General features: G+C 36.1%; 2 protein-coding genes across 8 annotated transcripts in view; one reads left to right on the forward strand and one right to left on the reverse strand.

Moving 5' to 3' along the window:
- The window catches only part of LOC149774795 (uncharacterized), a 20,396-nt gene extending 14,336 nt beyond the window's left edge, over positions 1 to 6,060 (forward strand). The window contains exons 3-5 of the mRNA XM_089945008.1: positions 890 to 962; positions 1,356 to 1,492; positions 1,880 to 6,060. Of these exons, the coding sequence (XP_089801134.1) occupies positions 890 to 962; positions 1,356 to 1,492; positions 1,880 to 2,749 (1,080 nt within the window). The 3' untranslated portion in view covers positions 2,750 to 6,060. The remainder of the gene's footprint in view (positions 1 to 889; positions 963 to 1,355; positions 1,493 to 1,879) is intronic.
- Positions 6,061 to 14,461: 8,401 nt separating this feature from the next.
- Positions 14,462 to 120,761, reverse strand: LOC149774796 (uncharacterized). Of its 7 annotated transcripts, none has more exons than XR_016416765.1 (17): positions 120,637 to 120,761; positions 116,953 to 117,094; positions 99,950 to 100,732; positions 96,637 to 96,897; positions 79,240 to 79,773; positions 74,493 to 74,599; positions 67,579 to 67,839; positions 65,468 to 65,586; positions 63,236 to 63,402; positions 56,373 to 56,500; positions 47,831 to 48,406; positions 42,258 to 42,288; positions 39,409 to 39,471; positions 34,954 to 35,213; positions 33,699 to 33,975; positions 14,990 to 22,769; positions 14,462 to 14,857 (listed from the first exon to the last, which is right to left on the reverse strand). XR_016416765.1 is itself a non-coding variant. In XM_089944910.1 (16 exons), the coding sequence occupies exons 2-16, from the start codon at positions 117,023 to 117,025 to the stop codon at positions 21,373 to 21,375; spliced, it is 5,037 nt and encodes a 1,678-aa protein (XP_089801036.1). In that variant the 5' UTR covers positions 117,026 to 117,094; positions 120,637 to 120,761; the 3' UTR covers positions 14,462 to 21,372. The 7 variants fall into 7 exon arrangements, 4 of the variants coding, with proteins under 4 accessions (XP_089801036.1, XP_089801037.1, XP_089801038.1 ...); XR_016416764.1 differs by having other exon boundaries at positions 14,462 to 14,946; XR_016416763.1 differs by having other exon boundaries at positions 14,462 to 14,498; positions 14,680 to 22,769.
- Between the last annotated feature and the right edge of the window lie 23,418 nt (positions 120,762 to 144,179).

Below are 144,179 nucleotides of genomic sequence, written 5' to 3' on the forward strand. Positions count from 1 at the left end.
TCTCTTTAGCCCTTTAGTAGAAAAGGGTTGTTATATCGATCCTAACATTTGACAAAATTTGGGATGTCATAGAAAACTACATATACATATTTATATAAAATTGGTCAAGGAATTCATTGCAACTATAATATTTTAGATAACGCTGTGTGAAATGTGCAATATTTGCAAAACAATCGTTACCCTAACCCCTGGTAAAATAAGGAAGATATTTTTCTCTTAATCTTTGGCAAAATTAAAGCTGCCGTACATAACCTCATATCAATTTGACGTAAAATTTATCAAGGAATCGATTGGAAAAGGAATTTTTGAGATGACGTCGTGGGAAACCTGCAATATTAAAATAGTGTTGTGTGTATCCCAATAATTCGTCTTCGCCTAATTGTAGAAATATTTGTAAAAATACCTACGTAGCCAATTTGCAAATTACGCTTGAACACAAGATAATACTGCTATAGTTAAAGTCGAAAGTATTAGTAAAGTTCGCATTGTTTCACTAACAAACAGAATATTAAAGCAATAACTGTGCCACGGTTAGATTACCGAGATCTCTCCGTGTGAAGCTAGTTGTTTTGATCACGTGACAATATGGCGTCGGCGTTCGCCTGACTTAGTATAGCGGAGGGCAGAGCAGGGAGCATGCTAAGCAGGGAACCAGACAATACCAGGTTAGGAAAACTAATCACAAGAAAACGAATAATAATACATCAAATATTCCAACCATATATCTTCTAACAGGACGAAGGTGACCATGGCAACTTCAAGAGCTGATTTTCAAACCGAGGAGAAACAAAAATGCCCCATCTGTCTGGGCGATTTCAAGATTCCGAGACAGTTACCGTGCATGCACTCTTTCTGTGAAAAATGCTTACAGGACTACTTATCTTCTCAGGATGAAAAGGTAAAGAAGCTAGAACAAATCAAGTGCCCGATTTGTAGGCAAGATGTTAGCATTTCACAAGAAGGTAAATCTGGCCCAAATTTGGCATCTCTATTTCCAATCAATGTGATTTTACAGTCAATCGTAAGTGATACAAAAGAGAAAGTAGACCACTCATGCGACAGTTGTCACTCTGCAGGCATATCGAGGCCAGCTCAAGGTGTCTGTGTACAGTGTGAGAAAACTATGTGTGAACATTGCTCAGAAGTTCATCATAAGCAAAAGATTTCTCGAAATCATGTTATTATTTCCATGCAAGAATTCACTAGTAATCCACAGAATGTAATGAAGCTTGCGAAAGGGTTCAGCTGTCCAGAACATGACGGGGAATCTATTGATTTCTATTGCAAAGATCATCACACAGCATGTTGTGGAAAATGCTGTATTGTTAGTCACAGAAGCTGTTCTCATGTTTCAGATCTGAAGAAAGAATTATCAAGGCTACAACGGGATAAAAACTCGGATAATACAATTGACCACATGAAGATACTAGAGTCTCATATGAAAAAAATTCAGGATATTAGTGAGTCCAGTATCAGTCTCCTTGAGTCTCAGGTAAATGGCATGACCACTCAAATTAGAGAAATGAGGAAAAAGCTGAATGATGTGCTTGATGAGTTAGAAAGAAGAGTGCAGACAGAAGGAAATAGAATTTACAAGGAAGAAATGATGAAAAAAGATGAAGAAAGAAATAGATTTCAGTCCTTGATCAATTCGATCATATACTTTTAGAAACAGTCAAGAAATATGGAACAGAGACACAGGTGTTTCTTATGACAGAAAAGATGATGTCACAGCATACTTCATACATGGATCAGATTCAAGAAAAGTACACAAAACAGAGACCACTACAGGCCTGTTGGAAGTAAGTCCCCAAGTCCAGTCCATACTTTCATCAGCAGGTCTGGATAGTTTGGCAAAGATAATATGCAGTAAAAAAAAAATCAATTTCTGCCTGTTCCAGTTTTCAGGAAGCCATCCAAAAACTGTCTTATTCAACAAAATAGAATTATTGAAATAAAAGGTAATTATGATGAACCACCAGACTATGTTGGTGTCATCTATTTGTTCTCAGGCCATGTAATGCTAGCGGATTTCAACAACCAGATCTTGTGTCTGCTGGATTCGTCATACAACTTAATCACCAGCTACAAACTTGAATATTGCCTACAGCAGATCTGTGTTGTGAATGATAATGATGATGTAGCTGTGACTTTACCAGGTACGAAAACAGTCCATCTCCTGTCTGTCAAGAATGGAAAGATTACACCCACCAAGGAAATACGCACCAGTTTTGAATGTATGGGTGTTGCTGCTGCTGGAAATGGGAAAATCGTTGTATCTGGTTACTGTGACGATAGGCATAAGAGTTATTGGATCCTCATCAGCAGTGAAGGAAAAGAGGAGTCCTGTCATGTGTTTGAATGCGATTCATATTACTCATGGACCTGTATTGCCCTAGATTCATCCGTTACCCATGTCTACATCACCGTGAATCAAGACAATTCCCTGTATTGTTTTGACATGAGTGGCAGCCAGATGTTTGTCTACCGTAATGACAATCATGGCAATCCCCTTGGAGTTGCTACAGACAAATATGATAATGTGTATGTAGTTGGAAATAGCTCTAATAACATTCACCAGCTGACACCAGATGGCATTGTTCTCCAGATCATATCTGATGGGGTTCCAGCTAAACCTCAAGCTATTTGCTTTAGTAGAGATGGTGAGAAGATTCTAGTCACAAACTTGTCAGACAGCACAAAACTTTACCAATATCAACTAACAAAAGAAGCTTTGAGACTGACATAATTATTACTGAGATGAAATTCTTCAATTATTTTCCTAAAAGGTTATTAATGCTTTGTAGATTTTCAACTCAGTGAAATGACCATTTTATAATTAGTTTGCATTTTTAAATGACTATGCTCAATATTTACAGGTTGTAGTGATTTACACTGACAAGCAATTTCTGATGTTTGATTTACATGTGAATGATCTCTCAAAAAGGCCCAAGTATCATTTAAGCATGTTTCCATGTTCATATTTTTAAAATGTTAAACTAGTGAAACTTTCATGGATCACCATTGCCATCCCAATCCTTTGTACCGCAATATTACCCAATTTTTCCGTCACAGTCATCTACTCACCCCAACCATATTTTTACCCAGGGGTCAAAGCACAAAATCCTCACATATAAAAAGCATCTACATGCACTTTAGACACTTTGTCATTGAACTATAGCCTGTGAACTAGTGCATGTCATAAATTCCAATATCCCACCAGCCGAAGTAAATGATTGTTCTAATCATACATGTACAATTTAAAAATCATTACGGTAATAATCTTCATATAAGTTTCACCACTTTCTTAAAACAGAACTCTGGCATACCAACATGATTTGATTTAAAGTTTAAAAACATGCTTTAAAGTTTCAATTTTGCAGTTGCAAGAAATAATTATGCTAATTAGTGGGCAGATCAATCTCCTCAAATCTGATTGCTCAGCAGCCATCTTGAATGTACATAGTATGTTAATGTGAGCTTTCTCAAGAATCTAAATGGTCTACAAACAATTAAGTTGGGCACTGCATGTTTCATTCAAATGGTTCACCCTAATTAGCAGATGGAGCATCACTCAGCGCAATCTCCACTAATTATACACCTCTACTAGACATCTGGTCATTCTAGTTTTGGACATTGTCCATATGCTGAGTTCTTTATGTCACATTATCCTGACACCAGGCCAATCAGTCCTAACATTAACCTCTTAATGCTGAGTGTCAAACGAGACAGCTGCTAGTACCGTTTTTATAAGTCTTTTATATGACTCAGCTGAGGTTTGAACCCGTGACCTCCTGCATTCAAGTCAGACACTCTAACCACTTAGGCCACCTAAGTGGTTGGCAGCTGTATTACTAAGCCTTTGTAAAATTTGTACATGGCCACCTTACAAATAGATGTTAAGAACAATTTCATTTTTGAATGACATTTTTGCAGCCAAACCTGAAATGGTATTAATGTGCATATGTTAAATTTAGCTGAGTTGATATCATTTAGAACATTTTGAACTTATCCCCAATGCCTTGGCCAGTCACAGTATAAATTGTCTTTTTATTTAGGTCACACATTCAGCATAATTAGATTGGTAATTTATTAAACCTAATTTTTTTTACACAAGAAACAAAAAAGGTAAGGAACTTTTTTTAACAGTAGTTGTGTATAAACAGACAAAATTATCAAAATTTGCACCCTTGACACTAGAGTAATAGCAATATCTGACAAGTTTATAGACAGTTTGTTGTTATACACATGCCATTTATTTTATTGTATTTATTCATCTTAGTTATAGTCTGTCTGTGATACACTTTCTGTAATATGAATGTAAATGCAAATATGTTCAACGGCACTTATTTATGTATGTATATATGTATGCATGTGTTTCTCCTTTTTAAGAAAAAATAATTATATAAATGCCTAGTTATACATCACTTGTATTGAAAACATGATCCAATGATGTGTACCCAATCCAGCACCCTACTGTTCCCAATGTCCACTAATATTTTTGTTTATAAGTTAAGTTAAATAAAAATTCTGTATAGTCTTTCACATGTGCTACTTTCTATGTCATTGATAATATAATTAAGGCAGAATAGTAACATCACTGATAATATGGTTAAGGCAGAATAGTGACATGAATGATGAAGACTGGTTGTGAATTTGTGATGGGTTTTACTCGAGACAAAAACTTACTGTACAACTGACTTTCAAATGTCGTTTCAACTAATTTAAGAAATACCTACTTATCTGTCATAGTAACTGTGAGACTGAGAGACAATAAAGCTTAGGAATATGATGTGAATGATGAATGATAAGTTTCTCTCATTTTTGTTTTCAAATGTAATACACTGAGTGTGTGTGTGCAAGTGGTTGGAATTTTAATGTAACTTTAACAATTTGAGTCATATCACTACAATGTCTGCAGTGTGGCTGTTTATAGTGATGTCTAGCAATGGGGCATCATGCCACAGACATTTGGTACCATGTCCCACCCAGTCACATTATCCTGACACAATGCTGACCAGTCCTAAAACTTAAATGTTAATGCTGAGTGCCAAGCGATGCAGCTGCTAGTATCATTGTTACAAATCTTTGGTACAACTTGGCCGGGGTTCAAACCTGCGGTCTCCTGTCTCTGAGGCAAATTCTCTAACTACTTAGACCACTGGAGCAGTCTGTATTACATTGGTAATGATGATGATGGTGGTAGTGGTGGTGATTATGATATTTTCAATGATGAATACAGTGGTGTCTCTCCATTGTTTCCAAAAGTGCAAACTTTGTTTCCATCCTAACATGTCTGCAGCAGTTAGTTTGTCACCACTTTTATCTTATTTGCTTTCTCGTGTGGCCCTGGATTTAATATAAAGAAAAATGAGGTTTTGTTCTGTTCCATTTTTGCAGACATAATTTTGGTGACCAAACTTTTACACATTTACATATTTGTATATACAAATGGTTATATGTTTACATATTTATTTGTATATTTAAATATTTATAACTCCAAAATTTTTGTCAAAATTATCTTACCTAAATGTAGTATGTCAACCATCCTGTACTTTTTGTCTTTGTTTTCATAAATAGCTATGCCAATTGATGGGCAAACCATTTAGGGGAGATATGATTAATAACGTCAGAAAGACAAGCAATATTGTAATATCTTCATGCTTGACATTACGGTATTGCTATAAAAATATCAAAGAGCTACAGCCTATAATTAAATACTCTGCACAGCATTCGGTGTGGTCTGGTTACTTTGAAATGACGAAAAAAATTGACCAAAACATAGAGCTAATATTGATATCTTTGGACATGGTTGCCATCGAAAACTAACTTGGTATAATTTCCTAGCTGGACTCAAATTAGAGCAATTATCAATTGTCCTTTTAAATTTTTAAATTTTCAACATTTATTAACATTTCAAATGTTTCCATTTTGTAGCATTCATTAACCTTACAAATTTTTTAGTATCTAAAGTGGTTAAGATTTAAAGAGGACTTAAAAATTAACCATTCCTTTTGTGATCTTGAAATTCTGTGTGTGTAAATAAAGGACACTTGGGTATCACTGAATGACTTCATTTATTTATTCCCCCTAATATATATCAAGTTGTAAATATGATGATCACATTTTAACATTTTATATTTTAACAAATGACAGATACTGAATTCCAATAAAATAATGGGTATATTGCGTTCAGTTTTGCACATAATCTTAGAAACTTGTCAGTAGCTTGAATATCAGTGACTCGTTGGAATTCAATGCAACCTGATTTTATTTTCCTGTACCTTATCTTAAATGAAATCCTAAATAACATCAATTTCGACAGGCTATACTCTTTTTAAGTACCTAAACATGAAAATACCTAACTGAAATAAAATCCGTAAGTTTTTGTATTCTCAAACTGGGGAAAGCTATGTTTTACACAATGTTACTTATTATATACTCTCTATCCCACTTTTGTTAACAAAGCAAATACACACATTAGCTCTAAACACTAATATACAAATGGCATTTACTAAATGCATACAAAATATAACAAGACTATCTCTCTCAAGATACTAAAATAATCATGTGCATCTACCCTTAGGTAAACATGCCTAATGTTCTCCTTTTCTCATATACTACGACCGCTCTGGTGGCTTAGTGGTTAGAGTGTCCGCCTCGGATGCGGGAGGTCATGGGTTCGATCCCCGGCCGAGTCATACCAAAGACTTACAAAAATGGTACAAACAGCTGCCTTGCTTGGCGCTCAGCATTAAGAGGTTAGTGTTAGGACTGGTCGGCCCGGTGTCAGGATAATGTGACTGGGTGGGACATCATGCTACATGTCTGCGGCATGATGCCCCAGTGCTTAACATCACTATAAACTGCCACATTGCAGAGATCGTAGCGATATGACTGAAAAATTGTTAAAGCTACGTTAAAAATCCAAATCACAACAACAACAACATCACATTCTCATATACTATCAGCAGTTTTTTAGCTTTATAAATTCACGCATGATTCACACTCATTTTTTCTCAAGGAGGCATGACTTGATTGGTAATAAGCCTAAGTAATTCTGCATTTTCATTTAAAACATAACTGCATTATTTGCTATTTGTATTAAATAGACTGAGAAATTAATAAAGTTCCATATCCACAAATGATAAAAAGAAATAATTGTTATCACCCTAGAATAAAACTTGAATCAATCAATCATTTAATCAAATTTTAACTCTGTCTACCTATATTTTTAATGAGAAATATAGTTCTAGTCACAGACAGGTGAGTGATACAGTATATAACTCATCTAGTCTTCATCTTTAGAAAGCTGTAGGCAAGGCCTCTGCATAATGCTGGTACATGTAGTTATATAAAATAGTTGTCATGCTACTTAACTTTATCGGAGTTACTTAGTAACATCATCTGTAATGCATAACCTATATTCTAAATGTGAGAACTATGTTTATTTAATGTCTCAGTAATTTTTGGGGGGAGTGTTTAATGACACAGCAACATCCACATGGTTATATTTTGCCAAGTCATGTAAAGTAGCCTGGCCAAGAATATGTAAGCAGCTTGTCTAATCATAGTAATCAAACCTGAACCTTGTAATGTTTTGATAAATGAATACCTCTATCATATTTAAATATCTATGTGATATTCAAAATGGATTTTAAAAGTATAATTTAAAAGGATAGCCATGACATTCATGACCACAACAAGAAAGACACTACATAGGAAAAGGCTGACATTTATTACTACTGATAGGAAGAGTTACTTCCCTTTGATATGGTGTACATGCATTGCACCTTATGTCCAGAAATTGTCGATCACACCACTATTAGAAGGCATCACATCAATGTGCTGACCAATGAAATCTTTATATGTATTTGATTAATTTATAACATTGTCAAGCTAAGAGACAATTACACTATAAGTGTATATACATTCTGCACAGCACTACATCATGCTACAAACTGTGTTGGCAATTACACTGGAAGTGTGTATGCATTGTATACATCACTACCTCATGCTACAATAATTGTGTTGGCAATCATACTGGAAGTGTGAACACATTCTACACTACATCATGTTAACAAACCCTTTTTCACATTTTCAGCCACAAATCATAGACTATTAAAGAACCTCAAAGATATATATATATATATATATATATATATATATATATATATATATATATATATATATATATATATATATTATGCTTTCAACTTCAGAACATAGAAAGTGTTGTTCTTGACACTATGCTTCAGAGGAAACACAATTACATAAAGTCGCATGCCTTTATTTCATGTTATCTATAAAAACTGTATTGTTCTTATAGTTTATATTTGTGTACATATGACTTCAGTGTCAATAAATACCATGTAACAGTCGGAAATGTATTGAATAGAGCTTGCCTTTATTTATAGCAGGCTTTTATTGTGTCCATGGTTTGTGTTTGATGATAATAAAGAGTCATAAAAATGTATTGGCACTTGGCTAAAACTGCACATATTTATCTCAATACCCACCAAGCTTTATCACTAGATAATGAAAGTAAAAAAGTAAAAAATGTGCTTATTGCCAGTTTTTAACAGGATGAAATGTTAAGTTTCTAGAACATAGAAAATTAAAGAAACTTACTGCAAACCCTAGATTTCTGTGTGGTTTATGAGTGTCTATACTTTTGGGAACCAAAGAAAGCTTCTATAACATAGAAATACCAGGAACTATGAGAATCTCTTTTATTTGCCAACTGTAGCAACTTATGCAACATGAAGAAGCCATGAAGTACAAGCATCTGTTCCTTGCCCAAAATGAAAGCCATCTACAAAGTTTGGTAATCTGTAGATGGTGGAAAAGTAATTTACAGAACCATTTCTTTTTCCAGTTATAGTGAACCTTGACCTTTCCCCTCTGAACCCCAAAGTGAGTAAACTTTTTTGTCATCAGTGAAAACCATTCACAAAGTTTAGTAGCTGAAGAAGGTGGAGACCTCAACAATCGTGCAGAATTTTCTCTTTTATTTTTCACAGTAGCAATGACCTTTACCTTTTGCCTGAAAATCAAACAAGTTTTGTAACCTCAAGGACAAGTCATCTGTACTGGAGAACTCAAGTAATTATTAGAAAATAAGTATTCACTTTCATTTTCAGATACCTTGACCTTTGATCTTTGACTTTTTGATGCAAACATGTACAGGTCTCTTCCTTACCCCATATACAAGCTGTCCACAAAGCTTGGTAACTACAGTTAACGCTCAACTAGAGTTCTTTATGGAAAATATTCTTCCCTCATAACAGTGACCTTCAACTTTGACCTTTTGATTGTGAAATTAGTAGTGTTTTTCCTAAACCCAAGTGCATGTCATCCATAAAGTTTGATTACTCTTGATGTTGGAGAGCTGTAGTTATTTTTGCAGAAATTAAATTTGTGAATGACTGATTTTTGGACAGACATATGGATGGAAATTCCCATAAAAACCACATCCGTTCTGCTTTTGATAAACTGCGTAAACATAATGTCTATGCTAGGTCCGAAATGTGGGATAGTTGCACAAAGCATGGTATGATGGGAAAACAAAACACACAACGAAATGACAATTTTCTCTTATTTATTATTAAATTAAGATTATTATTATTACTATTATTATTATTATTGGGAAAGATAGCACAATAGATCTTAAAGTACAACCTTTACAAACAAAAAGTATATTTCTCTATTTTCCCTCTAGATGTATTCATCAGAAATTCTGAGTATAAGTGAGGGTTGTTTCTTTCATAAGAGTCCAATTATGATAAACTAAACACTGTTCTGATATTTTACGATTAAAGCAATGAGTTATATTTACATGATGATTTAAGAATATCTTAATTTGAAACAACAACATGAATATTCATACAAAACAAGCATCATATGTGTGCTTTGAAAATTCATTGAACTATTATGAAAATAACAAACATTGTTCACCCTAAAAATTGTTCTGGTATTTCATATTTCTGCATCTTTATGCAAAACCTATAAATATAGACCTATATTTTACAACTATTTGTATTTCATATAAAAAGTGGGTTAGAAATCAACAATGAGTTTTGATAACAGAAAATTCTACCATATGATCATAATTTCACCAGTGTGTGTGTGTGTGTCTGATTTGGATGTTTAACATAGCTTTAACAATTTTTCAGTCATATCGCTACGATGTCTGCAGTGTGGCAGTTTATAGTGATGTCAAGCACTGGGGCATGATGCCACAGACATATAGCATGATGCCCCACCCAGTCACATTATCCTGACACCAGGTAGACCAGTCCTAACACTAACCTCTTTATGCTAGGCGCCTAGCAAGGCAGCCCCAAGAACCATTTTTGAAAGTCTTTGGTATGACTCGGCCTATGTTTGAACCTGCAACCTCCATATCCTAGGCGCATGCTCTAACCAGTAGGCCACCAGAGCCGTCTAGCCCAAAATTGTACTTTAGGAAGCTACTGGTTTTCAGTCAGTATTTTAGTCTGTTCATCCCAGTGGTGTCTACTATGATGCGCAAAAATTTATACCTATAAATATTGATGTATATGCTATACCTATAAATATAAACCTAACAACAACTTTCGGCATTCAGTGACTGCTTTGTTACTCTCTGCACTCATTTAGTCTTCACCTCTGCGCTACAAGAGCCCTTGCATTTGCCTCTCTTTATATCACTAACACACCTTAAATCAGTTATTGTTTCTAATTTTGCCCCTTATTTTCCTGTTCATTTAATGTAGAATCTACTAATAAATATTTTTATTTCTGCTTCCAGACAGATTAAATGTGAAATTTCATCACTGACATCAAGTTTTTGAGACAAAAACTGTGCCCTTTCATTCCACAAATATACCCCTTTTGCTAAATTTGGCACTCTTTCCTTCCACTCTGTTAAACATTCCTCGCTGTAATGCGGAAAATACAGATATGTAATGCAACCTCATGCTGAGAAGAATCTTGTCAATAAAGACAAGTCAAAGATTTTTAAATGTTTACAATATTAAAAATGTAATTACCGAAACATCAAATCAGATCATGTGACATGAATAAAAACATGGCAACCAAACTTGACTACATTATGTTATTTTAGAGAAATCATGCTAACAAACTTCTCTGCATGGATGGATCGATGTATGGATGTATGGATGAACAGAATGATGGATGGACAGGACACAGTTATGACACAATTAATGTCCCCACTAATGGTAGAGAGAATGATAGATGGACAGGACACAATTAATGTCCCCACTAATGGTAGACAGAATGATGGATGCACAGGACACAATTATGATGTCCACACTAATGGTAGAGAGAATGATGGATGGACAGGACACAGTTATGATGTCCCCACTAATGTTAGACAGAATGATGGATGGACAGGACACAATTAAAGTCCCCACTAATGGTAGAGAGAATGATGGATGGACAGGACACAATTATGATGTCCCCACTAATGGTAGAGAGAATGATGGATGGACAGGACACAATTATGATGTCCCCACTAATGGTAGAGAGAATGATGGATGGACAGGACACAATTATGATGTCCCCACTAATGGTAGAGAGAATGATGGATGGACAGGACACAATTATGATGTCCCCACTAATGGTAGAGAGAATGATGGATGGACAGGACACAGTTATGATGTCCCCACTAATGGTAGACAGAACGATGAACGGACAGGACACAATTAATGTCCCCACTAATGGTAGAGAGAATGATGGATTGACAGGACACAATTATGATGTCCCCACTAATGGTAGAGAGAATGATGGATGGACAGGACACAGTTATGATGTCCCCACTAATGGTAGAGAGAATGATGGATGGACAGGATACAATTAATGTTCCCACTAATGGTAGACCGAATGATGGATGGAGAGGACACAGTTATGATGACCCCACTAATGGTAGAGAGAATGATGGATGGACAGGACACAGTTATGATGTCCCCACTAATGGTAGAGAGAATGATGGATGGACAGGATACAATTAATGTCCCCACTAATGGTAGAGAGAATGATGGATGGACAGGACATAGATATGATGTCCCCACTAATGGTAGAGAGAATGATGGATGGACAGGATACAATTAATGTCCACACTAATGGTAGAGAGAATGATGGATGGACAGGACACAGTTATGATGTCCCCACTAATGGTAGACAAAATGATAGATGGACAGGACACAATTAATGTCCCCACTAACGGTATAGAGAATGATGGATGGACAGGACACAAGTATGATGTCCCCACTAATGGTAGAGAGAACGATGGATGGACAGGACACAAGTATGATGTCCCCCCAATGGCAGACAGAATGATGGATGGACAGGACACAATTAATGTCCCCACTAATGGTAGAGAGAATGATGGATGGACAGGACACAGTTATGATGTGCCCACTAATGATAGAGAGAAATATGGATGGACAGGACACAATTAATGTCCCCACTAATGGTAGACAGAATGATGGATGGACATGACACAATTATGATGTCCCCACTAATGGTAGAGAGAATGATGGATGAACAGGACACAACTGTGATGTCTCCACTAATGGTAGACAGAATGATGGACGGACAGGACACAATTAATGTCCCCACTAATGGTAGAGAGAATGATGGATAGACAGGACACAAGTATGATGTCCCCACTAATGGTAGAGAGAATGATGGATGGTCAGGACACAATTATAATATCCCCACTAATGGTTAACCGAATATATGTAGAAACACTAAAATTCATTTCACTAATAAGTCCGTTATTATGATTCAAATGTATACCATTGCATTTTAGATGGAAATTATTGGTTACAAGTTGATGGAACAGAAAATCTCTTTATACAGCCTTCATGGTGTGTTTACATGCATAGTAATTTATGTCTAATTGGAATCTCCCACACTGCTAATTTGACTTTTCCATTTGAAGGCTAGTTTTAAACTATCAGCAACATGGCTAAAATTAACTTCTATTCTTCTCACACCATGTTCTCTCTCTGCATCAACATGGTGATGTTTCCTCCACTGTAAAAAAAAAAGTCTGTTTTAATACTCTATTTGTCTACAAGCAATTCATCCAGTGTAAAACGTCGGTACAGACATCTGCATCGATCCACAAGTAATTCAGTTCTAACAAGTCCTTTCAGAAATGTGTATTGGTTCACAAATAATTTTCAGTTGTATTAAGTCTGTTCAGAAATCTGCACTGGAAAGCAAGTAATTCAACTGAAAAAATACTCTCTTTAGAAATTTGTTTGTCCGCATAATATTAAGCTGTTTAGTCTCTTCAGAATCTGTTAGTCCACAAGTAATTCAGTTTTAAGAAATCTGTGTTAGTCCAGAAGTAATTCAACTGTAAGAAATATGCTTAGAAATTTGTATTAGTCCACAAGCAATTCAACTGTGGGAAGTCTTTTTCAAAAATCGGCATCAATCCACAAGTAATTCAATTGTAAGAAGTCTTTTCAGAAATCTGCATCAATCCACAAGTAATTCAACTGTAAGAAATCTATTCAGAAATCTACATCAATCCACAAGTAATTCAACTGCAGGATATCAATTCAGAAATATGTTGTTGTTGTTGTGGGCTTAATGCCATATTTAAGCACATAATATGCTATACATGGCAACCAGTTATCTGGTGGATGAAAAATGCATACAAATCTAAGGAAGAACCACTCAGCCACTGGAATGTACTGGCAGGCTTTCTCACATACCCTTGTTGGCCAAGCCTGAGACCTAAAAGCTATGGAGACAGTTGTTAAAAGCCAGTGAGCTGTATAAGCGAGCACCTTTGACCAGTCAGCTATCTCGGGTGTGGATCCAGAAATTGGTTTAGTCCATAACTAATCCAACTTAAGCTTTCAGTGAAGCTGGAACAAATCTTGACTTTTGCTCAAATGGTTTTATATGCCTAAAACATGTGGTATATAATTTTTACCAATTACATTGTTATACCCCCAATGTATTAGAAAATGGGAGCATATTATTTTGATGCAATCTGTTGAGAGGTCTGTCCTGAATTCATTTTACTACAGAAGTTCATATTTTTGTGTCTTCTAGACTTGATTCTTTCAACTTTCTTAACTGTGTTTTGTTCTAAAATATTTTCTATAGGTATATTGGAATTGATCTGTACATTTTCTGACATTATTTAGTGCATTTTAAATGTGCTGTCAATCATTCTTCTAAAGGTTTCTCCTGCACACTGCAATTCCAACCCCAAATCACAGATTTATATTAAAAGGTTGATTAGTCTGCTCATGTCCATGTTTTGCTGACCAATACAAGTGCAGACCAAGTGCTTTAAGTTGAAGCTACTGACCACTGTCCATACGGTTTATACACCTGCTCATTTTTATGATAAAAGTCAATGATATGGGCAAAGTACATGTTATTGTCAAGGGAGTTAATACATTATGAACAAACTAAAAACAATGGCAAGACTTTTTCATGAAACTGTATTCTAATTACCATACCTACATCACATTATAATATAATACTATAGTATTCAAATTACCATACCTACATTACATATTATAATACTATAGTATTCTAATTACCATACCTACATCACATTAAAGTATAAAACTATAGTATTCTAATTACCATACCTACATCACATTATAGTATAATACTATAGCATTCTAATTACCATACCTACATCACATATTATAATACTATAGTATTCTAATTACCATACTTACATCACATTATAGTATAATACTATAGTATTCTAATTACCATACCTACATCACATATTATAATACTATAGTATTCTAATTACCATACTTACATCACATTATAGTATAATACTATAGTATTCTAATTACCATACCTACATCACATATTATAATACTATAGTATTCTATTTACTGTACCTACATCACATTATAGTATAATACTATAGCATTCAAATTACCATACCTACATCACATATTATAATACTATAGTATTCTATTTACCGTACCTGCATGACATTATAGTATAATACTATAGTCAGTATGCTGGTCACAAGATCACAAGCTCCAAGTTTTATGGTGAGTAAAGATACTGTAGTCATTAGACTTGTCAGTATTTTAGCACTATCACAAATCACATGCTCCATGCCTTACAGTGATAGATATTGTAGAAACATATCCATAGCTTTACAACTTTTCACGTTACTAATAAATGTTCAGGGAGCTGGGTCGTAGAGAGCAATCACAAACCCTAGGGTAAGAAACACCTGTGTCTCTCCTGGTCTTGTTCAAGCAATTTCTCTTTTATAAAATTAAAACGTGTTGTTCGGTCCGGTCCCTAGCATCAATTTCTATTGATATCATGCTTCATTTTTCCCATATAATAAATAATATCGAGTCCCTTAAAGGGACTGACACTCTATTGTCTGAATATTGTGGCAGACATGTTGGATGTAAGAGTGTTACCATTTTCGTTTTGGACCAGCTAAATACAATGTCTTTTGGTGAAAAACCCATGATGGTATGGCCATCAATTCATGAACAGTGATTACACAATTTTCAAGTTGGCTATCATGGTGTTCTACTAGAGTGTAAGATGGGCATTGTTTTCATTTACAGCCAACCAAATGACATAAATCTTCTTAATAAAACTCCATGTAGATATAATCTTCCATTTCTATGCAGAAGTGATTACAAGAGTTTCAACATGGCAGATTTAGTGGATGTCAGAGTGGACCATTTTCATTTAGAATAAACTGAAACATCTAGACTATAAATCAACAGAGATAAAAGACAATACAATAATGTAATGGATAACCATACCATAAACTCTTCTGGCGATGAGCAACAGATATACAATACTGTACAACAATTGTAATGGACAATCATATCATAATCATAAACAATAGAGGTAAAAGACTATACAACAACTGTAATGGACAACAATATCATAAGCAATAGAGGTAAAAGACTATACAACAATTGTAATGGACAACAATATCACAAGCAATTGAGGTAAAAGACTATACAACAATTGTAATGGACAACAATATCATAAGCAATAGAGGTAAAAGACTATACAACAACTGTAATGGACAACAATATCATAAGCAATAGAGGTAAAAGACTATACAACAATTGTAATGGACAACAATATCATAAGCAATAGACGTAAAAGACTATACAATAACTGTAATGGACAACTTATCATAAGCGATAGCGATAAGACACTGTACAATAGTTGTGATGGGCAACTATCCCCTAAGCTATTTTGGCATATGAGCAGTAGAGATAAGATTGTACAGTAAAAGTTCTACAGCATTTGCCATTTTCTTAACTTCTGTAGATTAGTTTGTAATCAGCACATACATTTTTACAATAACTGTAATGGACAACTGTCTTTTAAGCTCTTCTGCCCTATAAGCAATATATATTAGTTTGCACAATAATTGTATATATTAAAGATCTACAGTCTTTCTCCTTTCCTTAACTTCTGTAGTTTAGTTTGTAATCAGCACATATATTCTGAGCTTCTAAAACTACTGCCATCAAACGAGTCTTGGCTTTTAAACACCATAGATAAAAGATCAATCTCTTGAACAAATTCACTTTCTGTCAGAAAACTTCAAGGAAATAATTCAACCCATCCAACATCTAATAAAAACTTTTACTCCATTACTGTCAAAAAATGAAACAATCATTGTACATACAAAATACTTATAGAAGTAATGCAGTTCTCTGTCAGCTATTTTAAACATGTCTCAATCAAAATACTTTCCCTAACTTCAAATAAAACTGCCACTAAGCAATCTGCCATTTAATACTGAGAGGAGGGAGTCTGGTCCAGGATTTTTAATAAAAAAAATAATCCTTCAAAATAGTCTAAATAAGAAAATCTGAAACACGACCCATTCTCCATATTAAATGGATGTTTCTTATATCAGTACGGCTGGTTAACAATGCAAACTGGAAAATTACTCACATCTTACAATCTCACAAAAAGTACATTTCTTACTGTAAAGGAACTACTATATGCAAATGAATTGGAAATAATTATCAAATCGTAACTATACTAAATGGACAGAAACAAGAGGACCAAGGTAGCCTGACATCACTCACCTGGCCAACATAGTGTAACCAAAGAGCAGGCATATGTAGTAGTGTAAGAACATAACAGTAACACTGTATATAAAACTAGGGCATACAGAGTACTAAAAAGCTCAATAAATGGGATGTAGACTGTCCCACTGGTTTATGTGGAACTTGCTCAATATCAAACCTGTGTGATAAAGACTTATATCCCAAGTTGGAACAAAATCAAGCCAGAAAATTGTCCTACAGCATGGTAACAAGTTCAGTCAATCAGATTCCAAATTACCTCAATTTTGCTCTTTATCAAACTCATTCATGATCTTAGTAATGTATGTTTGTATTCTAAGTTTTATCAAATTTCAATCAGGAATATGGCCTCAATTATGAGTGTATTTTGTTCTTTATCGAACTCATCCAAGATCTTAGTGAATAAGTTTATATTCTAAGTTTTATTTGAATTCAATCAGAAATATGGCTTCCAGAATGGAACAAGCAATTATGGTTTAATGAACTAAAAATGTATAAATGAGTTATTCTGCATTGAATAAAGGTCTGAACCATTCATGAACTGACACTCTTCTACACTCAATTAAAATTTCATTCCAAATTGAAAACGCCATCGTTTTTCCTATTGCTAACCATGTTTGTATTAAAAAACCATATGCTTCTTATTGCTAAAATATTTAGAATATTTATGCATATCAACATCCAACAACACAAAAACAATCACTTACCAGTATATCAAAGCAAGTAAAAGAACAAATAACTGCTAATATGGACCACTCCAGTGGCTTAGTGGTTAGACTGCCCGCCTTGGATGCAGAAGGTCTCGGGTTAAAACTCAAGCTGAGTCATACCAAAGACTTAAAAAATGGTACTAGCAGCTCCCTCGCTTGGCGCACAGCATTAACAGATTAATATTCAATCAGGAATATGGCCTCAATTATGAGTGTATTTTGTGCTTTATCAAACTCCTCCAAGGTCTTGGTGAATAAGTTTATATTCTGTTTTATTTAAATTCAATCAGAAATATGGCTTACAGAATGGAACAAGCAATTACTGATGGATCAATGACTGATTCAAGGACATGATACAATTTCAACTGGCCTTGCGGTTTAGTGAGCAAAAAATGTATAAATTTATGTTTATATTAAACAAACATGTTTCTTATTGCTACAATATTTAAAATATTGATGCATATCAACATCCAACAACATAAACAATCACTTACCAGTATATGAAAGCAAATAAAAGAACAAATAATTGCTAGTATCAACCGCTCTAGTGTCCTAGTGCCTGCCTTGGATGAGGAAGGTTGCTTTTTACAACCCCGGCCGAGTCATACCAAAAACTTGTAAAATAGGTACTAGCAGCTGCCTCGCATGGCGCTCAGCATTAAAAATTAGTATTAGGACTGGCTGGCCTAGTGTCAGGATAATGTGAGAGTGGGAAAGATGATACATAACTGCGACATAATGCTCAAGTGCTAGACATGAATGTAGACTGACACACTGCAGACATCATATCAATATGACCAAACTATTGTTAAATCTATGTTAAAACTCCAAAAACACACACATTCACATAAACACACACACACACACACACACAGGTATCGTGAACAGGAGCAACATATAACACATATAAATTCCCATTATGAGCAGTTATTCTGTCTTTCCTGCATGACCAGATGACCACTAAATTTAATAAAATAAAAGATAAAATCAGAAAAGTACTTGACAGTTCATAGAGAACTCTAATTGTTTTCTCATGCATCACACGTGGTTCATATCATAAATGATGATTTACTGATATTACAAAGCAAATACAATATGAATGATATCACAGGGGCAGCACTGTAACCAGTAGTAACGCTCAATACAAACTAGTTTTTATCAAGTATCAATCTATAACGTTCGTATTTGCATGGCTACTCAGGTTAGTGAAATATTAAAGCTAAGAACAAAAATGTGAAAAGGTTACTTGTTCTAATTGAATCCCAAATGCATCATGAAGGCAGTCATTTCATATTCTTGTAATATTTTTGATCAGCTGAGATGATCATGAGTGTTTCAAACCCGAATGGATGATTTGTCCCTAGAATGGAGTCATCTGATTGGTCAATTTAAGCAATCATATCTTTTGCATTAAGTTAGAAGATTAACGTTTATGTACTGTAGGTTCAAGTACATAACCCATGTTGAGATTATAAGACTATGATTTTGATAATAGATAATTGTTTGATATCATGCTTTTTGAATGTGTTAAAATTCCTTCCTATTCAAACCTAGCAGAGTGAAATGACAAATTAATAGTTAATTCAAGAGGAAAACAAAACACCGCTGAATAGTTTGAATGGTAACCACATCAGCATAGTAAACAGCCATAGGCCAGGTAACCACATCAGCATAGTAAACAGCCATAGGCCAGGTAACCACATCAGCATAGTAAACAGCCATATGTCAGGTAACCACATCAGCATAGTAAACAGCCATATGCCAGGTAACCACATCAGCATAATAAACAGCCATATGCCAGGTAACAACATCAGCATAGTAAACAGCCATATACCAGGTAACCACATCAGCATAGTAAACAGCCATATGCCAGTTAACCACATCAGCATAGTAAACAGCCATTTGCCAGGTAACCACATCAGCATAGTAAACAGCCATATGCCAAATGTGATTATCATTAAATCTATCCAAGGATCCAGAGACTTAATTCTAGATTTAAAGTAACAGTCATGACATATCTGAACTCAGAATCCAGAGGTTTACAATCAAGTCTGTAGTCATCATCAAGATAAATCCGAACTCAGAATGCAGAGGTTTACAATCATGTCTCTAGTCATCATCATGACATATCTGAACTCAGAATGCAGAGGTTTACAATCACATCTGTAGTCATCATCACGACATATCTGAACTCAGAATCCAGAGGTTTACAATCACATCTGTAGTCATCATCATGACATATCTGAACTCAGAATCCAGAGGTTTACAATCACATCTGTAGTCATCATCATGACATATCTGAACTCAGAATCCAGAGGTTTACAATCACGTCTCTAGTCATCATCATCATGACATATCTGAACTCAGAATCCAGAGGTTTACAATCACATCTGTAGTCATCATCACGACATATCTGAACTCAGAATCCAGAGGTTTACAATCACATCTGTAGTCATCATCACGACATATCTGAACTCAGAATCCAGAGGTTTACAATCACATCTGTAGTCATCATCACGACATATCTGAACTCAGAATGCAGGTTTACAATCACATCTGTAGTCATCATCACGACATATCTGAACTCAGAATCCAGAGATTTACAATCACATCTGTAGTCATCATCATGACATATCTGAACTCAGAATGCAGAGGTTTACAATCATGTCTGTAGTCATCATCACGACATATCTGAACTCAGAATCCAGAGGTTTACAATCACATCTGTAGTCATCATCATGATATATCTGAACTCAGAAACCAGAGGTTTACAATCACGTCTCTAGTCATCATCATGATATATCTGAACTCAGAAACCTGAGGTTTACAATCACGTCTGTAGTCATCATCATGATATATCTGAACTCAGAAACCAGAGGTTTACAATCACGTCTCTAGTCATCATCATGATATATCTGAACTCAGAATCCAGAGGTTGAATATTAGGTTTAAAGTAAAAAATTATTACACACCTGAACTAATGATTCTGGCTCTGATAATTAAAGTCTGAAATCACACTCATGCCATATATGAACCCAGGATCCTGGAGCTGAAAATTAGGTCTTAACTTTAAAGTCATAATCACCGCATTGCATGATAGCTTATTGTAGCTATAAGAGTTGCCATTAAGAGAGACTAATGCAGAATGCATAAAGTTATATTTACAACTTATAATGATGTCTGTAATCAAGGTTTGCAAAATCCTCTAGTTAAGAGGTTGACAATTAGGTCTGAAGATATATTTATTATTTATCTGGACTCAAGATCAACGGGCTCAAGGTTAAATATGAACTCTTAATCGCATCATTGCATGATAACTTATTTATACTAATTACAACTAATAACAATGTCTGCAATCATGTATGGCAAAATCCTCAAATTAATCTGGTGGACTGGCTTACTATATGAATGCCACAATGATGGAGCTTGATTTTGTGCAATCACATATCTGTACACTAACTCATGTTTGCATGACATAATCTGTTGGTTTTCCAAACTGATTGGTTCTCCTGATTTCATGACATCAACTATAGCTTTCCCATACTGATTGCTTCTGATGAAGATTACGAGTCACTGTCATCCAATTCTTTCTTTGATGCTTGAGATAGGCTTGAAATCAAAATCTGCACAAGTCTTTCAAGAGTTTCAATCCTTCTGGGGTGTGTCTGTAGTGTGTCAAGGAAAGATGTACCTTGAACTGTTGATAACTGGATGCATTGAATCTCTCGTAATATTTCATTTTCAAAATCTGGGTCTCCACACTGCTTACTCAGAGCCACCAGTGTTGTGCATATGTCATTCCAAAATGTCTGGTAATCATTTGAATCCACCGTAACTGATTTTGCATGAGCAAATATTTCATTTCTTTTGTCTCTCAAAAACTGTATCATGTTCAATTGCTGCTGACTTACAGTAAGTACAATATTTGTAAATAAGGCAGATAAAAGTGTAATATCATAATCACCCAGGTTGGTACTTCCGCCCTGTGGAAACAAGATGTTCATTTGTGATTTATTTAGTATTCTGCTCTTCCTTAGATCGTCAATATCTATTTTGTTGTTGGCAAGAAACTGGTCAAGAGTGCAGTTTGGAGTAACTGTATGATAAAGCAGGAGCCGTCTAAGGACCCTCGATCCAACATTTACCAAGAGACATGCAATGTGCATAAACCTGTCAGTATCATCAACTGATGGGGGTTGTGTGACATGAGTTGTTGTGGAACTGGATGTTGGGGTTTGCTTGACATTAGTTGTGGAACCAGATGCTGGGCACTGCATGACATCCGTTGTTGTTGATGCTGATGTTTGGGATTGCATGAGAATAGCTGTTGTGGGAGTGGATGTTGGGCATGGTGAGGAACTTGTCTTTGTGGCTGGTATGGGAGCAAACATTGTGGCTGGCATTACATTAGTTGAAGTAGATCCAAATGCTGAGGCTTGCATGACATCAGTTGTGGTGGAACTGGATGCTGTTGTTTGCATGACCTCAGCTGTTGTGGATGTTAGGGATGGTGCAGAACCAGTTGAGGCTTGCATGAAACCATCCACTGTGGATAGTGCGGAACCAGATGTTGGGACTGACATAACATCAGCTATTGTGGAAGCTGATGCTGGAATGTGCATGGTATCAGCAGTTGTGGATTCTGATGCCGGAATTTGCATGGTATTATCTGTTGTGGATTCTGATATTGGAGCTTGCATGACATCAATCATTGCAAAACTGGATATTGAAATTTGCATGATATCAGATGTTTTGGAACTGAATGTAATGGGTGATGCAGATCCAGTTGTTGTGGAAGGTGAGGCATTGGTTGTTGGGGCTTGAATGAGACCAACAGCCGTGGATGATGTGGAGCCAGATGCTGGGGCTTGCATGACATCTGCTGTTGGGGCTGGAGTGGGAACATCCATTTGGGCTGGTGTAAAATGGTTTGATATGTCTGGCAGAAGAACTACAGGGGCTGAAATAGAAACAAAATGATTCTGATACTATATTTAAACTGTTTCCAGGTACGAAAATATTTTAATACAAGAAGAGAGATGTAAATAACAAATCAAATTTTACAGTTCTACCATAATAAAAGAGATATCTATGAAATCTATCTATCTATCTATCTATTAGTTGTTATTTTAATCTATCCCATGAAAATTTAGCTTTCGACATGCAGTGTGAAGATTGTGGAACCTCTCCTGGTCATTTGTGTCAGGGAGTTTATTCCTTTGCACGAAAAGTGAACTGAAAAGATTTCCTAGGGTGACGAGAAGCCCTGTAAATATGGTGGCAGATTACGAACGACTATGGTTCGTTGATAGCTCGTCAATAATGGTGAATGAACTTATTTTGTACAAAACAAAACGAACACATTGCCATACGATTTTATTGTGAAGCTGTGTGTGGACACATACTGTGACAGTGACACTGAGGCTGCAAAACGGACCTTGTTCTCAGTGGTACAAACAGTTGAGAGAATGATAAAGAGGAAGGGTACGGATAAATCTATTAATAATATGAAAGATATATTGAATTTATTTCTGTCCACAGACCCAAATGACATACCATGTTTTTGTGCATTGGATCTTTCAAAGTTGCCATCTGTATCTTACAATTATGTGAACATGTCAATTTTATTGAAGGACATGGAAAATGTGAAACATTCGGTGGACATACTTAAGTCAGTCCAGGCGGAGACGTTATGTGCAATGCAACGTTTATGTGAAAAACCCAGCCACGTTCGACAGTCAAAAGTACATTGCCTACCAACGTTGACAATTAGAACACATTTCAGTCTGACATTGTTCTCACTGAGACTTCATCTGCAATCAGAGGCTACAGTATAACAAATTATGAGCTGAAAAGTCAACCATGTAGGTCAACGTCGAATATCCCTGATCCCAGCATTTAAAAGATAGAACTGTTAGTAGTAGCGCATGCGAAGATGTGCAATGCATAGACTCAAACTGCAAAGAGACTCGGGTTAGTGCAGATAAGACCTGCTCTGCTTAATGGGATACAACAGCAGAAATTCAAGAAAATAATAAATCAGATGACGGTGAATTTAACCACAGCACAACCACATTAAAAATGGTCGCGTGTTCAGAAGACACCAACGCCCAAGACATGAATTTGGAAAACGATAAAACTTTTGCTAAAGTCACAAGCTCTCTGCAGAATAACGACCTCTGTCAGCATTTCCACGTAAAACATTGCGCACAAATATGCATCAAAGACGGCTTAATATGTTTACAAATGTCCAATCCACACACTAGTTTCTAAGAAGGCGTGGAAGTGTTATCACAGGAAAAGCAGCATCTTCAAATTTGTACACAGTGCATCCAATGCGACAGCGATGCATATTCGTGACAAGACTTGCCCCTGAAACGAGGGAATATGACATTTCTTCGCATATTGAGCATTACTCTGGAGTTAAGCCCACCTAGGTGGAAAAACTACAACCGAAATTTATTACCTATGCCAGCTTCAAAATCACATGCAATAACCCTACGCACAATGTGATGATGAACGTGGGTGGTTCTTTCCAGGGTTTTCCTGGTTTCTTCCTCCACCATTAATATTGGTCGCCATGCATAACCTATCGTGTGCTGAGAAATGGCATTAAACCCAATAATAACAATAACATTAACAAGAAATATACAAAATGTAAGAACTTTATGTGATATTTCCGATATTTCTTTTCTTACAAGAATTGTGGCTTCTCGACAGTGAGTTAGACTGTCTCTCATCCGTACACGATGAGTTCTATGGATCAGGGGAATCGTCGATTAAATCTTCTAATGATATTCATATAGGCAGACATTATGGAGGTGTCAGGGTACTATTCCGTAGATCTCCTGCAAGTATTGTTGAAGTACAACACCTCGATGATCACAGACTAATAGGTATTACTATCCATACGCGGGATTCCTCCTTGCTTTTTGTCAATATCTATTTACCTTGTGATCTTGTGGAAAATTTTGGGGAATTTATAGATTATTTGGGCAAAATTAATTCTACTGTAGAAAATGCTAATACTCTACATGCTTATGTAGTAGGAGATTGGAATGCAAATATGCTAAAATCAATACCCTTTGATGAACTTCGACTATTCTGTGACAAATATGGTTATATCATATCGGACTTAAAGCTAATAGTAGACCACACAACAAATTTCACTTATGTCAGTGATTCACACAATACAGTGTCTTGGCTGGATCATTGTGTCTCTACACAGTCTGCTCATTCCACTATAAGTGATACGAGAATACTTCACACCCTAGTAGGGTCTGACCGTCATCCTACTTTATTTAATGACTATCAAGACTGATTTGCTTCCCAAATTTGAACCTTGCCCCAATTAACTCTTAAACTTGAAATACAACATCAATTGGTCAGACCTTACTTCTGATGAAAAACTGAATTATACTCAGACTTCTGCATTCTTATTAAACAAGATTGAGATCCCACATTGTGTTGCGATCTGTAATGACCATGGCTGCACTAACCAGGCGCATATGAAACAGATAAATGGTTTATACACTGATATAGTAAAAGCTTTGTCAAACTCTGGTAATAGCTTGACTAGTAAATCCAAACGTGGTCACTGGGTTATACCAGGCTGGAATGACTGTGTCAAAAAACTACACGACTTTGCATGAAATGCTTACCTTATGTGGCGTGATAACGGTAAACCTCGTCACGGCCATCTCAGTAACCAAATGCGCCAAACAAGAGCACAATACAAATATGCTCTTGATTATGTAAGAAGGAGGAAGTAAAACATAGAGCAGACTCGCTAGCACAAAAATTTGAAAATGTTGACCAACGTGAATTATGGAAGCAAGTTAAACAAAATACTATGACAACTTCCAAAAAACTACCAATCTGAATTGGGAACCTTTGTCAGAATAATATATGCAACACATGGAAAAATCATTTTGAAGACTTGCTCAATAGTGTTAACAATGAATCGAATAAGAAGCAAGTGCTTTCAGCATTGAATGCACCTTCTGCTTGTACTGAGGTAATCACATTATCTGATCTGAAATCCAAAGTGCAATAACAAGGCAAAAAGGTGGTAAATGTCCAGGATCAGATTTTTTATATGTGGAACATTTTATATTTTCCGATACTAGACTTCGTGTGCTTTTGATGATTTTATTTAATTGTATGTTTGTGCATAACATTGTACCAGATGATTTCACAAAAGTTACCAGTATACCACTCCTAAAAATCAAAATGGGTAACCTGGCAGACAAAAATAACTACAGACCAATAGCTCTTACGACTATTATTTCAAAAATATGTGAATGCATCATACTGCAAAGATGTGAGGTCACAATCTCTGATAATCAGTTTGGTTTTAAAAAGCAGCATTCAACAGATTTATGCATATATGCTTTTAAGGAAACTGTCAGCTATTATGTAGAACATGGCAGCCCAATGTTTGCATGTTTTTTAGATGCTAGCAAGGCATTTGATAGGGTCAATCACTGGACACTCTTTAAAAAGTTGATTGACGTTAAAATACCTGTCTACATAGTTCATACGTTAGTTAACTGGTATGGGAAACAGTTGTATTGTGTGCAATGGGGAAGTGTAATATCCAGTGCTTTCCATGTAACCAATGGGGTGAGGCAGGGGGGTATTCTGTCCCCTTTGTTTAATATACATAAAGACGTATTAAATCGTAAGCTTGGTCAGTGTTATTTATGTGGGGTTACATCGGCCACCAACAGTGTTGTTTCTTAACAATTTTAGTTTTGCTGATGATATGTCATTGATAAGCCCTTCTATAACAGGTTTAAGGAAATTATTAAAGATATGTGAACAATACGCATTTGAGAATGATATAATCTATAATACAAAAAATCAGTATGCATAGTCTTTCAGCCAACTTCTTTCAAATTACCATCTCCTCCCCCTGTACATCTTAACGGCAATGATCTTACCTATGTCAACAGTTATGCATATTTGGGTCATATTCTGAAATCCAGTCAGTCAGATAATGAAGATATGATGATACATTACCGATTTTTGTGTACTCAAACAAACATGCTTCTACGTAAATTCAAGAATTGTTCATTGAATATCAAAATTAGATTATTCAAATCTTATTGCTGCACTATGTAATGTGCTCCTCTGTGGACAAACTTTGGTGAATGTATAAAAAGAAAACTAGTTATTGGTTATAATAATAGTCTTCATTTATATTAGGTCTTCCTAAGTGGAACAGTGCCTCCAACATGTTTGTAAATTATAATGTATTCAGTTTTGATGAAATAATGAGAAAGTATGTATTAGCAATGATGACAAGAATATCTAATAGTAAGGACTGTATCTTGAAATCTCTTTGGAACTATGACATTCATTTAAATTCTCATATTATTTGATGAACAAATTGCTATTTAATTTTGTCGTTTAATTTCATTCTTAATAATGCATGTCGCACTTAATAGTTGTAGATGTATATGTATACTTGTAGGTATGATATATATGTTCTTTTATGTTTACAATGTTTCAATTTATATTTTATTTTAGAGGTATGGACTTTGTAGTCTGAAATAAAGAATTCTTATCTTATCTTATCTATCTATCTATCTATCTATCTATGTGTGTGCTACTATAATAGGATTAAAGTCTATTAGTATATGCAGACAAGAGGCCCAAGTTGATTTTATATCACTTATCTGGCCTATGTAGTATTGTAATATGTAAATATACCTTTGATGTATGTGATAATAGCTTTAAACTCTACCATCAGCTGCAGGAATATCTTATTATTAGTGGCTGAAGCTCAGCAAATCAGATGCAGCATGACCATGTAACTATGCACAGGGTCTGCACAGCCAGTTAGATGCTGGATTATCATATAAAGATGCCCAGATTTTGCTCATAAAAAATGATCTAACAAGTTCATTACTCGAGTCCATTAACATCATAGTTTGCTTACTCATACAGAGATATTTTGATCAAATAAACTTCTTTACTTCTTACTCCAAATTTTAGAGACCTATTAAATTTATATTAAACCTTATTCTAGGGCTATATTGGTTTGTAGTACAAGATGCTGCATGGCTAAACTGCTTGAGGAAAAAAATGAAAATTGCACTCTACTGTTAATTTTCTGTATTAGAATTTGGCTTGTTATTTTGCCTTTCCTACATTATTTTTTTAAATACTGCTGAAATAGTGGGTGATCGGCATGCCACCTATTTTTGTTCATCCACCTTGTAACACCATTTTCAGGTTCGAAGTCACTTGTATCTCCACTAACACTTTCCGAACTCCAATAATCTGATCCATTTCCAAATGTTAAAAATAGACTGCCTTCATCATGTTTATTAAACAGTATCTGCAAAACAAAACTGTCATCTGAAGACGAACTATGCTGGGAATAAGACATTTTTGTTTTTTATTTGGGTAGCTGGCATTAAACACACATTTGTAAACCTTTCTTGAGGCAAGTTTCAAATAACAACAGGATGCTTGTTTCAGGGACCAATGTACCAATCAAACTTAGTTTATTTACATCCATTCATGTCAAGCAAGGAACCCCGATGTGAAAACAGTTTTGAAAAAAAGACAATATGAGAAATGCTATGATACCTCTACCGATATATATATATATATATATATATATATATATATATATATATATATATATATATATATACTGATTTTACACACAATGACCAACTATGGTCTGCATATTATATATATTTATAGCCTGATTTTATACACACTAACCATGGTCAATATACTACACATATCTCTATTTTGATTTTATGCACATTGACCAAACATGGTCCACATGTTGCACATATCTCTACCATGATTTTATACAAACTGACCAACCATGGTCCACTTATCTACCTTGATTCTATACACATTGACCAACCATGGTCCACTTGTTGCACATATCTCTACCATGATTTTATATACACACACCAACCATAGTCCACTTGTTGCACATGTCTACCTTGATTTTATACACATTGACCAACCATGGTTCACTTGTTGCACATATCTCTACCATGATTTTATACACACACACCAACCATAGTCCACTTGTTGCACATGTCTACCTTGATTTTATACACATTGACCAACCATGGTTCGCTTGTTGCACATGTCTACCTTGATTTTATGCACATTGACCAACCATGGTCCACTTGTTGCACATATGTCTACCATGACTGTATAACATGGTCCACATGTTGCACATATCTCTACCTTGATTTTATACACACTGACCAACCATGGTCCACATATCTACCTTGATTCTATACACATTGACCAACCATGGTCCACTTGTTGCACATATGTCTACCTTGACTGTATAACATGGTCCAAATGTTGCAGATATCTCTATCTTGATTTTATACACCAACCAGTCATGATCCACATACCAGGTTATATATCTCCTGGTCTTTGTTAAAGTCTCCACAAATAATATTATGATGCTTATTTTCATTGTTTGATACTTATTCACACTTTTACAATCATTCCTATGACATTCTTATGCATTTGAATGTACACTTTTACAATCATTCCTATGACATTCTTATGCATTTGAATGTACACTTTTACAATCATTCCTACGACATTCTTATGCATTTGAATGTACACTTTTACAATCATTCCTAGGACATTCTAATGCATTTGAATGTACACTTTTACAATCATTCCTATGACATTCTAATGCATTTGAATGTACACTTTTACAATCATTCCTGTGACATTCTTATGCATTTGAATGTACACTTTTACAATCATTCCTGTGACATTCTCATGCATTTGAATGTACACTTTTACAATCATTCCTGTGACATTCTCATGCATTTGAATGTACACTTTTACAATCATTCCTGTGACATTCTCATGCATTTGAATGTACACTTTTACAATCATTCCTGTGACATTCTCATGCATTTGAATGTACACTTTTACAATCATTCCTGTGACATTCTCATGCATTTGAATGTACACTTTTACAATCATTCCTGTGACATTCTAATGCATTTGAATGTACACTTTTACAATCATTCCTATGACATTCTTATGCATTTGAATGTACACTTTTACAATCATTCCTATGACATTCTCATGCATTTGAATGTACACTTTTACAATCATTCCCATGACATTCTGATGCATTTGAATGTACAATTTTACAATCATTCCTATGACATTCTCATGCATTTGAATGTACACTTTTACAATCATTCCTATGACATTCTCATGCATTTGAATGTACACTTTTATAATCATTCCTATGACATTCTCATGCATTTGTACACTTTTACAATCATTCCTATGACATTCTCATGCATTTGACTGTACACTTTTACAATCATTCCTATGACATTCTTATGCATTTGAGTGTACACTTTTACAATCATTCCTATGACATTCTTATGCATTTGAATGTACACTTTTACAATCATTCCTATGACATTGTAATGCATTTGAATGTACACTTTTACAATCATTCCTATGACATTCTTATGTATTTGAATGTACACTTTTACAATCATTCCTATGACATTCTCATGCATTTGAATGTACACTTTTACAATCATTCCTATGACATTCTTATGCATTTGAATGTACACTTTTACAATCATTCCTATGACATTCTCATGCATTTGACTGTACACTTTTACAATCATTCCTATGACATTCTTATGCATTTGAGTGTACACTTTTACAATCATTCCTATGACATTGTAATGCATTTGAATGTACACTTTTACAATCATTCCTATGACATTGTAATGCATTTGAATGTACACTTTTACAATCATTCCTATGACATTCTTATGTATTTGAATGTACACTTTTACAATCATTCCTATGACATTCTTATGCATTTGAGTGTACACTTTTACAATCATTCCTATGACATTCTTATGCATTTGAGTGTACACTTTTACAATCATTCCTATGACATTCTTATGCATTTGAATGTACACTTTTACAATCATTCCTATGACATTCTTATGCATTTGAATGTACACTTTTACAATCATTCCTATGACATTCTTATGCATTTGAATGTACACTTTTACAATCATTCCTATGACATTCTTATGCATCTGAATGTACACTTTTGCAATCATTCCTATGACATTCTTATGCATTTGAATGTACACTTTTGCAATCATTCCTATGACATTCTTATGCATTTGAATGTACACTTTTACAATCATTCCTATGACATTCTTATGCATTTGAATGTACACTTTTACAATCATTCCTATGACATTCTTATGCATTTGAATGTACACTTTTACAATCATTCCTATGACATTCTTATGCATTTGAATGTACAATTTTACAATCATTCCTATGACATTCTTATGCATTTGAATGTACACTTTTACAATCATTCCTATGACATTCTAATGCATTTGAATGCACACTTTTACAATCATTCCTATGAGATTCTTATGCATTTGAATGTACACTTTTACAATCATTCCTATGACATTCTAATGCATTTGAATGTACAGCATGATGTTTTTATTCTCACAAAAACACACAAAAGCATTCTTGATTTCTCTCTAAATACACACTCACAAGACAATTTTCTTTTTTTAAATATTTCCCTTACATTGGTAGCCATGGATAGCTCCCCTACCCATCTCAGGAACTATCATATATATACATATATATATATATATATATATATATATATATACACACACACATATATGCATACACACAAACACAAGTTTTGTTTCATGACACAAAATATATGTAACTTTTAGATATGAGAAATATAAAATTAATTGCAATGCCTGACTCTAACAAAGCTACAATTATTCTCTTAAGATAAGGTATACAAGAAATTAGTCTTATTTCAAATTCACTGGCTTAAATCCTGGCTTCACAGCAACAGCAAGGCACACAATTTAAGTATAATTTGATGTTTCTTAATGGCATTAAGGCAATTTTTAAGGTCACCTTACCCACCCATAAGTTGCTAAAATGATCAAATGTACAACAGTAGAAGTAAAACTTCACGAACGAAAAGCACATATAATATGGCTCTAAATGAATCTGCCAATGCACAAAGGCTGGTTTTGGAAATGTGTCTGACTCGCACTGTCAACAGCAATGCTAAAACGTAAGCATCCTCTATGCCAGAAACCATCATTTAACATTAGCAACCTTACTATCAAATACTGCTTCATGCTTCAAATCACTAGATGTACATTATAGTCGCGTAACAAAACTCTAAGATAACAACTATAAGATACTTAAAAAACAATCAATGGTTGGTTTGTAAGTCTTTTTTAAGGCTAACATCAAGCAAAGTTAAATCTTGAGGCTAATGTAAGTTTGTTTTAGGCTAACAGTTAAATTTGAGGCCTTTTCCTATTTTTGAGGTCGGTTTTGAACCCTGTTAAATCCTTCAAAAGCTGTTGCACAATCCCCCAAAACTGAATTAATGTTCCATACAAAAAGAATATTTGTCATTATTTGCTATTTCCGACTGTTTCTAGAAGAGTGTTTCTGGCAAGAACTCTATGCAGTAATTTATACTCCAAATCAAATTAGATTAGAATCTTTTGTAATTATGGATGTTAAGGCAAAATGCCTTGTCCAGACCAATTGGTTTGGTAGATTAAGTTGGTTTTCCATTCAGTTAGTTCATTTTCTGCAATCCTTTCTTAGTATCAGGAAGAAGTAAAGGGTTTTTCTTTAAGTGGTGTTTATCTGACCACCATGCATGATACTCAGGTCACATGCTCTTGTTTGCTGCTAAATATGATATACAAATATCATTCCTGGTAGCAGTTAATATCAGACTATTTACTGATGTACATTGTCCATTTAAAATGCTCTGTGTTACTCAGTTTTGTCCTTTCATAGATGGGTCAACTATGTTATGTACAGTATGATGTATGATCTCCATGACAGACTGCATGTTTTGAGTACAGTATGATATATGATCTCTATGACAGACTGCATTCTTGAGTACAGTATGATATATAATCTCTATGACAGACTGCATTTTTGAGTACAGTATGATATATGATCTCTATGACAGAAAGCATTTTTGAGTACAGTATGATACATGATCTCTATGACAGACTGCATGTTTTGAGTACAGTATGATATATGATCTCTATGACAGACTGCATTCTTGAGTACAATATGATGTATGATCTCTATGACAGACTGAATGTTTTGCGAGACCACTTTCTGTTGGTAGATTTAGGTGGTCTTTCTTCATATGATCTCTATGATAGAAAGCATGTCTCAAGTACAGTATGATATACAATCTCTATGACACATCATTCTTGAATACAGTATGATGTATCATCTCTACGACAGACTGCATAAGTTGAGTACAGTATGATATACAATCTCTATGTCAGACTGCATTCTTGAGTACAGTATGATATATGATCTCTTTGACAGAATGCATTCTTGAGTACAGTATGATGAATAATCTCTTTGACAGACTGCATCTTTTGCGAGACCACTTTATGTTGGTATGATAGAACGTATGTTTCAAGTACAGTATGATACACAATCTCTATGACACACATCATTCTTGAGTACAGTATGATGTATCGTCTCTACGACAGACTGCATAATTTGAGTACAGTATGATATACAATCTCTATGTCAGACTGCATTCTTGAGTACAGTATGATATATGATCTCTATGACATACTGCATGTCCTCCGAGACAACTTGCTGTTGACTGATTTAAGATGCCTTTATTTGTATTTCAAAGGAATATGACAATAAAATCATTATTATTCAAACCAAATAATAAGAAATTACCAATTTATTCCATTACTTAACTACTCTACTCCTTAACAACAGGATTTAAACAGAACTAAATATACATTCTAGTTACTTTGAATCTTACCTATGGGTTGTAATGATAGATAATGTGACTCCCAGATGTGCCCTAGGAGAATGGGCGTCCCCTGAAAACCTGTCTGTCCAACAACCCACACGATGATGTCATCAGGGCCTGATGATGGTGAGCTTGTTACAATGAAAATATCCATTTGTAGTTTCCTAGCCATTGCAACCACCACCACATGGTCTGCCCATTCTCCATCCCTCGCCATTCGTGTACAGTAATCATCGTATGTTTCATTGTAGATGAAACCATCCAAATGTATGGTGCCTTCAGATGCCTGAGTAGGAGAGAAATATTCCCTTAAGTACTAGGTTAGCTGATAAAAATTGGTATTAAATTCATCATAATAAGACAAGGATGATGGTGTTTTATTACACCATCTCTGATTAATTTGTGTTCTCAGTGATCAATGTACATACAATGCAAACATAATTCTGTCATAAAGTCAATAAATGTTTCTATATTTATTTCCTCATGTACGTTATAGGAAACTACTATGAAAGGTTGTCATGGTCATTGATTGCATGGTGTGTTACCTGGATATGATTGCTGAAAGTTTATTGCTCAGTAAGTTACAAACTCACACAATAAAAGTCGAAACTCACATGCAGATCTTGTATGGAGTGATACATTTCACTAGAATCAAGTGCCTGCCTGACCAAACGAGCTTCTTAATGACTCAATATCTTTCCACAATGGATCATTAACAAACCGTATGACTAATATAACTGAATTTTCTTTAATGTTTTCTACTCTTATACTTTAAGAACAAGGCAGGTATTTAACAGACATAAATATTTTCAAAGTGTGTGCATGTATACATCCCGCTCTTAATATACACACACATTAGGATCCAGCTCTGCAGGTAAGTGGCATCCACCACCTTTCCTGTAAGCATATGCCCCTATACAGTCTTGATCATGCACAACACCACCAGAAATCATGCGACAGAGTCAATGGTACATGCACCTATGCATAGTGGTCACACCCACATGTCGACCAAGTAATTAATTCTCATCTGTACACAGTCATTCTGGATTCCTATGACAGAAACGTGTGTGTGCATGTTCTTTGATTGTAAGCTGAGAATGGATACATTTGTGATGCAACACAGCCATAAAAGAAGTGCCTTTAACATGATTTCCCATATTGCCTACAGCTTCTTTTCATTAAGCCTTTAACGTGTTTCTCAAGAAAGGTAAAAAAGTTTTTCAAATTCCCCACTGTGGATCAGACAGCATACAGTTTTACTTACACGCAGTACTTGATTAGTCCTCATGAAGGCAACTACCTCCTGGCGTAGCTGTTGTGGGGATTTTTGTACACCACAATTTAATCGCTGAAGCTGACTGGAGACAGCCTCAAAAAAGCAGTTCCCATTAGCGGGTGTTTTATCATGTAGTTCCAGCCCCACTGATTGACAATTTACTTCCAATGTAGCTTGGCTGGAAGAAGCAGCTTGCTGTGATTTGTTTAGAATCTGGCACAACAATTTAGGGTCAGAACAAGGCACTCCTGTAAACAAAATTCCATATAAGCTTACACACTAAAATCTGACACTACAATTTAAGGTTTGAAGAAGGCATTCCTGCACACATAATTTTACATATGCATGCTAATTTGATCTTGATCAGAAATTCTGCTATATCATCACTCCAAACACCTATCATACTGTTGTATCCAATAGTAGCAAGAGGTTGAAAAGTTTAGCGACCATTACAAATTTAGGTCACTGAGGCATAATAATTTGGTTACTACCTTGAACAAATCACAGTTGTTGTTGTTGTTGTTGTAGGGTTTAACACCATTTGTCAGCACAAGATAGGCTATACATGGCAGCCAGTATAAATGGTGGAGGAAGAACCTGTGAAACTCCTGGAAAGAACCATCGACCCGCGAGAAGCTACTGGCAAGCTTTCCCACATAACCATATTGGCCAAATCCGAGACTCGAACCCCCACAGACAGAGGTGAGATGGCAGTGATCTGTAACGGTCAGTGCTTTAGACCACTCAGCCACTCGGGCCCCAACAAATGACAGATACAAATGACTGCAGACTTCAAGACAGATGTTGACAAAAGCAAAATTTTTATCTAAGGCAAATTCAAATATATTACAGAAATGCAGAAGTTTATTCAGTAACATTCAGATCTTTTTACCATAACTCAAAACAGTAATTTGCGGCTTATTCCTCAGGCTATACACTGAAATTCATTATCTGAAGATGGCTGAGTGTATGACTTTACATATTACCTGAAGATGGCTGAATGTATGACTTTACATATTACATGAAGATGGCTAAGTGTATGACTTTACATATTACCTGAAGATGGCTGAGTGTGTGACTTTACATATTACCTGAAGATGGCCGAGTGTATGACTTTACATATTACCTGAAGAAAGCTGTGTGTATGACTTTAAATATCACATATACCTGGACTCAAACTGACTTAATAAATCACTATTTGAAGCCTGCTAGACCATGTCTTTATATATTGACTGGAATGAAACAGATTTTTAGATTTGTAGCACGCTAAACCATGTCTTTATATTTTAACTGGAATGAAACTGATTTTAAGATTCATGGTTTGTAGCATGCTAAACCATGTCTTTATATACTGACTTGAATCAAACTGATTTTTAGATTCATGGTTTCTAGCATGCTAAACCATGTTTTTATACAATGGCTGGAATGAAACTGATTTTTAGATTCATGGTTTGTAGCATGCTCAACCATGTCTTTATATATTGACTGGAATGAAACTGATTTTTAGATTCATGGTTTGTAGAATGCTAAACCATCTCTTTATATATTGACTGGAATCAAACTGATTTTTAGATTCGTGGTTTGTAGCATGGTAAACCATGTACATATTGACTGGAATGAAACTGATTTTTAGATTCATGGTTTGTAGCATGCTAAACCATGTGTTTATATATTGACTTGAATCAAACTCATTTTTAGATTCATGGTTTTTCTAGCATGCTAAACCATGTCTTTACATATTGACTGGAAAGAAACTGATTTTTAGATTCATGGTTTGTAGCATGCTAAACCATGTCTTTATATATTGACTTGAGTCAAACTGACTTTTAGATTCATGGTTTGTAGTATGCTACACCATGTCTTTATATTGACTGGAATGAAACTGATTTTTAGATTCATGGTTTGTAGCATGCTAAACCATGTCTTTATATATTGACTTGAATCAAACTGATTTTTAGATTCATGGTTTTTCTAGCATGCTAAACCATGTCTTTATATTTTGACTGAAATAAAATTGATTTTTAGATTCATGGTTTGTAGCATGCTAAACCAAGTCTTTATATATTGACTGGAAAGAAACTGATTTTTAGATTCATGGTTTGTAGCATGATAAACCATGTCTTTATATATTGACTTGAATCAAACTGATTTTTAGATTCATGGTTTCTAGCATGCTAAACCATGTGTTTTCATACTGACAGGACTAAAATTTACTTATGGTTTTCCTGTGTAACACATGCTGAACAATGTCTTTAAATTTAAAGTCAGTAACTTGTCGGATAAAGGATTTATACTGTCATTCCACTGACAGCTTTTCAATTAATAATACCTAAAACATACATGCATTTATGACAGTACCACTGACAGCGCTTTTACTGCAAACTAAATGTCCTATATCTATTTGCATGTACACATTCTTCCAGTCACATACCATTAGTTGAGGTCAACTGTACATGTAATTTCTTACACTTGCTATTATAGGATGTCAGCCACACAAATCACATGTACAGGTAATATGTAACACTTGTCTATTATAGTATGTCAGCTACACAGGTAGCGACTTAATGTAGGAACCAGCAGTCATGCAATTATAAAAGGATTATGAATTAAACTGCATGTTCCAACTATCTGGTAGGTGAAAAATGATGAACTAATGAAACATTAGAAAGTGCTGATGTCATTTTCAATTCTCAAATTACGATTTTTAAGTTGAACAGTTGAGAATTTTCAATCTGCATTCTGAGCATTTAGTTGTAAATGTGATTATTTTACTTGCAATGTGGAGTGATCTTTATTTGTTTTACAATAAATCAGTCTCAAACTTGGTATAGTTTTAAAGTAATCACTGAACAGTAGAGGATTGAACCTGGACTGTATGAGCAGCCAATTTGTTTTCAAATAAAAACAATGACCTGCAACTTAATTAAAACATAATCAGATATACAGTTGCTATATGCTGACAAACTCAGTCAACAAGATGCTTTATTCATTGTTAACAAGCTCAGTCAATCAAATGCCATCACATCAATCAGGTACTTGATATATTGTTAACAACCTCAGTCAATCATATGCCATCACATCAATCAGGTACTTGATATATTGTTAACAACCTCAGCCAATTAGATGCCATCAAATCAATCAGGTACTTGCTATATTGTTAACAACCTCAGTCAATCAAATGCCATCACATCAATCAGGTAGTTGATATATTGTTAACAACCTCAGTCAATCAAATGCCATCACATCAATCTGATGCTTGATATATTGTTAACAGGCACAGTCTATCAGATACAAGTTCACATCATATCAAATAATGTGCTTGAGTTTCAGTCGCAATGATTCTCAACCAATAATGTGATGGCGAAGGCCTATTTAACAAATTTGATCAACAGCAAATTAGCAACAGTCTCAAAAGTGATTTAAAATCTCTATATCCAGCACAAGACCAACTCAAAGATATATGCATGTCTCGATCATAATTAAAGTCAGCCAACAGCTTGATGAGATTAATCTATTTACTTGGCGAAATGATACAAAAGTGAGTATTGATATGATTCATGATACACAGCCTACAATTTGACATATCCTAGATACACATATCACCTTGATGGTCCTTTCATCTTTTTAAGGTCTATCAGTGGTAAGGTTTGAACACAAAGTAGCCACCATCATAATTAAATTTAACATATTTCCCAGTGGGATAAACCGAAAGTTTAATAAAAGAAAAAGAAGACAAGAAATAAAGCAACATAAAACCTTCACATAAAAGTGATTATTAAATGATCAGTATTTAATTTATACAGGAGGAACAGTTTGAGAATATCTCCTTTATATTGACATATCAGAGTCTGAACATAGTGATGGCATACAATTATTAGTATGGAATTGCCAAGGAGGGGCAGATTTCAAACTTTGTGAATTTGTGACATGATGCTAATTTATAGATGGAAAGTGGGTATTCGTAATTTTGTTTTAATCTGACAGAAATAAGTCCTTGGACGCAGGACCATACCATAATGCCAGATGTATGATGAACAGTATATAACCATATATGGATACAAAGCCATACCATAAAACCAGATGCATGATGGACAACATATAACCATATATGGATACAAAACCATACCATAAAACCAGATGCATGATGGACAGCATGCAACCATATATGGATACAGAACAACACCATTAAACCAGATGCATGATGGGCAGCACATAACCATATATGGATACAAAACCATACCATAAAAGCAGATGCATGATGGACAGCACATAACCATATATGGATAGAGGACAATACCATAAAGCCAGATGCATGATGGACAGCACATGACCATATATGGATACAGAACCATAAAGCCATATATGCTAACTATTAAATGATCAGTACAGTATTTAATTCATACAGAAGAAGACAATTGATACTTTTTGACTGATAAGGTTTACCTGGAATTTTCAATGTTCTAGCTCTCAGATCTTGGACTTGAGGCAGGATCAGGTCTTGTTTAGCTGAATAAGAAAATGGTGTCTTAAAGAAAAATAGATTTATTTATTGCTACAACAAGCTAGTCATCTATGACCTGAAGAGAGCGATGTCTTAAACAATGAGATATATCTATCCATGCATGCTAGTCAACTACTGATGAATGTGCTGCATTAATACACACAAAGACATATCTATCAATAAAACAAGCTAGTCAGCTATAACTTAAAGAAACATATCTTACACACGAAGAGATCTCACATTACAACAAGCTACTCAGTTATCTATTGAGCTTAAAAGTGCAACTTACATTGAAGATTTAACAAACAAATTTAGAGACATTTTGTAAAATGTCTACTGTGATGAGGTCATCAAAAGTATACAATGGTGAAATTGGCTTTGGATCTTGTGATAGAAATGTAGAGTTACTACTCAGACATTAAAGAGTGGAAAGGAGATTTGATGGAAAACTTAAAATATTGACACTTCACCAAGCTGATGAATATGAAACCCCCAATAAAGTACACAAGTCATGCTTGAACAATAATACATAAATCTACTAAGTTTCTTCACTAAAGCTGAAGGAGGGTGTTTGACACTATAGAATGGAAACAAAAGGGTGATGGAAAACAAATTACTAAAATCACTATAAAGATAGGACACTAATGTAGGGTACAACACTAAATGACAACATAGAAATATACAAATCTTAACTACATAATCTCTAACAGACTGACCAGTCCTAACAATAACCTCTTAATGCTGAGCACATAGCAAAGGCAGCTGTTAGTACCATTTTTGGAAGTCTTTGGTATGACTCGGCCGGGGTTCAGTTGGTCTAGAAATTCTGTCAGTAGCATGTTTTCTATTGAAATTTCATCTGCTGATTGCAATTGTTATACCAATAACTATTTCAAAGTTAGTCTCTTAGTTTAATAACATAAACTTAAAAGCCCCTTATGATATAATAAATTTAGTAAAATTTGCACAAATTGTGTTGGGTGATTATGAGAAGCTTTTTAAAGCGTTGTTCAATTTTCATAACGATAGCCATATTTGACAGCTCTGTATAAGTAATTTATGCATAAAGCTGTTGATACTAGATTATTTTCTGACAAACGTAGTCAATTTCTGTTGAACAGTTTCTGAGAACAAATCCTTTTAAGCTGTTACTTCTGTTTAGCAACACTGACTTGTGATCATTTCTAGAAATGTGAAAACCCTTAATGTTGGGGTGCTTTCTGCAAGAGTTAGCGTAATTATGTTGCTCAGTTCTTCAAATGTCATTTACATGTTTTTATATTGAATTAAATGTGGTCATATCGTATGGATGGACATCACGAGCACAAAATTCGAGCCCATTACACAAGGGTCTTACGACAGATTTGTAAAATTCTCTTGAGAAATAATTGTGAATCAACTGATTGAAGTTTTTGGGCTGTTTTTGTTTTCAGTCATATTGTTGTTGTTGTTGTGGGGTTTAATGCCATTTTTCAGCACAAGATAGGCTATACATGGCAGCCAGTATTAATGGTGGAGGAAGAACCAGGGAAAACCCCGGAAAGAAAAACTGAGCCACAAGAAGCTACTGGCAAGCTTTCTTGCATACCCACATTGGCCGAACCTGAGACTCGAACCCACACAGACAGAGGTGAGATGGGAGTGATCTGTAACGGTCAGCACTTTAGACCACTTGGCCACTCGGGGCCCCATTTTCAGTCATGTGGTTTAATTTTAATGCTGTTTAATGTCAGTTGTACACACTGAAAGTCCTCTGTTCCTGGATCCCTGAGTTATATTTAGTATGTCCAATTGTATTTGGTAGCTTTTTGATAAAATCTTACTTAATGGTCTTCTTAATTTTAATAAATGCCATACTGTTTGAAGGTATAAGGTCTTCCTGCCAGGATGCTTTGTATTAAGGATGAGCAAACTATGTCAAGAACTCCAATGTAACAAACTGTAATTCCAAGTCTGATATAAATTGGATCAGAAATATTACTTCTAGGGTTCTAAATGACTTTAAGCCTAATTATCTCCCAGGCACATTTTTATCATGCAGATTAAGCAATAAGGAAGATACAATATAATATGACACAAAATAAATCTGGGAACCACATCTCTGACAATTACCCTATTGGAAACATTTATAAATGGTCGTTACCAGTTTGAATCATAACAAAAGTGAGTTACATTTATCTATCAGAAGGTAAGGAAATAATCATTGGAGGAAACATTAATTTCTAATGATAAATTCCATTTTATTTATCTAATATGGCTATCACAAGAAATATTTTATTAGAGAGAACAATGCTACAATCAGAAAATATTATTCTCTACTAACCCCTAAAAGTCATTGTTCCTTCTGTGCTTTCATAAGTTTTCCTCTTTGATAAAAGCAAAAGCTTTTCTTAAGGACACTTAGGCTTAATGCTTTAACATCCATAAATTTAGAGGTCTCTTTCAATTTCCTAATCTACACTGCATCGTCTTGCTTGTCTATCTAATGTGCAAGGTACAGAGATGGCTCTTTCAGTTTCCTCATCTACACTGCATCCTCTTACTTGTCTATCTAATGTGCAACGTATGGAGAATGCTCTCTTTCAAAACCACTGAGAATTATATATATATATATATATATATATATATATATATATATATAGAAGACCTACCAAATGAATACTAATTTATCTATTCCTGGGACAAGAAAACCTGCCTAAAGAATACTGCCTTATCCATTCCTGCAACACTAAAATAAATAGTAAGACTTCTGCTAAGGAGACTGAAACATCTTACACTTTCTTTTGCTTACCTGTATTTCCTCCTTTTCCTCCTGGATTCCCCTGCAGCACAGAAAGTGTATCATGAGAAAAAATTAACTAGTATAAAGATAAGATGTATCTTTTATATTTGTTGCCAAAGGACTATATGTTAATTTAGTATGTGATTGCTTAATTTTGTGAATTCTATGCTTAGTATGTGATGATTATTTGTGTAGACTGTATTCTGATTTATCATGTAATGCGTATTTATGTGGACTGTATTCTGATTTATCATGTAATGCGTATTTATGTGGACTGTATTCTGATTTATATGTAATGCGTATTTATGTGGACTGTATTCTGATTTATTATGTACTGCTTACTTATGTGGACTTTATTCTGATTATTATATGATTTTTATTTGTGTGGACTATATTCTGATTTATTATGTACTGCTTACTTATGTGGACTTTATTCTGATTATTATATAATTCTTATTTGTGTGGACTGTATTCTGATTTATTATGTAATGCTTACTTATGTGGACTTTATTCTGATTATTATATGATTTTTATTTGTGTGGACTATATTCTGATTTATTATGTACTGCTTACTTATGTGGACTTTATTCTGATTATTATATAATTCTTATTTGTGTGGACTATATTCTGATTTATTATGTAATGCTTACTTATGTGGACTTTATTCTGATTATTATATAATTCTTATTTGTGTGGACTATATTCTGATTTATTATGTACTGCTTACTTATGTGGACTTTATTCTGATTTATTATGTAATGCTTATTTGCGTGGACTATATTCTGATTTATTATGTACTGCTTACTTATGTGGACTTTATTCTGATTATTATATAATTCTTATTTGTGTGGACTATATTCTGATTTATTATGTAATAAATATTTATATGGAATACAAGACATTGATAGTTATGGCGATGAAACCACTAATTTATTTCCATAGACATCTTTGTCTGGGAAAACAAAACTATTTTCTGAACTACCTGTCCCAGTACAAATTGTTATAACCAGATGTTCTGAAACTAAGTAAAAATAAGAGCACAAACCATGAAGATGAATGAAATCCTGAATAGTCCTAAAATGTTATATCAAGTCAAAATGTACTGAGTTTTCCAAATGAGTTCCAGTGGTATTCTAAATAATGTGCACTACTGTAATGATGTACCAATACATGTACTGATGCATCACATCAATATAATCCTAAAATGTCTTTAAATGAATTAAATTAATTCTAAAATAACCTTAATTCCAAGTGATCTCAGCACTATGTAATTCCTATAAATGACTGATTTAAAGAAATGAATCTCTCAAGCAAACGCATCTAAACATTTTCTAAGACTGCTATTAATATTAGGTATGCTTAATTTTTAAACACACAACACAAATGGACAATACATATTCATCCTAGAATGGCATGAAGCTGTAAACAATGTCATATGCTTTACACTAACCAATCAGGAATTAGGTCACCTTGACATTTCAGGAACTCATGTCCTGAAGTCAGATCACATAACGTTTACTTAATAAGGGTACAAATCAACCCTGAGTCAATGAATGAATCCATATATTATGATCACAATAATAACCACTCATAAAAGTCTCTGAAAACACTGGACAACAAATTTTTACAAAAGTCATGTTACTGAAATAAAATTAGTCAATTCTTATCAATTTTTATGTGCTGAACACGAATATGACAGTCAAATTGCAAAATTGGCTCTAGTTTTTTTGTAATCTGCAAGAAATTAATGTTTACATAACGAAATGCATTCCAATAGTAAAAGGTCAACTGTAATAGCCTACCTATAAAAAATCAAGTCATTGACTACATCTTAGATTTCTTCGCCTGTCTCTTGTACAGCTGTTCGGGAGCATCTCTGAGGAGTGTCCAGCAGTAGTCAGCCAGCATTGTAGTGGACCATTTTCCCTGGTATCTTTGTTCCATTGTTGCGATATCTTGATGAAAACATTCGCCGTGTTCATCACTAACAATACCACAGTTGCTAGGAAAGAAATCCAAATGGGAATGAAGGAAGTGAATCTTTAGAGACATATTGCAGCCAAGTTTCTTATACTTCATCAACATGTCTTCTACTAGTTCCTTATAGTTTTCTGCCCTAACATTTCCGAGGAAGTTTGTAGAAACTAGGCGAAAAGCATTCCATGCTTGTTTCGCGTCACCTTCCAGCAAGTTGTTGAACCGGTCATCTTTGAAAAGCTCTCGAATCTGAGGACCCACAAAAACTCCCTCTTTAATCTTTGCTTCGCTGAGTCGAGGGAATTTTTCATGCAGGTATCGGAATGCTGGCAAAGTCCGGTCAATGGCTTTCACGAAGTTCTTCATCAAACCTAGTTTGATGTGAAGGGGTGGTAGCAAGATTTTCTGAGCCTCAACCAGAGCTGGGTGTTGGATATTCTTCTCTCCAATGGCTACATTCTGCCTGTGAGTCCATTCCTTCCTCATGTAGTGCATTTCCCTTGCTCGGCTATCCCACTCGCATAAGAAACACATGTATTTTGTATATCCTTGCTGCAGTCCCATTAAAAGGGCAACTACCTTCAAATCACCACAGAGGTGCCAGCTGTACTTGTTATACTCAATGGAATTCAGTAGCTGCCTTAAGTTATCGTATGTCTCTTTCATGTGGACAGCATACGCTACTGGAATAGATGGAAGAATGTTTCCATTGTGCAAAAGCACAGCCTTGAGACTCAGTTTCGAAGAGTCCACAAATAGTCTCCATTCTTGTGGGTCATGAGTGATTTTTAAAGCATTCATGAGGCCCTCAATATCGGAACAGAATATCAGATTCCTTTCCTTTCTGAAGAAAGGCTCCAATTGCTGGTGGCGCTTTCGATATGCAGTAATTGTGACATCTTCTTCTAGAAGATTCCATTGTTGGAGTCTTGATCCTAGCAATTCTGCCTTGTTCTTTGATAAGTCCAAATCACGAATCAGGTCATTTAGTTCTTTCTGTGTTATTCTGTGTGGGGTTGATGATGCACCACAGTGAAAATCTGGATCACTGCATGCTGATGGACCAGGAGAAGAACAGGTCGACTCACCTTTGTCTTCGTCAGATGAATCAAGAGAATATTCTGCTGGAGGTTCTGGAATAGGAAGTCCCTCACCATGTGGAACTGGTCTCAATGCAGACGGAATGTTTGGGTAGACTATTCTCGACTTCTTTCGCTTCGTTATTCCGCCGGAAAGAGGAGGAACCAAGCAGAAGTAACAGTCATTTAGGTGGTTGCTTGGCTCTCTCCACACCATTGGGACTGCAAACGGCATTGATGACCTTTTGCAATTCAACCACTGTGAAAGCTGTGTTGTACATGTAGCACAGCATATATGCGGAGCCCAAGGCTTGTCTTGGTCACCAACCTTGCATCCGAAGTAAAGATGATATGCCTTCTTCACTTGAGAATTGATACTTTTCTTCTGGTTGGCAAATGTCACTTCCCCACAAATATAGCAAAAATTGTCCGCGGTATTAACACACTTTCGAGGCATTACTGTTCTTTATTGTACGTAAATGGATAAAATAATAAGTTTTATGTAACAGTAGCTTGAACTGTCTCGCACAACGTCTAAAATATTTTAAATGCTGAACCTATCTGATTGGGCTTTATATAGTACACTGCTTACGTCAGCTTCAGCAGCCGCCTGGCATTAGTATAATAGGCCTACACATGTATAGTACACTGCTGACGTCAACTTACTTCAGCAGCCGCATGGCATTAGTATTGCATTGCATCAGAAAATGATGCAATCAACTGTGGATGATGTGAGCATGATGGTATTATGCAATGTTACATCATTATTCCGGATGTTGCTGCAGTCCTACTGGAGGAATTTACACAGTGAAACATAGAAAATGAGGTATATGAATATCTTCAAAACGAGAGCCAATACAAATTTTTCACGGTTATATTCGTGTTCAGCACACCAAAATACTACAGATTAGGGCCTTTTCAAGTCAGTAATGATTTCACTGTTGACCAGTGAAATTAAGCGAAAGTCTGTTTATATGAATGAACTTCCAAAAACATGGTAGTGGATGTTTGCAATGTCCCATGTAATGAGAGACATAATAATTGACATATTCATGTGGTTTGGTGCCAATACCTTTACCAAGGGTACATCACTCTGCCCGACCTTTAGCTAAATGTTTTTAGCCTGGGAGGGCTGGAGGTAGTAGTAGTTCTCCTAAGGTATTGGGTAATGTATTTAAAGAAGTGGCAGAGGTCTTGGAAACAATTTGGAAGCAATTTATTTTACGTGGGACGCAGAAAATCACTTATACAGGAGTCTTCCATACGCATACATTTACCAGATGGCAAATTCAAGGGCTTGCCAGTCCTGCTTCAACCATCTGCTGAGGTTGAAAACGTGTTGATCAAATGATCATTTTATCTGTGATTATATTTACAATGAGAAAATTCAGTAAGTGGAAGATCCCCAGATGTACAAGTTGACAGAGTACCAGAAGTTTCTAGAACTGATATTTCACATAGAACAGTATGTGTGATGTTTCGCTTTGTGCATGGAGTAAGACATTTCCTTTGCCTGACATAATTCACTCTAACTTTAATGGACAAACAAGATTTATATGTCACTGGTGTAAAGAAGTTAGAAAATTAAACTCAATGGCAACCACTGGTTCTACTCATCTGGAAATTTAGTCACTTCAGGTATGCCCAATACCCTTCTGGGAAGGAAATGCAACTTTTGCTGGAGGGATTCCTGTTTTTTTCCAAAGTAGGAGTCCTGCACTCCTAGTTTTAAAATCCTAGCCAGACCTCCAAGTCTATGTTTTTATATAATGTTGTTGTGATCATGTGAGCATTTGCACATAGGTGTATGTGTATGGCAGTGATGACTGACAATATTAACTCTACCGACTATTCATTTTCGTATGTGTATTAAATGTTTAAACGAGACAGAAAAAATACTTTAAGATTTGAATTTCCATTCATTTTCTGAAGGTTTAAATAATAATGGCTTTATTGTCAGTTGGACGACATCACCAATTTGGTCACTGGCACCTCATGGGACCACAGAACACATTTTGAGTATGAAAAAAATCCCAACATATTTTGGTATGGGATTAAGGCAAGTATGTGTCAAAACAGTTATCTATTCAAGAAGATTAGTGACAACAAGTTTTTGTAAGCTCACTGTGTTAACACAAGTCAAATCATAACCAGGTTCATTATCTCACCAGCCAGGATATCACAAGAAGTCTTTAGATAATACTTCATATTAATATTGTTTAAAATATGGCAATATGACGAGTTTAATGTTGCTTTTTCTCCCATTTTTAAAAATCTATTATGATATCCAGCTATGAAGTGATTAATGTCTGTACAAGTTTGGATTTTACAAGGGTATATGTTTCTCTTTAAGCAGACATAAACTCTCTTTGTGTAATTCATATTCTTATCATCAACAATGTGGTACGGCAAAACACATCTATCCTACATGTCTAATATCTATTTCAACATATATCTCTGTTTCAGTTTGAACATTTTTATACTTTTGCATTGAGGAGATCTCTAAAGGACTTCACTTGTACTCACCATATCCTCAAACCAAAATTGCAACAGTTTGCATGACTCAATCATATTGTCATGGAGTTCACAGCATACTTCTGCATTCTCATTGAGCAGGGACACAGGAATCAGACTGTTGATACTTTCTCCATTGTATTCAGGACACTGTATGAAGTACTCAAACTTCAGACTCTGGCCCAGATAACCAATGATCTTGATGAGAGTGTTAGTGACAAACTCTCTGACCCCAATGCACAATTTTGAAGATGGTGTTGTGTCTTTGATGCCCATTCTTGTGACCCTCATAAATATGATGTAGTCCTTAACATGAAGGGTCAGTTTGTGATAATGGTCCAGCTGAAAAACACCACACCCACAGAAGATCAGATTCTCTAGTGTCTCCTCTTTCTTCCTTGTGGCTATTGGCCAGTGTGCAATGCAGGCAGCAATAAGTCTATGGAAAATGGGAGACGGCAAATATTTTCCCATGAAGAGAAAACATAGGACTGAGGAGCTTTCCATCTGAGGGTTTGGTAATGGGCAGATGACCTCTCTGGGAGTTTTCTGACGGAGCATGCATGGAGCAAGAAAGTAATTCTCCTCCTAAAAGGTAAAAGGATTCATTTTAATGTGAAAATTGTCAGGGAGATAAATGTTTCATTTTTAATAATAAAGCCCCATATGAGGAAACATAAATGAATCCTTTATCTCCCTGAGGGCCGCAGCAGAAAACTGAAAAGCAACAACTATATAGCTACACAAGTTCTGGTGGGTCATTCAAAATCAGCCTGCGGGCCGCATGTGGCCCACGGGTTGGAAAGCACTGCTTTAGAAGGTGTGAATAGATTATTAGATCTTTTCAGCGTCTTTATAATGTGTGTATAGATTATTAGATCCTTTCAGTGTCTTTATAAGGTGTGTATAGATTATTTGATCTTTTCAGTGTCTTTATAAGGATTGTACATTTATTAGATCTTTTCAGTGTCTTTATATGGTGTGTATATATTATTAGATCATACCAGTGTCTTTAGAAGGTGTGCATATATTATTAGATCTTTTCAGTGTCTTTAGAAGGTGTGAATAGATTATTTGATTTTTTCAGTGTCTTTATAAGGATTGTACATTTATTAGATCTTTTCATGTGTCTTTAAAGGTGTGTATAGATTATTAGATCTTTACAGTGTCTTTATAAGGTGTGTTTAGATTATTAGATCTTTTCAGTGTCTTCAGAATGTGTGTATAGATTATTAGATCTTTTCAATGTCTTTATAAGGTGTGTACATATTATTAGATCTTTTCAGTATCTTTAGAACAGTGCTGTCCAACCTTTTTGACACCATGGGCCACTGAAAAATGTTTTTTCTTGAAGTTGAGGGCTGCAGCAGAAAACTTAAAAGCAAGAACTATATAGCTACGCAAGTTCTGGTGGTTCATTCAAAATCAGCCTGCGGGCCGCATGTGGCCCATGGGTTGGACAGCACTGCTTTAGAAGGTGTGTATAGATTATTAGATCTTTTTCAGTGTCTTAATAAAGTGTGTATAGATTATTAGATCTTTTCAGTGTCTTTAGAAGGTGTGTATAGATTATTAGCTTATTTCAATGTCTTTATAACGTGTGCACATATTATTAGATCTTACCAGTGTCTTTAGAAGGTGTTTACATGTTATTAGATCTTTTCAGTGTCTTTATAAGGTGTGTATAGATTATTAGAACTTTTCAGTGTCTTTGAAAGGTGTTTACATATTCTTAGATCTTTTCAGTGCCTTTAGAAGGTGTGTACACATTATTAGATCTTTTCAGTGTCTTTATAAGGTGTGTATAGATTATTAGATCTTTCCAGTATCTTCAGGTGTGTATAGATTAGATCTTTTCAGTGTCTTTGAAAGGTTCTTACATATTAGATCTTTTCAGTGTCTTTAGAAGGTGTGTATAGATTTTTAGATCTTCTCAGTGTCTTTATAAGGTGTGTATAGATTATTTGATCTTTTCAGTGTCTTTATAAGGTGTGTGTATATTATTAGATCTTTTCAGTATCTTCAGGTCTGTATAGATTATTAGATCTTATCAGTGTCTTTATAAGGTGTGTACATATTATTAGACCTTTTCATGTGTCTTTAAAATGTGTGTATAGATTATTAGATCTTTTCAGTGTCTTAATAATGTGTGTATAGATTATTAGATGTTTATAGTGTCTTTATAAGGTGTGTATAGATTATTAGATCTTTTCAGTGTCTTTATAAGATGTGTATAGATTATTAGATCTTTTCAGTGTCTTTAGAAGGCATCTATATATTCTCTGATCTTTTCAGTGTCATTATAAGGTTTGTTCATTTATTAGATCTTTGCATGTGTCTTTAAAAGGTGTGTATTGATTATTAATTCTTTTCAATATCTTTATAAGGTGTATACATATTATTAGATGATATCAGTATCTTTAGAAGTTGTGTATAGATTATTAGATCTTTTCAGTGTCCTTAGAAGGTGTCTATAGATTATTTGATTCTATCAATGTCTTTAGAAAATGTGTATAGATTATTGGATATATTCCAAGTATGATTGAAATTAGATCATAACTGTGGGTTCCAGATTTAGTGGTAGCAAGCAGCTGTTGACAACCAGATGACACAATAAATGACAGCTGTAGACCAATATTATGAACTGAAGGTGTACAAATGATATTCATAACAAGCAAATCTTGACAGGCAGATGACACACAATGAGTGAAAGATGTAGAGTCATAATATAAAGTCACACGGGTACAAAGTAAAAATCATAATTTAATTGATTAAATGTAGTTTAAGTAATACACAATGCATCCTTCTCTGGCCCCTTGCTGGGACTGTCTTTGTCTAATATGGTTTCTCTGCCCAGACATGATGTCATTGCAGCTAATATATGTTAACAATCTGGTAACTAAACTTAGATACGTTGTCATGCTGAAGCAATCAGATGATTGTGTCAGGGCATCAGTCATACAGCCTGTAGAGATAAATTCCTTCATTAAGACAGCCGTTATAGTAGAGTCGACCCTCTTGTTCGCCATTAATGGCTAAATATGACTTGACACTACTGGAGAATTAGTCTCTGCCCAATATAAGACAAATATTTTCTAGACAAAGCATTCATTTCAGCTGGTGATAAAGGAAATGCTTAATTCGTTTTTTTTTTTGGGGGGGAGGGAGGGAATGTAGCAGCAACATTGATATAATCAGCCAATTCTCAGAATAGACAAATTCCCCCATGCGCAACCGGAACTACCTTCAATAAAGCCTAATGGATTGACAGTTACGCGGTGGTGGAATTGCAAAATATCATGGATATGTTGGCCGAAAGTATTCACTCCTTCATTGACTCTAGGAATATTGGCACGAGGGAAGCACGGATCCATCGGACATGCTATTCTTTAGACATCCAGAGTTATTGCTGACGGATGACCATTTTGACAACAAAGCAGCACTATGGGAAGGCAACTGCCACCCCTTCTGTCACAGTTGCAACATAATCTCAGACCCATTTGGCGTTTGAGCTAACTTCAACCAAGTTTGTTAAAAGAATAAATGGATATGCAGTGGAGTCCTTGCCGTTCATGGAGATAGTGCATCTGAATCATCGCTAACAAATTAAAGAAGGTTCACTGATTCCTCCAGCTCTCATCTTCTAGGTTCGGTCAGCACGATATCACTGTCTTTTCTACTTCTTTCTGCCATATTGTACGGTCACCTAGAATAATGGAGGCTGTTTTCACCTCGGTGGTCATAACTATGCATTGATACTGCCCGGATATGAAAAAGTGCAGGGATTTGCCACCCACCTTAAGTAGAAGAAATCACAGAATAGGTTCTGGAACTACCAATATTAACAAACAGAGTGTAATTTTGTTTCATTTTACCATAAAGTGATCTTTCCATGTTCGATGGAGGTTTCAAGGTGCAGTTGAATACACTACATCGATTTAACGATAAAACTACACTGCACTTTCCATGTTTCAAGTACCAATTTGGCACTTTTCATTTTGTATCTTTTCGCAAAACACTATGCTCTGTCTATCAAACCTTCCTATGTCATGGCTATTGGCTATGTGCACAGACTGAACATTATATCTCCCTGATCCAACCAACTCCTTTCTTCTTCCAAACTTCTGCAATTGCTTCATAAACTTTTACAGCACACAGATGCCAGACTACCAACTGATAATGTATACAAAACGCCAATTCCTGTCCTGATATGACTCAATCACAATGCCTTCCATGTGGCTCTATTTAAGTCCATATTTCAACTTGCATTTTGGGCATTCCTGTGGGTAGGGGAAATGACAACCTCCAAATTTAACTTCAGTTCTCTCAGGTTCAGATCAGTGACAATTGTTTAGTTGTTGAGTTTACTACAACACTCCAAGAGTACCCTTTATTGCCGTACGTGTCATGGCCACCCTTAAAAATAATGACAGGACCAGTGCACTATCCATGCACTATGTCAATGTTTACAACTGCTGGGTTGTCATTCGGACCCACGCTTCCTTACCAAGGAAAGGGTTTCACATAACTAAGCAGCTGAACCAATCCTTGCCCACACTGCTCTTGCTATGTGATTGTAATCCTCAATTATTCAAGACTCATAGTTTTAGGATTGGAGCAAAAATGGAGGATGCTAAGCTGGCTTTATCGGACAGTCTTGTTCGGATCTTAGATAGGTGGCAGTGAGATGTTTTTAATACATCTGCCTGAGCGATAGAATTTCTTGTTTGTAATTCAGTGCTGACTTCGTTATTTCTACACATTTTCATAGCACTTTCTACTGCCTGGTTCTGCTTTCCAATTATTCTGCTTTCAGGTTTCATGGGTGCACAGACCGATACAGCCATCCACATCATTGAGGATGTGACCATCTTACAACACATTCTTCCACTGGTGTTCTGTGACATGGAATAAACACGTTTATGGATATCGTGCGGACAGTTCAGAAGTCAAATGGGTGCACAGACCGACAGAGCCGTCCATATCATATGGCACAGAACTTCATACGGGTTCATTGAAGAGCACATCATATGGGTTCATTGAAGACGTGACTATCTTACAACACTTCGGTTTCACACTGGCATTCTGTGATATGGAGTTCAAATGTTTTTGGATCTTGTGTGCCCCTTGAATTCAGAATTCTATTTTGACACAACATGTGCAGGAGTTTGAGTTTTTCTGTGTCCGATAATATTAGGTCAGTGTACAGAACTGGCTTCAAGCATTTTTTGAATTTTGGCACTTTCAGATGTTGTTTGTTCGTACTCTTTACATGAACTCTCAAATGTTTTGATTTATTTTGTCACATGCTGTCACACCCTGCGATGTGATGAGAAAATTCCACCGTATTTGGATATTAGCTGGAACTCTCCTTTGTGATCAACTGTTACTCATGGACAATGGTTGCACCTTAAGTAGAACTATCTTTATTGCTACCATTAAGGCTGTTTTGTTCAGGTTAGGTTATGATTCATATCACTATAATGGATACACCTTCCACATGGGGGCACCAGTTACCAGTGCTGCAAAGGCTGGAATTCCAGACCATCTGATCCAATCTTGGGTCGATGGTCTTCTAATATATGTTGTAGATATATTCAGGTGCACCCCAATAGTGTTATCTTTGTGTATAGGCAGATGTCACAGCATGTGCGTCATTTGTCAGCTGTGTATAGGCAGATGTCACAGCATGTGCGTCATTTGTCAGCTCACACTTGTGTTGATCAATGCACTATTCTGCTTCAATACTTGCTGATACCATCATTCAGTTTTGGAACACTTCAGAGATGTTGTATAGCTGTACATGCCAATCATTTATTTTCTCATCTTAAGCAACATTGTCTTTTCAGCTGTATCTTCAATGAGTGGACATGTGACTTCCTAACTGGTTATCTAATACATATATCTAATAATGATACATTTAGGCACATAAGGATGATCATGTGTTTCAAAACCTAGTTTATGTGCTTTCCACATTATTGCATTCAAAATCATTATTATCTTTACTTATCCTTACATTTCCTTAAACTGTGGGTCTTCGTTACCGTCACACTGTTTGATAATCACAGGGCTTCATTCACTTTGGGCCATTGCCAAGTTTCATGCATTCACAACTTTGCTTCTGACCCACAATTTGCATCAGTACTTAAATGTACTCAACTATTATGACCATATACTTCATACCCTCTTCCTACGGTGCATGTATCGGCTAATGTTTGTTATCATAACAATTCTCAGGATCAAACTTATTGATTTTTCATTATCAGTGTCCCTATATACTTCGTATCAGCCCTTTGCGGCACCACATACAGGTGTCGGACAATTTTCACAAACCTACAAACACCCCCAAGTCTGTCTTCCTGAGGTATTCTTACAGAAACAATGTAAAGCAATGTGACAGGGTATGCCCCATTATGCCAAAGATTATTAATATTTACAATAATGTTTACACTGAACCTATTTAGTGTGTATTATTTAAACTTCAATATCCATCCTTATGAAAATGTGATTTAGAGAAATTCCCCTGTAAAAACAAATCCTGTAGAAATCATTGTCCCCTATGTGATATTTCATAGTAAAAGTGGCATTGTAAAATCGGCGGGGGGGTTGGGTTGGGTGGGGGTGTGGCGGGGGGCAGTATTCATACCTTGAGTACAGTTTTGTCATAAAAGTAAAATGCATTTTTGAGTTTGAAACTATTAGCAAGAGTAATAAGAAATTCACACTGAATATCTACTCCATATTTCATAACCATCTGCATAGGTACTTATACTGTAGTGTTAAAGTTGCATTAAACACATGTCCCACAAATTAATAATCCTGTTAAACACTCATACAATAGTGTGAATGTCACATTAAACACCTGTCCCATAATGCAATAATCCTGTTAGACACCCATACAGTAGTGTGAATGTCACATTAAACACATGTCCCACAAATTAATAATCCTGTTAAACACTCATACAATAGTGTGAATGTCACATTAAACACGTCCCATAAGGTAATAATCCTGTTAAACACTCATACAATAGTGTGAATGTCACATTAAACACATGTCCCACAAATTAATAATCCTGTTAAATACTCATACAATAGTGTGAATGTCACATTAAACACATGTCCCACAAATTAATAATCCTGTTAAATACTCATACAATAGTGTGAATGTCACATTAAACACATGTCCCACAAATTAATAATCCTGTTAAATACTCATACAATAGTGTGAATGTCACAATAAACACCTGTCCCATAAAGTAATAATCCTGTTAGACACTCATACAGTAGTGTGAATGTCACAATAAACACCTGTCCCATAAAGTAATAATCCTGTTAGACACTCATACAGTAGTGTGAATGTCACATGGGTGGATGGAAGTATATATGTATGTTTAAGTATGTAGTAGGTAGGTGGGTAGGTAGGTAGGTATGTGTGCCAGGCCTGAAAATTTGGTTTTTAACTCACTAGTCCAGGACCAGTTAGACCCAAGACTGTCAGGTCCACAAAAGCCAAGTACCAGTCTAGCAGCTATGTCTGACAAGTAAATATTTACTACAGTTTCTTAACATAAATGACAGGCAAAAAGAAAACATGATTACAAGCTCAAAATGCGGACAAATACTTTACAGCTCATTCAAAAACATAATTATCAATCTTGACATTTTAGAATTTTAAAATGACTTGATCATGTCTTTGTGTGACATATCACATGTGTAGCTATTTTTAGGATTAGGTAATCACTCAAAATTTGAAGTTCATGATCAGCCTTAATTTTCTGTTCTATAACCTTAAATCTGAACAAGTTTATGATATTTGTTACATTTAAATATCAACAGAAGGTATAGTGGGAACAACACTGGAGGGTCCTATCTTCAAGATCAAGTGTAGGATCATGACTAAGTATTTAACATTTGCATCACACTTTCCCATTAGCATCCTAACCCTTAAGCCATTTGAGATAAGGGATGAATCTTTATCTAATTATGCACTATCACTAGATAATGTGTTGCACTACTTATGCACTATCACTAGACAATGTGTCGCACTAATTATGCACTATCACTAGACAATGTGTCGCACACCACAATATGCTTCCTAGATATGTCACACACTTTTCAATTATGTAAAAGCAAACCAGGTTCACATCTAAGACACAAACAGCTTTAAAGTTATGAAGCAGAAACAAAAGAATGACAGATGGAAGGAGGGATACTATGTCCCCAAAGTTTCTTGAACTCAGGGAAGACAATAGTTATTGATGCCAAAAGAAACTTATTTGTCATGTAAGGACCAGAATACAGTTACAGTTCAATTTGGAAATGTGAAAACTGAACTTCAGTAAGCCTTTATTAATATTCTGTTCTTTCATACCAAATCTGATTTGACATAATAAAGTACAGACAAGTTTTCCTTTAGTCTCCATCAGTTTTATGATATATGGAGAGAGGGAATGGAACAGCCACTGTCCATAAACATGCTATATGTCTACTCAACAGAACGTGGTTTATGCAAAACCAAATGCAATACTAAAATTTCAGCTTTGTATTAACAGACCTTGAACTCCTTTCCATCTTCATTGTAGGATCTTGTCTTGGCAATTATGTTCAATTGTTCCATGATAAGCAACAGGTGATCCTTATTGTCATGGAAGTCTGGATTTTTCTCCTTCATCCAGATGGCATCTAAAATAACAATCAGGAAATATATAATATTTACAGTCAAACTTCATTAACTCAAACAACAATCACTCAATCACAAGTCATCACATCAAATACTCACTCTGACCTGTGTGAAAGAGCCACAGATTCTAGCTAACATGCTGGACTGAAATCAGAGTCTTTAAATTTCTCTGTGATTTTAAACTTATTTATGAGTGAAAAGTACACTGAGACTTTATCTACCAACCACAATGGCACAAGTGCAAGATTTCAACCCATGTGCTCACATGCTGGACATGTGCTTCATGGATAAAATAAGGAGAGGAAATATTCAACATTGTGTATTATAAACATGAACATGCATGGTTGAAGTGACTTTGTTTCACCTTTTTCCCCCGAACATCTGACCACCACTAAACTGTCCCACATTTTCAGGACATCACTAAATGAAGATGGTCCTGCCAAGGATGGAATGTGATGAGGCTTTCATTTCCAAGAATTTGATATGATGGGTTCACTTTTGTTGTGTCTACTTGGCACTGACCATCTTGAAATCTGATAGAAATTGGGCTCTCTAACCTGATGAGCATGCCTGTAGGCTTGAGACCTTTGGTTGTAAGGCTTCAAAGGAAATCCACATTGTTAACCATTCTCTATTTTGTAACAGAATTAGGACACGCCTGATTTTCATTGAGATATTACTCTGCTGATCTAATCAACAAGAAATTGGACACCCTGAGAAAAGTGCCAACTGCATGATTTGCTACCATACTGAAGAGACCAAAGGGTTTTAGGAATTCCCTCACCACAATATTGGTTAAGAAGCTCTCTCTAATGCTCAAACAATATTTTTGATTCATCTGGGAGGAAAACAGATTAGACTGATACTGGTTAGCAACTCAATACCAGATGAATGAAATGTTGTGAAGGAACAATCGCTGACTTGTCCACATTGATTATCCACCACAAATGTTGAATGGGACAGAGGATGTTGTACAATCGTGAAATGAAAATTCAACTTACAAAATGTCAAGTTCTTCAAGAAATGTAAAATACAAAACACATTACCAAATCATAAAGTTCCTTCATATGTTGAACACTGTAGTAACGATTGCATGTAGGTTGGAGATCGAAAAAACTTATCATAAAGTGCGTCATAGTGAAGGGTTAATTGTAAGAAATGTACCCTTTTAATATGCAAGAGTGGGTTATGACAAATTCTTTTTATAGCAATGACTACTTTGTCCCTGTGGGTATTTCTGTAGGAAGGTGGCTATTTGCCTAAGGAAGATTGGAAAACATAGAGCTTGTTATTAACAGCATCATTCCATTATTCGTGCCACTTTCTAAAGCAATATGCATTCTTTATATAAGGTTTTATGTCAGTGTATGATATTTTAAAATCAGAATGTTGTACAGATAGGGCTATTGTAGCCATGCGGTGTGCTTTTTCATTACCTTTACCACCATAGGTAAGCAGCTATGTCTGTTTGATGAAAATGTTGGTCAGTAGTGGGTTTCCCAACTTCTTATTACGTTGTGAATGAAGCAATGATAGTGAATTGGGAAAAATGATAGCATTTAAAATATGTCTGCATTTGATATATTTTGGGGGCAAGTTATACTTCCCTGATTTATGCTGATAATAGTGATGATCACCTGATATCCTCTAATTATGTCTGCAGCAATCTTTTCCTTCAAGCTGTTGATGAAATTTCTTGAGCAGTTCTTAAATTTGCAGAGAAGTTCCTTATGAGATTTATGACAATTGAAGGAATCTGACTTTTCGCATTCATGACGTGTAATGGAAGGCAGGGAGGTGTTACAGAAAGAAACAACTTCTGGATTTTTGAAAGGTCAAATTTTGTGCTGTTAAGACAGAAGATATTCTATTGCCAAAGATAGGTAGGACATTTGGTTTATTTTCTTTCATAAAATGTTTTGCATTTGGGTTGGAAAACATGTGCAAAAGCTGAGTTTAAATGTCTGGCATACCTTAAAATGAATGTGTCACTGAGCAAGTCATATTACTTGATTGTAAATTGAATCGAGGATCTTGAAGTATCATTTTCTGGGTGAACTGTAAACAATACAACCATAATCCAGCTTGATCTAAAAATGGTTCTATCCAGGTTAACAACAGCCTTTCTATCAGCACCACAGATAGAGTGTGCTATTACTTTGGGTTGGACAAAAACGTTCAAGCAATTATCTGTCAGTTCTCAAAGTGTGGAATGATGATGATTTTTCTATCAAGGACAATACTGAACAACTATATTTCTACAGCTACTGATACAGGTGTTGTGACCAGTATTAGTTTAGGATCATCCTACCATTTTCATAGCTGACAGAAATGCGCACATATTGATTTTCATTTTGAGAATTTTAATCGAGGATTTTGAAGTATCATTTTATGGGTGAACCATAAACAATACAACCATAATCCAGCTTGATGTAAAAACGGTTCTATTCAGGTTAAGAACAGCTTTCTATCAGCACCACAGATAGAGTGTGCTATTACATTGGTTTCGACAAAAACGTTCAAGCATTTAACTGTCAGTTCTCAAAGCGTGGAATGACGAGGAGTTTTCTGTCATGTACAATACTGAACAACTACATTTCTAAAACTACTGATACAGGTGTTGCGACTAGTATTAGTTTAGGATCATCCTACCGTCTTCATGGCTGACAAAAATGCACACATATTGTTTTTCATTTTGAGAATTTGAAGCCTTTGACAGTGGCACTATCCTAAGTCTTGTTTATAATCTGTTGAAATTGTCTTCTAATTGTATGCAAGTGATAACATATTAGGAAATCATCAAAATATTGCAAGCAATCCACACCAGGTGCCAAATACTCAGTAATGTTAATCAATTTTTATGTTAAATTGTGTAATAGATAAAATACTAACAGGGGCACATTCGTCTCTCGCTTGAATATATTAAAAGGTGTTGGTCCCACCCATACCATGAATTCCCTATTTGAAAAGATGTTTGATATAAAAGTGGGTGGATGACCTTTCATACACAGTTCATGCAAGCCATTCACTATTCTGTACTAATGGTGATCAAATCATTGGACATTCTAAAGGAGAAATTCGGGAGGGTTCCAGAAGGTGCTTCAGAAATGGTATTTCTTCAGCACCAGCTGCTGTATTACAGGTCTTTTTTTACTGCATCCATAAGTTCCAAAAGTGAAAAGGGTTGATTATATTGGTCTGAATTATTTGATGTGAATTTTAAATGTTTCTTCTCCCTTTGACCTTCCTGACTTTGACACCTGATGAATATGTATGATGAAAAGTTAGAAAAGTTATCTGCAAGAACAGCTTCTATGTCATGATTGCAGTTGAATACTGTATTGTTAAAACTTATATGTTAGAAAGATTTATTTTGTTTCCTCTACCATTTATTTTATGGATTATGTCCCATACTTTATTTTAGAGGAACAAGACATTAAAGCAGAAGATAGATTTTTTCTGATGCTCTTTTACAGTTTTAACTGTGTGGCATATGCCATGAATATTAAGTACCTACATAAATTTTCGGGCATCTGATGAGTATAAAATTTTCTCAATGCTTCTTGGCACCATCTAATGGTTTCTTTAGTCAATAGTGAACCATTACTTCTGGCTTCTTTTAACGTTAGATACAGACTTAGGAATGGATTCGGTTGCAATATCAGGTAAAAGATGTAAAATGCTGAACAGGATGAACAATTAATAAGCTATATTTTTTCAATCTAGTTATGACATGTTTTGCACACCCCCGACATGTTTGCCGTCATTAATTTCCACCATGGAATTGGTGCATTGATGGTAGAGCTAATGTTATTTAGACAGACTGGGAAGTGATCACAGCTGTGAAGGTCAACATTGACCTTCAAATTATAATCAAAATGAAGAGATGGGAAACAAATTCTCATATGCTTGTATTGAAATCCCAAGTAGAACAAAATGGCATAGGCAGCTATTGAATGAGGTGGTCAAATTCACTTGGTTGTAACTTGGTACCTGGTGGTATATAGGTGAAATAAAATTTCATCACTCCATAACGAGTATCACCTAAAATAATGGTTTGTAAATGTATAGTCAAAGGAAGGACATTAAGATAAGCAATGTTGTTCACAACAAAGAAAGCTCCTCCTGAGGCTCGGTCAGCATTTTCTGCAAAGGTGTTTCGAAAAGGGGTAATTTTAAGTCAACTTGAGAGCAGGTTGCGTTTTTATTCTGCATCCATGTCCTGAAAGTTGCAAAAAATATTATGCAGGTTTATAAGGTCATCAGACCCCTTGTGCTGCCTGTTAGGGTTCCATTTCTTTTTCTTATTTGGTAATTTGGGCATTGGGGCATCAATGAATGCTGCCTGTGCAGAGATTGTGTTTTTTTCTCAAGCCCACGATGATAAATACTTGAAGATTCGGTTTCATCTGGTAGACTTCTCTGAGTGTGTGCACCCTTTGTTATCTTTTGACTTGTCTCTGCAACAGTTGAGGAAAACGTGCCATGACACTGGGAGTTATACATTCTACCATCTTTCTAGCCTCTGGAAAATGGATATTTGAGCATATTTCACCATTTAAATATTCTCACGTTTCCAGGTGAGTAAGATGGAGTCAGTGTCCAGCAAATTTCTGACAAATTTCATAGGGTTTGGGCAAATGATAGTGACACATTGGTTCTTCAGGCCTTCACTTATTTCCGTGTCATTGACTCAATCCAGTTTACAATGAAGAATCACATCCTTGGATGAGTTAGATGAGTTCAGTGAAGTGTGTGCAAAAGATACTACTGGAAGATCATGGAAAGTCTCAATTTCCTGGATATTTTCATATTTTCAGTATGTACTCTTTGCTCACACTCTACAAGCAAACCTGATTTCACTTTTTCACTATTTTCTGTGTGCTGACTAACCTAAGTACAGTCTTTTCGACTATAAATGAAGCTAGTACAACAAGCACCCTATATGCATATTTTGACTGAATCATAATGAATCACGAACATGATTCCAAACTACTTGGTTCACTGTCTGTGTATGACAGCGGTTTGGATGTTTTTAGTCGATTTTTCTTTTGATATTTATTATGTATTTATTATGTTTTTGTTCTGCATGCTCACCTACCAGCAAGAGTACATTTATCTAGTATCAGAAAAAAACAAGTGATAGGACTTTAGAATTAGTGTGATGTGCCACCCTATTTATGACGTTGGAGATGTGACTGACCGCATCCCAATCATGATTGTACTTGGTCTTCTCTACCAACTGGTACGCCATGTGAAAGGCCAGATCCAGAGAGAGAATATAAACTAAATAATACACAAATTTTAAAGTAGTTAAAAACCTACCTGGAAACATTGTACCATTGAGTGGGTTACATATTGATGCAGTGAATCTTTGACAAGGCTAGGCACTTCCATACAATAGGTGTTACTGTGCAATTGTGCAACCTGTAGCAATAAAGCGAAAAGGTGGCCCGTGCTTCAACAAAATGACTACCAGCCATAACTCAAAGACTGGTGAAAAGCTCTGAAGGATGTACATATGTCATCTTCAACCTTATTAACTGGCTGCATTGAATATATTATGCATGGGGGCATTGGTGGACTTGTAACAAATGGGTAGCCTAGATTTGCATAATGCAACTTTGTTGTATTGGCTTGTCGATGTTCTTTTTGACAAAGCTTTATGAATCATATTCAACACCCTTTATTCTGGATCTCTATCGGTGTTACCAGCAATGTGTCTTCTGTATCATGCAGTTTAACATTTGGAGTGGGAGTCATTCCTGCTTCCTCAATAAAACTGATAAAGAGCCAAAGGAAAGGTGTACACTTTACATGTCTTGTTCACTACTTTTGGACTGACCCTATTTTCTTGCCCATTAGAAAACTTGACCATGTCTTCTGTCTATTTAGTGCAGGCAAGTCACGATTCATAATGTCTACTGTCACCAAAAAAGTTTCTGAAACACCTGCATTTCTTTGCATATAGAATCCATTTTGTCCTAGACCATGCCAGAATATTATGAGCAAAACATATCAGGCGTAAATACAATGTGATGATTGTATGTGTCCATGAGAGGTCATACATAAACGATAGTCGACTAATGGAAAGTGAAAATAGGTATCAATGAACTTAGCAAGAACAAAAGGGTAATTAAATACATACTGACAATATCTTATAAGTGTATCATAATAATGAGATAATGTGTGCGAATAGTCAAAGGTATGAACAAGAACAGCTCGATTGTGGTGCATAGCTGGTATTATGATGCTATTGATATAAAGAAATTTCAAATGAAATAGTAACAAATTTATTTGCACAAAATATCGGATTCTATCGACAAAAATACAAAAAATGAATTCTGCATTATATGCGATGATTGTTTGACTTACTGTGCCCCAAAAAGACTTTTGGAGTTAATACTAATGATACATAATATAAGGAACAGAGCCTAGTTGGGTAAGAGGAAGTAATATGCAAGAGTTACTTCCTTTTGTTTATATGAGGTAATAGCATTGTTTTCAAGTCAAATGGGAGGGCTTAATTCTGGTGAAAGCAAAAGTAATTTTTAATGTTAATATGATTGGGTACTATAATGGATGGATAAATGTTAAAATGCTAAGTTTTTGTAAATAGTAAATTTCTACACAGTTAATGTTAAATAAAATACATCTGTCACAATCAGTTTAGAATAGGCTTAGAGTGAATGTAATATTTTACAAAATAGTTTAAACAAAATAAGAAATTTACAAACCAATTAATTCCTGAGAAAGCTTTCCCTTCATCTTAAATTCAATCCACTTGTCTGAGACAGCTTTGTTGTTTCTCAGGATGAACATGTCATCAGCAGTGATGAGAGATTTAAGGGCATCAATCAACCACTTTGGGTCCAATATAATCTTATTCCTCAGTACATCCATGCTGCAGATGGAAGGTAAAGATTATGTAACAAAATAATCTATATACAGCACCTGGTTCTAAAATGTATCTACTACTGTTTCTGTTGCTGATTTATATATTTTCATCATAACTAAATCACTAGCAACTCATCAATCTGACCTTAGGAGAGAGTGATCTTGATGCTTTGTATCACATAATAATAAAGGTCAACTGCATATTCCAAGTAAATATTTACAATACAGTCCAACATAAGTATGTATATGTGTATCTGTATGTATGCAAATAAATCCCAACTTTACAGAGCTAAATTAAAGGCAGAAAACTGATAAAGTCAGAAATACTCAAAATCCTCAGGAAAATTAACCTTTAGAGCAGATAATAAAGAGGTTTTCATGCAAGATGAGCAACAAAGAAATAATTATTTACAATGCAAATAAACAAATTGTTAAGAGTGAGAATTCATAAATCACATTGATAGAATGCATTTTATATAAACAACATTTTGTTCCATGATTTCCTCTAGTAGCATATTTATCAAAATATTTAAGCTGAAAAACAGTAGTCCAATGACACGGCATGCACTGTGGTCAATGTTCACCAATTTTGGTGTGTGTGTGTGATTTGGATTTTTAATGTAGCTTTAACAAGTTTTTAGTCATATCGTTACAATGTCTGCACTGTGACAGTTTACACTGATGTCTAGCACTGGGGCATCATGCTGCAGACATGTAGCATGATGTTCCACCCAGTCACATTATCCTGACACCAAGCTGACCAGTCCTAACACTAGGATCTTAATGCTAAATACCAAGCAAGGCAGCTGTTAGTACTATTTTTGTAAGTCTCTGGTATGAGTTGGCCAGGGATCGAACCCATGACCTCCTGCATCTGAGGTGGATGCTATAACCACAAGGCCACTGAACGGTCCCTTTCTGATGTAAGCAAGTGCAAGATATGTGTGTCTCATACTCAAGCAACATTAGGTCCAAGTGTGTGCTGAATCTGCAAAACAGGCTGCATTGGGAATATTCCTATTTTCACATGTCAATAACTTGCAAAGTATTCCAGTAATACATTTCATCACAATTTAGACGTGTTATTGTATTTAATAATATCAATCTTCCAGTAATAGATTTCAAGCCGATATAGAAAGTGAACTGTTGTATTTAATAGTCTGCAGTGTTCCACTAATACATTTTATGTCAGTGCAGACTTGGCTTTGTATTTAATAGTATGCAGTGTTCCACTAATATATTTCATGTCAATGTGTAAGTGCTGTGTTGTATTTAATAGTCTGCAGTGTTCCAATAAGACATATGATGTCAATGTTTACATACTATTTTGTATTTAATAGGATGCAGTGTCCCATAATACTAAACGTGTAAGTGACGTTTTGTATTTAATAGTCTGCAGTGTATTAACAGGGAATCCTTATAAAAATGTTTATTGGAGAGCTTCTTTAAAATCTGAACCAACTGGAATAATTTGTTGAAGTATTTAAGAAAAAGTCTAAGATGCTCAGACAATAGAATCAGCCAGAATAAACAGCTACATCTTTGGAAAACTGAATCAAAACATTATTTACAGAAAACCTAGATGCAAATGTAAACTCTGATGTCATGTATCAATGAAATTTATGTAATAGCTTGAAATCACCAAGCTTTCATGTCAAAGAAGCTCTATTTATATTTGGTGACAAAAAGACATTGCCAGAATGTCAGAGGCAATTAGCATGCTCATGACCAAAAATAGTGAGACCGATTACCTTTCCAAGGAACTGATCTAAAACACATCCCCCAAAAGCAATCTGACTGATTAATTTTTCATGGAATTTTGATAAATGTCAAACATGCACCAAAATAAAGTTCTTCCTAAATGAAAACAAGGAAGAATAAAACAGACCAGTCCTGAATTGTCAGAGACATAAATAATTACATGCATCCAGCCTTTCACTCATAGTAGAAATTGATATGTCTTGTCTGCATAAAGCTAAATCACTATCATCTCCATTCTCACACAGTTATCTCCCTTTAATACGAAAATAATACTTTTATTTCTTCAGAGAGGAAAACAATTCCATTCTCACCTGAAATAAAGGACTGTCCCAATATCATGCTGGAACCTAAGAAATAAATCCAGCTCATCTATGGATATTGGAATACCACCTGTCTGGTTCAATTCTGTCAGTAAGCTTAGAGGAATCACCTGCAGACACAAAGAAAGACAATCATGTATAGGATCGTATTCTACATTAATTTGATGCTGTTTTCGTTGTAGAAATATATGTTTCTGTCATGATCTTCATATTTGTATGTGAATGATATCGCAAGATCTACACTCATATAACATTATTTTCTTTTACAATTAACTGAACAGTAACTCAAATATATAGTATTACCAATACATAAATTTAATGTAACACAATTCAGTTACATGGAAGCTGTACAAATGCATCATCGTATATGCATATTTTAAATATAAGTCAGTTACATGTGATTATGATGTAGAATCATTTTCAGATTTCTCACATATTACATGCATGTGGAAAAACAAGCATTCCCAGCTAGAAAAAAAAAAACACTCTACATTGTCACTGACTTGAAATTTGCTTTCAGTGATGCTCACATGATACCAACTCAACATGCATTTGTGCCTCATGATAACTGCAATTTAAGCTGTCAATTTTCATCATATTAAATACTCTCTCTCTCTCTCTCTCTCTCTCTCTCTCTGTATGGCTACCATAGGTACTGTTGATACATTTCAAAATCATTGTGTAAATCAGTGAATCATTAAAATTAAGTCATAATGATATAATTGTAAGAAAGACCACAAGCTAGACATGTTGAGGAAAATAACCATTGTATGAAGGAAAACTTTACAAAACACAATGTGCATAAAACCAATTTTAAAACCTGAGCTGAACATATACTAATCTGGAATGACTTTATTGAAACCCTGCAAAACCTACATTTTGGAAGAAAAGGGTTTATGGTCATGTGTCATGTCAGATGCTTCAAGATGAGATACGACGCTTTTCCAGACAAAACGTTTTTAGCAATGTTACTATCTGGGAACATGCTAGCAAAGACTTTTAAAGGAATAACTTGTATGCTTTGAAACATTTTGCAAAGTACAAATAACTTCAAACCAAGCTATGTCATGAACTAATAGGATGACTTAATGGTCGTTGTCAAGTTCACAGAGATTGTTATGTTGATAGCCTGTTGAGAATCCAAGTTGGCTTTGGGATGTGGAACACGAAAAAACAAATACAGCATCTACTACTTCGAATCACTTTTTGCATTAGTTTTCAGTTGCATGGGGTTCCTGAAAGAATTCTAGAATAATATTAAAATTTAAGCCTTTTTCTAGTTTTCATGGAATTAAAGAGTTCTGATGGTTCTGAAGGATCACTATGGACCTGAATAGATGATATAACCTATTTTCGTTTCCTACTTTAATAACGATATATTTCAAAGTGATAATTTGACAAATGGCAAAGCCACTAGTGAAAGTTTATCCTTTTTAGTAAATTTGCAAACTCACTTCACTTTCATCATACAATGTGACATAAAAAAGTAGCAGGATTAAGTTGTCTTAATCTGACACAGTAAATTACACTTTTGTCTTTTTGTAAACTATCTGACTCGGTCTGAAATAAATGCAAGTCCTATTCAGCAAATTCTCACAGTGGTTTTATCGTTGATGTCAAAGGAAGTAATGGGGCATAACTTCAGAGACTGGAAGGGTGTCTCATCAAATTTCTTTCTAGAATATTAATTTCCATACCTGAAATGCATGACATGTTCTATTTAGTTCGTCTAGCTTAATGACTACTAGTCTTCCTGCAAGTAAAACTTTTGTAGGCACACAATCAATTGTTGCATGGCATGATCAGGTATGTTACATTTTCAGATGTGAAAATATAAGGATATATTTTTCACATGTGAAAATATATGAATGAAAAATATTAAAATTGTTTTGCCAATAAGTCTCTCTATTTCACACATGAAGTATGTAAAAACTGTTGATAAATCTCTTTATGTTAAAAACCCATGAAAAGTTGTTTTGAATAAAGAGTGGGCTTCTTTACCCTTGTAAATCTATCACAGATGACTGAATATGAATTATTCCTCTAACACAAAACAAAGTATTTTCAAATAATGTTTTAAATCATGTATGTAAAATGTGTACCTTCACTCCAGCTGCTCTCAGCTTCATCAACTCCTGTTCCAGAGGAATCCACCTTGCAGGTATTTTCTCACCCCAGTATGGCTGTTGTGATGCCACCTCTACAATTTTCCTCTTCAAATTCTCCAATTTGCTGTCTGCAACAGTGTTGTCAATGGCAAAGTCCTCATCAACCAAGTGAAACCTGGTCGGTTTGTCACCAAGATAAATGCGGATGGCTTTGAAGTATCTCTCACAGATCGCATGTACCTCAGCCTGGTTGCTCTGGAATTATAGGGAGTAAATTGGCACAAAGTGTGAAATGGCAAAATCACATAGTTTATGAATAAAAGCAATATTTATAAAGCTTCCATGTTCATTCATCCGAATTTCTGTATTTTCAATCATTGGCACAATGAACTGATATTAGTTTTAGTAATACAGTTGATAACATGATCTGTACCATAAATTATATTTTTGTCATAATCTACTTTAAAATTTCTCTTCAATACAAAACATTATTAAATAACATACTCCTATGATTCTATCCAACATATAATTTATATTAAGCCATCAGGTCTTTGTGATAGTAGGAACATTTTATTCAATGATTTTAATACATATCTTTAAAGTTCTTTTTTTTTTCTTTTACTTCCTGTATCATCTACCCAGTCATTTTATGAACCTCAAGTTAGATTACTGTAAGCTAATTAAAATAGTTTTAAATTTGTATATGGTAAAACTTCCCTGATTGATACATCTGTAAATCCTGAAGACTGGCTATATCTTTTGTATACAGTGAAACGACCCAAGACAAACTCTTCTGTAACCCCTGCAGAGTGGCTGTTTGGTTCTGCTACTTTGATAGTAATCAAATATATGTAACTATGCAAAATTATGATAAGGACGAAATGTTGGAGAATGGAGTGACCTGTCTTTAAATATGAAGATCTAATATCAACCTCTTTGTCTGTTTGTCTGGACTAACTGTTAAATGCAATATGTTTTCCTCTACTTTATCCCTTGCTCTTTACAGTTGCATCACGCAGAAATAAATGTCACTGTCCCTTTCAAAACATGACTACACAAACCTCGCAACCTTCATGCCCATGACATAAGAGATCGCAATAGTTACATTATATCAACAATAAACCCTTTCTAATGTTGTTATACATGAATTCAAAAATATTAAATGAATGTTACATACTGTTTGTTGAAACCTAAAAGGACACGATTCTCATCATATTTATTCCAAGAACAATTACCCAAAATTTGTCACTATTGAATCAATCTGGACATAGCCAGACATCATATGTAAATGCAGTAGTGATGTAAGACATTAAAGATATCAAAATATTGTTTCAAAATGCCACATTCTTGGTAAAGCTGACATTCTCCAAGTTGTTCACTCAATAGATATATTGAAAATTATGCATCCTTTGTTTCTGTTACAGACTGTGACTGGCATGTCATATTTTTGACTTCATGCAGGTGTGACTTGATGTAACATTGTTTAAGTTTGCTTGGCCCAATGGTTAAGTGGCTACCCCATCTGGCTACTGGGCAGTGGCAGCAAATTCCAACTTTTTGCAGTCAATAGACTCTGACCTCACACCCTAACACAAATATAGTGTGCATAATGTTACAAGTCTATGCTCTTAAAATAAGTAACAGAAAAGATTGAAGACAACAAGCTTTGTAAAATTTAACAAATAATTTATTACTCTAGAATACAAAGTGAAAAAATGGGAAGAATGACATTATGGTACTGCAGATTAAATCCAAAAATAATCCAAGAATTATAGTCACAAGTAATAAAAAGTCCTGAATAAAACTCAGTTCAAGTCCCGAAGAGATCCGAAATTGAAGGAGATGATGTCTGTAATAACCTATGAAGTGCAGATGTGTCAAAAGTCTCTTGTTGAATCACAGAAAATATTATTCCAGTTTTGAATTCAGAATAAATTCCAGTGAATGTCTTTGTCCAAGAATTCTATCAGTTATGTGATGTGATGTGATTTTGATTTTCAACATAGCTTTAACAATTTTTCAGTCATATCGCTACGATGTCTGCAATGTGGCAGTTTATAGTGATGTCTAGCACTGGGGCATCATGCCAAAGACATGTAGCATGATGTCCCACCCAGTCACATTATCTTGACACCGGGCCGACCAGTCCTAACACTAACCTCTTAATGCTGAGCGCCATGCGAGGCAGCTGTTAGTACCTTTTTTGTAAGTCTTTGGTATGACTCGGTCGGGGATCGAACCCATGACCTCCTGCATCCGAGGCAGATGCTCTAACCACTAGGCCACCGGAGCGGTAGAATTTTATCAGAGCTCTTTTGTATTTCACACTGGGATTTACTGTTTACTACTCCTACAAATAGGGCTTCATCATCTCAAAATAGTGGTTTTGTTATGCATTAATTTTAGCACATCGGCATGAACCAGCATCTGCCTCTATGTTAACACAGAAAATCTGCTGATCCTACAATGCTTTGCAAAGACCAAACTGAACAAACTGAAGTTTGCTTTTGTTGCTTATTTGACCAGTGGGGTGGATCTAACTTTAACTATGTAATAAGTTAACGCATACCTGACATCATTGCATTGCATTATATCTTTCCACGGTCCTAGTCCCAGTCGAAAAACATCATTCCCTTCACCAATTAGTAATTACAGGCCTTGAAATATAAAGTAACACAATCCTAGCCTGATGCCTTGGCCTATTCCAACATCTGGAATATAACCCTTCTCTTACTTGGGTTGAAACTGAAGACATGAATAAGGTTGAAGTCATGAATGTCTCATCATTAGCTGGTAAGTATTGCCAAATTAGTGTTATTCCCCATATATGTACACTTGTATCAGAATAACAAAAGTCTCTAATTTTCCAATCTGGTGAGAGGATAGTGGGTGAAGATAAACTGTAAGGTGTAACATTAATCAAAGATATATATGGGTCTGATAAAAATGGAATATCAACTTACATAGAAATTTGTACTCTGTGGACCTGGGTTTGAATCTCAGTAGAGTACGAATTAAAAATTCTCTAACCTGTATGATAGTGTTATTTGTATTAAAATATTAATTCTGCCTGCTATTATGAAGCACTCTTCTATAGAATCCAGGGATAGCACTTTCCGTTAATCTTGTGTATATTTATAATTTTCAATAAATAATTCTATATACTTTTATTTCTTTCATAGGAACCTGGAATGACTGTGTAGATACATGAGAATCAATTACTAAGCCATCATGAGAATGTGTCTGCTACACACGAGTGCATATAACACTGACTGAGTAACATCATTTTTTTGGTGATGTGTGCTTCGTCGTGAAGGAATATGGGCTTATGTGTGCAGGCAAGGTGATGGGTGCTGTTTACCCATAGACGTGGGTTCATATCTCCATAGAGTACAAATTAAAAACTCTCTAACCTGTATGATAGTATTATATATATATATATATATATATATATATATATATATATATATATATATATATACACACACACACACACACAGGAGTACAGATATATACTGTCCGTGTTGTCTAGTCATTAATTTGTTCTTACAGACACGCGACTATAGCAAAGCAGGCAAATAAATTTAAGTCTATAACTTGAAACGGCAGCAGTTATTTTGTCTGAGTACCTTACAGGCACATAGTATATTTAGATACATGTAATGCATGCTGAAATTTTTCAATTAAGACTGAAACCAGCAGCATCTTTTATGGATACAATCAATGGAAGCAATCAATACTAGTTTAACTGACATTTTTTTATCGTTACATAAGAATGATTTTCATTGGTTGGATGTAGGGCTTCCCCAAAATATCTTTTTTTTTTTAAATGCGTTATGTGCAACCTGTACAATTCAGGTAGCAACGTTTAATACATTCTGCATGTTGCCTTTAAACTGGTCCTGGCTGAACCTTTAATGTGCCAAACATAATTACAATGTATTGGCAAGTTCTATCTCAGCAGCAAAATATAATTTAAATGTGTCATGGTTCAACAGAACCCAAAATCAGTGAATTTTAAAATGGCCCTTGTAAAAATACTGGAAAGATATATTTTCAATATAGTCACTTTATTCATTCTTTCTTATAAGATAACTCTAAAATAAGCATTGTGAAGAAAACCATTTTCACTTAGGCCCTATTGGATGCAAGTCTTTTTCTGATAACTCAATGTGTATGTGACCGTACACACAGAAGGAGTAGTGATACTATTTTCAAGATGGTCACAGTTATGGCCATATTGGACTTCAGATCAATATCTTTTTTATTTATGTCCAACTACTCCAATCCCTTGATAACTCACACCCTGTTAACTCCGGAACCCGCTTATAGCATGGGATCAGGCGTACATCCCATTTTTTAAACCAGAAAATACCAAAACATCTATTCCTATTTGTTGAACTTGAACAAAATCATGATCAAAATTGGTAATGGAAACTGATATATTGCTCGTTTTATCATTGAATATGGTAGAGAGGACCTGGAAATTTTCATCAACAATATGAAATATCAGCTTTAAAAAGAAGTCACACAATTTGTCACACTTTTTTCTAAATGACATTCTTTCTACACTGTAATTATCGATACTCAAGGAAATTTTTATGAATGAAAATGTCACTTATGCCTAGTGGAGACAGTCCTTTGATAAATAAATGCAAATTAAATAATTGTTTGCATCAATTGAAATTTGTGTTCTAGTTCATCATAAATTAAATGTGTCCTGCTGTAATTAAATATAAAATGTTTCAATCTAAGCATTTCTATGAGAACCTAGTTAAGTGCCAACCGTGTTTTTATATCAGAATAGCGAAAACATTTGTTGCATTTTTGCAATAAATAAAAAGCTGCCCTCCTTTTCTATTATCATTTGATTACGTCTTTGGAATCTAATAAAGGATGTGGAATAAACAACAAATTTAAAAGGCATACAAATCCTACATGCTTAAGAACCAGCGCCTTCGGTCGTATGACAAGAAACTTAATTCAGTTGATCATTTGAACACTGTTATAAACGTTATTGTGTACATAATCTAATTAAACTACCTTACATTAACCTACTCAATTATAACTGTGATCAAAGATAGCAAGGCAACCAAGCGAAATGAGTACTTAGTAAAAAAGTGCATTGTTTTAATGATATGGACCATTGTGGAGAAAACAAGCTTCAGAGAATTCCTGAACTCACACATAGAGATATGCAAAAGGATGATAAGAAGTTTCGCTGTTACTTGTAATAAATTCACAGCATCAATATTAAACTAACTGAACAATTAAAAAGTTCAGTTTCAACCTCGACAGTTGTCTCACAAAATATTGCATTTATTTTATAAAAAAAAGGATTTTTTTTATTAGTGTATTAACTGATTCACCAATTAGTCTGGTTCCTGGCTTCGAAAACTACTTGTTTCAAAAAAGGTATCATAAACCACTCCGTGAACCAGACTAAAAATAAAATCAAAAAGTCATGACGTAACTCATGAATGTTTTCACATACCATGTTGGTTGTTGAAACCAGTTGGAAATGTTATCAATCTTTAAGATGTTGGACATTTTGAAAATAAATGTGATTTATAAAGAATAACAAAGAACATCAGAAAAAAGCGATTTATCGACAATTATTCTCGACAAGATTTTAAAATGAGAATTCAAACAGCAAACAGTCCAGTTCCCCCCTCAACCCCGTGGTTCTCCAGATGTCTTTGTCTAGCTGAATTCTGGGAGGTCTCTCAGTAACTTGCACCCTTGCTTCTAGTGCGGTCTATGTTTTTGGACCCCGTTGTGCGTGAGTTATCGAGGGAGAGGTGTATACACCAAGTCTTCTAGTGAAAACCCCATACTGAAAAGACTTCCCAATTAAACAGATTTGTAACAACATTTGAGTCAGATTGGATACATGTGCGCTAAAAAGAAATATAAACAACCCCATGTCAATATGACCTTCGTTTCAAAGTGGGGGCACCAAGTGGCCTGAAGTGCTCAGTGTTACGGATCACTGCCATCTCACCTTTGTCTGCATATGCTCGAGTCTCAGGTTCTGCAAATGTGGGTATGTGAGAAGGCTTGCTAGCAGCTTCTCGTGGGTCAGTGGTTCTTTCCAGGGTCTTCCCAGGTTCTTCCTCAACCATTTATACTGGCATCCATGTATAGCCTATGTTGTGTTGAAAAATGGCATTAAACCCTACAACAACAACAACAAGCTACTACTTTTCAAGGGGAGTAGAGAGAACAAGATTTTAAAGATAGCTCCCAAAACAGTCACAGTGGATATCAGATGGGCACCAGTTTTACATGAGATCGACTAGACACGATAATAAATCTTAAAATGAAAACCTTATGTCTGGATACTATCCATTCTGAACGAATAGTGAAAGCAAGATCTTGCAGATGGCCACCATGGCAGCAATACTGACTTTCAGACTGGCATCATTTCCATTAAGTGCCATTTTTCATTAATATTCCATGTTGATCATGACTTTCCATTTAGAATGGTGACAGCAATTTTCAAGCTGATTGCTATTGCTGCCATAATGGCCATAAGATCGGCACTATTTTTAATTTTTTACCAACATGATAAGAAACTGATTATTGAAAAGCCCATTATGATATTAACATCCATTCAGTAGAAATAGTAATAGCTAGATTTTCAAACGGCCATGCTGTATGTCCAACAGGCATCATTTCCATTTAGGATCAACCAGACCATGAGATAAATGCATGTGTAAAATTTTATAGCAATCCTCCAAGCAGTTTAAATGAGTCATGATAACAACTGTATGCTAATGGACAGACGAACTTTTGACAACAGGCCATACCAGTTGATCTTCTGGTCTATGACCAATAGAGCTAAACAGGCAGAGGAGGAAAAATCTAACACATCTGACATTAATGTCCATAACCATAATTTGTACCTGTGAAACTTTATCCACATGTGTTCCCACCAAAATCACAGGGGGGATGCTGACTTCTGATGCTGTTGCACAGGAGTGTATAGAGTTTAGCCAAACTTCATTCAGTTCTGAAAATAAATTATAAACAAGAGTAGTGTCAATGGAACATATGCACCCACCCCAAGTCATTTAACTGCTGATATATATATATATATATATATATATATATATATATATATATATATATATATATATATATATATATATGTGTGATTTCCATGATTTTCTAAAGCTATATTTCCAGGGTTTTTACAGGATGAAATACATTTTTTCAAGGTTTGCATATGACCATAAGTGATTGGAATTAAATAAATTTTAGATTATAAAACATGCATTTTCTAAATCTAAAGATGTTTCTCTTTCAAGACTCTTCAAAGCATCTAAGTCGGAACAGACGATCATGTACAAAACCACAAAAGGTATCGTATGAAACAAGTTTGATTATATTCCTATAAATTGTCATATAAAGCCAATTCAATCTACAGAATAAAAATTCTAACTTTATCTCGCTCACCTGCATCATGCTGCTATGTGGGAACAACATAATGAACATAAAATTAGTTTTGTTTCCTATCAAACCTTAAATTCTAAAGAATTCTATAGCAATATATATATTTGCATTTTATAGCAAGTAAACATTTCCTACTATAGTATAAAAAACAATACATGCAAATAATTAGAATCTTGTCTTGCAACGAAAACAGTTTAACCATGAATTTATCTGTGCCAATAAAACCCCAAACAAGATTTTTCAAACAACCTAATCTCTTTAAGACGATCTGGTTAACAATCCATCATTTAAGAGACATTCAAAAGGATTGATTTAAATTTTGACAAAAGACCTTAAAAATTATGCACTTTTGAATAAACAAGGACTGAATTTTCTGTCAAATCAATTTGTCTTGTAATTCATTAAAGCAGTCCCCAAACCTGTGTTGATACAGGGGCCAATAAAATATTGTTTCTGATATATAATACAAGGGATGACAATTCCTCATTTCAGCTCTGAGAGTCAACAATCTGGACAAAAAATTTCACTTAAAACAAATGGCAGTCCATTTTCTAATCCGGGTTTTCTCCAAATATTACCATCCAATTTTCATATTTGGGCATTTAGGTTGGGGCATTGGATCATTGCAATTGCATATAGAAATTTTGAATTTGCTGCCACCGTGCCATAGTGACATATGGTAGTAGCTTACCAGAGAGCCTAGAACATTTAAACTTATGTTACATCAACTTATACCTGCACGAAATGAATGGGAAAATAATGTATTTTCTCAGAAATAGCAAGTATTATAATCGTTATGTCTTTAATCCGCTGAAAGACAAGACTATGGCATAAATAAAACCTGACCCAGTACTCACCATTTACGTTACTAGTCATAAAACTTGACAAATCTCAAATGACAACATCGGAAGTCCAATAATCATGTGATATCAACAACAAACTCCTTTCTAATGTTGCTGTACAGAAATTCAATTACATTAAATGAAAGTCAGATACCTTTTGTAAAAACCAGCAATACAGCCAGTCTGATTTATCAAGCAGAAAGCAGATGTCAACGTGGTAGTCACGTGATACAACAAAACTCCAGAAGTTGTTCTTGGTATACATAAACATGGAAAATTTTGTGTTCTTTCATTTTTGTATTTTTATTACAACCAGTATACAACTTTCTTTTAATATTTTCCAACAAGATTTAAATATTGCTAGGCCATCTGGTAAGCGGCTATGCTTTGCCACCACCACGTTGGCCTCTTGTGATGCTAGACTGGTATTCATACCTTCCATGTAAGGGAAGATATGGAAATCAAGCTGACTTTGAAAATAAAAGTCTAATCCACTCAGCATTAGGACTGACTGAGCATATATGTTTATTGCAAGCAACCAAACGATCCATACCGCACACTCCGAATATTCAGGCTAGAACTCGATAAATTAACTCGCGATCAGTTTAGTTGCAACTCAAATACATGATTGTTTCAGGCATCAAGCGATGGCAGAAAATTCCCATGTTTTCCCCAAACTTTCGTTAATATTTGTGCAATTCAAAAACTTTTCATGCTGAGGAAAAAAATTATAATTTCTCCCGACTTTTTCCCGATTTCCTGGTAGCGTGGGAACCCTGTGCGTGTGTGTGTATGTATACTTTAGTGCAAAATCTATTCACTTTTTTCAGTAACAATAGCTCTGACCTTTGATCTTTAGATCCCAGTATCAATTAACTTTTTCCTTACCCTAATGAGTTTGGTCCATGTTATTACTTGACACCCAGTGCATGCCATCTACAGCTGTTGTTTGAAGGATGTGATGTAAAGTTTATGCCAAAGTGCAAAATAACATTTTTATTCTTTCAGTCTCAGTGATTTTGACCTTTGATCTATTGGGTTCAAATCAGTAGCAGGGTTTTCCCACTCCAAGTATAAACCATCTACATAACGTGGTCACAGAAAATCAGAAAGAACACAAATTATTGAGAGGAAACTATTATTTTCTAGTTTTTTCTTGAAGCACTGGGGCTTAAAATTGATGCCGTATATGGTAGCAAACTCAAGTTATTGCGTGGAAACCATTATTGTACTTTAATAACACTGACCTTTTAATTTCAATATTAATAAAAGTCCTTTTTTATCCTTCATGCAAGCTATCCACAATATTTTATAACTATATATTTCAGAAAACCTGAGTTATTTTAAGGAGACAGCTGTCTTCCCTGAATCAGTGACCTTGACCTTTAAGCCAAAATTCAAGATGCAGAAGGTGATGGACTCGATATTTAATGTGATATATGTGAACTTGGAACAAAAAGATGCTCTGACAGATGGACAGTGTGATAATAAATTGCTCTCCACTTTACAGTGGGCATACAAAGGGCCATGTTTTAAGTTTCAAATTTCCGTAATAGTCAAATATAATACTGCTCTTTCAACAAAATATATCCCCTTTAAATATTTCAATTCTATATTTCAGAGGCTATATTGCAATAAGTTCAAATATTGTAGTGTAAAAATTAGTTATACAAAGAGACTGTATATAAGGTTTACACAATACTTGAAATAAAAATTTACTGGTGTTTTCCTGGATGCAATTCATTTCTTCTAATGTTAAAATCATTTTGGTTGATAAAGCATGCCTTGGGGGCAAATGAGTCTCCATAGATACTTGTCGAAGTCAGTTTATCACTTTACTCAACACAGTAGATTTGTCACAATACTAATTACACTGTTACTAAAATAAACACTGGCACTCAATACAAGCTTGATACTAGAAGAGATCTTCATATACTGTCATCACTCTGAATACAATACGTTCATGACCAGAAACCAATATTGGTGACAAGTCTGCAACACATGCATGTGTAAAATGCAACTTTCTTTGTGACCTGTTCTGGACTGACAAATTGGCATAATTTATATATGCCATATGTTAAGTAACACTAAGCTTCAAAGCTTGCTTAAGGTTTAAAATTCACAGCTATTCTCAACATTCCTACTTGCATCTACTTGATTCAGGGATAAGTAGTCAAATTTCCTTGGCACTGGACAATGAGTAGGAGAAGTGGTTTTGATGAAGCCTGCCTGTGTCTGGTTGGTGTCCAAACATCGACTTTCAATATAATCTGATTATGGACAGGTATGTTTGATACATTTTCAAACCCACTTATAAGATGGGATTCTACGTTGAAAATTCATAGATTTCTAAATATTTAGCAAGGACTGACAGTAACAATCACTTCAAAGATGGGGTGGGCAAGGGTTGCTATTGATAATAATGCTTAACAACATGTTCCTAGTGTCAACTACCTTATAATAGCAGTGACTTTTTGCAATAAATTTTCATTAAATTTACAGACTAGTTGGAAGCTCGGAGAGATTGGATTTATTACCTTCCTCCAATATTTACAAAGATCTTCTTATCTTCCACATAGGAAAGTACACTGATATAGAGTTGGACCAAGATGTAACTACTACTTTACTATTCAAATTGCCTGAGCACATGAATTGACTGTACAAATATATTTAGGGCTATCAAACAAATGATTCATGCTGTATCTGAACTGAATGGAGAGTCCTACAACCCTGAAAATTCCAGTAAAAATTCACTAAATTATAATCAGCTTCCTATGGGTCAGTGTTTCTTACTGGGACTTTACTGGGTTCTTCTGCCACCATTTATACTGGCCACCATGTTTATCTCATGCACTAAACAATGGTATTAAACCTGAAACAAGATATTCAATTAGGACCCAATTATGTATTTTTTTTTTCTTTCATCAAGTGTTGGCTTAAAATGTCCAGCAGTGCCCCTCATCCCACCACAACCTTTTCTCAGAATTTCATGGCTTTTCCTAGATAGGAACAAATCTAATTTGTCTCCCAAATTGTTTCCAATAGCTCAATTAATACTTGTTATGTATAATTTACATTTTTTATCTAGATAAAGATAAATGCAAAATGAAGTTAAATTCCATATGCAAAGAAGGTGGAACAATTTCATGGAATTAAAAGGAAAGCACATGGATGCCAAAGCAACTGCCATGCCAAGGTTCAACTAAGCCTGGATTGACAAGTTTTTCTTTACTTTCTATTGTCTCTTCTTTCCTCTTGGGAAATAAAACTGTGCTGACTTTGCATTATTGTATAAAATAACTAAGAACATAAAAGTTTTATTATTTAAGTCAGGCAGAGTAGTAGTAGAACTCACCATGAACTTTGCACTTCATTATTCCAACACTATCAAAGTAACACTCATCAGCTACAAAATCAGCGAGCTCTTTGCTTATATCTGAAACCAAGAGGTAGATGGCTCGTCTTGTCAGGAATGTCTGGTGTGTCGTGTAAAAGGCGAACTGGCCTGCAAAGTCCCACATTGTCAGTGGTGAAGTTGTGTCTGTATCTTGTTTCAGTTTATAAACATTTTCCTGCAACAATTTTAGCATGGCTATCATGTTTGTTTCTGGCTGAATGGGTGCCATCTGAGCTAATGCTGGGGGGGATTCTTCTTGCTGACTAGCAGTAGATGAAAGATCTAGGCCAACATCATGCTGAGGAGAACGGATGTATAGTACTTCTGATTCCTCGCCTTCAACAGCAATATGAGCCACTTCATGGCTCATATGAGTTGTCTCTCCTTGAGGAGGAATTGTCACCTGTTCCTCACGAGTGGCCTTGTCCTTCATTGATTGCTGCTCATTCAAGACTCTCGCAAGGCGCAGTAATCGATAATCCTGTTCAGAATCTGAATAAATAAGCAAATAAAGCTGAATTTTAAGTTGCATCAAGCAATGAAGTTATCAATGAAATTTAAACAGCAAACTGGGCACATGTACCATCCCAGTAGGATTTTTTAATGATCTCTTATTCAAATGAAAGACACCAATGCTGCATATTTCTAGAAAATAACAATAAAATCTAAGACAAAACAATGGCCCACAGAATGCATATATCCCTGGATTTCATTATTACTTTGTAACAGTTAAAAAAAAAAATATTTCTCCACCTTTTCAATGAAATAGTTTTGATGATTTCTCCATTGTTTTTCCTGTGCTTTAAGGTATCACAACACAAACTGAGTCATTAAGCTGTTATTGCAGCTCACTGTCCCTAAGTAAATAGTATCTTTTTTTCCGAAAGTTACTTGTAATAAACAGAAAGCAGCATCGTTACAATCTAAGCAGAAAATAATGTTATTATTTATTCCCTGACTTTTACTGTAGATTTTCTAACCAGTGAAGAAAGTTACTCGCATTCCACAGAGATCAAGAATAAAGTTTACAAAGAAAAACAAGGTCATTATTAGGTTCGTCATGTTGACTTTAACCTTCGAATGCCTAAATTCCATGAAGATGGTGCAGCCACTGTCTCCAATAATTTAGTACAAATTTTAGGATACACAAATTACACTATGAGACCTCTGCGTTACATCAATATTCACTTTAATAACAGAACAGGATATTAAAATGTCAAAAGTATATGAAAAGTCCAGTATTGTTAAAATTCTGGACACATTCAAATCTTACCCAAGCAAAATTCCATCCAAAACATGACCAAATCTATCAAAAAGAAGGACGATTGCAAGAATGATGCTTGCTACATGTTAACATGTGATGCACATACGTTTTATCATAAGATACTCAACATAAATAAAAATTAATTCTTCTGTCATAATTAAAACTTCTTTAATCTGGAATAAAAAAAAAATATTGCTTTACTCTTCCTGTATATAAAATAATACTGCTTTACAGAAATAATGTTTTATGCATAATTCTGGGGTATATTTAGCACATAATCTTCATGTAATCATTCACAGAGGCAGGAGGAAAACGTTTTGTACCATATCAAATTCTTGATGGCCTTGTTTAAAATGTATGACCATTACAGATCACCATGGTAGCGTAGTCCTCCAATGTAAGACACATCACGCAATATTTTTCTTCGGGGGGTGGGTGGGTATGGGTCTTACAGACTAACTAACGGCACTGTTTAGCATGTTTTGATGTCGACTAAGAGTGTAACAAAAGTCAAATGCTTAGGAATATTACACACAACTGGCAACCAATAATGATTATTCACAGAGTCAGGAGGACCATATCAAATTCTTGTTGGCTTTGTTCAAAAATTATGATTAATATAATAATGATTATTCACAGAGTCAGGAGGACCATATCAAATTCTTGTTGGCTTTGTTTAAAAATTATGATCATTACAAATCACCAGGGTAGGGTAAAATGCTTTTTAATACTGCAACATGAAGTACCTAGTGATTTGAGCCTTCCCTCACATTGTACATAGTTCACCACAGTGCGACAATGTCTGTATAGAAGCCAAGCACTTAATTGGAAGAAGAGTGCTTGTGTATAAACACACGCACACACACACATTAGAAATTGTCAAACCTAGTCTCGATCTTATTTAATGAAACCATTCATAATGAATTTCTCATAGGATTCAAAATTAAGATTCTCCTCTTTTTATGTTCTTATTTGCTTCAAATTTTACCTTCAGCTGATATAGTCTACAGGTGGCAGGGTCCAGTTTTGTAAATTGGCCCCTGGCAAATTTCTGAACTTAAGGCTATGGTGTGACTTTTCAGCTATTATTGTTTAGTATTTACAGATATGGATATATTTGTGAACTAGGTGTTTTGGGCTTGTGTTGTTCTTGAAATTGATGTCAGGCATGTACACCTTCCATAGTTGCTCTGCAGTATGTTGATAGTGAAATACCAATAGTTGGCCAGGAAGAAGAGCTAGCCTCCCATAGCAGTAAACACGTGGGTTCAAGGCAACTAGAGTATCTAAAAAACGGCTTGGATAACAACTATTCTGAATTGCATCAAACTATTTAGTAGACTTTTTTTTTCAAAATTTTCATCCAGGGAAAGGCTTGTGTTTGCACTGTGAGCACCACATGCTGTCAAAATTGGCATTTGGATGTGAAAAATGCAGGTATAAAATAGGGGTTGGGGTGCATAAACCTCTTCTGCTGTGAACTGCCATTGACTTCTCTCGTCAAGTGAATACTATTCTTATGCTTTGTTTTAATATAGGTATCTAAAAATAAGGACCTTTTTGACCTCACTTGTGTATTTGATTTTTTATGATTTTTTATACTAGGTCACTGATTGCGGCATTAAATTTGTACATAAAAACTGGACCCTGCCCCCTTAAGGAAAATTCATAATTTTTGTATGGTGCAGTCAGCCACATCTATTATACTTTTTTGTTTCTTTGTGTTTATTTAAATAATGTGTATGCATTAACTTTATTATATCTCCTTCCTTTTTCCATATATCACTTAGTGTTGTATGTAATGCTCTTTGGAGAGGGAGGTAACTGTGTTTTGTACCTCCATGTGAGAACTGTTTACATCATGACAAAGTAGCATATTTTGGACTTAACTTACTAAATATGGGAACAAAATGGTAACCATAATGTATTGTCTTGCATTTTCTGTAGCTGTCAAGGTTTTGCACCCCTATTTTTATGAATAATATTCACATTTCAATACAGACACACCTAAACAATTGCATAGCATGCCAACATGTATTCTTTAAAGTAATTTAACTCCACAGGAGCAGATAGAATTCAGATGAATCATACGTAAACATACTGTTGTGAACATTGAATGTCACCAGTTGAACAGTCTTAGAAATAATGATGCATATGGCATATTACTTGCTATATTTTGGTGAAAATAATGAAAGTTTTAGCACACCGACATAGTTTCTACCTTCATGACCCCACTCTGAAGTTGACATAAGAGATTCATATCTCACACTTAGGTGATAATAGAAATGTTTGTGTTATGTATGTATCTTGAAATTTCTAGGTTCAGTTAACAAAGGGGGAAAAGCTTAAAATTAAGTGGCAGCTTCATGCATTTGACAATACACATACAGATTCTCCTCTGAAAGTCTTATGTTTTCACTGAATGTTAAAAGTACATCAATATCACTGGTTTCTTTTCTTTTTGCAGGTCTCAGTTTGCATGGTAGGAGATTAGGATTAATCGGTTAGTCATGCTGAAAGAAACAATAGCTTCAATCTCATCCAGATACTCATTCTGATCTAAGTGCACAAGAGAGTGACTTTGACAGACAGATTTAGCTTCTGCAGGAGTTGTTTTATGGTACGTGCTTATCAAAAGCCAAGCTGGTGAAATGATTTTTACCTTGAACTGAAATTTCCACTTTAAATATTTGTTCTATACCTTATCTTATTATTTACTATGATTTTGTAAACTCCAGAAAACATTAAAATCAGTTGTAAGTAAATTGGTGTCTGAGAAGAAATTTCTCTGTTAAATTGTATTGAGTAATTTGTATATGTATGGTCAATTTCATTGGCTATGTATCAATTAATTTATTTGATATGTCACTTTGTAAGTTTTAGGGTCCCACACATCAGTATATCAATATTCCAGCATTGTCTAATGTTAACTGATTAAACTTTGACTTATCCAGACTAGCTAGACTTGTGTTGCGATTACCCCCCCCCCCCCCACAACACACACTGACACAACACTGATGCTACTATTAGCATCTCCAGAATGATAATGAAAAGTTAGGAACCACTTCTTTTATATTAGTCTAAGAGTACTTCTAAAGCACATGATTTACTTAAATGTGTGATTTCTTTAAGTTTGCTAGAAGAGTTTATAGAAACTTTTCACTTCTGTCACTGACACCTAACATAGCATTTCTGTAATTCCCTCCTAAAATTTATAACTTCCAGATCTCTTCTTGACATTCATGAAACATTGTAAAGGAATTTTGATTTTGTACTGACGCTATGGTGGTAAACAAAGACCAAAAGCATTGTAGGTTGCAAACAATTTGAAATCTTTCAAGAAATGCAGTCAGTCATAATTCACAATGTAAATAATGCAGTGCTTTTTGCCACAAAGAGGTAACTTTTTCAAAAGCATAATACCATTTTTAGTTTTGTGCACAAAAAGTTTTCGTTTAAACCATTGTACTAGATCATGTCTAAATATGTGATATGTACACAACGTTTGACATAAACCATTTTTAGCCAAATTCTTAAGGTGGCAGGGTCCAGTTTCGTAAATTGGCCCCTGGCAAATTTCTGAACTTAAGGCTATGGTGTGACTTTTTCAGCTATTATTGTTTAGTATTTATATATATGGATATATTTGTGAACTAGGTGTTTTGGGCTTGTGTTGTTCTTGAAATTGATGTCAGGCATGTACACCTTCCATAGTTGCTCTGCAGTATGTTGATAATATAGGTATCTATTGTTTTAATATAGGTATCTAAAAATATGGACCTTTTTGACCTCACTTATGTATTTGATTTTTTATGATTTTTTATACTAGGTCACTGATTGCAGCATTAAATTTGTACATAAAAACTGGACCCTGCCAAATTTCGACGGTTATCGAAAATAGGGGGTAAAGTGTCCGCTGCCTTGAACATGTTTGATTTGACCAAGTACCAATTTTTAGTTAACCATTTCAGACCACACGATACCCAATGAAAGTGGTTAAATTATCCGTTCCTCAGTTTTGCTATATCATTGCGTTTAACTTGTGATTTTCTCTTAATTTTTTCTCTTGCTCCGAACACATGTTCACTTCCTTGTCATGCGGTCTTCTTCGGTAACGTTCGCGACTTAATACGTGTCCCATACTGTCATTTTTTAGCAATTTCAGTAAACACATTATTTCGGTGTAAAAATCTTTGTAGAAATTATCTAAATGTACACTTGGGAAATTAAAATCGATTTCGGGCGTTTCATTGGAGGATTATTATGACGTGGTTGGTTGCTTGTCGTGATTCAGCTCCGAGGCTTCCTATTAGATTGTAACATTTTTAACTCATGTTTATTATTATTATTATTATTATTATTAAGCACCAGAAAATATTTATTAAGCCAAGGCTATTCACACAGATTCTATGCTGGGCTCCAACCTGGAATAAAACTACAATTCGGAATCCCGAGTCGTTGCGCTCATTCTCAAGAAACTGTACGACTGTGTCAAGCAAGATAAAAGACAGAGCGGCTGGTTTTTGTAACAAAACCTACGAATACGAGGAAATAGATGACACCATACCCATGCTCTATGTGGAAAACATGACCACAAACTCCCCCCAATTAGACCAAAACATAAACATCAATACAACTCCAGCATAGAACAAACAACTCAGCAGCCAATCAAAATGAGACATATCCAACCAACGCCAATCAACAAATTACTTCCCCCTCTATACTCAATGCAACAAACCATCTAATACTAATGAATTATATGTCCCCAACAAAAAAACAAAAAGAAATAATTAAAAACAGTCAAATTCCTGGCACCTCAGGGATCACATCAGGGAGTAAAGCTATTAACCAACTCCATCAGGAAAAATCTACCAAATCAGGCTACCTCTCCAATAAAGACAGCCCCAATGAAAAAAAAATCACCTACATAGGAAAAGGAAAGCTTTCCATGAAATCTGAAACTCCAACCACCTCAATCCAAGATAGGAACTAAAGCACAAGGGGAAATAACTCCCAACACAATAATCATGAAGCGAAACCCAAATTCCACTCACTTGAACACGCACTATACATCAGTAGCAGGGACAGACAACTAATTCATTTAAACTTCAGCAGTATCTTAAGAGCCCTGTCTAGAGCACACCATAGGCAATTCAGACTGATAAGACCAAAAACTGATTATTTGATCGTCCAATGCAGCCCACTCAGCCAAGTGGAAAAATTCCTACAGCTAAAAGGCATAGACCATATCAAAATTAAAGTAGACATTATAAAATACAAAAAACAACAACTTGTAAGCCAAAACTCCACCCACTCAAAACTACCAACTGAACCTAACACTAATAATGAATCCACCAAACCACCTCAAACAACAAATTTCAAAGCAGTACTAACTACTTAAAGATATAAAGAGGACATAAACAACCACACATTCCTCAAAATAACTTAATGAGAAATGGAACTAGAGTAGAAAAAACCTACAGAATCAGGAATCATAAAGGGCAGCCAACATCAAAAGCAGTAATTGAAACAACAGAACCACTCTCAACCCTGGTTTAGCTAGGCCCTACGGGGTGCATCACAAACTGGAACCTTTCATTAACAAACCCCAGTTCCTGCACCACTTGTCAACACTGGGGACAGTATACCTCAAATTTCGCTACAAACCAAGATGTGATCATTGCGGGGGGGGGGGGGGGGGGGCAACATAGGGGAACATGCAACAAACATTATTAAATGCCCTAACTGCTTGGAACCACACCACCCAAGAGCATCTGAATGCCCTTACACCATCAAGGAAAAGCAAATCGTAGAATCATGAACACCAAAACAATTGTCTAAATTTAGCAGCCAAAAAAATAATTAAAAACACCCATCCAATACCCGACAAATCAGAGTCAGGCAAAACACCCAATAACCCAAATCCAACCAAGACAATTAAAAGTCCCCCCCCCCAAATAATCTCAAAACTATATTCAAATCATCAAACAAGCAACCAGACTTAACCCAGGGAACTAAAAATAAAAACCACACCAAATCAGATCAAAACTGAAAATACCCCCCAAGGTATTCCAAAATTAATTCATGGCCAATGCAGCTAGAACTATTTAAGGAGATAATAAAACTTACAGCACTAAACTGCCAACATTATAAACCATAGTTGTGCACCTAAATTCAATTGTAATAAAACATTTTCAATCACACTCTCGATCACTCCCCAGTCTCCCATTATAACTACAATCACCAATAATTACCATGGATATCACAATAAAAAAAAACCTAACAATTTGGCAAAAGAATTGTCGGGGATTAACTAAAAACCTCCCAGAATTAATACATAAAAGCAATCATACAATCAATAAACCAGATAATAATCTGCCTCCAAGAACTCACTTACTAGATAATCCAAAATAGCTACCTAAGATCCCAGGGTACTCCCCAGGAATATTTAAAAGTCTCACTAATGGGGAAAAAGGGAGATGGACTTGCAATTTTTCTCACTGATACCCTACTCAGAAACTTTAACAATTCCAATGCCAACTGATACCAGCAAGACCTTTGAAATGCAAACTGTCCTAGTCAACATTGGATCAAATAATATTCAAATAGTAAACATATATGACCCAGGAGGCAATGACAGCTCAATTAACTTAAATACTTACCCTCAAATCCCCACAAATTTAACAGACGACTTAATCATCTGGGACGACTTCGATGCACATAATGAACTATGGGGAGAATGTAGGAGGGATAGTAGAGGCAAGTTGATTGAAGCATGGATAGCTGAATCCAACCTAAGCATCCTCAACTGAAGGATGGATAGCTGAATCCAACCTAATCATCCTCAATGATGGATCAAAAACAAGACTCAACCCTGAGGATGGCTCCCTTTCAGCAATTGACCTAACCATATGCACACCCAAACTAGCCCAAATTACTAATTGGTGGGTTGATCAAGAAAATAAATTAAGAAGTGATCACTTCTCCATTATCATCTCCCCCCACATGTCAGTTCAACACAACCCCTTTGAAGCCCAACCCAAATGGAGATATGATAAAGCTGACTGACTCATCCTAGTTGTTATTAATACCAAAGAATTAGAAAGTACACATATAACTACATTCCATGATAATGTAATTAGCACCATACACAATGAAGCCATATTAAGTATACCTAAAGCAACAGATACCCAAACTAAACAATCAGCACTCTGGTGGAATGACCAATGCAAAAAAGCACAGAAGAATAAAAACACCTCAACTACTGTGTGTGTGTGGTTAGGATTTTTAACGTAGCTTTAAAAAAATTTCAGTCATATCACTGTGATGTCTGCAGTGTGGCAGTTTATAGTGATGTCTAGCACTGGTGCAACATGCCGCAGACATGTATCATGATGTTTTACCACACAGTCACACTATCCTGACACCATGCAGACCAGTCCTAATACTAACCTCTTAATGCTGAGAGCCTAGCGAGGCAGCTGTTAGTACCATTTTCATAAGTCTTTGGTATGACTTGGTCGGGGTTCAAACCCACTACGTCCAGCTTCCATGTTGGTCGCTCTAACTACTAGGCCACCGGAGCGGGTCCCCCCAACAAGTATAAACACACAGGAAACTACCTTGATTTCATCCAATACAACAATAAGGAAAAATACCTAAATCATTTTTGCTCCAAGTTAAACTTAAAAACAAACCCCATACAAGTATGGGACAAGATAAAAACTATCCGGGGAAAAACATGTAATCTAACACCTAAGTTGCCAAAACAAACAAAGAAAAGACTAATATGCTTGCTGACATGAGCAGTAATGCCAACCACTCCAGAAACTACCAAGAACACCAGGAAAAAACAGAAAATACCCTTACTCACCTCTTTAAAGACCTAGGAACCAAGGTCTCAGACTTAAATAGTGAAATTACTTTATGTGAATGAGATATAGCATTAGGGCCAAAGAAAGAGAGATCACCTGGAAAAGATCAAATTGGATATAACATATATAAGAATCTCCCCAACAATATAACAGCAACCATTCTAAAACTACTTAACCTAATTTAGAATAGCGGATAATTGCCAAATAGCTGGAAACATGCCATTGTCATACCAATCCTTAAACCCAACAAAGACCCTAATAATATAAACTCGTACCATCCCATCTCCCTCACTAATAACATCTGCAAACTAATGGAAACTATCTTAGCCAATAAATGAAACCACCATCTCGAAAGCAACAACCAGCTATCTGAAAACCAATGTGGCTTTCATAACAAGCGTTCCACCACAGACCAGCTATTAAGACTAGAAGTAGATATTAAACTAGCATTCAACTCCAAAAGAAAATGAGACTGAAACCTTATAGTCATCTTCCTTGACATAAAAAGTTTATGACCTTGTCTGGACAAAAGGATTGATTGCAAATCTCAACCACTTCAGAATTACCGGACACATGTATAACTGGATTGAAAATTTCCTAACAGGTTGTAGAATAATCACCAGAGTAGGAAACACTACCTCGAAAGAGTACCGCCTCGAAAATGGCACCCCACAAGGGAGCATACTCAGCCCTACGCTATTCAATATCATGATCAATGTCCTGAACCTTAATCTAGCAACCAAAAAGGTTAACATCTCACAATTTGCTGATGACAGCATCATCTGGAGGGCAGGAAACCCCGCTAACAACCAAATTATCATGGAAATCCATCAAAGCTTAGATAACATAGGGAGATGGGCTGATTAATTGGGGTTTTAAGATCTCTCAGGATTCCTGTTGCAATTATTTTCACCCATAAACATTATAACCAACTAGTTTACCCTAACCTTTATATTCAAAACCAAATTATCAAATATGTTAAGGCTGTAAGGTTCCTAGGCACGTACTTTGATAACCACCTAACCTGGAAACAGATCGAACTACTAATCTAAAATTGCAGTAAAGACAGAAATCTTCTAAGAAATCTTAAAGGGACCACATGGGGATCCAACCAAGAAACAATGGTGACCATATATAGAGCACTTTTAAGATCGACTCTAGATTATGAATGTCAAGTTTATAACTCAGCAAAACAACCACTCCTAAACAAACTGGATGCTATCCAAAGAAAAGCATTAATTGTCTGCATTGGTACACTACCCTCAACCTCACTGGATGAATTCCAAGTCCTCACTGGAGAACTGCCAATAAAGCTGAGAAGACATGAAATGCTCCTCTGATACTCAGTTCAACTAGCTAATCACCCTGACAAGCATCCAACAAAAATCACAATTCACAAATGTAACACAACTTTTAGTCGTAAACTAGTTCCAAACATAATTGGTCATAAGCAAATTTTAGAACTCAGGAAAAACTGCCAATACTAAACCAACAGGAAGAATATACTGAACCCCCTGACCAGTCCCCTTGGATAAACTCTTAAGTCAAGGATTAACACCAAAACCACCGATTATTGAAACAAATTGGAACAAGAGTCTAAACTAAAAAGCATCATTGCAATGGACATCTTCGTTAAGATATACACTGATGGTTCCAAAACAACTGAACCACCCAGAATGGCAGCTGCAGTTGTTACCCCAGAATACAACATCCAAATGGGAACCAGGCTACCAGACCACTGCTCTACTTTCACTACAGAATTATGGGCAATTACTGAATCAGTAAAATGGATTAAAGACAACAACATCCAAAAAGCAGTAATTATCAGTGACTCCCATAGTGTAATAAAATCAATTAAATCCCACAACACTACATCAGGAGAGTAGTTCCTTGCTAAGATTTACTATATGCTTAAAGAATTGTCCACAGGGAATCAGGTGAATTCATGTGGATACCATTGCATGTAGGGATCCCTGGTAATGAGCTAGCTGATAAAGTTGCCAAAAGCAAACTAGGAGACTCAAATCGTGCCACTCTTAAATATAGTATCACAGAAGCCTAAAGCTTTACAAAAACCAATATTTACCAAAAATGGCAGAATCACTGGAATTCCACCCCAAAGGCAGAAAACTACATTCCACCTTAAAAGACATTAACAGGTCCATCAAACCACCTAAAGTACAACAGCTTGGACCAAAATATCATTAACCGTATCATTACCGGAAGTTTGGTAAACACCTAGGACACAAACCTGCTAACATTAACTGCTACCATTGTAAGACCATCAAAGACCTGCAACATGTATTCAATAATTGCACCAAATACCAGCTGGCAGGAGCTAAATTCCAAAAAGCTCAAAAATAAATTGGATCTCCTCGCACCTACCCAGAAATTCTAGGTAATAAAAACCCAAACATAAATATAACATTCCGAAACATCCAAAACTTCCTAGACACAACTGGGCTAAAAGAGAAAATATAATCCACCCAAACAAAAAAACATGGAATGACTTAAAGGGGGGAGCAGCATGCCCTTCTAAGTTGAGGGACAAGGGCATGTATGTCGCTAGGATATGATTTTCGCCAGTGCTCAAACTTGAATCCACCACCATGGGGGGAGACATACTGCACCCCTTAACTCCCTAAATGTTGTTTTAAAAACAAATAAAAATAAAATAATAGCTCAATAAAATTACCTGCCCCATATCCATTATAAACCTTAAACTAAAAGATGGGCGCCTTTGATACGTCTCATGGGACCTGAACACTCAGAAAAAGGTGTCCACCTTTCTAAATCATTAAACAAATATACCCCCACTCAACAATACATTTTTTTTAAAAATTTTCTCTCACCCCCTACTCCTACCAATCTCTCCCTTACTTACTACTCACCAAAAGATGATAGCCACTACCGTACCTCCCCTCCCCAAAAGAAACAGAATGAGTGAATGCTGGTTCTACTCCCAGTCATCCCACTAGATTCGTACAGACGACTCATACATCAGTGTGTGCTGGGTCTACTCCCACTCATGACAGCATATCACTCAGGTAGCATGAAACATAATGTTTTGCTATCTGACGGCTCAAATAACAGCACTCCTTGAGTGCATAAACACCTGGGGGATGTGGCTCTGATTCCTTTCCCTAGGAACATGTATTAAACGATACTCTTAATTTCATATGTAATGAGTCCATGTTCATTTAATGAAGGTTCAGAGTATTTCAAATCAGAATATATTTTGTGGTTGCTGTGAGGATAGTCATTTCTACACAGGGTACACAGCACTCATGCAAATAGTATTTAAAAAAATTCGGTACATAGCCACCATGCAAATAGACACTATTTATTTAGGGAATTTTATGGTTTTTTTCTTCCTCAGAATTACATAAATTCTAATTCTTTTAAAACTTTTTGCAAACTAAAGATTGTTATATCAGTTTCTAAAAGAAGAACTGAGTTGCATGGTCAAAGAAAGGTGACCACTGGCAGAACTTGACAACACTGGACACTCCTCTACACCCCAGTGGTGGTTAGGGCATCTGCCTCAGATGCAGAAGTTTATGGGTTCAAACCCCACCCCCCAAGTCATACCAAAGACTAATTAACAATTGGTAATAGCTTCTGCATCTCTTGGCATTCATCATTAAGAGGTTAGTGTTAGGATAGTTAGTCTGGTGTCAGGATAATGTGACTGGGTGGGACATCATGCTACATACATGTCTGCAACAATGATGCCCCAGTGCTAGACAGCACTATGAACTGCCACACTGCCAATATTGTAGCAATATGACTGGAAAATTGTTACAGGTATGTTAAAAACCCAAATCACAAACACACACTCACACTCCCCTTGCCAACAACAATACACATGTAGAAACATTGTCAATGTTAAGGCCAGGCAGAATTAGGGTCTTTGACATAGCCCTGACCCAACATGACATAGTCCTGACCCAACCTATGTAAGGGTGTTAATTTTTTTATCATAAATTATTAATAATATGGTGCTAATATTATCTGTGACCTCAGGGATGGCCCGAGGGTTTTTGGCACCCAAGGTTAACAACAACTTTGAGGCATCACCTACCACTCCAAAAAAATAAAAATCACTTCCATCTACTTTGGCACCACTTACACCTGGATCCCCAGGCAACTGCCTAGTACACCTGTATGTTTAGGCCAGCACTGTATGACAAAGAAATACCAGTACATAAAATATGATAACATTCAGGCCATCGTATAAAGTAAAGACCTTTATGCTCTGCATTTTTATTGATGTCTATATTAATACATGAATAATTTTGTATTGTGGTTTTAATGAAATCCAGTGTTTGAGTTTCCTGTTAGTCATTAGACAGGAAGCATACTCATCGCTGTGGTCATATTCTGATGTAGTATTACTATAACCAAGCTTGGCATTAGTTATTTTGTTCAAATGGACAAGCAGTGAATGATGGAAAAATCTCAAATGACTTGATATTTAAATCCCCTATAAGGCATTTGACAAGAGTGGAATCAGAACTTATACAACTTGAGAAAGACAAATAGTGAATGTTCATATTTTTACCAGAAGTTTATCTCTTTTGGCAACCAAAATAATTATTGTGATAGTTTGAAAACCTTTGTCATTGCTACGAAGAAAACTTAGTAAATAAGAACCTTACGCCTTTGTACCATTTACATGATGAAGAAAATGATGAGTACTTTAAGTGGTGTCAGACACTGATAGATAACTGTTAAGTCAAAAGTTGATCACTTTTAAGAATGCTAATTTTACTCTTAACAGCTTTGCTGGTAAAGAAAATGATGGATCATTCATACCAGCATTACTTGCAATGTAATGGATGAGGGGTATTTTCATGTTCGAATGAATGCCCTGCTTTTGCCATATTCCCAAGATGAGGAATCTAGTTTTAATGGTGTATAAGGATACTTCAAAAGTTGTGGTTGCTCCAAACCTTAGTTGGAGAGAGAGAGTCTAGATTGGACTACAGATTTAATATCTAAATTGTGTTTAATAAAATCTATTCAGGAAGAAATATTTCTTGGTCTTTAAGCTAGCTAAGAATCATAAAACAAAAATAGTGATGTTCACACAAAAATCATTCAGTGCAATCCTTCTAACCTGAACCCCCAGGTCTTTCTGTAAATAAAGTTGCCTGGTTAATGGCTTAAATGGTGTTAGTACAGATACCACTCACCATATAGCTATGTTACAAAGCAGGTTAGCAAGCAACAGAGGGTGATTAAAAGCCAAAAGGTGCATACAGGATGTACAAAGGAAAAAGCACACTAAAAGACAAAATACAAACAACATCAGACAAAAGTGTTACAAACATACAATGCAGTCAAAGGTGAACATCAGAATTATATTGATTTATGGTTATAAAAAGTCATGGTCATACGACAAAAGAAAAGTTGGTTTCTGTCATATGACAGAAGAAAGTTGGTTTCTGTCATATGATGGAACAAAGCTGGTTTCTGCTAGTAACTAAAGTTCTCCACAATATACAGTTACCAACATTGTATGGATGGATAGTACTTGTTACTGGAAAGAATCCAAACAGATCTGGGTTCAAAAGCTTAGCCAAGGTCACTTAAAAACAAACAGTTTCCACATAATAAGTGGACTTTTCCCACCTTTACACCTACCAACTATGTCAATAGCTTGCAACTGACGCAAGTATTTTGGAGTCAAAAGGTAAAAATTCATGGTCACTGACTGAAATAATTTTTAAAATGTTTTATGTACAATAACAAATAAACATTAGTTATTCATCACTAACATTGTCCAAATATCGTCGATGGCTTGTACTTAGGGTATCAAATTTGGGGTCAAAATCTTAAACGTCAAAGCCACTGACTAAAGGAAGAAATATGGTTTCCTCAATAAATTGTAATTCTATCTAACAGAGCTGGCCAACATCTTGTGGATGGCTTGCACTAGGAATAAAGAAAAAGCCAATCACTCTTGGGGTTGATGGTTCAATGGAATATCCTAAAAGAAAACTACTTAACAAACTTTGTTTAATTTGCAGTAGTTATAAACCTTCTGATTTTTATACATATTTATTACATATTCACTGTTTTCAAGACTATCATTTTCAACAATAAAGTGATACATTACAATTTAGTTAAATAATGTAAATAAATTTAAATCATTAAAAATTATAATGAATAATTAATGTTAATTACTTTCATAATATTTGGGCCTGTAGGTAGAAATGACTTCTCTTCAAAACTTACAACTGACCCTATGAGCCAGGGTGGGCAACGCTGTTACCAAGTGGCAAATTGGACAAGAAAGGTTGGCTCAGTTTGTGCGTGGTGTGGCTAATTTCACTTCTCATTTACAATACCTGTGGCTACATTGAAAAATAGGTTGCCCACACAGGCCCCAGAGAAATAAATTGTTAATGGATATCAACTAACCCTCAAGAAAATCAGCATTAAATTTCTGTATAACAAATAGAAGTTTATGTGGAGAGAGTCAATTTGGTCATGAAGCAGTACTGATTTCACCATATCCTTGTAGCAAGTTTAGGTAATGAACAATAAACTCCAACAAGCAATGGGCAGATTCACCTCCCATGTAATTTCTGTAAATGAATCCTGATTTCATGGCTCAAGCCATTTTATGAAAATACTGGATAAGAAATTTAACAAAACATGTCTTGAATATAAGGTCATCAAATCTTGGTAGATCCATTACCCTGAAAGAGTGTACGGATTCTTTCGAGGTATACTGTCTGGTATACTGACTTATATTTCCTTCTTCCAATGAGATCTTTGTTCATCATGAGATACACAAATATATCAGAGTAACTGTCATGATATTACTGATGAAAAATTAAACAAATAAAAACTATTGACTTTTTAATGAGTTGTCCTTTTTTCCAAAGTAAGCACTTCTTCTGGTCTTGCTATGATTTAATACAAAGTAAGCATACTTCCGATTTGTAAGGACTGGTATGAAGCATGCGATTAGCGCTCCAGCATGACACTAGAATGAAGTTATCAAAGCCATTTTAACCGCCTTTGATACAGACTGCAGCAGTATTGGATGAAATGAGTATGTGAAAAGTGCACATCAATCCTTCATGACTGGCAGTGTCTTGAATACAAAATTTCTGACATTTGAAATGGACTGTCTGTGAAGACATCCAATACTACCATAAATTATAACAGTGGACAGTTTGCTCTTGACATTGATAGTCATCACAAATTGCCAGCCCTTGCGACATGCACAATTCAACATAAAAATAAGTCTTCATACGTTATTTGTATTTAAAACTCAGAGTGCATGGGACACTTCCAGTGTGATTGGATCCAAAGTACTTTTTCATATTAATCTCATGGATCTCTAACTTTTTGTATCAAAGGATGTCATCCCTATTATTTTACACTCCATAATAAACGTTATATAATAATATATGCATAATTATAGCATGCTTTAAATGTTTTACCTATTTAATTGGGTGGTTCTCTTTTAGCTAGGAAACTTTTCCCTGATAGCCCAAGATAATTGTTTTATTCTAATATAATGACAGATTCATGAAATTCAATTTGAAGTATATAAAAACATTTTTGGGGTAAATGTTTTACTTATTTAATATTAAAATGAGTTTTTTAACAATATTTTCATTTTCAACCTTTATTTTACAATTTATGCTATTTTTCTGCATCTTGTGTCCTTTCCGACTGAATTCTAAAGCATAAAATGAAACTTGGAAATATACCATGTCTAATCCATTTTGATATTTGTAGAGTTAGTTTATGAGTACTCAAGAAAGCTTTCGTTTACACATCTAGATAATAATCATGGCTGAGCAGCCAGTTGGTATATTTATAAATTAATAAACTGAATCAGGAAGGCATCAAACATAATCAAACATGGCTTGTAGCTTTTGTGAAAGGCATTTACTCTGATATGCTACTATAAGCACACTGTCATACACTCTTAAGATTTCCTAACAAGGATAATCCTTAAAAGTATGAAACAATGCAGTGTTATACTGTAAGCCAATTGTAATTAAAAGCAAATATGTAACTTGTGCACACACAGCTTCATATACATGAGTTAGCATGATGTAAAATCACACAACACATAATTTTGACACTAGAATGGACAGACAAGAGTATAATATGATAAATTTCACTTCATAACCTACTTATAAATACATAACAGAGGATCTTTTATGCTTGTGTATACGCAAATACCTTGTGTTCGTCTTGTCCATTCCCAGGTCGATAAAGAAACATCACAGCAGTTGACATAGACATCTATGCCCTCTGTACTACATCTGTCAGAAATGTGTACTTCTTCCCCAAGAAGTCGTTTGACCAGGGTGGTCTTGCCTACACCAACATGTCCAACAACCATAATTCGTATGCTGTATACTGCCTCCCTTCCATCTTTTAGAGCCTCTTCAAAAAGTTGGATGGATCTGTCATCCATGTTTAAAATTTCTACTGGAATACCTGGGCAAATGATTGATAAGTTACATATATAGTACCAACATTGTAGCAGTAGCTTCAGTTAGTCCAAAATTTACAAACTTAAGTTATTTTAAAATAGGAGAATTGATTTTTACTGGAGTAGGCAGTACATGCTTCTAAAAGTACAATGAAAAATAAGGTTATATAAACTGTTTTAAAAGCAAAGTTATGATCTTTTTATTTCCAAGTTAACTTTGAAGTTTGGGAAATCAAAAAAGCAAAACAGAGCTAGTAGTTGTTTGAAAGGACACGTGTGAAGCAAGGCAAATCTTATCTTGTCAAACCCAAATTATACCCATCACACTCACACACCAAAAAATAAACAGAATTTAAATTTATTTTAACAATTCCTACAAATACCTAGTGTCTTGTTTTCAACATCAATGATTATTTTTTTCTTGACAAATTAAATCCAAAACTTCATAGCCAACCTAAAGGTTCCTGTTTCTGCCAACTTTGGTATTCCAGGTCCATTGATATATTTTTTGTAACCTGAGAGGCACCAACAAAGGTTCCTGGTCTGCCAGACATTTAGTTTTATTTTCATTAGTTAATAGTAATCAATCACTGTATATTATATTAAGGAAAACTTTTACCATTCCATGTGAAGTTTTTCACTTCAATATATGGAAAAGCACTAATCTGATTGGCTAATCAAAATGTCACTAGAATATGGCCTCATATCAATGTCATTTAGATCGGTACAAAAAAAAAAAACTTGAGCTGTAACAATGAGCTAAAGCAACTCATAAAATATTCTATCCATTCACATGATTAGAAACTTTACATTTCTTTCTGAAGCACAGAGTTAAGAAGATTGCATTACTGAAATAGGCCTAGTTTTATCATGGGCTAGAAAAAAAATTACATTTTTGAGAATTCAACTGTTAAATTAAAGTCAAAAAGTGTGGATATTCTCCAGCTATTTCTGACCTCTGTATTCCCAACTGATCAACCGTTATATTTATATTAAAAGTTTATAAAATGATTTATGTCGAGGTACCACGGGAACTCATATTATTGCTTACAATATATCTATAAATCATACATGTACTATACTACTATTATAGTAGTACAGTATATAGTGCAGGTATAATTTATAGGTTAATTGTAAGCAATTATACAAGCCCATGTGGTGACCATCACTGATATTAGTGCCAAAGTTCCGCTGGGGCTCTTATCATTGTCCTTGAAGGAAAACACTATTTTTATAACCATTACATCTCAGGTGATGTGATGTGATTTTGATTTTTAACATAGCTTTAACAATTTTTCAGTCATATCGCTACGATGTCTGCAATGTGGGAGTTTATAGCGATGTCTAGCACTGGGGCATCATGCCGCAGACATGTAGCATGATGTCCCACCCAGTCACATTATCCTGACACCGGGCTGACCAGTCCTAACACTAACCTCTTAATGCTGAGGGCCAAGCAAGGCAGCTGTTAGTACCATTTTTTTAAGTCTTTGGTATGACTCGGCCAGGATCGAACCCAAGACCTCCTGCATCTGAGGCGGATGCTCTAACCACTAGGCCACCGGAGCAGTACATCACAAGTACATGACCATGTAGGCTAAGACCACACACCTATATAGATAACTGAATGAAGTCCACAAATCATCCATCAGTACCAATACAGATTTGGCGGTTTCATTTATGGAATGAAGGACTGTGGGGCTGATGTATTCAACATGCAATATACCAGCTGTTATAACAAGCATTATCAAAATAGAGTATGAAACTTTAATCACAGTAAGAAAAATCTCTAAATCATAAAAATGAAATCTTAAATAAAATACTTTATTTGTTAAATTACATACTAAATAATCCAAAATAATGCTTGCTGAATAAGAATAGATGCATAATATTATTGTAAAATTCATAATTACACATTTCAAATGTTTGTACATTAAGCACATCTGAAGTAATTGCATTTTTTGCATGCCATTAACGAGTTTCTTTTTCCAAAGTTTAAAACAAAATTGCAGAGGATAACATGGTTATAAAGTTTCAAGAGATCAAACAATCATCATTTTGTTGGTAACTATGCCATGTAAATACTTATGAAGACTGGTGGTGGGGCATAATACATAATAGTATTGCCGAATTTTAGTGCAGAGACACGAACATGTAGCGTATATATTCATGATATGACATTTTCTATTTTAATTATCCACCATATTCACTCTTCTAAAATGCACATACAATTACAGACTTGTCTTTTCAGTGTGCCATATAAGGTCATTGCATCCTCTGGAAATGTAAACAGATCCTAGTAAATATGGCGCGCATTAAACACTGTATTGTAAAGCATCCAAATATGGTACAGCAAACATTAGACTGGTCCCCTGTTATACTCTCACATCACCATAACATTGAAGAATTTGATTAAACCTATTTCCATTTCGATTAATCATCTTGTTTTTCTTTCTTTTGTGTTTTTTTTTTTTCTTTTTTTTATCTAGTTGATAAATGTCCGCACAGAATCGCTCCATAAACACAAATGACAAATGCTATATTTAAAAATAAAATGTCAGAATACGTGGGAATTTTGAACGCTACAACTCTATATGGTGACCCGGTCTAAACCGGTTTCAAGGTCGCGTGCCAGGAGATATCAATGAAAGCGCCACCTTGTGGGAGAAACGTTTATTACGCCAGAATGACAGAGATACGACTGTACTAGCCAGCCGCCATTGTTACAACCAGTAGATATTTAAAATGTTTATATTAAAATTTTGTGATGACAAACAAGGTGCCTATCATTTAATATTCAGGACTGAATGGACTTATTACACTTATATTAGTATTAAATTTTAAATGGGCGAATAATATTTTATTTATACTTAAATTCAATAAAGATTCCTAAAAATCATGACTGACGTACGTTGGAATCATGACAATAAAAATTAATTTATTTCATTTTTAATTTATTTGACATCTTTTAAACATGTTTGTCTTATAATAAAGTTAAATTGTTTTATTTATAATTCATACATATTGTTTTTAGAGGTAAATTGAAATCATTCATACCTGGTTGATGTGAATACTCCAGTCTGTACACTGTAATCACATTACTGTTCCAGCTTCTTGTGTACATAACTCCATGCTGGTCATCATAGAATATTGCCCTGGGCCTTGATGACACTGTGTGTATGGTCACTAGTTGACCTCTGTCTGTCAGCTGATGAATCCTGTTAGAGTCCCTGTCACACACGTAAATGAAATTCCTCCTATCAACCATTATTGAGTCCGCTGTAAATCCATCATGTTGATACAGAAACTTTGGTGTGTGTGGATTAAAAATATCATATGCATACACACCATTATTAGTAGTGTAGTATTCAATCCAACACGAGATGTAGACCGTGTTGTCTTTTACGGCCAAGTGACTATCACCAAGGCCCACTTTACAGACCTTGTGGGTTGAGTCTACACGTCCATCTGTAAGGTTTACAACACACCAGTACAACATGTCCTCGTCCAATTTCCAACCGCTGACAACGAGTTTGTCTGAATTCAATTTTGCCACTGAATGACATCCATGAAATCCTGTCATTACATCTAATGTTTTGACCCGTTTTACGTCATGTATAGATTTCAATGACATGATTACAATCCTACTGTCTTCCAGACACACAGCAACTTCCGTCTTGCTAATAAGACAGACACCCATGGGAGTGAACTCCAGTTTGAGTGATGTAAACAGTTTGCCGTCATGGAGTCTGTACAGACGGAGATTCCACGCATGTCTGTCTATGACCAGCAACTTGTCTTCTGTCACCACAACGCCATTGTAGTCGGGTTTACGGCCGGCTGTGGATAAAAATTTCAGACGTAAGGAAACGGAATACACAAAATACAGACATATATACTTTTAGTAAACAATGCAAAATAAACGTGTAAATATCTATACACTCATTTCTGACCTAAACAGTAGTCAACTGTCATAAATTTAGCCACCACCACCATTATCGTAATAGTCGTATTATTTGCATTGTTATTACTGTTAGCATAATTGCTATTTCATATTGTTTTGCAACTACAACAACTATTGCTACTACTACTACTACTGAATAATAATAATAATAATAATGATAATAATAATGTTCGTATCTGCAAGGAATACACTTAATGGATTTTTTCAGTTAATAACTTTAATAAGTCATTACTAAATAGAGTGAAATACGTATTGGTTTTGTTTTTACTTTCAGTCAGTAGATAGAGAATATTTCCTTCAAACGAGTGAATAACGGATATCTTTCATAAGGTAGGTGAAAAACTTATTTTCACCAGTGGCGAATCTAAAAAATAACAAGTTTTTCGTAAACGAGATGAAATAAATCAGTTATTCATTTGCAGCAGGCAAACATTTATATCTGATGCTCAAACCTATTGGCTTAATTAAGAAAGAAAACCAGTAGTAAATAAACGGTAATAGAGCAAGATATCTGCTACTTCAGTCTGATATAAATATCACATGACAATATGCTTGAATATAAAATAAACTGAAAAAAACATCGGTCAAAGTAAAGTAGGGATAAACAGGTGGCAAGTAACGCATGAGAAGTTGACATGTGATTTATGGCCCAAGTATCAGCACGAAACCCCATGATGAGATAGCCCGGGGTCTATCCCCACCCTAAAAAATCATCCCCTGGGTCATGTCATAAAAACTATTGAGAAACCCACCCTATACACATAATACACACTTATTCGGCACGAAAAGACAAATTTACACGTACAACCGGCATTTACAACGATGGCCAATCCCTACTTATAAAGAGACTTCATCCTTGGGTAATTAATTGGGAAATATTCAGAACCTAGCGTTCAAGAAAAAAGAGATTCATGTTTGTAATTATTTCGACCACACAGACCGCCCATACTATAATGGATTTCTTTTGTGTGACCCTGCATGACAACTTGGAAACCATTGAAATCCACACCATATACCTTCAGTATGCATGAAAACTCAAATCAAAATTTGTAACCGAAATGGCCCTTACTCCAGTAGACTTAGCTCTAGGTATTTAACACCTTATAACCACATACAAATTGCATAACGTTACTTGCTGGCTATAAAAGACACATGTAAAGACAAACACAACTATTGTTTGCATATAGATTAGTTCTTATCCACGGGATCGAGACCTACACAATATTAGGTTCAATTTTCAGGCTTTCGGTGAAAACTGGAACAAGCTAAGATTATGACAGATGTTTATCATATACAAATTTCAACCTGTTCATTGTTGTTAGGTAAAATTACCAAATAAAATCATGCACAAAGTATGAAGTAAATTGAAACTATATTTTCTATTTTAAAAAACCAGGCAAAAATTACACGAAGGATAGAATGTCAGGCGAATGATGAAAAAATTATATGTAAAATTTATTTTCAAAAACCCGTAAACTTTTTCTTTCGAAAATATAAAGAATCTGCATTCATTTAGGGCACTAGTTAATGTCAGTGAAAAGAGAAAAGTTAATGAAAACACCCGTTTCCTTCTAAAAATTAATAGAATGGAAATGGGTGTAGCCCATATATTTCATTTTACTGACGGAAACACGCAACCCTAATATTACCCGTGGAACTTAAAACAATAGTTTGTAAAAATAATAATAATAATAATAATAATAATAATAATATTAATTGATAAATATGAAGGATATATCATCCTCCAATATTTGCCAATGATGTTCAGCATTACATGTATATACTACCCTGACTACTTCAAAGAAAAGTCCTGTCTGCATGTAAACTTCTGCACTCTCCATGGTTCATGTCGTCTGCTACAAAATCCAGTTACGCGTTCCTCATAGCTCGCGCTTCTTTAACATTGGGCGTCTCTCAGCGCATTAATACATAACCAAGTTCATTGGAACCTCAGGGCCATATTGCATCAAGGCTAATAATCAAGAACCCGACTATTTGGCGGTTTAGCCTCGCTCCCAGATGCTCGGTAGTTACCGACGCTCTTTCAAAATGGTGGTCGTCTTTCGTAGCACACTTCGAGCACAGGTTTGTTCATACAATCTCAATAAAAAACAATTAATTTCAATTGTCCATTATTTATATTATAAATTATAAAACTGCACATTTATTTTATGTATAGAATGCTTATGTTGCACAAAGAGCATAAAGTGGTGAGCAGCGTATGTGAATGTTGTCATAGATTTCAAATTTGCTCTCTGTAAGGACGGGTTAGATTCCTATACCCTTTAGATGTTTTTGCATGTCTTAAATGCCTTTAGCGTTTTAGTGACTAGGATGAGCGCAGCTACGAAAATATCTTAAAACCAAGTACTCTGTTCTAATAATAACTGGAGTCCATGTGGCTAATTGGTGCCTTTTTACAAAGGCTTTTGATTCCGGGGTAAACTAATGTGTACACTCACCAAATAACAGTTAATTGGCGAGTGTACACATTAGTTTACCCCGGAATCACGTGAATGTGCCTTTTTACAAGCCTTACCATTTTTGTACTTTGACTTAGTTAAGTTTTATTCCAAAGAAATTATTCAGTCTTCCCCAAATTAAATCACTTAAAGTATTGTATTATTTATTGAAGTTCACGTGCACATTGTATCAATTTTAATCATGGGAGACCATGGGAATGGCCCCAGGTGGCTGAGTTACCTACATAGCTCTCCATTACCGATCATTGCCATCTCATCTCTGTCCATTTAGGTGTGAATCTCAGACTTGACTAATATGGGTATGTGAGAAATCGTGAAAGTAGTTTTTGGTTAGTTAGTGGGGTTTACCAGAGTTTACCCAAGTTCTTCCTTCACTAGTTATAATGGTCAACACATATTGTCTATCTTGTACTGAAAAATGGCTTTCGAGCCACAACATCTCATGAAAGAGAAGTTAATAGTCTGTGTATTTTATTTACTGTTTGAGAATGAATTTCCACACATTGTAGCAAAGAAGGACACATTCTGAAGAATATCTCCTCCCCAATCTCCACTCCAAAAAGTTCTGAAAATACCTTACAGTGTCAGATGCTATGTTTTAAATACAATTCAATTGCCAGTTCTAATCAAAACATAGGTACATAATACTTTGATACAAGTTTTTTTTGTATTATTCTTGGACTAGTTAATAAAATGTTTTCCACTCTTTTCACAATCCAATTAAAGAAGTTCATTTAACATACTGTCATTTACCATCACCACCCTTCCATTCCAGTAAATATGTAACATGCTTGTTATATGAAGTGATGAAGGGAGATAACTTTTTCCAATACGATACATTGACATGGAGGAATTGAGAAACTGTATATGTACTTTTTGATGATAAATTTGTCTTCACCATCAAATAAAATGATATTTAAACTTGAAATCAACTCGGTAGTACAGAAGTCTTATTAGTACCAATCAGGTTATCAATTAACACTTGTGGAGACCATATGGTCTGTTAGAGAACTTGATTGTTACTAAATATTTTATTACCTAATCAAACAATACAAAATAATTAACACAATATTTTTATCATATATATTAATTGCAGTCATACTTACCATTAAGAAAATAAAAGTAAGCTGAGAGAACCATCTTTGTTGTGGTCATTTTATTGGTGGGATATACATTTTTTACTTTAACTAATAATAGGAACCTCAGAGAAATTTGGCCCTACTAAACCCTTTCTATGAAGAAACAAAGAACATTAATTAATGTAGCTATGTCCAAGGAAGCTGTTTTACTCCCATCATTTTTCCCAAACCACTGTTCTCATTGGGGATGTTTGGAAGACATTTCATTCTGTTAACATACATAATTCACAATGACTCAATCTGGTATTTATCTCTAGCAATACACAATAGTTACTAATACCACAAAAGCATCAACAGTAATTAATTGTAGGATTGAAATATTTATGTTTCAATGTAATATGTACTAAGCAGTACATAAATTGCACTCATAATTTAGGTCTCTACCCAAGGAAGAGTCAAATTGGTTTGGGGCTGTCCATTTTTGATTCTGGTTATAACTTGTAAGCATCCTATTAACAACCATTAAGTCAGACAAAACCAGCCTGGATATTTATATATTTTGAGTGGGTTCAAAGACTTGATTTGTTTCCAGTAACTGACCTTATTTTTAAATTATTTGTATACACTTTATCATTTTTATGTGATTGGAAAAGCATTATAAGCAACATTAATAAAAATCATTTCTGGTTGACAAATGGCATTCAATGGGCATATTAACCTTAAAGGAAATAACCTGATTACACTTGCATGCCCTGTTGGTAAATTTTCATCTTTTACCCATTTTTAAACTGTTGAGCCTTAGAATTGTTGCACACATCCTTGAAATGAAGATTAAGTCAAAATCATTTGAAGCAGAAAATTGAAATTATTAGGCATATTTATAACATACAGATAATCTGATTAGAAATTGAAGTCATTATAGCTATTCATTTCATTTTTTTTAAAAAATATTATTGGACATTTTTTTTATACCAAAAACTTGTTTTCCATTTACATGTAATCAATCTGTCAACAAAAAATAACAAAATAAAAACCAAAAACAAAAAATAAATTTAATCAAACCAGGCAATATCAGATACTTTAGATATATTCAGTAGGCATTCATATCTGCTTAAGTTCAGGTGACTATTTTCTTGTCATTTAATTTGCACACCTATTTAAAACTTTTAATGAGGTTTATTTCAAGAAAACATGCTTACATGGTTAATCAGCAATCACTTATGTCAGACAAATAACATGTATAAATATATTTTGCTATAATATATGAATGAGCTGAATAGGTTTCCATGCCATTCAAATTTGTACACATTTAGTAAAATATTTAATTTGACTCTTTGACAGTAACTGTTGGCTCCATTTAAAACCAATTACTTGATACAGGCAAGGTATATATGTTGGTATACATAGGTGGATTAATTCAATAGATTTTATGTTATCATACCAAATTTCACATATTTTACTTTCTAGGAACAAAAATGTTTCCCTTTGGGCTGCAAATTCAGCATATGTATGCTACACTATTTATAACATTCCCTTAACTTCACCTTGGTAAATGTTTCCTTTCCATGTATTAAGTAACAATAAAGCAGAATGACATTAGTCTGTGGCTAGCATGGAAATATACTTTTTTGTTCCAAAACAACTTGCTTCGATTTCACCAAATTGTAAGGCTATAATATAATTGCTCTGCTAGATGAATGCATTCTAAAACATCCCATGATATGGGTCATTTAAAAATCTCTGTTATATATATATATATATATATATATATATATATATATATATATATATATATATATATATGCACCCCATGCATTATAAATAATATGGCATTTAAGGTGTTGGTATAAATCAAATTCATATACCAGTACTATTAGTACATAAAATTGTGAACCGCACCTGGTGCAGTAATATGCATATGTAAACATTCTCGCGGAAGTAAAACAGTGTCCTATTAAATCTAGATCAACGATGAATTTCCACACATTAGTCATTAGTGACAAACAAAAACAATGATAAAAAGGGTTAATAATCCCGTTTTCTAAATAAAATTGATATGGTACACAATTTCATCTTTCTATTTTCTGTTACCCCCCACCCTCCACTCTAATGCATAACAGAAAAACTACGCAGTAACCTGGGGTAGGAGAGAAAAAGGTTTTGAGTTAGATGAAAACCATGAAACTGAACTTACACCAAGTATTCTACAAGGATATGGTTCATCATAATGGTATGTATACACTTTCCTTGGGATTTATCTCAAGTGTTTATATAATCAATGATACAAAGTTACAAAACCTGTCGACATTGTATGGTAAATACCTTGGTTACATGGACCACATACTGTGGTATATTTAATGTCTTGTTGTTGATGTTTCTTAAACCTATTAATTTACATTTGAACAGAGTGCTAATTCATTGTAAAGCATGCCACCCTCACGGGGTAAATAGTTGTAACATCATTAGAGTCTATGATGCGACCTTCCCAGTCAGTACAACTGTTGAATCACTAGAGTCTATGACTATTACTCCACCTTCCCAGGAAATACAACTGTACCAGCATTAGGGTGGGTGACTCCATAGGGAATACAAATGTACCATCACTAGGGTATATGACTCCACAGGGAATACAACTGTTCAATCACTAGGGTCTATGACTATGACTCCACCTTCCCAGGAAATACAACTGTACCGTCACTAGAGTATATCCTCCATAGAGAATACAAATGTACCATCACTAGGGTCTATGACTATGACTCCTAAACTAAAGCTTGCAGTAACTTCTTGTGCCCCTGTGACTGGTCAAGGTTTGAACAGAGTGCTGTTACATTGTAATATGCTCCCCCCTCTTTACAGGGAATACAAGTGCACCATCATTATGGTCTACATTTCTGGTGCCATGCTTGTCTATATGTTGGTGATAGCTGCATCTCATTAAGGTAGACCAAAGTCTAAAGTTGGAGACATCTATAAAAACAAGTTAATAATGTGGACTTCCTTTTCTTAATATTTGATTATTTAACCTTTCCATTTTTGTTGCTTTATCTTACAGATCATTTTTCTATTTAGGTATGAAATTAAATGTTTAAGTCTTCAACTTGAAATCAGCATCACAATAATTCATGAAAATAACTTTTAATAACTTGCACAATTAAAACTGTTCATTTTATATCACTGAACTTTGGATATAGAGGAACCTTAGTGAATGGATCTATCAAGTGGAACACATATCATCATGTTTAGAATAGGTCACATAACAACATTGTTTGCACAATTGCTGGTACTTTTATTAATATCGGTTTTCACATATGTGTCACTCAAATTAATTATACTGAAACTTAATGTATGAAACTGAAAGAAGGCAATTTTATCTGTGCCAATGGCTTACAGGAGCCAAAAGATATTTTTCAGGGATTTTTTGTGTGTATTAGATTTTATTTTCACTGTCAAATCGTATTCCTATATATTAGATCAATATTTTTAGGTATAGGCCAAAAGGTCGTATTTAAACCTAGCGACAGTAATACTGACTTTTTTTACTGATATATCATTTTGCAAATGAACTGTATCAAAGCAATATAATTTACTGTATACAATAAAAGAAAATATGCAAAGCTTCCATTGTTTTTCCTTTAATTTATTTCTGTCCAAATGATTGTTAACATTATACATGTCCCTTCGTAAAAAGCAACACGTATATTCGTTGTTTACAGATTGCGTAGGGGTGGTGGTAGATATATAAAACAAACGAAAATTACTGTTACGTAAAACATTTTGCGTCCTGCAATAAAAAATAGGTTAAATATAGCACTTTAACCGTGTGAACTACCTATTGTCAATAAATAAATAGAACCGTTTTTATTTTGTAACATCCCGAATGCAATTGTTGTGTTCCAGAGCTTCACGCCAATTTTTAACACATTCCTTAGTAAAACAGTCTCCAATAATTTTATTTCGTTTGCATCAGGGCATAGAAATTGCGTGATCATCTACTCATCGTCCATTTTGTTTACATTAGATACAGTGTTCGTGACCATGTGTTAGGAAAGGTCAAGGCTGACCAGTGCTCCTATCAGTTGTTAAAGTACGACATGGATCCAGTCAACCTGTTGGTTCATTGTGACGTCATCAGGATATAGTGACGTATGGCCTTCAACCGTTTAACACAGTCAGACTTGTGTTCCATCGCGGCAAGAAAATAATTACGCGCTGATTCAACCGAAGAATTTTGAAAAATCTTACCATTCTGCATCATAATCACTATAGGCACCATATGCAATCCCAACTAAGTGTGCTGCATTTTTCAAAGGGTGTGATTTTCTCCATTGGCGTTTTACTGCATAATTCATAGTACCTCTGTACTGTGATAAGTGTACTCAATGGAACTGAATGCCAGGTCAATGGGGTGATCAAGTGTGACGTACTAGACTGGATTCTAAACTTTAACAAGAACAATAAACTGGAACTTTAGATTTACGGGTTGGGTATGGAAATAACTGAGGAGGAACGTTTTTAAGAAATGTTATCATCATCCTCGTCATTGTCATCATTGTCAAATTATTCATCAAAATAATCGTCACAAGTATAACAGTATCTACATCATTGCCACCAAATTTGTATAATCATTATCATTGTTAATATGGTCACGTACGATGATCGTTAATTCTGTTATTTCTGTAATGTTGTTGTTGTTGTTAATCTTATCCTTCCTGTGTTTTCTTTATGTTCGAGGGGTGGGGATGGGGCCTTTCAACGGCTAACCGAGCTTTTTGTGTTATGCAGTTTTAAAGTGTTTCAGGGATGTTTTTTGACAAAATACATTATTTGTGCACCATTGTTTCGAGTATAAAAATAAAAAAATTGTGCGAAAAGCAATGTTCCATTTCTCTTTCTTCTTCATTATAATCATATTTGTTTGCCACCAGAAAATGATATTGTGTAGCAAATTAAAGGTCAGTGAACTTACTGTTTTCAAAGCCATCTGCACGTTTGGCCAGATATTTAGTTTAGTATGATTTTGTGTTTTTACGCACAGCAACACAAGTAGCTTATTTAATGCTCAAACAATTGGGTTAAAGTGACTTCGCAAAGATTGATTTTCGTTTCCGTCTGTCCGTCATTCCCCTGTTCTTGTATCCTGAATTGTTCCACAGATTAAGAGAGAATTATCATAGTGGGTATCATGTTTCAAGAGCATGAGTATATAACAGAGAAAGTTTCGGATATTGAATTTCCGAGAAAGGGGGGAGGGATGGGGGTGGACAGTTCGTGTAGGTAATCGGAATGCCATCTACAGTGACAGATGTAATACGGAGACAAATGTAGTAAAGTCTCTTTTCCAAGAACATGATATCAGTCATATTATGATTGAAGATGGCCGGGTATTTCCCTATTCTAAAAATAAATCCGTACGTGTAGTCATTCCCATAGCCATCACACGAAAGAAGGGGTTACCCAGATTATTTTCTTAAACGTACGAAATATTCTGAAGAAATATGTTTGTGAAACGTGAAAGATTTTCTTACGCTTCAAACTTAAGACCATTTGTGCGTACACCTGTGTTAGTTTGTGAAATACAGGAGGACGGCCTAATCTATCTGGCTACAGAATGTTCTATAATTTACCATCTCCATTCTGAAATTGGGTTCCTTTTATCAATTTTTTCATTTCCATGTGAATGTAGTTTTTCCTTATTTTTATTTCAGAAATAAAATATTCAAATTTTCCGGATAATTATTAAGATTTGTGGTATGCACGACTTTGCTAATAACTGGAGAAGTTTTAAAGTTGTATGTAATAGACCTTTTTAATAAAAGTACTGTGTGAAAATTGATTTGGGTTTTGTAGAGTGTCTTATTTTACATGTATCAGTATTTCTTATTTTTTTTCGTAGGGAGCGTGATTTTTTCCTCTACTCAGTGATATATATATATATATATATATATATATATATATATATATATATATATATATATATATATATATATATATATATTAATTTATTTATGCTAGTTGCAGTTTATCTACCATTGATTTTGTACACTTAAACTTGTTTTTTAGTTACTTTCGCTTTCCAAGAGAATACTTGAGGCCAAAAAATAAACTTTGATATAAGTGAAGAATAAATAAATAAATTCAAGATTTTCTTTTATTTAATTCCTAGTTTTAGACTTTAAAGAATATAATGCTGGTAACATAAGTTTATAGTCTAAATTTTCTTGTTTAAATGCAGTTGATTTTGTTTATTATATCAATTAATCGAAGTTATTGTATATTATTTTACGATATCAAAAAATGATTGTATGACATTTAGTTAAATGTATAATATCACACATTGAAAATATTTCTGATAACCCAAACGTGAATATGTGTTCTCGTAAATTGATTTATATCATAAATTGTATATATAATATTTTGAACAGGTATTTTAAATTCATCAACATTTTTTGTATCAAATATTTTCGCTAATATTGATAGGTGAACTTTCTTAACTATGATTAACCTGGCAATGATATGTACACTGATTTATTTTCTAACATATAACCATATATATTAAGAGCACAGTCACGTTTTACTTTGATTTAAAGGTGCCAAGCACAATCATTTACAATTTGATAATTAATGGATTGTCCATTGAATCTCCGTGGAGATTGCAGTTCCCAAAATGTATTCATCTCACATCTTTATCCTCAGCCAGCACCACACATGATATTAAGCATGGACACGGAAGGAATATGTACAATCATTGATCATTGATTTTTGTTGAAAATGTTACACTGCATTTACTAGACCTAAATAATATTCTTCATTTTACATTCAGAAGATCAAAAAATGAATGGAAAAAATATACATATTATAATAATGACTCATTACAATATTGTGAAAATTCAAATTTTTTTTTTTTTGGGGTGGGGGCTGACGAAAATATTTTACGAGTTAACATAAATATTTAATCTATCCGCCTAGGTGTAGATCTGCTAAAATATCGGAAATTTGGTTTCCGAAGATGGGGGTGACAGCGGTCAGAGGAAACTAAATTTATATACAAACGACAAGCCTACAAAGAGATTATGATGTATGTACATTTTCATACACAATCTTCTCTCATACCCGGGGCATTATTTATGAATAACGACAGCAAGCCGTTGTATATCTTCAGCTGCTTCTAGTCGCCAGAAGTCGTACATGATAGTCACTCGAAACTGTACCATAGTACTGCCGATGAAATGTGTCGTACACGATAGTGACTAGAAACTGTACCACATTGCTATCATTGAAATGTGTCGTACACGATAGTGACTAGAAACTGTACCACATTGCTATCATTGAAATGTGTCGTACACGATAGTGACTAGAAACTGTACCACATTGCTATCATTGAAATGTGTCGCACACGATAGTCACTAGAAACTGTACCACATTGTCACCAATGAAATCTGTCGTACACGATATTCACTAGAAATTCGACCACACTGCTGCGAATGAAATGTGTCGTGCGTCAGAATTTCAATTCAGTTCGTATATTTGAAAACAATAACCATTATAATTTAAGAAAAACTTCTAGTTAAACACACACGTAATGAATGTAATGGATCATACTCTTTATTGCTTAGTTATTTATGTATTTCTTGTATCTATTGTAATACCAATTAATAGTATCTAGCGATTTCAAACTAGAAGAAATGTATAAAACTACCTATCCATACTCTGTTACTCCTTTTAGTTTCCACAATATCAAATCTTACAAGATTAATGGCATTTCAAAACTGCTTTCACCAGAGTACCTATTAGGATCACTACCGTCCTGCACTCAAATCTGTAAAATCGATTGGAAGTTTATTGATTGTTGTCTGAATTCAACCATGATATTATGTCAAAACTGGATAACAAATACCTACGAAAATAAAATTCCATTAACAGTTGATATATTTCTTTAATTGTAAACACTGGCTATATGAATGCGTATCTGTGTAGTCAGGCTTATATTAGTTTCTGTTGTTGTTATGGGGTTTAAGGCATTTCGGTATAAGATGGGACATACATGGAGGAAATTTTTACTGGTGGACCTAGAACCCAGGAAAAGTCCGGAAAGAACTACCGACCCCACGAGAATCTACAGGCAAACTTGATCACGTACCCTCTAGAAAACACGCAGAGGTGAGATGGTAGTGATCTGGAACAGTGAGCACTTGAGACCACTAGGCCACTCGGGGCCCCCGACTGATACTTGCAAAATAACATTGACTAGACAGAAGTTACCGTAAATATGAATACGAGTAATATGACTGAGTTTGTATATATTTAGACTGATACTGACAGGTAACTGCCCCACACCCACTGTGAACATAGGTAAGATGAATCTACATTTGTGTAGTTTGGTAATCAGACAAAGAAGACTCATGCTTCCAAAATTTATATAAATCCCTTAAAATGTAAAGTTCCTGAAATAGATGGCATGTCAATTCGGCAACATGTCTTTCCTACCTTCCCAGGCAAAGTTGTGACGTTTTCAACGAACAAGCAAATCACTGCAGTGAACTTTTGTAACATGTATGAAGAAGATAGATAACGAACAGATTACACCATACCTGGCTGATTGTGTTGCAAACTTCTATTTCAAAGATGTTTCAGTCTCCAAAAATATTTGTCTCCAGAATATAAAATATGTCATTTAAAAAAGTGAATACACCAGAGAGCTTCTTAGAATCCCCACCCTCCTCCACAAAAATCTCTAACAAATCGATTATAAGTCGATAGATCTGTTTAAAGTCTGAACTCGGCCATGATATGTGTACATGTAAATAGAGGATAATAAGTACCCTCGAAAGTAATGTCATTCTAATATCATTTTATACACTGACTGGGCATGAGATTCCGTAATTGTGTACACGGGTAGTAGGAATGTCTATTTATGCAGTCATACTAATAGTTGCAAAATACATTGACTAAATGGAAGTTACTGTAATTGTGAATACGGGTAACATGGCTAAGTTTGTACGTAGACTTACCCTGGCTGATAACTGGCCAACACCCATTATGAACACGTATAATATGAATGCGCATTTGTGTAGTATAACAATCACAAACAACATGATACTTACAAAATTTGTACAAATCCCTCAAACTGTAAGCTTCCTGAATTGTCTGGAAGTTGACATTTGGACATGTATTTTTGGTACCCTCCCAGGCAAAGTTGTGACGCTATAAACAAACCCGCCAGTCAATGCATACAATTTCTGAAGCATGCAGCAACAAGCTAGCTAGGTACTGAATAGATAACTCCGTACCTGGCTAAGTTATGCTGTTGGGAATTATTAGTTCAAGGACATTTGAAGAATAAAAATGAAATGTATCGCTCTGTCACGTGCTTTATTCAAACTAAGAAAGGCAGGTAAAATAAAATAGCATGAATAATGAACAAGGATCAAATTATGATAAGAAAACCTCGACCTTTGCATACAAGTCTTTCTGATTATTTGAATTTAGTAACTCGAATATTTGCATCTATCTATCTATCTATCTATCTTAATTTCTTTCTTTCTATTTGTCCCTCTGCCAGATACAGCTACTGTATATTAAAATCATCCTCATCCTTTTCCTTTTCTATTAATGTTACCACCAACACCACCAAGACATGACTACAACAATACCAAATACTACTGCAGCTACCACTACTACTAGTGCCGCTGTTGCTACCAGAACAATCGGCACTCAGCACCTCACCAAATATTATCAGAACTACTGTCAGACACCCAATCTGGTCGAAAAACTAACACTGCTAATGCTGCGATTATAGCTTTACTCTCTCACTACAAAGAAATCAGCACTTATCACATCATCACAAAATATTATTGGAATCATTGCTACTGTTAAAGATGTATTTATTGTATTTGCTCCTAAATTAACTGTATGCTATGTTTTACACAACATATCTGCCTGCTGTCGCTATTAACACCTCGATGATATTCATATAAACGCCACCGTTTCAATTTTTTTCTCTTACGTTATTGCTCTTCTTTTGTGTTGTTGATACCATCAAAGCTGCTGCAGATTTTAACTGACAGATAAAATAAAATCCACCAATAAAATCACCAGAGTTGCTTCATCTGCTTTATTTATTTCATCCTATTTGAAAATACCACCAGCATCATATGTACAATAAATAGATGGTGCTCATATGACATATTGGGTTGAATATATTAGTTAGTCCACTTGAAATTACGGTGTTCAGGACGGTCTTACAGCAAAGTAGTATGAAACAAAATCATACGATATAGCCACCCGCCTAGTGTATAAGCCTCAAGTCTGGCTGTGCTTGACAACACGAGCCATGACAGCGTTATCGACATTGTCCCCTTTATGCTAACAAACGTGGGCCATTATACCGTTCGCGATATTAACCTCGATACCTTTGCTAACGTTGGCGACATTGACCCCCTTGTGTTTCTTAACGAGGGCCATTATATCATTGTCGACAATGACCTCGATTGGTTAGCTGGTGTTACCATTACAGCTCTGAAGACATTACGCCAATGTGTTTGCTAACGTGGGCCGTTACAGAGTTGTAGAGCTTGACCCAATGTGTCCGCTAATGTGGGCCAACGTTGTAGACATTGATCCCGTTGTGTTTTCTAACGAGCATTATTACAACTTTGCCAATTTAGACGTTCACGAGATCTTGGTGACGATGATTGTGGTGGTGATGTAATAAGAGAGATTATATTACTATTGTTAATCCAACTCCACTATTTCTACATTTGTGTACCTATTTAGCACAATATATCTGATATCGTCTGATTTTTAATCACTTGTGTATTGATTAGTCTTCAAGCAAAATGATAATTACATTCCAATATTTTAATACGGTAACAATGCCGTTATCTATTGCGCGTAAATTACAATATCAAATTGCCTATTTTAGCTCAATGAAATATATGTTCCATAAAACAGGTTGTCCATGAACATTTAAATGACAGATTTTGGGGTTCATAATATATAACTTTACTCTCATTTCGTTCGATACGTGATATTTGACTATACCACACCCACCTACCCATTAAGTGTACTCGAATTGTCAATAGCCAAGGTCAGAAAAAGGCGGGGCAACCGGGAATATATCCCCTGGCCCGTAAGGGGGCCGGACCGAACAACACTTTTTAACTTTATAAAAGAAAAAAATGATCATATATGAGAGAGAGAGAGAGAGAGAGAGAGAGAGAGAGAGAGAGTGTGTGTCAGTCGGCTTGACAGATATACTTAAGTTTCCTCTTGGACAACTTTTCTATTAGGCTGTTTATTTGGTGGAGGATTATGTGTGAGCGTGATATCGATTTTTAGCGTAGCTTTAAAAAAAGATTTCTAGCATATCGCTACGATGTTGGCAGTGTGGCAGTTTATGGTGATGTCTAGCACCGAGGCATCATGCCGCAGACATGTAGCATGCTGTGCCACCCAGTCACATTATCTGACATCAGGCCGACCAGTCCTAGCACTAATCTCTTAATGCTGATGGCATAGTCGGGCAACTGTTACTACCATTTTTAAAAGCCTTTGCTATGACTCGGCCGGGATTAGAACAAACGGCCTCCAGAATCCATGGCGCACGCTCTGACCACTCGGCCACCGGAGCGGTTTGGTATGTGCATTAGTTACTGTAGCCATAACCTTGTCAGGTTATATAACCATATATATAACCATATATATTAAGAGCACAGTCACGTTTTACTTTGATTTAAAGGTGCCAAGCACAATCATTTACATTTGTATAATTAACGGATTGTTCATTCAAGCTCCGTGGAGATTGCAGTTCCCAAAATATATTCGTCTCACATCTTTGTCCTCAGCCAGCACCACACATGATATTAAGCATGGACACGGAAGGAATATGTATAAAATGTACAGTCTCTGCCCGTCATTTATCATTGATTTTGTTGAAAATGTTACACTGCATTTACTATACCTAAATAATATTCTTCATTTTACATTTAGAAGATCAAAAAAAAAAAAAATGAATGGAAAAAATATACATAGTATAATAATGACTCATTACACTTTTGTGAAAATTCAAATATTTTTTTTGAGGGGGGGCTGATGAAAATATTTTACGAGTTAATATAAAAACAACAATGTGAGTATTAAGTGATAATGTGTATTTGTTTACAAGTTTCGATGGGATAAGCGTGTGGTCAAAGATAAATGTGCTACAATATAACATTCAGGAGAATAAAATGTTGGTTTATCAATTTTAAACCAGAAATATATCAAACAATATTGTAAAAAACATGAACATTTATATAGTACATCAAGTGATGATAACATTGAAATAAGCTGCGTCAAACCTGATAATAAAATTGATACAATTTTTCGGTATAAAAAGGAATAAATTACGTTCATGTGCAGGTTAATAGACATAATTGACATTATACTGGTGAATTTCAAAGGATACTTCTAAATGCTACTTTTCTGTGTTTAACGATTTGTGTGGATCATGTTATCTGTGTCCAAGTTGTTATATTCTATTTATCTATCACATACCTGTCGTTTCTAGTTCCATAGTCCTATCTTCGACTAATCTGCAAGCACCATATTGTGATCTTGATGCGGCCATCGTGACGTTTTAATTTACTGTGAATCTAGGTGAAATGAATTGTCAACCTAACGCACTGCTAGGACTCGGCTGCAAAAGAAAGGGAACGAACTTCCAGCCAAAATCCATTATATAACAACTATTTAATTTAGAAATACTTATTGAGATATCACCTTGTGTATAAAAGAACAAAGTCTTAGGAATCAATGAAATATGTACTGCTTAAAACTAAGTCTAGACTATATGCATTTGCGCATTGAAACACCATGTATTAATGGTTTGCAAACAAAGTGAGAAGGCCACTGAATTAACAATCTCCAGCATGAATCACTATTTAACTGTAAGTGGATTCGACGTACAGGCCACTGAATTAATAATATCCAGCGCGAATCGTTATGTAGATATAAGATATGAATTGTTTTCGAGTCTGTACACTTCCACCCTATAAGACAGAATTATTATGATGTGAACGCGATGAAGAGACTGTATTATGATGTAGCATCCGACATCATCTTGGACATTTTGAGCAGGTTAACAGCACTTGAGTTCAATTTATCTATGGGTTCAGTTCCTCTGATATTTCCTTCCCCCAGCTGGAGTCCTTTGACATATCCTATCCCGTGCTTGATAATATTAGTTTTTACAGTTATTATGGGGTGTGTCAACCATAGTAATTTGCCATTTAGATCCAACATGGGATGGGATCTACTTCGTAAGTCAAGGTTCAGATATGTTAGCCTATCTACACCTTGGCGGATCAATCAGATATTTCATTGCTTCGAGTCTGTTAATTTCAGTGGATGCGATAACAAGCCACCGCATCCAGTTAAAATGAAGTTTTTCAAATCTGAATACTGTTGCTCCATTATCAAGACAAGGGATGCACACTACTGGAATGGATTCATAAATAAACGATTTTCCACTGCTGGTCTATGATTGGACAAATACATCCTTTTCATCAAATACACCTGCAATGGCTTCTTTCTGGTATTTAGTCAGCTGTTCGATATTAAAACCGACAAAGTATCCATTTGAAGTGGTGAGTTGGCATTGCATACTAAGGGAAGAAACTCGCAATGCTAATAGATGGTATAACGGTACCAATTGCGCAAGTCCAGGTGGGTGGAGCTTAAGGGTAGGGAACATTGCATTCAAAAATAAAGAACAATACTTGCTGTGATTGGTGCATTATGTAAGAGTTGTACTTTCTGTTAGGCTTTAAAAAAGTTAAGCCTCTTGGCAACATGTGAGATTATTTATGTTAATTCCTATCTAGATCATATTTTATATTTGTTTTAAAATCTGGTACACGTGGCTGAAAATGTGACTGTTGTGAGTAGATAACGCTTACCCCTGCCTAGTTCCAGCAGAGCTATCTCTCTTAAATGCAGTGGAGTACCTGGTTTTGTCTTTGGCAAATTGACAATCTAACATTGTTCTCTATGACGGTGTGTGACATGTATATTGAGGTAGGCTACTAAGTATACTTATTTCACAAAACATTAGCATTGAGGTGTACAGAAAAACAATTGGGACCGTGATACCAGATGTCTCTATCATGTCTATTGCAGTGCACTTGAATATTTAATCTATCCGCCTAGGTGTAGATCTGCTATAATATCGGAAATTTGGTTTCCGAAGATGGGGGTGACAGCGGTCAGAGGAAACTAAATTTATATGCAAACGACAAGCCTACAAAGAGATTATGATGTATGTACATTTTCATACACAATCTTCTCTCATACCCGGGGCATTATTTATGAATAATGACAGCAAGCCGTTGTATATCTTCAGCTGTTTCTAGTCGCCAGAAGTCGTACATGATAGTCACTCGAAACTGTACCATAGTACTGCCGATGAAATGTGTCGTACACGATAGTGACTAGAAACTGTACCACATTGCTATCATTGAAATGTGTCGCACACGATAGTCACTAGAAACTGTACCACATTGTCACCAATGAAATCTGTCGTACACGATATTCACTAGAAATTCGACCACACTGCTGCGAATGAAATGTGTCGTGCGTCAGAATTTCAATTCAGTTCGTATATTTGAAAACAATAACCATTATAATTTAAGAAAATCTTCTAGTTAAACACACACGTAATGAATGTAATGGATCATACTCTTTATTGCTTAGTTATTTATGTATTTCTTGTATCTATTGTAATACCAATTAATAGTATCTAGCGATTTCAAACTAGAAGAAATGTATAAAACTACCTATCCATACTCTGTTACTCCTTTTAGTTTCCACAATATCAAATCTTACAAGATTAATGGCATTTCAAAACTGCTTTCACCAGAGTACTTATTAGGATCACTACCGTCCTGCACTCAAATCTGTAAAATCGATTGGAAGTTTATTGATTGTTGTCTGAACTCAACCATGATATTTATGTCAAAACTGGATAACAAATACCTACGAAAATAATATTCCATTAACAGTTGATATATTTCTTTAATTGTAAACACTGGCTATATGAATGCGTATCTGTGTAGTCAGGCTTATATTAGTTTCTGTTGTTGTTATGGGGTTTAACGCATTTCGGTACAAGATAGGCCATACATGGCGGAAATTATTACTGGTGGACCTAGAACCCAGGAAAAGTCTGGAAAGAACTACCGACCCCACGAGAATCTTCAGGCAAACTTGATCACGTACCCTCTAGAAAACACGCAGAGGTGAGATGGTAGTGATCTGGAACAAAGAGCACTTGAGACCACTAGGCCACTCGGGGCCCCCGACTGATACTTGCAAAATAACATTGACTAGACAGAAGTTACCGTAAATATGAATACGAGTAATATGACTGAGTTTGTATACATTTAGACTGATAATGACAGGTAACTGCCCCACACCCACTGTGAACATAGGTAAGATGAATCTACATTTGTGTAGTTTGGTAATCAGACAAAGAAGACTCATACTTACAAAATTTATATAAATCCCTTAAAATGTAAAGTTCCTGAAATAGCTGGCATGTCAATTCGACAAAATGGCTTTTCTACCTTCCCAGGCAAAGTTGTGACGTTTAAAACGAACACGCCAATCACTGCAGTGAACTTTTGTAACATGTATGAACAAGCTAGATAACGAACAGATCACTCCATACCTGGTTTATTGTGTTGCAAACTTCTATTTCAAAGATGTTTCAGTCTCCAAAATATTTGTCTCCAGAATATAAAATATGTCATTTAAAAAAATGAATACACCAGAGAGCTTCTTAGAATCCCCACCGTCCTCAACAAAAATCTCTACCAAATCAATTATAAGTTGATAGATCTGTTTAAAGTCTGAACTCGGCCATGATATGTGTATATGTAAATAGAAGATAATAAATACCCTCGAAAGTAATGTCATTCTAATATCATTTTATACACTGACTGGACATGAGATTCCGTAATTGTGTACACGGGTAGTAGGAATGTCTATTTATGCAGTCATACTAATAGTTGCAAAATACATTGACTAAATGGAAGTTACTGTAATTGTGAATACGGGTAACATGGCTAAGTTTGTACGTAGACTTACCCTGGCTGATAACTGGACAACACTCATTATGAACACGTATAATATGAATGCGCATTTGTGTAGTATAACAATCACAAACAAAATGATACTTACAAAATTTGTACAAATCCCTCAAACTGTAAGCTTCCTGAATTATCTGGAAGTTGACATTTGGACATGTATTTTTGGTACCCTCCCAGGCAAAGTTGTGACGCTATAAACAAACCCGCCAGTCAATGCATAACATTTCTGAAGCATGCAGCAACAAGCTAGCTAGGTACTGAATAGGTAACTCCGTACCTGGCTAAGTTATGCTGTTGGGAATTATTAGTTCAAGGACATTTGAAGAATAAAAATGAAATGTATCGCTCTGTCACGTGCTTTATTCAAACTAAGAAAGGCAGGTAAAATAAAATGGCATGAATAATGAGCAAGGATCAAATTATGATAAGAAAACCTCGACCTTTGCATACAAGTCTTTCTGATTATTTGAATTTAGTAACTCGAATATTTGCATCAATCTATCTATCTTTCTTTCTTTCTTTCTTTCTTTCTTTCTTTCTTTCTTTCTTTCTATTTGTCCCTCTGCCAGATACAGCTACTGTATATTAAAATCATCCTCATCCTTTTCCTTTTCCTTTTCTGTTAATGTTACCACCAACACGACCAAGACCATGACTACAACAATACCAAATACTACTGCAGCTACCACGACTACTGGGGCCCCGAGTGGCCGAGTGCTCTAAAGCGCTCACCGTTCCGGATCACTGCCATCTCACCTCTGTCTGCGTGTGTTCGAGTCCAAGGCTCGGCTGGGGTGGGTACGTGGTAAAGCCTGCCAGTAGCTTCTCTTGAGTCGGTGGTTCTTTCCTGGGTTTTCCAGGGTTCTTCCTCCACCAGTTATACTGGCCGCCATGTATAGCCTATCTTGTGCTGAAAAATGGCGTTAAGCCTTAGAACAACCACTACTACTAGTGCCGCTGTTGCTACCATAACAATCGGCACTCAGCATCTCACCAAATATTATCAGAACTACTGTCAGGACACCAATCTGGTCGAACCACTAACACTGATAATGCTGCGATTATAGCTTTACTCTCCCACTACAATGAAATTAGCACTTTTCATCTCATCAAATAATATTATTGGAATCACTACTACTGTTAAAGATGTATTTATTGCTTTTACTCCTAAATTAACTGTATGATATGTTTTACACAACATATCTGCCTGCTGTCGCTATTAACACCTCGATCATATTCATATAAACGCCACCGTTTCAATTTTTTCTCTTACGTATTTGCTCTTCTTTTGTTTTGTTGATACCAGCAAAGCTGCTGCAGATTTTTACTGACAGATAAAATAAAATCCACCAATAAAATCACCAGAGTTGCTTCATCTGCTTTATTTATTTCATCATATTTGAAAATACCACCAGCATCATATGTACAATAAATAGATGGTTCTCATTTGACGTATTGGGTCGAAGATATTAGTTAGTCCACTTGAAATTACGGCGTTCAGGACGGTCTTACAGCAAAGTAGTATGAAAGTCATACGATATAGCCACCCGCGTAGTGTATAAGCCTCAAGTCTGGCTGTGCTTGACAACACGAGCCATGACAACGTTATCGACATTGACCCCTTTATGCTAACAGACGTGGGACATTATAGCGTTCGCGATATTAACCTCGATACCTTTGCTAACGTTGGCGACATTGACCCCGTTGTGTTTCTTAACGAGGGCCATTACATCATTGTCGACAATGACCCCGATTGGTTAGCTGGTGTGGCCATTACAGCTCTGCAGACATTACGCCAATGTGTTTGCTAACGTGGGCCGTTACAGAGTTGCAGAGCTTGACCCAATGTGTCCGCTAATGTGGGCCAACGTTGTAGACATTGATCCCGTTGTGTTTTCTCACGAGGATTATTACAACTTTGCCAATTTAGACGTTCACGCGATCTTGGTGACGATAATTATAGTGGTGATGTAATAAGAGAGATTATATTACTATTGTTAATCCAACTCCACTATTTCTACATTTGTGTACCTATTTAGCACAATATATCTGATATCGTCTGATTTTTAATCACTTGTATATTGATTAGTCTTCAAGCAAAATGATAATTACATTCCAATATTTCAATACGGTAACAATGCTGTTATCTATTGCGAGTAAATTACAATATCAAATTGCCTATTTCAGCTCATGGAAATATATGTTCCATAAAACAGATTGTCCATGAATATTTAAATGACAGATTTTGGGGTTCATACTATATAACTTTACTGTCATTTCGTTCGATACGTGATATTTGACTATACCACACCCACCTACCCATTAAGTGTACTCGAATTATCAATAGCCAAGGCCAGAAAGAGGCGGGGCAAACGGAAATATATCCCCTGGCCCGTAATGGGGCCGGACCGAACAACACTTTTTAATTTTATAAAAGAAAACAATGATCATATATGAGAGAGAGAGAGAGAGAGAGAGAGAGTCAGTCAACTTGACATATATACATAAGTTTCCTCTTGGACAACTTCTCTATTAGGCTGTTTATTTAGTGGGGGATTATGTATGAGCGTGATATCGATTCTTAACGTAGCTTTAAAAAAAGATTTCTAGCATATCGCTACGATGTTGGCAGTGTGGCAGTTTATGGTGATGTCTAACACCGAGGCATCATGCCGCAGACATGTAGCATGCTGTGCCACCCAGTCACATTATTTGACATCAGGCCGACCAATCCTAGCACTAACCTCTTAATGCTGATCGCCTAGTGGGGCAACTGTTAGTACCATTTTTAAAAGCCTTTGCTATGACTCGGCCGGGATTAGAACCAGCGGCCTCCAGACTCCATGGCGCACGCTCTGACCACTGGGCCACCGGAGCGGTTTGTTATGTGGATTAGTTATTGTAGCCATAACCATGTGAATTTAGGAGTATATATGTATGTAGGTATGTATGTATGTATGCATGTATGTATGTATGTATGTATATATATATATATATATATATATATATATATATATATATATATATATATATATATATATATATATATATATATATGTCGGGCATTTCTGCTCTCCAACAGGGAAGCAAAATGCATACCGAATTCGATGGATTCACGAAAATAAAATACAGCAATGCTTTCCAGAGGCAATTGTTACCAGAATATTATATTCAAAATAATGTTAATTTTGGACACAGGGGATACAACCCGCGTGTTTTCTTGATTCGCCATATGTCTGCTTATTCTGCACACAGCGTTGAAAAGATGTAATATTGATTAATTGGGCAATATAAATGAAATGCATTACTTTGGACTGTTTCTGTCAACGTTTCAGTCGAGTGATCAGGTCAGGTTTGTAGCTAGTTTGACAAAATTCAACGTAATAATGCCAATGAATGGCAAGATATATTAAGCAAACAAAACCGATCTTGTAAACAAATAGTAGAGTTCAACACACAAAAAAGCTATTATGTGGAAGAGAAACAACAATGAATAGGATGTAATTTGTTTACAACGTCTTGTTCATGGGGAAGAATCACTAAAGAATTTAGAAGAAGACTATACATGGGTGAATTTCCTTTATATATATATATATATATATATATATATATATATATATATATATATATACACGACTATTTGCTACGGTTTGTTTTCAGTCATGACATATTCTGTTACTGGCTTGAGGTGAAATATATGTCGAATTTTGATTGTGGTATTGGTATTGACATTTCCGTCCAATCAAACGCTAGAACGACAGAGGAGATTTTAGAGAACGAAGAAATGTTTGCTATTTATGATGTAAATAAATACAGAAGAAATTAGTTCTTACTTTTTATTGTGTTATCTTATTTCCTTTTTCTAATACTCACTAGATCACAATTACATTGACATACACAACAATAATTTTACTTCATGACCATACATTTACTATACAACAAAAGCAAACAAAATTGTTTTTTAGACACATTTTTTGTATACTTTAAGAAACAACAATTTTAGCATAAATGTTTTATAAACTAATTTTGATAAAATGAAGATTATGTTTTTATAACATCAAAGGATAATCCTATTGGTGGAGACTTGTACTAATCCTATTTATGGAAACTCCCTATAAAATGAAACCTTCAAATGAAAATCTGGGCAGTTCCGAAATTTAGACAAACCCGAAATTTGTAGAAATTAAAATCTGGGCAAATCCAAAGATTTGCATTGTGATAACATAACAATATCAGACATTGTTTTTACCTGAAGAAAATTAGTCAAGACTGATACAAATTTGGATTTAGAATTTTGACATTTTGGTCTCAAAGGAGACGGGGACACTCGAGATTATCCGATTCAGGTTAGAAAAGGGAACGCTACCACCTCGCGCTCAGGTCTCACTGGATAGTTTCGTATTTTGACACCTCCCTAATTTTTAAGGTAGAAGGCATAAACCTAATTATCACAAGCCTAGCATTTATAAATTCACACAGAAGCTAAATCTGTAATGTGTTTTAGACTTACTTTGAGTTAGGCTTGGAAATGGGTTGGTTTCTTGCTGACTGTCCGTCACAGATGAGCACGGGAGATCAAATGCGTAACTTTGGCTGCAAGTGATCAGCCGACTTGTGTCTGCTACAGAGGTAAATATCTAAAAATCTAGATGGTTAAGGGGTGATGAAAAGTATGCTAATTTGTTATTGTACTGGTGATCTTTATTCATGCATAATGCACATACTGATTCTTTTAGCTGCCTTGTCACAGGAAAATATTCAAAATAGCTCTTTGCTGTCAAAAATGAATGTAAAATTTAGGGGTTGGTCGCAGTGTTGGTTCAGTATAAAATCCACAAGTTGCATCAGGAATTATCCTGATTGCAGCAGTCAAAATTTCACATGTGTGCTTTCTACAAAAATCATTAGTTTGTTTTTACTTGTATCTTCAGTGTAAAATTATTCTCATTTTTCTGCCATAGGTCACTGTCGGATGAAAATTCACCAGATAAACTGTCCAGTGAGATCTCATCAACATAGAATGCTGGGAACGATGGCGCCATTACAAGCCTAGTGGAGCACGTTCCGGGAGGCAATATTGTATTAAAATACGCCGTAAACAAATAAGACAACATAAAATATCGTCATCTACTAATACATAAGTAGCTAATACTTACTCGAAACATAGTGACGAGTTGAGATAATTCATCACATTGGATGAAATTAGTCGGTCGATCTCTTTCAAAGCCGACATGTACTTTCAACGACTCGAGGGACCGTCTCAAGGCAACGTAATCAATGCAAACAAGGTATATGTAATCAACATTTTAAATAATTATAATAAACCTATAGATTAAAAAATATTGTGAGACTGGCATAACATTACCCCCCAACCATTAGGAACTGGTCCCCAATGGATAGTATACTATATGTAAATTAAAGAAAATACATCAATTTTCCAGTGCAGATGCGGTCTCGCAATTTTGTTTACATAAAGACCACCTTACTTGTGTTTACAAATAACATACATACCGAACATTTGTACTGCAAATGTTTCAGTGGGAAAAAAAGAACCTAACCCTATATGTAACTGATGTACTTCATCTGAAAATTCATCCTTTTACAAAAAAGAAAATTATACAGAGCTCTTTCTATTAATATATACTTTTCCTATCTACTGTAGTAGTTCTAGCGTGACTGACCAAAGTCAGCCCCAGTGGGATTCGAACCCACTTGATTCTCCCTGGAAGACACAACCATAACATTTATTCACCATTCTTTAATATTAATAATTCATTGCGAGAAGGACAGCTAACAGGTGAAGTCAGAACTGTATTGGTATTATTAACATGAAAACACTAGGCACACAAATATATCGACATTACAGTCCAGCATAAAATTAATTCATATTGATAATTCCTCTTATTTTTAAAGAAAAATATAATTTTGAAAATTGTCCATACATATACAGAATAATAGTTGTATTCTTTAAATACTTAATGATGCACACCATATTACAATATATATATATATATATATATATATATATATATATATATATATATATATATATATATATATATCTTCGTCGGGACTCAAACTTGAAATCATTAGAACATTTCAATATTAGGACTGCAAAAAAAACTGTATTCGTGGATTATTCTGGTATTAATTTTGAATTTGATTCTGGAAACCTTAAGTTCTCATATTTTTTTATTTTTACAGTATTTTTCCAGCAAAATAAAGTATATGTTATATTTTACAAAGCTTGATGTTTTCACTTTTTCTTTGGGTGAGGATCTTATGAACATATACTATATGCATATTATACAATCTTGGGCAAACAATGGTGGGTCTCTAATTTACATGCATACAATAACGCTTTGGGCAAACAATGGTGAATATCTAATTGACATATACATACAAACCCAGGGGTGTAGAAATCCAGTGTTCGTAATGTTCGAGTCAGAAATTTGTTCTTACTGATCAGCAACTTTTGCAAAATTACTTGATTGTGGCCAAGTAAGTTGTGGCTTGTAACTTGAATGGGCAGAGGTTCCAGTTTGGTCTGGGTGGTATTGAAACAAGCGCCATTCATACTTACTAGCGAGGACTATAAGAGTGCATTGTATATGTGCATAGCATGCATATTGTTATGTACGTAAGAGATATGCCTCAAATGCAGTCAAAACCAGTGGATTGTCCGCAGGATGGGTTATCACAAGGAAAAACACGCTGATAACACAACAAAAAAAGCAAAGCACAATGTATGTCAGTTAAAATTTGATAATGAAAAAGCAAAATCTGAGAAAAAAGAAGTTGTGGTGATTTACACAGATTGAACAATACAATGTGAGCCAAAGGGAGCGTTACAAGGGGCTGTTGAACACAACATAAGCCTTAGCAAAGCAGAGAAAATCTTTTTTTCTTCTTCAGAATATGAATTTCATTATGAGTTTCAAAGAAAAAATATTGAGTTGAACTTGGATCTGATCACACCAATACGTTCTACATAGATTTCATCAACAGTATATATGTCCTACAAACAAATGCCAAGGAAAAAAATAGAGCTGCCAGTAGTGATCCAGCAATTATAGACCAAAATGCATTCATGTTATATTTATAGACCCCGACCATAAAAGTCCAATAATAAGAGAAATTGAAATATCCTGTATATTTTACATGTCACAGAGTCATACTGGATACATTTAAATGGTGCACTGTAAAAAAAGTAAATATTTTAACAGTCACTTCTTCCACTATTCTTTTTAACTTTAACATACTGATAAGTGCGTCTTTTATGTGGACAAGTAAACCTTTTAATTTACTTGTTCATGGACAATTTAATTTTGACGAAATTTCTACACCCCTGGTACTGTCTCCGGCAAACAATGATACATACTTAAATGACATGTGCATACAATGCCGCCTTGGGCAAACACTGATGAGTCAATAAATTTAGATGTATCTAGTACCGCCTTGGGCAAACACTGATGAGTCAATAAATTTAGATGTACCTAGTAACGCCTTGGACAAACAATGATGAGTCAATAAATTTAGATGTATCTAGTACCGCCTTGGACAAACAATGATGAGTCAATAAATTTAGATGTATCTAGTACCGCCTTGGACAAACAATGATGAGTCAATAAATTTAGATGTATCTGGTACCGCCTTGGACAAACAATGATGAGTCAATAAATTTAGATGTATCTAGTACCGCCTTGGACAAACAACCATTATTAAAACAATCGTCAATATGAAGAATCAAAAGAACGAATAAATAAAGAGAACTGTCGGGAGGAACTTACCAAGAAATAGGGTGTTCTCTCGAAACTTTCATGGCAGGGCACTTGGTGAAGTCCACTTTGACATAATGGGTTTTTTGAATCACTTGTCAGTTTGTGACGACCAAGGTGCTCGCAAATAGCTTCTGCAAGTTCGGTTACTGTTCAACAGAAAAGAGAACAAATCAGTAATGATTAGGATCAAATATACAAAAGTCTCTTTAAACTCTATTGGGCAACATTATTTTTACAGGAATAAAATACTTATTTGTTTAACATGTGCAGTGCATGCCCAGCCATCTGTAAGCGTCATCATCAGCAAGGTGTACAGCCTGCAGTCCACCGGGGAATGTTATCAGTGGACAGTTATTCACAATGTATGACATGGGTCCGTAGAGCACCATAGAGTCCATTGCCTGGCCCCGTCGGACAAGGTTGAGTGCATAACGACCCCGACATGTCAGGAAACTGTTTGTCTTGGTCCACAGATGTGGCAGGTTGAAACCAGGTGGGCAGACAGATGGCTCAGCTACAAGGGAGTGGTTTACAACATCTGTTGAAGACCACTCTTCACCCTATAACGAAATAGCTGTCATATCCTCCTGCAACGCACCTAACTAGATTGGATGTCTCGAAACCAAGCTGACTGCTGGATATGAATTTGTGTTCATGTACAGTTGAAGTTTCCTACTGGTTTAAACCTTATCCAACAGTTTTGTGGTTGATTGCTGGCGACGGAGATGTGGGGGAGGAATGTTGCTGAGTACCGGCAGCCATGGTAGAGGAGTGGAATGTAGTGTTCCAGAGATTATACACATTGTTGTGTTGACGTCAGTTAGCTTGGTATGGGGCGATTGAGTCCAAAAAGGAGTGCAATACTCACCTGTTGAATAACAGAGCGCTAGTGCTGACGTCTTGAGAGTCTGAACACTAGCGCCAAAAGTTGAACCAGCCCATTTGCAGAGTAGGTTGTTTCAAGTGCTCAAGTGCTCAGTTTTTCGTCAGGTCGTTATAGAAAGTCAGTAATCTGTCCAGAGTCCACCAAGGTATATTTTTGTTGTGGGTCATATTTTATATGTTGCCCATTGAGGAGGATGCAAAGCTTACGGTTGACATTTGTATTGTTAAGGTGGAAAATGAGCAAGTTCATGTATGCAGACGATATTGCTATCGGGATCCAAAACCGCCAATTTATTGAGCTTGAGGATGTACTGGACAAAGACATGGAGGAAATGACAGACATCTTCAAGAAATGGCGCTTACATCCAAGCAGAACATTCCTTGTAGCCACCGAGTGTTGCAACTTTATGTGATCATCTTCTGTGATAATGATCTGCAAATTAGCTGCCGTGTTGCGTATATTGGATGTCAGATTGACACGATTTTCATGTAATAAATTATTTGTCAATATGACCATCGATTCAAGTAGACACAAGACTTTTAATATAGCTATCATACTAAAAGATACACATGGCACCGTTTTTGTTCAAGCCAAACAATGCATCATAAGAAGTCCATTAGTGAAACCCCTATGTTTATATGGCCATCCAGTTGGGAGAGGTGGAGATAATATTTTCAAGATGGCCACCATGGTAGCCATACCGAGGGTCAATCAATTTCATTTAGGATAACACAAGATCTCTGCTGCTGAAAAAGCCCCATGTCAAAATAATTTTCCATTTAACAGTAGTGATGGCAACATTTTTAAAGATGGCCACCATGTTGGGTTTACTGGTCTTCGGATCCACATCATTTTAATATAGGACTTAAAAGACGTTATAAAAGGTCTTCGGGTGTACACGTGCTGTGGATATGACTTTCCATTTTGTAGAGGTAACAAGATTTTTAATATGGCTAACAAGGTTCATACAGCTGTTAGTAAAAAAAGATTTCATACTTTACTGGTTTGCAATTTTTTTTTCAGACCCCTCTGGCACTATAATTCAAAATGTACAGTTGGATGATAGGTCACGTGTTTATCACAGCTCAGGTTGAAATGGTATGTGGTAGCTGACACCCCATCCAACTCCATATATATCCACAATAGGTTGATAACAGAGGTAGCACATACGATAAATACAATCCTCTATTAAAACAATTTGCCTCATATCAACGTACAATATAACTTTATTGTCACAATGGTCAATTTACACAAGGATATTTAATACTGGAATATAAATTGTATACATGGGAAAGCAAAAAAAAAACTGATATAATGAAAGATTATGCAGCCATAGAAAAGGATCACCACCTGTATTCAATCCAATCAGAAACGGAATAATACATGGGAAGATGAAGGACCTAACTTTTCAGAATTATAAACTGAACAAAACTAAATTTTGGCGATTAGCAAACAATAAGTGAGTTCGGCACTGTTTAAAAACCTTTCCACATGTGACCTTGTCGGTATGTATACATGCGCTTGTGCCCAAGTCCTTCTGTGAGTGAATGCGTATCTGTGTGTGAACTACTACCAACTAGTAAATATATGTATATTTATTGTATAAAGATATCTCTATTATCTAATATCCAATAATAATTTTTTTATATGGATTTTTCTATAACTTCATTAAACTGGTATTTTCTCAACCAATAACAAGTCCAATGATGTATCATATCACCAGTTTCCACCCACCCCTACCTACCCCAGCAGCTTTCTACGATCCCCACCATTTATAAAAATAAAATTCAGCAAAAATATAAAAAATGTACAGAACGTTCTCATTTGATTAATTGATTTAAAAATTTTATATTTGATTGCCACCAAGTGGTCCTTAACATTGTCACCTTCTTCGTGTTTTAAACCCAATATATTTTCAACACTAACACTGCGTCCATTTTTGCATGAGCAGGTCTGTGATTTACATTACACAACTGTTTTCAAACTTTCAAAAAATGTCTTGTCCAATGCAAACAAAATACTCCATTTAGTCGTCAATATGGCAACATAAGTTATCCAGCACATATTAAAATCTTTCAATAATAATAATTTTATTTTGCTATGGTATATATCCTCAGATCTGAAATAGAAAATGAATATATTAGCTATAACAAAAAACAAACCCATACAAAATGTAACTGGGAGACCAAGCTGTAAAACGCACTTACCTTTATTGATCATTGTCATCTCGTCTCTGACTGTTGGTTTGAGTCACAGGCATGGCCATTGTGGGTATGTGAGAAAGCTTGCCATTATCGTCCAGGGGGTCAGTGGTTCTAACCAGATTTTTACCAGGTTCTTCCTCCACAAGTTATACTGGCCATCACGTGTTGAAAAATGGCGTTAAATCCACAAAAAAACAGCAGCAGCAACAACAACAAACTGTATCATTTTCAAAACAACTTCTGAGAACCTCAACAAGCAACCTGCATGCTAATAATGCACATAAACATAATCTATAAACTGTGGTTGTCCTTCACCCATCTCTGTTCTCCCTCTATAAATTTGGTCCTAAATATAAGTCAATGAAAATCTGAAATCAGAGCTTAACAAATTAGTTGACAATAATTTGGGATTAATGAAGGTCATACAGAAAAAAGACATTAAGACTTTTGATCAAAACTGGATAGGTGATTGCGGGGACAAAGGTGAAAGTAGGTTCTCCATATGTTTTCCAAGGAAGTGACTCCACTGCTAAAGGAGTCATGTTAGACAATATTTTATACAGCATATCTTATGTTCAAAATAGGGTAAGAAGTCAAAATTAGGTTTAGCACTTAATCCGTAAGGAAGCAAACTTTTTTGCTGGGGAGGAATGCCATCTTGGACACAATTTTTATACAGCATGCCCTAAGAAATATCCCTTTCATGTCTGTTTGAAACTGGCCCAGTCATTCTAGATAAAAAGTAACAATCATGTACTCCACTTGGATGATATGGGAGACACCAGGTAGATACATTCCTATCAATTATGAACACAACCGGCTGAAACACCCTGGCCAAAAACCATAACAGGTTTTCCATTACAGAGAAAGATTTCTACCAAGTTTTACTGAAATTGACTGTGCAGCTTTAGAAACACAGCAACTGACATGGGGTACAACAGCACACCATAGACACACTTTGCCTTCTGGGCATGTAACTAGGACAATCACATTTACATGTGTAAATAGCATCATTTTGTGCATATCATTTCAACATGTACAAAATTCCTTGGCATCCGTCCGTCTACGAGAGACGATGGCGTAGCTCCAAAGTATGCTTTTGCTTATCCTTCTTTTTAGCTCTCTTTTCAGCTTGTTTTATTCTTCTCTCTTCCTCTGCGTTTTGAACTCCCTGCCTGACAGCTAGACACCAGCTGGAACGGTTGTTTGCACAGCTCTCCCAGTCGTTGACATTGATGTTTGCCATCTTCATATCCTTCTTGCAAACATCTTTGTAGCGCAGATGTGGTCGTCCAGTTGGTCGTGCACCTTCTGCTAACTGCCCATATAACAGGTCCTTGGGAATGCGACCTGGGTCCATTCTCTTGACATGGCCAAGCCAGCGAAGGCGCCTCTAGCTGAGTATGGAGAACATGCTGTTCATGTTGGCGCGTTCTAGAGCCTCCGTGTTGGGTACTTTGTCCTGCCACTGGATGTGCAGAATGCGCCGCAGACATCTCAGGTGGAAGCTGTTGAGTTTCCTCTCGTGTATTGCATAGGTGGTCCATGTTTAGCTGCTGTAGAGAAGTAAGCTGAGCACGCAGGCTTGGTAGACACACAGTTTGGTCTTCTCTGTGAGGTTGGGGTTGTTCCAGACCCTCTGGTTAAGTCTGGCCATCACTGCTGCTGCCTTGGCAATCCTGCCGCTCACCTCAGAATCAATGGAGAGTGAGCTGGAGATGTTAGACCAGAGGTATGTGAAGTTCTCGACAACTTCCAGATTGTACCCATCGATGGAGACAGAGGGAGGGGAGTCTGTGTCCTGTGCCATGACATTCGTTTTCTTCAAACTGATGGTCAGTCCAAATTCCTTACATGCATGGGAGAGGCGGCATACCAGCTGCTGAAGTCCATCTTCCGTGTGTGATGTCAAGGCTGCATCGTCGGCAAAGAGCAATTCACGGATGAGTACCTCTGTGACTTTAGTCTTAGCACGGAGACGGGCGATGTTGAACAGCTTGCCGTCAGCCCTGGTATGGATGTACACTCCCTCGCTGCAGTCTTTGAATGCGTACTGGAGAAGCATGGAGAAGAAGATGGCAAAGAGCATCGGCGCAAGGACACAGCCTTGTTTGACTCAGCTGATGACTGGGAATGCTTCAGATGTTGCGCCATTGAAGCACACTGTGCTGTGCATGTTCTCGTGAAACGACATAATGACAGCAAGCAGACGTGGGGGGCAGCCGATCTTCTGCAGGAGTCTGAAGAGTCCACCCCGACTAACCATGTTAAACGCCTTCGTCAGGTCTATGAAGGCAATCTAGAGGGGCATCTGCAGCTCGCGACACTTCTCCTGCAGCTGACGTAGTGAGAAGATCATGTCTACAGTTGACCTGCCGGCTCGAAATCCACGCTGAGACTCTGGGTAGAGGCGGGAGGCTAGGATCTGCAAGCGCGCCAAGGCAACACGGGCGAAAACCTTTCCGACGATGCTGAGGAGGGAGATGCCCCGATAGTTGTTGCAGTCGCTACGGTCTCCTTTGTTTTTGTACAAAGTGACGATGTTGGCGTCACGCATGTCCTGTGGGATGTATCCCTGTTCCCAGCAAAGGCAGAGGAGTGTGTGTAGGGGCGGAAGCAGTGCTGGTTTTCCGCTCTTGAGGACTTCAGGCGGAATGCCGTCGCTTCCCGGAGCCTTCCCACAGGCAAGGCAATCGATGGCTTTTCCGAGCTCTACCAGGTTGGGCTGTGTGTCTAGCTCCTCCATGACAGGCAGGTCTGGAATGGCGTCCAGGGCAGTTCCAGTGACACTGTTTTGGGTTGCATATAGCTCTAGATAGTGCTCAACCGACCCCTGCAGTTGTTTCCCCTGGTCTGTGATGACTTCGCCCGTCTTGGACATGAGGGGGGAGGTCGTGTAGCTGGGGGGGGGGGGCTGTCGCCTTTTTGATACCCTCATACATTCCTCTTGCATCGGCGTTATTCCTTGCAATCTTGAGGGCTTGTAGTGTTCTGGGGCTAGGTGCAGCCTTGTATGCCAGGAGGGCCTTCCTCTTTGCCTCAGTCACGGGCTCCATCTCCTCCCAGTTTTCCTCATACCAGTCGACATTCTTTTGCTCCCTCTCCACGTAAGCTGTGATGGATGAGTTGCACACAGAGTCACGGATATGGGACCACTTGGAGTCAATGGTCTCATCAGGTGTCACTTTGGTGAGGGCTTCCTTTAGTTTGCTGATGAACTGCTGTGTTTTCTCTGGGCTGCTTGCACAACAGGTGTTGATGCGTGAGTGACCCTTCTTCTTGGCGTGGTGCAGCTTCTTGGGTAATATTTGCACCTTGCTGGCCACGAGGGAATGGTCCGTGTCACAATCGGCACTGTGGTAGCTGCGGGTAAGGAGGACACTGGCCAGTTCTGCACGCCTTGCGATGACGAGGTCTAGCTGGAGCCAGTGAACGTGGGTGTCTCCACGACACCTGGTGGATCTCCTTGCATTTGAAGAAAGTGTTGGTCACACATAGGCTGTGGGAGCAGCACATCTCCAGCAGTCGCTGACCATTCTCGTTGATCTTGCCCCTTCCATAAAAGCCGAGACAGGTGGACCAGGCCTCATGGTCAGCTCCTACTCTAGCATTGAAGTCTCCTAGTAAGTAAAGGCTTTCATTGTTGGGGATACTGGATATTGCCTGATCCAGAGCCTCATAAAACTTATCTTTATCCTCGTAGGTGGAGCAGAGGGTTGGGGCCTAAGGATGTTGACAGCCAGAGGGCAAGGATTCTCTCAGTACCTGATGACGGAGGTTCATTGAAGGCGATTAGCGTGTTCTTGACGGCAAAGCCTACACCATACTGCCTAGGTTCATCCAAGGGCTTCCCCTGCCAAAAGAATGTGCAATTGGCTTCCCTGATGGTGCCGCTGTCAGCCACTCGGGTCTCCTGGAGGCAGGCAATATCGATGTTCAGTCGGGAGAGTTCTCTGTCAATGACGGCAGTCTTCCGTGCATCGTCGATCTGCTGTGGGTCAGCGGTCAATCCAGGACACACGGTCCTGATGTTCCAGGCTGCAAAACGAATAGTTGGAGTCTTCTTATTTCTTCTTTTAGTCTTTCCTGGTGCAAAGTTTTGTGGCCCACTTGTCGAGATGGTTCTCTAAGCTCCACGCACCCAGTGAAGCAGGCAGGCCATGGCGGGCAGCACCTTACTGACCGGGTCTGTCCAGCTTGAGGCGGGCGGTAGCTGTCCAGTGAGAGCTGGTGATCTCTCCCACCGTCAGAAGTAACCCCTGGCGCCAAGCTCTACGCCAATCGAGCTTTGACTTAGAACCGGTAAACTGCTACTTCTCGTGTTGTGCCCCCCTCTCCACGCAGCTGGTGTGCCCAAGGGAACGACGAATGCCGATACAGCTTGGCTCCAACGGCGTCGCAGGAGTTGCCGGAATGACGTTAAAGTCAATGTCATACCGCCTTAGGGACTCCATCTCCGGATTTTCTGTCGGGGTTTACTCCCTTAGCCTTTCCCATGAGTGGGTATAGCCACAAGGCAGCAGAGGTTTGGAATCGGAGTATTCCTTCTCCTAGATGAGCTACCTTCCAAGGTTTACGAGTCCCATCTATCCGAAGCAACTGGTTTTAAGGCGCCAGTGGGCCGCCTTCACCCCTTCTCCTGTTAGTAGAAAACATGGTCTGCCGGGCTTCAAATCTAAGCCACTCGCGAAGGCCAGGAGCTGGATTTTAGTTGACAGAGGCAGTAAGAGACGCAAGCCGTATGGGACATTTTGGAGGATTGGGGCGCTTGTCTCCCACTCCCACCCCGGGCAGTGTCAACCTTAGGCCACATGTACAAAATTATTATTCCATTAAATGAAACAATGAACTGAATCTGTAATAAAAATTCTATTTCAAGCTGGAAAATCAAAATGGCTGAGAAAAATAAGTAATCTTAATTCTCTATTAAGATAGATGGCATAAACCTAATTATCATAATCCTAGCATTTATGAATTCACAAAGAAGCTACATCTGTAATCTGGTTTACATTTACTTTGAGTTAGGCTTGAAAATGTGTTGGCATGTTGGGCGTTTGCCTGTTACAATTAGACTATCGCTGGAGATCAAATGCTTAACTTGTTCTGCAAACGAACAGACTTGGCTCATAATATTTACATATGGCTGCTACAGAGGTAAATATCTAAATATCGAGATGGTTGAAAAGTATGATGGTGATGAAAAGTACGCTAATTTGTTATAGTACTAGTGAAATTTGTTCATGCATAAGGCACGTACTGATTCTTTTAGCTGCCTTGTCACAGGAAAATATTCAAAATAGCTCTTTGCTGTCGAAAATGAATGTACAAGAGAGGGGTTGGTGGCAGTGTTGATTCAGTATGAAAGCCACGAGTTGTATAAGGAATTAACCTGATTGCCACAGTCAAAATCTCACAAGCATGCTTTCTACAAAAATCATTAGTTAGTTTTTATTTATACCTTCAAATAAAAAAATTCTCATTTTTTCTGCCATAGGTCATAGTCAGATGAAAATTCAACAAACAAACTGTCCAGTGAGACATAATGGTAAAAAGCCGCTGCCTGGGAGACTGAGACAACTAAACATTAACGCCAGGCGACCATTCGTTCCAGTGTGAAAATATTGCTAAAAATGATTGTTAACATTTTAATGGAATGTTGTATACCTTCCCGAGACAAACATGATCACTGAATCGATCCTGGGAATACCTAAAAGTAGTGAAGTGGGGCACTATAGCCTCAATGGGAATTAGCATTACAGAGACCCCTGGGTCACTATAGCCTCAATGGAAATTTAACATGGAGAAAAATCGTGGGTCAATATATCCTCAAGGGGAATTTAACATGGGAAATAGTCTTGGGTCACTATAGCCTCAAGGGGAATTGAACATGGGAAATAGTCTTGGGTCACTATAGCCTCAAGGGAAATTGAACATGGAGAAAAAGTCTTGGGTCACTTTAGCCTCAAGGGGAATTGAACATGGAGAAAAAGTCTTGGGTCACTTTAGCCTCAAGGGGAATTGAACATGGGGGAATAAAGTGTGGGTCTATTTAGGTACAAGGGGAACTGAACATGGGATCTCTTTTTTTTTTAAATTTTTTTTTAAAAAAAGGGGTAGGCAATTGAAAAGTCATTCTCTTTTCGAGAAATATGGGTGGCCCTGAAAAGGGCCTTTGGGTTTATGTTAATGTATCCACTAACATAAAGGGCATCTGCGGCATCTTCTTGTCCTCAAGCTGCGTCTTACTCGAGGGCCATAAATCAGTGTCCTCTTGAGGCAACCTTGTCTTTCTACAGACACTCTTCGTATCCACAGACTGGTGTCTGACTTGTCGACAACGGTCCACTTGGACCGGACATACATGAGTATGTCCGTCCTAAACATCATGGAAAACACAAGGGTGGATGATTCGACTGTGGTCCACATCTTGAAGCGACGAGAACAGGCGAATCAATGCAGTGAACTGCGCTTATTTATAGGTAGAGGAAGGATTGAAACGGATTGAGTTCATTCACCAATCCGAACACGCGTTACAAAATTCAGTCAGCCCGCATCCAATCTGAAGAGAGCAGTCTGTGACGTCACGTGGTCTATATAGATTCGCTAGCGCTTGTGTGCAGTCAATCTATGTGACAGTGATTCAACATGACGGAAACTCAGACAACGATTCATTGGGGTGCACCAGCAGTGGAGACCGCCCAAGGGAACCCGGACTTAATTTCAGAAGAGGTAAATTGGGATTTTGTGGATTTTCTTACCTCGCAAGAATTTGTTCCGGAACCTTCGTTACCTTCTTCATTACCGCGAGTGGAGAATTTTAGACAGAGACAGAAAGAAGAATTGGACAAATTTATACAACGACAAAAGGAAGCAGAACAAGCTTTTCTCCTACAGCAGCAGCAAGAAGAAGAGGTAAGAAAAAAACAACAGCAAGAAGAAGTAGCAGCAAAGAAACAAGAGGGTGAAAATCAAACGGTCACGGTACTGTTGGACATTTTAGCGGAGTTAAGAAGTCTGAAACAAATGTATCAGACTTCTTTATTACGACCGAAGAGAATACGACCTTCCCGAGCTAAACACGTTAACCCTGTGACTAAGCCTACCGTACCACCCTTAGTGATTTCAACCCAATCATCATCAACATTACGCAGTCCAGAAGTAGGCCTTGGCCGTGGCAAAGGCTTAAGGTAGTTAAAGTTGATTGCTTAAACTCACCTCTACACCAAAAAAAGGACCTTTTCAGGGCCACCCACATTTCTCGAAAAGAGATAGCCTTTCAATTTGCCAATAACTCAAAATAAACAAAAAAAAACATTTTACCCCCTATAGTACGTGTCTTTGTATGAGTGCGTGAGTGTACGTTCTTATTTTAAAATCATAACTCAAAGACACTTACCTTGTATCATTAATTTATTCTTTTATCCATTGTTACAATCCAATTCACAATTCACAACACAACACTTTAATAAAAAGTTCATTGACTTCTTCTTTCTCCTTGTTTAGTCTCTCTGTTTTTTGAATTTCTTCATCGTCACACCCTTTTCTTCTTCTTCCTCCTCGCTTTCTTCCCTTCTTCTTTTCTTCTCCTGTTTCTTTTTCTTCACCTGTCTGCTTTCTTCCTCTGAAGAATCCCTCTCTTCCTCTGAAGAATCCCTCTCTTCTTCTGAAAAATTCCTCTTTTCTTCTGACTCCTCTTGTTTCTTTTTTGGGCAATCTGGAGACCAATGTCCTTTTTCTTGACAATAATAACAGGTATCTTTACTTTTGTCTTTTTTAGTCCCTGTTTTTTTCTTTTTTGACGGTCTGGACACTCTGAAGACCAATGCCCTTTCTTCTGACAGATATAGCAAGTATCTTGACTTTTATCTCGAAAGGAAGGAGAGTAGTCCGTGGGCTGGTCTGAAGAGAATTTTCTAATGACCCCTCGCAAAGCTCTGACGAAACGTTCGATTTGGCTAGTCTCTTCCATCGTTGTGCTCGGCTTGAGAGTTAAATGAATAGTGAAAAGGACAAGACACACGCCCTTTTATATACGCTGGTCTGCCATGACTATAAATTAGTCTATATCGTTTAAACTTGAGTCATTTGACGTTTTGCATTCAAGATGAAACGATCCTGTTCTTTCGAGAAGAAAGAAGAAGAAGAAAGTAAGAGGCAGTAACGTGATCTATCGCCTCGTACCAGGGCTGAAATCTTGGCACAAATTCATGCCAGTGATTTTGAAGAGGATATGAGTGAACCAGAATCCGAACCCTCTAAACCAAGTTCACCACCCTTAGTCAACCCTGAAAAATACTATTCCATTCGAGAGACGGAAAAGCGCTCCTCTAGAAAATTTAGAACCACGGCTTACAAATACACGGTGAAGTTTAAGGATTTCAAGGCTGAAGTACCATTAGAGAAAGCAGAAGTGTTTATCACTGGGGTGTGGGATTCTTTGCTCACCGCACTCAAGCGACAATGTCAACCCAAAGAAGACGATCGCTTGAGACTTTCCATACAACATGACGGTTTGAAATCCCCTGTTTGGATCGAGTTTAGCACACCTGCAGAATTGACCGCTTCCAAAGTCATGGACAAGATTCAACACGTGCAACAATCTAATGACCAGTTTGACATCACCGATGGAAAAGCCACATTGGACATGACCCACGTATCTCCTCCTCAAGGGACCGGACGCAAAAAGATGTTATTGGTGAACGAGCTTCGCAGCATTAAGCGTAGCCTTGTCCAAATTCACAATCCTCAAGACCAGATGTGTTTAGCTCCAGCGATCGTGGTGGGACGAACCTATGCCAACAAAAACGACACGGTAGAATGGAAAAGAGCCTGGAAAACTATTCGACAATCGGACCGAGCCAAACAACGAAACGAAGCAGAACTCCTGTTGCAACAAGCTGGCCTGTCCAAAGACACACCCTGTGGCATTCCTGAAATGCAAAAATTGCAAGATGCCCTAGCTCCACGCTACACCTTGAAAGTGCACCCTCAAGAAATGCGCGGACCTCTGTTGTTTCGAGGCCAACATTTTAAGGACAGAAAATACATTCATGTCTATTATCACGATGAACATTTCGATACCATTACCACTATCACCGGATTCCTGGGATATGTTTATTATTGTGAGAAATGTGATTATTGTTTTAATAATCGAGAGCAACACAAGCATTGTGGATGGAAATGCCCAGGATGTTTGGCCTCTCCACCCTGTCTGAGCGAAGAACCAATGCCTTGTTAAACTTGTCTGCGCACGTTTGTCAGCCCTACCTGTTACCAACAACATCTGAAGACGCAAGGTTCACAGAAGAAATGTGCTTGTCAACTCCTGAGATTGCGCCCTACCTGTGGACAAGGCATACTTACCAATAATGCCAAGGCACACGTATGTCGAGGAAAGAAAAAATGTCACATTTGTCACCACATCGTGGACTTGGAACACCAATGCTACGCGCAAAAATACCAACCTCCACCAGAGAAAGAGGACGGTCACAAGAAGAAAGGCAATTTCATCTTTTTCGATTTCGAATGCATGCAAGAGACCGGCATTCACATTCCTAATTTCTGCGTGGCTCATCGAGCGTGCGAGAAGTGCATTCAAGAACCTATCTTCAGTCATTGCCCTCACTGCAGCAAGATTCCCGGAGGGCGTGAAAAAATCTTTCGGGGACCGAACACGTTCGCCGATTTTGCCCAATGGGTCTTAGACCCCATCGACAAGACATGGAACCAAGAGGACATCGAACGTTACGGAGATTGTCATCGTCATGCCACAGTGATGGCTCACAATTTCTCTGGATACGATGGACAGTTTCTTTTGAGATACTATACGGAACATGGCACCGAACGTCCTAAAGTGACTTTGAACGGAGCCAAAATCATTTTCATGCAAGTGGGACAAGTACAGTTTAAAGATTCGATGAGTTACTTGGCCATGCCTTTGAGTCGAATGTCTAAAACGTTTGGAATGACAGAAATGGCTAAAGGGTACTTTCCACACTTTTTCAATACGGAAGCCAATCAACACGCCGTTCTACCCCATTTACCTGAGGCTCACTATTACGACCCCGACAACATGCGTACCGAACAACGAGAAGCTTTCTACGCTTGGTACCAGATTCACGCCTCGGACCCTTTCGACTTTCAGGAAGAAATGCTAAAGTATTGTCGTTCCGACGTGGACATTTTACGGCGTTGCTGTGGAAAATTTCGAGAATTGTTCATGGAACACGGAGGGGTCGATCCTTTGAAAGAAGCTTGCACCATTGCCAAAGCGTGTTCCTTAGTGTATCGACAACGATTCATGCCTGAACACACCATGGCTGTCATCAGTCCTCAAACAACCCACTATGTCAAACGTCAATACTCGGTCAAAGCCCTACGCTGGTTACATTACTTGTGCGACAAGGAAGACAAGTGGATTCAGCATGCCCGCAACGGAGGGGGTGAAAAGACCATCGGAACGTATTCGGTAGATGGCTGGGACTTAGAAAACCCCAAGATCGTGTACGAGTTTAACGGTTGCTTATTTCACGGATGTCCCGTCTGTTCCCTTGATCGTAGCACTAAAAATCAGTTTTTACAACGAACCATGGAAGATTTGTACCAGGACACATGTCAGCGGCGCTTAAGGTTGGAACAGCAAGGATACCAAGTGGTGGAAGTGTGGGAACACGAGTACGATCACCGTATGAAAACCGATCCCGAGTTTAAACGCCTCGTGGAAAGTTGCCAGTTCATGGACCCGCTGAACCCGAGGAATAGTTTGCACGGAGGAAGGACCAATGCCACCTGTTTGCTGTACCATGCCGACGAAGAGAAAGGAGAAGAAATCAAATACTTGGACGTGTGTTCGCTGTATCCCTACGTGTGCAAATATTGTCGCTTTCCTGTAGGGCACCCGCAATTGCTGACGGAACACATCGACCTGAAAAACATTCGACAATACGAAGGCTTGATCAAGTGTCAAGTTTTGCCTCCCACGAACCTATACCATCCCGTCTTACCTCACCATTGTCAAGGCAAACTGATGTTTCCACTGTGCCGTACTTGTGCCGAAACGTGCAACCAAGACCAGCCTTGCCATCACACCCAGGAAGAACGTGCCTTGACGGGAACCTGGGTCAGCGTAGAATTGTTCAAAGCTCTGGACATGGGATACCAACTGTTAGAAGTGTACGAAATTTGCCACTTTCCCAAGACACAACAATACCACAAGGGTGACCCCAGTCAGAAAGGCATTTTCGCTGACTACGTGGATGCCTTTTTGAAACTGAACCAAGAAGCCAGCGGCTATCCGTCCTGGTGTCACACTCCCGAAGACCAAATACAATTCAAAGAGAAATACTATGAACAAGAAGGCATCTCTTTAGACCACATCGAGAAAAACGAAGGCAGGCGATCGTTTGCCAAAGTGATGTTAAATTGCTTGTGGGGTAAAATGGCACAACGACCGTGTTTACCCAAGACGGAATATTTGACAGAACCTTCCCGCTACTTCCAGATGATTCACGACAAAACCAAATACATGAAACACGTGGACGTCGTTCGCGAGGATTTGATCTTGGTCAATTACGAAGAAGATCTGGACTTTGTACAAGACGACCCTTTTGGAAATGTCATCATTGCGGCTTACGTGACAGCTCATGCTCGCTTAAAATTGTACGAAGCTTTAGAACTGTTAGGGGAATGCGTCCTGTACTTTGACACGGACAATTGCATTTACATCCATCACCCGAGTCAACAGCACCCTGACATCGAAGGAGACCGTTTAGGAGCCTGGACAGACGAGCATCCCGACGACAAGATTCTAAGTTTCGTCAGTGGCGGTCCCAAAAATTACGGCTACGAATACCGGGACAAACAAGGAGAAGTGCACACGACGTGCAAAGTGAAAGGACTGACTCTGAATTATCGTACCAGTCGAGTGGTCAACTTTGGGGTATTGAAAGAAGCCTTGCAATCGGGAGAGGATGGAAACTTTAAAGTGACCACCTCTCAACCGAACAAGATTGTACGTTTACCCACTCACCACATCGTCAGTTGGCCCTTGGAAAAAGTCTATCAAATCGTGTACCAGAAGCGAGTTCGACTTCCCAATCATTTCACCTTACCGTATGGACACGTTGGTATAAAACATTGGTTGTAAGAGGATAGTCACCCACCAGAAAGATGACTTCGCCACAGCAAGAATCGAGTGAGAAACCCGATGAGAACTCCAAGTTCAAACCCTACCATTTTCCAGTCTTCTTACCTGACTATTGTGATTGTGCGCGTCGATTGGACACGTTTCAGAAATGGCCTACGGATAGAGAAGGATTACCTTCTTCACATGTTTTAGCTAGAACAGGATTTGTCTACTTGGGACCTGAGTCAGGATTGGGATACGAGGTACAGTGTTTCGCTTGCGGACTGAAGTTACGAATGGATCTATGTATCTATAAAGATTCAGCTATTCTGGAACATACTCGATGGTCTCCGCACTGCCCTTACCTTTCTATGGCCTTTCCACCCATCACACTACGGTACAATGTTGACGGTACCTTAGAGACGGTACCTTCCAAAACAAGACATAAAAAAACATAAAAAGGGAAAGATGTACAAGCTGGAGACTGCATTGCGACTAGTATAAAAAGGGGCTATGGTCAAGATCGATAGTTCATTGTGACTACCAAGACCGAGTGAACAAGATGAATACTTTCAGAGAAACACAGAACAAGTTGTATAGAAAGGCACAATTCAAGTGTGAGGCTTCGGAAGTGGAATG

Source organism: Sinohyriopsis cumingii, unplaced genomic scaffold, assembly GCF_028554795.1.
Source record: "Sinohyriopsis cumingii isolate HCF-2022 unplaced genomic scaffold, ASM2855479v2 utg000160l, whole genome shotgun sequence".
NCBI lineage: Eukaryota > Metazoa > Mollusca > Bivalvia > Unionida > Unionidae > Sinohyriopsis > Sinohyriopsis cumingii.

Excerpts from the sequence above, each read along its gene's own strand:
- LOC149774796 (XM_089944910.1), bottom strand. The coding sequence starts at position 117,025 with ATGGCCGCATCAAGATCACAATATGGTGCTTGCAGATTAGTCGAAGAT. Across the intron at positions 96,898-99,949 it reads GGAGTATTCACATCAACCAG|GTATTCCAGTAGAAATTTTA; the intron begins GTATGAATGATT and ends TCATTTGCCCAG. Across the intron at positions 22,770-33,698 it reads TCTATCATTACAACCCATAG|CCCCTGTAGTTCTTCTGCCA; the intron begins GTAAGATTCAAA and ends TTTCTATTTCAG.